General features: G+C 42.6%; 3 protein-coding genes across 3 annotated transcripts; 1 reads left to right on the top strand and 2 right to left on the bottom strand.

Annotated features, from left to right (window-relative positions):
* Positions 1–74,114: 74,114 nt before the first annotated feature.
* MIS18A (MIS18 kinetochore protein A) lies at positions 74,115–77,106 on the bottom strand. Its single transcript, XM_068689300.1, has 5 exons — positions 76,854–77,106; positions 76,720–76,786; positions 76,446–76,568; positions 75,561–75,654; positions 74,115–74,978 (listed from the first exon to the last, which is right to left on the bottom strand). The coding sequence occupies exons 1-5, from the start codon at positions 77,059–77,061 to the stop codon at positions 74,901–74,903; spliced, it is 570 nt and encodes a 189-aa protein (XP_068545401.1). The 5' UTR covers positions 77,062–77,106; the 3' UTR covers positions 74,115–74,900.
* A 147-nt stretch (positions 77,107–77,253) lies between these two features.
* MRAP (melanocortin 2 receptor accessory protein) lies at positions 77,254–93,150 on the top strand. Its single transcript, XM_068689315.1, has 3 exons — positions 77,254–77,862; positions 82,932–83,031; positions 90,846–93,150. The coding sequence occupies exons 1-3, from the start codon at positions 77,757–77,759 to the stop codon at positions 90,958–90,960; spliced, it is 321 nt and encodes a 106-aa protein (XP_068545416.1). The 5' UTR covers positions 77,254–77,756; the 3' UTR covers positions 90,961–93,150.
* A 2,961-nt stretch (positions 93,151–96,111) lies between these two features.
* Positions 96,112–141,542, bottom strand: URB1 (URB1 ribosome biogenesis homolog). Its single transcript, XM_068689298.1, is given in 40 exon segments — positions 96,112–96,721; positions 96,723–96,907; positions 97,518–98,108; positions 98,925–99,166; positions 99,880–100,056; positions 100,769–100,878; positions 101,625–101,768; positions 102,351–102,457; positions 103,517–103,628; positions 104,009–104,169; positions 108,149–108,251; positions 108,839–109,010; positions 110,653–110,716; positions 110,805–110,915; positions 112,119–112,312; positions 113,040–113,098; positions 113,878–114,055; positions 114,148–114,349; positions 115,077–115,932; positions 116,746–116,925; positions 117,222–117,446; positions 117,774–117,970; positions 119,077–119,247; positions 120,306–120,444; positions 121,105–121,221; positions 124,209–124,328; positions 125,046–125,158; positions 126,954–127,076; positions 129,609–129,759; positions 130,390–130,563; positions 130,935–131,072; positions 132,355–132,550; positions 133,702–133,832; positions 134,915–135,040; positions 135,386–135,471; positions 136,860–136,956; positions 137,687–137,819; positions 139,560–139,711; positions 141,057–141,196; positions 141,316–141,542. Coding segments are annotated over 40 exon segments (6,855 nt in total). The 5' UTR covers positions 141,461–141,542; the 3' UTR covers positions 96,112–96,688.
* Between the last annotated feature and the right edge of the window lie 2,637 nt (positions 141,543–144,179).

Below are 144,179 nucleotides of genomic sequence, written 5' to 3'. Positions count from 1 at the left end.
CGTGTAGGTTGGGGCAACATTGCCTATGCATCCAGAGTGGGGGATGAGCAGCCCTGCAGCAAGGGATCTGGGCACTGTGGTCAGTGGCAAGTTGAATAGGTATCAACAGCGTACCCTGCGGCCAGGAGGGCCACCCATACCCTGGGCTGCATCAGGCACGGCATTCCTAGCCAGCTGAGGGAAAGGATTGTCCTGCTCTGCTCTGCTCTGCTCTGCACTGATGTGGCTTCACCTCAAGCACTGTGTGCAGTTTTGGGTGCCACAAAATAAGAAGTACATAGAGCTGTTAGAGAGCGTCCAAAGGAAGCTAGGGAAATGGTAAATAGAAGGTCTAGAGGGCAAAACGTGTGAGGAGCGGCTGAGCTCCCCTGGTTTGCTCAGCCCCCAGCAGAGCAGGCTGAGGGGAGGCCTCATGGCAGCCTGCAGCTCCCTCAGGAGGGGAGCGGAGGGGCAGGCGCTGAGCTCTGCTCTCTGGGGACAGCGACAGGACCCGAGGGCACGGCATGGAGCTGGGGCAGGGCAGGGTCAGGCTGGGGGTTAGGGAAAGCTTCTGCACCCAGAGGGTGCTTGGGCACTGGGACAGGCTCCCCAGGGCAGCGGTCACAGCACTGAGCCTACAGAGTACAAGAAGCGTTTGGACAATGCTCTCAGACACATGGTCTAAAGTTTGGGTGATCCTGTGTGGAGCCAAGAATTGGACTTGATGATTCTGGTGGGTCCTTCCAACTCAGGATATTCTGTGATCCTATGATCCTATGTTTCTGCATGCTTTTTGCAACTTCTGTGCTAGCTCAGGGCAGTATTTACCATTTCTCGCCCAGCATCAAATATGCAGCTTATCCTCAGGAGAAAGCACAAAATCAAATTGTTCCTATGTGAAAATTAACAAGGGCTCCATGGGGCTCCCTCCCTGCAGCTCATGCCTTGACCTAGATACGTGCTATATGCAGACTGGTGAGTGCCTGATGGTGGGCATCTCCTAGGCAAGAGGTGCAGCTTCCAGCAGTGGATGTCTAGGCCGATGGGTGTTGCTTGGCAGGTGACATGGGATGTCCTCACTGCAAACCACTCACCCACGCTTACCCGTCAAATTGAGCCTGTCTGTGGTGCCTCAGGAGCCGCTGGAGGCAAATGGAGCCTGGGAAATGCCAAAGGAGAAGTTAATAAGTGACACTTCCCTCGGAGATTGAGTGTCCTGAAGAGAGAGGTTGTGTTTGCACAAACGACCTCAGGGTATAATCTGTGTCTCTGAAAGAACTGCTGAATGCCTGCTTTTTAGCACAGAGCAGGTAGAGATGTCCTTCATATGTGCTTATTTTTTATGTTAGGTGGGAAAATGTAACTTTAGCCTTCAGCCAGCTCTATACTACTGATCATGGATAAGCCCCATGTCGGTGCGTGTGGTTACATGCAGCAAAGGCTTGTTAGAAGCCATCTCAACAGACAGCCATGTTTTGCTCTCTCCTAGAGTCACTGCACTAATTATTAACTAAGAAAAACAAACACAGAGTGGCAGGCAGAGGGAAGACAACAAGTAGATAAGAAGCAATTCTCCCATAGCTTGAACCTCTCGAAAGCAGGGCTGCAGCTGGATCTCCCAACTCTTTCTTCTCCAGCCCATCACCCCCCTCCAGCTCTGCTGACTTGTTTTCTGCCCTCTCCCACCCTGGGGCTGTTTTTTTGGCACTTCACAAGGAATGACTTCAGGAGCTGACCCAGCTGAAAAATAATTAACTTATTTGCCAGGCTGGTTTTCAGCTAGAGCAGCTCCCTTAGCCCAGACAGTTTCTCATTTAAGAGAGGGGACAGGAGGGCAGAAGTGGAGTGCAGGGTCCCTGTCCCCTCCCAGCTCCCACAGCCAAAGCCAGGTCCTGCAGAACTGCACCCCCAGATGCTCTTCTCCCAGGTGGGACCTTTCAGGACAGCTCACAAACAGAAATCAAAGGCTTTGTTCTTTGTCTCAATGTGAAAACAGGTTTCAGATGTGAAAGTGCACAAATCTCTGCACATGCTTGCTTCAGTAAGGGGTCTGCCTCAGCCCTTGTAGCAGACCTTGCTCAATACTTCATGTGCATGTCCCCAGAGGCAGCAAAATCTCTGTTTCCTGTGTGTGGGAGAACAAGGACACAGCGAGCCTGTGCTAAGGTGTAATCACAGTTGGCAGGAATGGAGCCGAGCTTTGTCAGTGCGTGGTGGTAGCTGTGACAGGTTACCAGTGCTTCTCTCCCAAATCTCTGAAAGGTATCACTGCTATTAACATTTCTGCAGTCTTGGCGCTCTGGCAACTGCACTGGGTGGCTGGGTGCAAAACCCCATGTGAAAAAACGCTGATGCCTAGGCAGTGAGAGTGTTTGAGAATATAAAGCTACCAAAACAATGTGTCCTGGATGATGCCGTGTAGCCAAGAGAATTTCATATGCAGAAACATGTCTGAATAATTATTATTTAGTCATTATTTCCTATAACAGAGTGAAACAATTCAGAGAAAAAAGACTTTAAAAAAAAATCAGCAAAAACTGCCCAGAACCAGGAGGAAAACACTTGTTTTGTGTGTGTAAGTGTATCACAGTACATAAAAGAAAGACAGCTCTTTGCCTCACCAGTGGTTTTTGTTCTCCCAGGCTTCTGTTAGGCCAGTTCTGATGCCAGCATGACCTCTTCATTTTGAAGGAACATGTAGCAGGGAAAAGCCCCAAGGACATCTGGGGCTACTGCAACCTCAGTGACCCATGGCCCACATCTGAGGGCATGGTTTAGATAAAATGAGAATGCGTCTGGTCCCTTTCCCAAAACTGAAACCAGTTATCCTTCATGAGCTTGGAAAATAGTTGGAACTGCTGCTTTTAAAGCCATGCCTTATCCATTCCAGCAGCTGTGTTATGGGTTTCTCTTCTGCCGTGTGTGTCCCCCTGGGCTCAGGTGCCTCTGGGCAGAAGCAGGAGGAGGTGGGCTCTGCAGCCTCCCCTTGGGGAGGGACTCGGTGTGCCTCACAGCCAAAACTGCACTGTGGCAATCTCGGCAGATATTTCAGTGTCTGTCCTATCAAGAAACCACCAGGAAAGGGAAGTGGGAGGATTATTTGGGGTCTACATCTGCTGTCTTTACTGTACATCCATGGAAATGGAACTGGGGCAAAGCAGAGCTCCAGAGCAGGACTGGTTGTCTTGTGCATGATATATTACCATGCCCCAGGGGCTCCTTTCACAGCTTTTCATTTAAATATTTATCCATGGATGCATCTGGATGTGACCCCCCGTCCTTTTGTGGCGGCTGGGTGAGGAAGAGAGCCTTTGGGAGCACCGGGAGTTTCACTTGGAGCTGTGCTGATGGCTTCGCATCAGCAGCACCTGGTTAAAAAATACTTGCCTTGCTATCCTGGGATCCCTCTGGACACAGTTATTCATCACTGGTGCTTCACAGAGCGCCTGTCAGGTTGTAGATTCAGCTCCTTAAGGCTGCTGAAATGAGGCATAAATCCGTGCAGTTGTTATCCACGGCTGTCGCTCCGCTTCTCCGCCGGCTCCGATGTCACGCTGACTTGTGGAGGGGGCAGGGACGGGGCAGGGCTGTCTGTGCGAATTCAGCAAGGAGCTGACAGTGCTGTGGTACGGTTTCTCTCTAATCTGGCAAATCCCATGGATGCTCAGGGTTTTCTTTTTGTCAGAGCTGTGCCCTCTTTTCCAAGTGGAAAAGATGACATATTTAGGTCTGCTCTCCAGAAGGACACTTTAAACTACCTACAGCTGACTGCAGTCCCCGAGTTTTCATGTGTGGAGCCACCAGCAAAGGAGTCATGGGTCTAAGGTATGTGCTGGCCTCAGCTCCAAGACATGTCTGAGCAGAACTGCGGCCTGACCCCTGCAATGCTCATGCCTGGAGCAATAGGTAGAGTGATGAGAGATGCTTGTGCTCCAGCCTCTCTGTTTGAGGAGCGAGGCTGGCAGATGGCCTGGGGCTGTGATTAGAGCATGTAGCACACTCACTGTGCCTGCGAGTGACAGCAAAATGCTCCCTTCCCCCTCAGCCCAGGTTTTTCCTGGGTTTGTTCTTGCATTTCAGATTCTTCACTTTGGACCAGAGAGGCAGCGCTTCTCCCCAGGGGCTGCACACCCAGGCTTGCCTCAGCTGCTGAAAGGCACAGCGTCTCACTCAGCAGATCCTGTGTGACGGTGCTGATGCTGCTACCTGGCCTCAGGTTCAGATGCAGCTGGGAGCCCTGGGATGGGAATGTGAGGTCTGTCTGCACCCAACCCTGCAGACGTACCTGGGGACGCCGCGTACCCGCAGCTCCCACTGCCTTCTCTGCTTGTGGAGATGAGTCCCTGAATGAGCCATCACAAGGCTTTAAATATAGCACAGTTTCCTGTGGGGATGAAACCCTCTGTAGCACAAAGAATTGGAGACCTTTCATGTGAATCTGAATCCAGACATTCCTCTGACAAACAAGCCCAGACTCCCACCGCCTCCACCAGTGACAGGGGCCTGATCCATGTTGTGAGGGTTTTCCCACTGCAGGAAATCCCACCTGGCCTGTGCACTTATTTTTAGTTGTGAGGGAAAACCTCTCTTTGCCTTCAGACAATGCACATCAGCGTGAATAAAAAGCTTTCCAGAAAGCCACCCAGCACCTGTTGCTTAGTGCTCAGCTGAAACACTAATCCCAAATTGGTGACTTTGCAACAGTCTCCATAGTGATTAATTGTAATTTGCAGACAGGGCACGGTGACTTGACAAGGGAAATTGGATGCAGAAGCAGGAAGACTTCTTGCTTATAAAAACTGTGGAGGGACACAGTTGATTCAGTGCATCTGTTCTGTGTTATTTATTGCTGCTGCACCTCAGCCTTTCCTGCTCTGTGGAAGGGGTTTGGGCAGCACCACAGGGCTGATGCAGAGATGGAGAATTCCCTCTGAAACCCAAATGGATGAGTTCATGCAAGACAACACTCGCCTACCTGCTGCATCTGATTCAAACGTGTGAGTGGGGCAAAGACACAGGCTGACAGCACTAGAGGATGAAAATCCTTGTGGTGCTGGCAGCAGCATGTGCTGAATGTTCATCCCAGGAGATGGGGATATGACATCCCCCTAATACCACTCGCTGCCCGTAGTGTGGGACAGCTGGGCAAGCTTCTTATGAGAATGATTCAAGGATGGCCAACAGTTATGGGGAAGAAAAGATCTCATAAGACAAGTTTCCTCCACTTATTTTGTCTTTGCAAACATCTTCTGGGAGACTCCAGCATCTATCTGCAGACACAGACAACTCCTCTTCTTTCCAGCTCATCCTTTTCTCTGGGTATTTTCCGCTTCCCAGATCATGGTTGCCAGGAGAGCAGCTTGCATGGATCGTGTCATCTTCAGGGAGTCCTGTCTCATCATTATTCAGTTACCTGCAATCCTCTGATTGAAGATGCTAAATCCCTAGCTCACAGCCAGATTAGAAAAGTGATTAGTTACCTGTGCATCCCACGTTAGAAGTATAGGATTATATGGCAATTAAAAGGGATCAGACTCAGCCTATTTAAAAGGATGCTGACATCTTAGAAATATTTTTACAAGCATTTTACACTGAGCCTCCTTACCTCAAATCTTTTCAGGCACGTTAAGTGAAATTTTGAAGTTGGTTTCTTAAAACCATTATGTTTTGTATTTCATGCTCAAGTGATTAGGGACAAGGAAGGCAAACTGCTGGCAATTACACTTGTCATTGAGGTCTCAAGTCCCAGGCAGTACCCTGGTGATGACACTGCTTAGGCCCAGGTACTAACCAGGAAACACGATAGGGCTACGTGGTTTTTCCCCCGTAAAAGACAAATTAACTGATGTGTTGGAGCTGCTTCAGAGTTTTAAAGATCTACTGACTATAGAATATTTTTTAACAGCTACTGATGTATCTTGAGGGTTACAGTCATGTATTCATGCATTCTTACTATATGTAAATGTTATTGTATATGAATATATAACCCACAGGTGTGGGTGTGTTACCTGATTCACCCAGGCTTGCACCACAATTAGCTTTTTTCTGTCCCTCAGTGTGTCTGTCTTCTCCAGTCATTTCTGCACTGTTGGCCAAGCTGAGCCACAGCATAGAGGGATGCAAGCAGTCACAGAAATCACATGGTTCCTTGAAGGTTCATGAAAATACACAGGGAGGTAGAGGAGAGAGCCTCTTATTGTCCCCACAGAAGGGCTGCAGATTGCATTCAGCGTGTAACACAAGTTGGATGCCCACCATGAGCACCACAGCCATGGGCAAGCTTCAGTCAAAGCCCACGTCCCATTAGGCTCCACAGACCCTAGCCATGGGACTGGTCTGTGGGCGGCCTGGCTTGGTTACTCCCACTGCTCATGCAACTACTCTACCACTTTTTCATGTAGTGATCTCCATCTCCACACCTCTAAAAAGCAACCAGCTACTTCCAGCTGGCAATTACAGTTGCCATCTTGATCCTTTTCAAATCCTACAAAAAATGGGGGGGGGGGGGGGGGGAAGGCCTTTTCTTTGTTTTCTCCTTTTTTACCTTTTATCTTTTTTTTTTCTTTTCTTTCTGTAATTCAGATTCTAAAAATCCTTGTGCATAACTTCTCAGTATTTCTCCCTAATCTATATTTATTGCATAAGCTGCTCCCTGGGGAGCAAGTAGCTGTGAGGCTGTAAGATGCCTCCTAGGGAGGCGGGCTTTTCCTGGTGATGGGGAGCCGTGATTCTAACAGTCACGAAACGGGAGATAAGATCAAAATTGACTAATGCCTTCTCTGTTGCTCATCAGGCCTCTAACTCAGATGCATATGCTGATGCTGACCAGCACAGGCTGCAGGAAATGTTCCTAACTGGCACCGAGGCACTTCATTTAGTCCATGAAATTCGTGAGTGAAGCTTCTCTCCCAGTCAATGGGGAGAGGCAGGCTCCTGCTCTGAGTCAGCCGATGGAGGAACATGACTGAAGTGATCTGAATTGCCCTCGGCAGGAGCCGACCTGTCTCTGCTGACTGAGGGAGGCGGCTGAGTACCTCGGTATATGTCTTCAGAGAAGTTGCAGCTTCTATTAAAAACTGCTTCTTTAGCAACGTTGAGTCAAGTGCACTCAGCCTCCTCTACAGCAGGCCTGTTCTCCTGCAACTTTACTCCTCGTATCAAGCATAGCTGTATAAATAATGCAAAAATAGCCCGTCTTGTAGCAAAAAGGCCTTCCAAAGGCACAGTGCTTGAAGACAGGACAACGGGAAGGGGCAGAAGGAACAAGCTTTGTTTATTCTTCTTTACCTGTTTTCCAGTACTTTTCCTTCTCACTTGTTTGGGAGGGGAGAAAGGGGAGAAGGTAGGCAGGCCCTGAAAGGGCTGCTGTGAGCAGTGACTTGCAGGGTCTGCAGGAAGCTGAGGAAGGAGAAACAGATCCCGATGGAGGAGGTCTAGTAAGGCTGAATGAGGAGGAGAGTCCCCAGGTGGTTGGTTTTGTGGCAAGTGCTGGAAGTGTAAGGCTAGGACTAGAGTTAACAGCAAGACAAAGGCTGCATGAGGCCTTGAGATGAGACCGGGGTCAGTGAGGTTGCTGCAGCAGGAGTGGAAAGGGGAGTTATGGCAGCAGGAGGTGGGACTGGTGTGGCAAGAGGGCGAATATGGATCAAGGATGACCTCTAAGAGGAGAGAGGGGATTGTGTTTTTCAAGATAGGGATGTAGCAGAACCTGGAGCGAAAACTGAGAAACCAAAACCATAATTTCTTTTCACACATGAAACCAGAGTACCTTTAAGAAAGAAACACACGTACACCAACCAACCAACCAACAAGCTCAAAAGCACAAATGCTATGGAAAATTCGATAGTCCTAGCAGAGTTTTCTCTAAAAAGACACCTAATGATGATAGACATGTTAGCACCATGAGCAGACATCTGTCTTCTTCCTGATAGGCATCTTTTGAGAGAGAAATGGTGTGCTTCTCCCACAGCACTGGCACCCAGAAACATCTGAAACCCACACCCTTGTCTGGCCATTCCTTCCTGTAGGAAGGAGCTGCATATGCATTGAATGCCAGCAATCACTCTTGCATTACAGCAGCAACTGAAGAGAACAGCATGGGGTTTACTGGGCAATAAACGTCCAGCTGGCACATTATCTTGCTGTGAAGTGTCAGACCGATGACCCAGGGACACCGCTGTTTTACAGCAGTCATTCCCGGGGAGAGAAGCCAAATCAGCCAGGAGATCTCTCACCCCCAAAGCGCAGTGGGATACCAGTCCCTGAAATATCTTGCGGTACAAGTAGAACTGGTGTATTGCCATGCTTTAGGCTACAGGATCATCCTCCCTCAAATAGAGAGAAAATAGCAAAATAAATAGAAGTATTTTCACTCAAATACCAACTGGAAGAAATCAGTGCTGCTTCACTGAACTCAGTGGACTTAAAGTAACCCACAGCTCACCACAGTCATGAGCCAACAGATCTGATCTTGGACTCAGGCTCTGACCCAGACTCAAACATAGGAGATTTGTTTTTATTGTTGTTTGTTTTAACTGCTTACTTCAAGAAATGGTATAGAACTGTCTGGGAAAAAAAAAAAAAAAAAAAAAAAAAGGATTAGGAATGGCTCTTCTTGGATGAGGAAAGCTAATGTTTTTTTTTTTCTATTTTTGTCTTTCCTTTTGTTCTCTAATCTCTTGCTCTTGCTAATGGTTCTAGTGGTATAGGTTGCTCTGTGTGCCACTTGAGGATAGAAGGACTGCTCTTATCACATGTCTAAGGTGTCACAAGGCTTGGCAAAAATCCTGGTCTTCAAGGGTTGGTGTTATTTACATACATACGTCTTTATCTGTCCTTAAACTGATGGCTGGAGTATCTGTGAAAATGGTTGCTTCTGCAAGAATTTAGGAAGTTTCATGATTGACAGTTTTTAATTCATTCCTCCTCCCCTCTCCCCACATAATTAGTGCAAATCAGGTATATAACTATATTTTACATAAAATTAATATTTACATTTTTAAAATCACGACTTCTTAGACCCTAGCTAAGAGAAGCAAATATTGTGCCAGCTAGTGGAGATACTCTCACCACTTACATGTACATCAGGATCTGGGGGAAGGTATGAAAGGGGGTGAAACAGGGGGGTAGCTCGGGACATTGCAGCTGTGCCTGTCTGCAGCATGCAATGCTAAGGGAAAAAGAACAGTCACGGGCTGTAAACTTGCTCCAAATGAAAAGCAGACAGCTAGAGAGGCAAAATTCAAGAAAAATACGTGGACAACCAGAGCAGGGCAAGATACTGCTCTGTTGCTAGGTGATAGATCTGTTATCATGCTAATGACAATAAAAGATGATACTGGTACCAATAAAGCATCTTTCATCTGAGAATTACCAAGGGTTCTCCAGACAGCAAGGCTGTATTATTCCCATTTTCCAGAGGCACAGACGGAGATGAATTGATTTGCCAAAGGTCACCCAAAGCATCACCGACGGATTTCAGAATACAAAATTGTCCTATTTTAGTTCTGTTAGGCCAATGACTGTCATAAAACCTTTCTTTGCAAGCAGTCCCTCCCCCCTCACCTCATCAATCACCCCCATGTCCCGCTCTCCTGAGGGGACATCCTCCCCTGTCTTGTTTGTGTTTCTGGTCTTGTTTAGATTACAAGATCTTCTGGCCCAGGAGTGTGGTTTAAAAGGGACTGAAGGGCAGAGCAAATGCATGGGCCAAACTGTGCTGTTCTACATACATACCTGGCACTTCTCTGTCCTCTGGCACTGGGAAGTAAATACGCTGTGATAGGCCTGAAATTTTCTTGTCAGATACAAGCTTGTTTGCCCCAGGCCCCTGACTTATAACAACAAATGGTGTTAAGCACCCATTTCTCCTGGATATTCTGACCAGCTGTGACTTCTGTGTGAAGGACTTCTAGGTTGCCCCCCATGGCTTTGTGTTAGACAGTTATCTGCATGGAAGGCCATGAAATGCCAAGGGGCTGTATTCAGAGAAATGCAAATGCTCCTGAACCCACTGACAAACAGCCTTCTCTATCTGCACGTCTCTTCCCAATACTGGGGCTCCTTAGGCATGAATCAGTGAAGACATGAGTCAGGTGTGATTTTGTCTGTCATTGTTTCCCGTTGGAGATCGTGAGGAGCACACAAGTGAATCTAAATTCTAGCACTTGTAGGAAAACAGCATTTCTGATTTCCATCTGAAGAACAGAATTTCCATGATGACGAGGAGTAGTCTCCAATTTGCTGATGAGCTGATACAGTCTAGCAAGGACAGCGGGGCTAGAAACACAGAGGGGATGCCTACATGAGTGATTTTACTCTGAGTCATTGTTCCCTCAGGGGTCTGGGCTGTACATATATTCCACCAGGTGTTTCCTATGGTGCTTCCAAAGGTACACCCCCAGCAGTTCCCACTATATCTAAAACCCAGGCTTTTAAAACCTGTATTTCCCTTTCCTCATGTGTAAAATAGGGATGCATCTCTTTTGTCCCTGACTGTCACTGTGAAAATTTAGCTAATCTTTCTACAATTCAACAGAGATGCAAATTGCAAACGCAGTAGGTGCTAAGCATTTTAATGACTCCTCTCTCCTGTTTTTCCTACCTCTCAGAGTCTTGGCAATTTTTCTCAGTCTCAAGTGTTTCAGCACAGGAGGACACAGCCCCAAAGCAACTGAAGCACAGGAGACACACAACAGCTTTGTGGGCTTTGTTCAAATTATGTAAAAGACTAAGACAATTTAAAACCTCAGGGCATGTCTGTAAAATAGATCCTACTGGAGTGCTAAATCGTCCAAACTGATGTAAGACTGCCACTAACTAGCTAAGAAGAAGTCCCAGCCCAGTAAAACATTCATGTGCTTTACTGGATTGGGCCTTTTTCCCCTTTCCATGGGAAAAAAAATAAAAAAAAAAATGTGAAATGGCACTTTTTAGGTAAATGCACACTCTGGCCAAGTAGAGATATTAGCAGCAGTGGAGCGTGGAAAGACCAGCTAAGGAAAACCCTGCTGGCAGCCTCATGGCATTTGCAGTGTAAGTACTGCTCATAGATTTCATGTTATGCTTGAACCTGGTTTGCAGGGGAGCCTGAAAGCCCTGAACAGGATTAACTCCTTCTAAAAGGTGGAGATGCCGGATGGATGGGTAAAGGCTGCTCTGCTTGAAGCACTCCAAAATGTTGCCTGGATGTTGCCTATCACCTTTGCAGGTGTTAGCTCAGTTCTGCAGATAACAGCTGCAAACAGATGTGGTGTTTTGGTGAGCTGCGTCCTTTCCATTTCTCCAAAGATTGAGTGACTTATCCCCATGGAAAGACTGCTGGCAGCAAGGCTTAAGTAGGTAGCATTTTAGTCATTGAATCTGGTGAGGGAATCAGGCAGTCACCTCTTCCAGCAGCTTTCCTGACTCTGGAGTTTCCAGCTTCATTAAATGCCAGCGTACACCACTCCGTGGCCCAGGGAGTGTGAAGGGGCTCGTCCCAGCTAAAGACCCTTTAGAGAGACACTTGTTGCTTTAATGTATTGCGTGAGTAGATGACATGCCTGGAAGACTCAGTCAAGGACCTTAGGCAAAGAATTTAGGCAAAGCCCTGCGCAAATATGTGCTAGGAAGATGGCTCTTTTCTGAAGGATACTGCAGCCTATAGCAAATGGAGAGGGACAAAGTAACAAGGAGTTAATTTTGGTTAGCGCAAAAAAACGTCATCTCGGCATCCAGTGGCCAGAAGCCATGCCTAGTTTCTGCAGGCCCCGCAAAAGGAAGGGTTTATGTGGGGGCTAGGAGGAAAAGGCTAAATTAGTTTTACAGAGAACTTCCCCTCAAGTACCACGGGGAAATCAGGCAGGGCCTGCTTGCTAATGCAGCACATGTAGCTCTCCTGGCAGCCTCCTCGGAGGTGGGAGATGGCCCACCAGCACCGAAGGGAGGCAGGAGGCTCGGGCAGGGCCGCCAGGCCTCGCGTGTGTGGCGTCGAGGAAGGGAGGCAGGGCCGGGGGGTGGGCTGGCTCCTACGTTCATCTCCCTCCGCTCCCCACGGGGACCGCGTAATATATCAGTCTGCTTTGCATCAAACAGCTGTCTGACAACAGCCTTCCTGAAAGCGAAAAGGAAAAAAAAAAAAAAAAAAAAAGAAAGAAAAAAAAAAAAGCAAGAGTCCTTAAAATTCAGGCTCTGGCTCTTGCTTTTGTCAATTGTCCTTGTCAAAGCCCATTTGTCAGAGGCTGTGCTCTGCAGGCTGTCACGTCACACAGCTCGGCACCCATGGCTCCTCCGCTGTCCCACAATAACCTTCACAGCAGATGAAAGACTGAGCCTTTCTTCCTCCCCATCTCCTTGCTTTTTTTCTTTACATACCAACACTAATTTATTAAACCAGAATTTATACAGAAAAATTCCTACAGTCACATGAATGTACTGGCTTCATGCATGGTGATGCAGTAGGTCTAGATCTGCACTAGCATTTTAAAAGAGTCCACAGCAATAACACAGAAACAAAGGATACACTAGAAAAATAATCCCGGGGATGGCATGGATTATAAAATGCTGCCACTTGTTTCATTGACTTGTGTCAGCCTCGCATGGCCACACACATGCCAGCCTGCACTGAAAGACAACTTAAAGGCATTATGGTCTCAGCTTCCCCAGCAAACGATGGCCCCTGGCAAATGTTTCTGAATCCAAATGTCTTCTGTCACCAAAGACTGAAAAATCCCTCCATGGTACATCGTGCATCTATCTGCCTCTGGCTAATTTCTGCTATCTGTTTATTATTTTTGTTTCAGATCCTCGTGTTTTTCTGAGCATGATAGGTACAACACAGGCGTAATGACATTTTCTGCGAATTCTGCATTTAACAGAAGAATGCAACATTGCTCTGGGTAGTTTGTTTGTTTGTTTGTATGTTATGATGGCGATTTCTTCCCTTGGAGGAGGAAGGATGCAAATTCCAATGGCTCACATAATTCACTGTTTTCTTTTTATTTTTTAAGTCACAAATTAAAGTGGGAGGTTCTGATACTACACACTCTTACTTTGGGTCGAGTTCCTACTAATTTACAGTTTTGTCTGTGGAGTAGCCCAGTGCAAATGGGATGTCTAACCTGGGTGGAGCCTTTCCAATTTGGCATCAGTGGATCGTGTGAAATCTCAGCGGAGAGACCTGCAGCACCATCAAGCCACGTGCAGTGATCCTGTTAAAATCACAGGAAGGCTTGCATAAAGACTGAGGACTAGACACAAGATGGATATAAACCACCTCATCAGAGCCAGCATTGTTGGCACTGAGTAGGAACATGGCCTGAGCACCAGGTGGCCACAGGATGACCCTACACGTGTAGGGTCTTCCCTTTGGCTGACAAGACCAGGTATCCCTGTACTAGCACAAGGAATGAATTGCTGTGAGGGCATCTAGTCACAGAGATGTGTCTGGCCGAGCTCCTGTGAGCCAGGCTGAGTTGATTTCCTCACAGCCCTGTTTGCCTGCCAGACCCCTCAGAGCAGTGGCTGTGGGCTGGGTGGCATGCCACTCCTCGGCCACCAGTCCTCTCCTGGGGGCTGATGCAAATTGCATCAGACCAAGGGGCACACCACCTCCCCTTCTATCCCTGCAACAGGGATGACAATTTCCAGACCAGGAGCAATAAACTTTTAGATCACCCCACCACAAATGACCAGGGGCTGGCTGGAGGCAGCCTTGTTTATCAGTAATTATTTCTGGTGTAGGTTTCTTTCCCAAAGCCTCCATGTGGAGGGCTTTTGTCTTGTGCAAGGTGTCACTTCCACAACCAGGAGGTGACAAGCCCAGCATCCTCCCTGCTGTGTCTCTGCACCAGGCTCCTTCACATCCCCAGTGACTCCCAGGTTAAACTGCTGCATGCTGTGCTTTTGACAGCACTGTATGGCATCAAAAGCCACAGAGGCATCTTTACCAGACCAGTTTATGGTGTTCCTCCTCTAAACATCACATGTGGAAAAGCTGTTTGCCTTCTGCTCAGCAGAGGGGTTTTTAAATAAAATGGACTCTCCATCTTAAATACATCATGATGTTTGTAGGACACATTGGTATTACAAATCCCACTTGACATGAGTCATTTCAGGTTGTAGTTAAATAAGAGTGGCTATATCTTTCCTGCAAGCATAAGTCAGTTAAATATACCCTGTGGTTACTGCTTTGAAAATGCCTTAAAATCAACTTAATCTGATCACAGTCGTGACAGTCACATCAGAATATCCAGCTGCAGAGCACGCCTGCATGGAGGTCAGTCCCTGCACATCACTGGCAGCAGGACTTGCTGTGAAGAGAGGTGGGCTGCCTTTCTGAAGCCCCTGCAGCAGCCCCCCTGGCCCTCAAGCTGCTCTCACTACTTCTCGGGCTGCTGGCACAGAAGCAGATGCTGATGCCTTCACAGAGACATGTCCAACACCACCGGTGTCCAAATGGAGGACAGAACATCTCTGCCTTGGACTCACACCACATGTTTGAGCTATAAGATGTGCTGTTTCCAGCCATGGATCCAGTCCCGGTGCCTCGGCCTCCCCAGTATGCAAACTACACCCTAGCCCCAGCTGTGAACCTTTTCCTTTACAATTTACTTCTTCCAGAGCTCTGCAAAGACAGCTCAAGACACAGAGAGGCTTTGTGAGAGTTTCAGAGCAAACTGCTGTTTTTCCATAAAGAGAAAGAACTCAGGTCATAGATCTTTGCAGAAAGAGCAAGTTCCCCCAGTACTGGGCTTCTCGGCTTCCCTCCGACCTCCCTCCGGAGGCTCAGGTTGCACGCTGGAGCCTGAGCACCAGGTTCATGACCTGTCTTCTCAGGTCCTGTACATTTGTCTCTCCTCGCTACAAAAGCCAGCTCAGCCATAATGGGGACCCTTTAGGTCCCCCTGGGGGCCCTTGCATACCCAAACGTCCCTGAGTGACCTCATTTTGGACCCCCATGCATACTCCCATGGGTCTGGGAGCCCCATTTCAACTCCATGCTGCCTCCCAGGCCCTGCCCCAGCCAGTCCTAGCTCACTCACTGGGCTTCATGGGTGGGCCAAATGGGAATGATTTTACCTGTTGGCAGGGCTAGTTTGATCTTGGAAAACACATTGGGAGAGCTGGCTTTCAGATTTGTCATTTTTCCTTCCACACTGTTCACTCACTTGCAAACAAGCTCCTACTTTTCCTTCCCTTTCAAAATTTAGTAACTAAAAAGGGGAGAAAAGTTGCTCATAGGATAGGGTATCTAATGCAGAGAATGAGCAAAGCCATTTGTTATCATCTCACCAACACTGTGTCACAGGCTGGGTAATACAGAGGAAGCTAAAACCCATTCGGCTCTGATGAAGGGTATAGCAACTTCCAGAATCACCACTGACCATCTTCCTATCATCTGAGCCCCTTCTGGCAGGTTTAGAAAACATCACAAGCACTACAAATATGAGCATAGCCCCACAAAGTCTTTTGTTACCTTGCCTGGGAGCCCTGTTCCCCAGCAAACATTGCAGAACCGAGAGACAAAGGCATGCTGATGATGTTTATAAGCACAGCAAAATCTCCTTCCTCATTAAACAGCTGAAGCAGCATCCCAGTTTCCTTGCAGCTGCTGCAATCCCCTGTCACTAAAGGCTACCAAATCACACGAGTCTTTCTAGAAATCGTCAGGTGGGATTAACCCCAGCCCCTCTCACCACTGCCCTGGCTGGGGGCTGAGCTTCCTCCAGCCAGGGTCACCTCAGCATTGCCCCTGGTTCTGATCAGCTCCAGGGCTTGAGGCCAGAGTGTTTATACTCTTGCTGTGGGGGATTCCTCCTGCCAAATGCTTCACACACCAGCATGGTTTGTGCACTGCAGAGCAAGCTGGAAGCCAGTCAAGTCCTCTGTTCATCTTCCCGGAGCAAGAAGCAGCACGCTGTCCACCTGGCTCTGTCATAGTTCATGCTACTGTGGCTCACAGGGAGGAGAGCCTGCAGGATGGCTGGACCCTTTCCAGTGCCTTTTGGTGACACAAGGTACAGCCACGGCTCTACCTCCCCTCTCTGCTCCCACTGCCCTCCTGCAGCAGGCTGGTAGCTCAGGCTGGCACGTGGCTGTTGCATGGCTTCAAAGGGATCGTGCCAGCATGGTCCTCTGAGAGCCCCACAGGCACCTACAGCAAACCTGGTGAATTTGCAACGTCTTTATGCTCCTGCTGCCTCCAGCAGCAGGCTCGCTGCCCTCCAGTTGCTCCATGCCTTCCACAGGGGAGGATATCAAACAGTCCTGGTGGGAAGCCACCAAGAGCAGTAGGAAGATGAGCACAGTCCTAGCATCATTTTCCTTGTTATGCTCATAGCCAGCCTCTTTCATTCACCAGCTAATTTTTAATGGCTGACATTACAGTCATCTATAAAACTGGGCACTGAGCAGACTTTCTGCACATTGATGACTCTCTCTGAGGGTCTGCTTTGTCCAATGAGTAAAGTCTATTGTGCAGAGAGTGTTTACTGAAGAAGTAGCTGGTCACTCTAGAAAAGAAAATTCATTATTCCATTCATTTAAATTATTAAAATTATTTATGAAGCCTTAGGCTCATAAATGGCAAACATACAGCCAATAAATTGTGTTTTCTCTCATGCAACTCTCGTATTGTATGACACACAGATCCATGAACATTACTTCTTGGGAAAAGTGGAGTGTGTTTCTACTATCATCATGATCATCTAAGTCACAGAATGGCATTTGGTTGCTCCTAAGTGTGTTATAAATATAGCCACCTGCAAGGTCCCAGAGCTGATCTGTGGATTTTCCTTCGGCTCACAGTAGGAAAGAGGGGCCAGCAGAAACTCTGAACCCTGAGTTCCCCTGGAGTCTGGATGCATTTATGACCACTGATGCAATTGCACTCTCTCTTTCACTGTACGTACAGAAAGAGCTAGACGTAGACTCCAACCCCAAGCTCTTCTCAGACCCTCTCCTACTGAGGCTAAGGGTGTAAATCCACTCCTAAAAATAAATAAATAAATAAATAAATAAATAAATAAATAAATTTGATTAATTAATCAATTAATTTAAAAATACTAAAAAAAGAAGCTTCAAACTCCAAAAGTCAAATGTAAGCTTTCTTCTGGCATGGAGTCCCTGGATGAAGTGCTAAGGTAAAAGAGCAAGAAATGATGCAGTACCAAGTGATTGCTGGCATTTGGCTGCATTGTTGAGTGAGTTTCACATAAGTCTATTTAAACCAATTCCATTGGGAAACAAAGATCATTAATTTGTCCTTCTGTACCTGAGGGGAAGAACTGATGGAGCCGCTCTGAATCACAGCTCAGTGGATCTCCTGTCATTGCCGTGCTGAAGAGTGGATTAAGACCCTACCTGTCTCTGAAGCCGAGTCAAGACACACTTACAAGATGGCATCTTACAGTGAAATTCATTTTGACATATATATATTTATTTATACAACTATATATACATATACATATACGCATACGTATATATACACAGACATATTAAGGGGAAATGAAAATACTCTATGTCAGCTTCTTACAAAAGGACGCGTTAATTCACATATGAAAATGTCCTGGCTGTTCAAGTGAAGCCAGGATGCTGACTTAAAAACCCACCCCAAACAAAGAAACTCTAGCAGCTCTTGAAAAGTCACAGACGCGGTCAAAGGCCCTCATGTCTTATTATTTCCACACACACGTTCGTAATTTCACTGGGCCAATTGCTTTTGATTGATTTCACTTCTCTGAGACACCGCACATCTGGAATTATTCAGGACGTTACTGTATATAATGTTATGCTAGAATAATTGTTCCATTTAGCTTTATCCCCTCTGCTTACAAAATCTTAGAGGAACTTAAAATGCTCTTAACATTTGTGTGTGCACATTGGCCTGTTTGGTTTATGAGTCTGAATGACAGCATGAAAATGACACGCGTGTAATACTTAACCAAAGGCTGACTCTGTACACACAATTCGGGAGAATTCTGATTTAATGCTCTTACAGCAGTGTTAATGTTCTTTAGGTATATGTCTTCTTATGATCCGTGCTTTGATATCCTCATTTGCACAGCCCAAGATCTGGTGCCAGGATTCCGCTCTCTGAGCTCTGCAAGCCTTTGCTTGCTGCGTTAGGGACTTACTGTAAGTAACAGCATTGCAGATCCACCCCGGGATTGCACGCTGTGTCCTGTCCAGCTTGCCTGTCAAGGAGGTTAAGGAAAAAATGTGCTGGTTTAATAGACAATGATGCATACCTCAGCTTATTTATAGAAGAACAGGAAAAGGAAGATACAAAATACACAGAACAAATCTCCTATGGTGACGTAGGGTTAACTTCTGCATAGTTAGAGCTGAACTGACCGGAAGGAAAAGGGTGTTTGCACTTGCTATAGATTGTGTGCGGTGAATGAGGGTGATGTCAGGGTACTTGTTTGGTATGTGTATTAAGGGAAAAGAGATTGCTCACGCCTTGCTATGGGAAATGTTTGGATTCCCCAGTCTGTTTTTCTGAGTGTGTCTTTGGAGGACAGGAAAACCTCCCTGAGCTCCAGCTTTCATCATAGAGAGAGGTGAACAGATACTTTACAAAGTGTCCTGAATGTGTCAGAAAAGCTGGCAAAAAAGATGAGAGAAAAGTCTGTCAATGGAATATCTACTGCTTTTTTTCACCATGGCATGGTCACTATTGCTTTTGATTCCTAAGGGCCTACCAACTATCCCCCCTCTAAAAGCAGTGTGAGTAAAAACTTTGTGTTATTTATAATAGTTTGGTGAAGAAAGAATGTCTATGAAGTCTCTTAGGAGATATAAATTGTTACAATTCCGTCAGTGTGGAAGAGGAGCCATGCCAAGTGAGGACATGCCAAAATGTTAAAGATTTCACTAACCATTGCCAGTTGCATTTTGGATTTTTTCTTCTTCCAAATTTAACCCCGTCACACTGAAAATTAACACATATCTATGGTGGAAAGGATTTCCGAAAAGGCCCAGGTGATAGCTCTAGCATACAGCTGACTGGCGTATTTTTGCTGACAATGTTTTGTACAACCATGTAACACAGAAATTGTTCCTACTGTACCCTTAAGAACTTATGCAAAGTTGAGGCTGGTTTAAGATGCACTGCTCGTGCCATGTTGTCACAATGCAATCTGTGCTGCTTTTTGTCAGGTTAGTTTGTTTGCAAAGCCCTGCCCGTTTAGCTGAGACCTGGGCTGGCTGGAGACTGGGTTTGTGTGACAGGGACTCCTTCGTACAGCTGAAGTTACATTAGTGAAAATGTATTTTATGGCTACTAAATAATCATTAGAGATGCACTGGTGGTTATGGGCACCTTTATGCCAGTACAGCTACATCTGCGTTAAGGACTGTAGAAATGCCACTATTTTGGCAGAAAGTGCACTGCTCATCAAAACTGTATTACCAGAACAGAAGGCAAGCATCCAGCAGCCATCAGGCTCTTTGCAGCTGATGGGCTCTCCCAGAGCAAACTGATGAAGCACAGGAAGAGGAATTATCCCTTTTTTTTCTTGCCTCTATTTTGAAAGGATTTGATTAACATTTAAATAAAAAGTTAAGCAGTTGCCCTGTGTTGTATATCATGCACATTTGCAACTACCTCCTGTTTAAGTTAGTTGACTGTTCAACCTTTTGCCTTTCTTTTTTATAGTTCTCTTGGTAGCTTCCTTACCTCATTAGGCTTTTGAATTCTGAAATAAAAACTCAATGCTTGACTTCTCTGTCCCGGGTCTGTTTTTAAAGCCCCTTTTGAGGACATTAAATCAAGATCAGAGCCAATAACATTCTGCTTTAGGAGCACAGAGTGACTATTTAAGGTGTTTGGGACCTCCATATGATCATTTATCATAACATTATTCCAGTTCAAATGCTTAATTATAGAATATTTTCAAATCCCTTTCCAGAAGCTCTATAAATACCTCAGCAACATCTAAAGACCAGTTTGTCTGCCAATAACTAAAACTGTCTCTTCATACAAACTAGCCTTTTCTTTCTCCTCTGCTAACACGTCTGTGTTTTGCAAGTAGGAGCCCATAAATGCTGTGTCCTTTCTTCGGTCAGCTTTTGCTGGGTGCCACCAGGGGCTGAGCATCATGCTTTGCAGATTTTGCTCTGTTTCTCTCTCACTCCTCCAAGGTGGAAGGCAAAGGACCTTCAAGGCAGGGAAAGGTGGAGATTGAAGTTTCTCCCTGTCCTCCTCCATTTGTGCTTGTCTCTGCTGTCCTCGCCACTTCCTCATCACTTAGTTCCTCATCACTTCCATCCAATGTGAGCTGCCATATGTGAAACGAGGGCACAGCACACTGGAGGAAGACGCACCTACCTGATGGTGTTGCACTCAGTCACAAGAAGAACAAGACAGTGTTGGACAAGTACCCCACAGATGTAAAGCTAGCAAAGGGAAATACTTCCCCATTAACACACATTTTGCCAGAACACAATGCCATAAGTATGACCGGGGCAGAATTTTTACTATGAGTCTAAACCATGAGTCAGACATGGAAAATAGCCATCGTTATCCCAGAAAAGATTCTGGAAAACATTGCAAAACATTTAGGATTCACCACCTTGGTCAACTGCCCACCCTCAGCCCTGTCAGAAGGGATTTCAAGACGCTTTTGCTTGAAAACCAGTGCCAGGGGGAGACATTTTGGGTTTATAAGCAGGGTGACTTTTCCCTTTCTCTTTCCTTCCTGTGCAAGCATAATGGAAATCTCACACAAAGTAAGAAAACAAGATTTTTTCTTCCCTTTCCCAGAGCACTGCAGTGAGGGAACCTGTATGCTTTGTGGCCTCAGGGCATTTGGTCCCCCTTTGGTCCCTTTCTGAGGTGGCTGAGACCCCACATGCACCTGGCTGCTCCAGCCCCACTGAAGATGTTCAGTGGTCAAAGCAAGTCGTCTTAAACCCAGCTTCACGGACACTAGCTCTGCTGGACTTACTTGTTTTCACTGTCTAGAGCACTGGAAAGCAACTTAAAAGCAGACATTTAACACATGGATGAGTGATATTTATAAGACTCTGTGTGAGACTGGGGCAGAGCCATGTATATATATTGGCAAATAGTAAATTCATTGAAAAATGTGGCCTCAGTATTTCTGGAACCATCAGTGGCTTTAGAACTGTTTGGGCTGGAAGTACATTTATTTTGGGAAAAGATTCATAAAACTGCCTGCAGGCTGGGAGACGGGATTCAACTCTCCTCAAGCAGAGGAAGGAAAAGAACTAATTTTACCCGCAGCCCTGTGAGTCCTTTCAGCCCGGGGATGGTGAGAAAAGGGGGATATTTCTTCTTACAGTTGTTAATACCCTAGCTTTTCATTTTGTTTGCTTTTCTTCCACAAGCCCAGAAATCAGCATTTTGCTGAGGTTAAATGGGTTATTTTGTGCAGAAAAGAATGCTTTCTTCTTTTTGTTCTTTTTTTTTTTTTTTTTCCCCAAAAAGAAGGGAATTTGAAAATCTTTCATAACTTAGTTCAATCCAGAGGGATTTTCAGTTGATTTGCTTTGTTTGGCTGATGTACTGAAAAAAAATCACTTTTATTTTCTTAGCCCTAAGCAGCATTCAGTGAGCTCTTTGGCAATGCTCTGTATCTAGTCTCATCATTTAATAGTGAATCTGAAGAATTAAAAAGATAAAGGAGCACTTTTTTCTCTTTCAATTATATTTACAGTTTAATTGCCGATCCTCTGCCTTTGACAGCTTTGCATGCCTTTAGCTGGTACAGTTGTGGCTGCACCCCTCCAAAAAACACACAGATAACATTTAACATACTATGCAATGTTTTCCTGCTCAGGATAATACAGACTCCAGATCAGACCTAAAATTAATACAGGTGTCTACCCTGAAATCCTTATCACATGACAGTAGTAAAGTAACAAGAAACTGGAGTGGCACCTATTATGAAACCAAATCAAAATTTCTATCATGCTCGAACACCAACACTGAGATTTTCAAGGTGATGTAGAGTAAGTTGAAACCATTTGTAGGAAAAGTGTGAGGTTAGAGTTAAGTATTTGCACCTTCGGTTGGTGAATTGTAGTCCTGGCACTGGGAAACTCTGATTTCCAAGTGAAGTCAAGCAAGTCATAGCAAGTGACCGTGCTTACAGGAATGGCTGCATCGACTACTTCGGCAACATAGTCTAAAATCTTTAAAATGTGATTGTAACCCAGGGCAAAACTGAGCAGTGGGAGGTGCACCTGGATCTCCATGGCCTGGGAAGGGTCCTGCAGTGCCCTGTAGGGCACATCTCACCTCAGCTGGAATCAGATTTTGGCAACAGTGCAAAAGTGCTACAAAACCTATACGCACTTACCCAACTGATACTGAAAACAAGAAGGATAAATAAAAACTAAAAAAAAATAAATCTAATAATCCTTCCTACTGCTCAGAAGATGTCAAGCTGCTCTGCTTAAAACCTTGGTGGCAGCTAAGGGAATGATACTGAAACCTCACACCCACCGCACTCCAACCCCACAAGCATTTTAAGATGGGGTTAAAAGTTCAGTGTGTGAGCAGGTCCTACTGATGCTGAGCTCCTTTATTTTGTAATTCTCGAGATGCTTTTACTCACCTTTCTGAGAGTCTAATGCCAAAATTTCTCCTAGTGGCATGACTTAGCAGGTGTGACTCTTTCTCCTGGGCTTATTCGTGGTCTTTTTAGTAATTTGCTGTGATTTTTCTGGTCAACTGTGTTGCACCTGGCGGGTGGAACACATCATCCCACAGACTGTAGAAAATGAGAGAGATGTTTGTGCTGAGCTGCAGAATAAAGAGAAGAAATAACCCTTGCTAGAAAGCCAAAATATGAGTGTGCTTGAGTCAAGGATGACACCATCTCCTGGCCCTATTTCGACTGGCTCTTTTCCAAGACCACCCACTTTCAATCCTTGGTCTACATAATTGGCCAGCACCCAGCAGACTTGCTTTAAATCTTTGCCCCTTTTGGTTCCCCAAACCTCTGCCTGACAAACAGCTTTAAAATTCCCATCAATAACTCTGCACTTAACCATAACAGTGCATGCAGGTTCCCTTTCTCACATGCGCTAGAGGACCTGGAAAGAGCACAGGTAATAATTCAAGCACCATCCGTTTTGGTGGTCCCCTCACACCTCCAAAAGAGGCCCCCCGGGTTGTGCTGGGGTCCAGAAATACCACCCGATAAGCAGCGACTTTCTGAAAGGCTCCAGCTCTGCATGCTCACTGCAAAACCACTCTGTGCGGTGAATAAAGTCCTAGAAAAGAAGGCAAAGCCTGCAATAGGAGATGTGGGGTGTCCTCAATTGCTGTATCAGCCTTTTTCCATGGCCAGGAGCCACCCTTGCACACCATGGGGAGGCAGGAGGCAGCTCCCAGGGCCTGGCTGCTGCATGGCAGCACAGGGTGAGGCTGGGCATGAGGCTGGGTTTCAAACTTCTACCACATTCAGTTAAATTCAGGATTTCATATTTTGGGTTTTCTGCCCAGAAAACATGTCTCTGTCTTTCTCTCCATCACTGCAGTAATATATGCTGGGGGACACGAGTGTACTGCTCAGCATACCGTGGTGACTTCACGGATGTCTAGTCACCTAATTGCAATTAAACAGTAATTTCCATTTCTGCCTAAGCACATTCAGTGTATAACTACATACCTACAGTCAAGATTCCAAGTCCTGTGGTGACTTTTAGATAACTTTAGGTTATTCCCACGTGTAAGAGTTCCAGGACTGAGACCTGTATAGACACAGAAACACTGAAAACACAAACACAGACTTAAAATACTGTCTGGAAGTTTTATTGCTGTTTTTGTATTAGCTTAACGTAACTCTGTATTCAGAACACATATGAGTTTGTGGGATGTAAATCTCTTAAAGTTGCTGACTGAAGAAGGGATCCCTCATACTCATCCTGTTGGCTATTTACTGGAGGCTTTAAATTGTAGGCAGAAGAGATTTGGACCAAAGTTATTTAAAGTTTCAGTGGAAAAAAATCTTTTCTGTTGAATATTCACTTAATGAAATAAGCATATACAGTTTCAGGCTATTGTTACTGCAGAAAACTTTCCTTGACAGCCCAAACTCTCCTTCTCCAACCTCCTTTCCTTTCAGTACTGGCAGAGACTAGAAGAATTTGGTACAGCCTCATATCTTTATCCAGCTGTGAGTTTGTCTGAAGGACAGCACGTCATCACTTTAAATCAGGTATGCATAATTCCTACCTATGAGCTGTGAATTTATTTTTTGTCCAGCCATGATAGCAATGAATAGCATACTGCTAAGGAAGTCTTTCTGGTTAGTAGCATGAGGAAACTGTAAAGACGCAGCTGGGATGCCGGTAACAGCTTTTATTGGGTAGGTATATAAACAAACACAGCTTAGCTCCATCTGCAGCTCTGAGCTGTGGTGCCTTCCATGGTACAAAACTGGGAAATGCAGCAGGAGGTCCCAAAGACGCCATGAACCCCACTCTGCAGTGCAGGACTGTGCCCAGGAGCTGCTGGGATCAGGTCCCTGTAGCTCGGTGCTCACCCGGGCTGGCTGTACCAGGTCCTGAAGTCTCTCAAGGCTTCAGGGTGCATGGAGACAGATTTCCAATGTTGTAGGGTTCAAGTTCAAGCAAAGCAATGCCTAAGCCCCTTGCAGTCCTAAATTAAAATAGGGTTAATGTTGAAGGAGCAAGAACATTTTACATACATATTCAAGCACACTAATATGTCCAAATTTGGCCTGAAGAAGGAGAGAATGGCTGCCTCCGCAGGGCTTTCCCATGTGGGCTTTGCTGGGGAGTGAGGTGACTTCAACACAAAGGCAGGGGATGAGGTTTTTACCCCACTAACACCACCCTGCCTGGAGGAAAGTAGTGGCCCTGGGCAGCCACTTTCTGCTGCCACTGTCCCTAATGGATGTTTAGGCAGCATTTTTACTGAAACAGACACTTTCTTACGGCATTTCTTGCAGGCAGACACAACCAGACATGAAAAGGGGCTTTTGAGGAAGAAAGAATGAACTTAGGTCAATATGAACTTTGGAGCTATTTTTGACATATTTTTTTTTAAATTAGAATAAAACGGGCTATGAGTTGCCTTTTGGAAATATGCTATCTTTCTACATACTCGCCTAGAATTTGAGTGGAAAAAGAAAAAAGAGAAAAAAAAAAATCACGATGCTTGTATTTTACCGAGGTCAAGTCTCTACATAAAGGAGAACGGTGTGAATGATATATATGTAAACAGACGGCATTCCCAATGTATGGACCTTCGAGTCCGGGAAATTAATGACAACTCAGAACCCCATTCCTCTCCAATTTCCTCCGCTAATGCACACGAACCAGTTGGAGCGCACAATTAGGAGAAGGCTGCCTGTTTCCAATTAGGTCAGAAGAGAGGACCTGCCTCTTTCCTAAATGAATTGCAGATAAAGCTTGCCAGGAGTGGGCCTCCTTCTGTCCATGCTGGCATAAATCAGGGACAGCAGCAGCAGCCTGCAACATCACACCGGGGCAAAGCGGGGTCCAGCCTGCCCCACGTATGCTGCCTGCCTTCCCGAGGGTCCCATCCTGCTCTGGAAGGGTGGCCATGGTTTGGTCTGACTGGCTTTGTCCTCCTTTTTTTTTTCTTTTTTTTTTTTTTTTTCCACCATTTTCCACCATTCCTGGGTTTATAATGCTTAACACATCTGTATTTCATTCCCTGCCTTCAGTCTGGAGGGTCGGTGTGGGGGGAAGGTGGTCTCGCTTTCAAAATCCTTGTCAAGAAAATGAAGGCGCTGGAGCAATTTGAAGGGGAATGGCAAGTTATTTTTGTTGACAGGATTTCAACAAGTAACAGTTCTGGCTAATTACACTGTAATTGAATTGGCATGTTAGTACGGACTTCGAGGGACTCTCTTTAGTTTTTTATCCATTACAAAGGGATTTTGAAATACGGGCTGTTTTGCTTTAAAAAGAGAAACAAAGGAAATAAAATTGAGCAATTGAATTAATTTGCTCAACTCCCTCAGGCCCAGGCAACAACAGTTACCACTGGAAAACCAGATACTCCCATATGAGGAGCACTCAGAGAAGCTGTAGGAAAGCAGACCAGGGTAACTGGGCGCTGACTGCTCAGCATTAGCTGCAGCCTGGTTTCCCCTACCAGTCACGACAGAGGTTTTTTCTGTCCTTTTGATGACCTAAAACCCTTGTTTCACAGTAATTTTTTCATTATTATTTTGAAAAGGAGGGAAAATATCTGTGTATTCATATGGGAAAGAAAAATCTCAGTTTCAGATCCAGATTAAGGAGAATTTATAAAAGTTCAGCCTTTCTTCCTCTTCCCCCCTATATTTCAGAAGTAAGGCCAACTGGTGCTTCAACCTAATACTGGGAGAAAGATTTCCTCTTGTCCAGGATGTTCTAAAATTGTCCAATCCTCCTTCTGCAGCATCTGGCATGGGTCACTTCTGGCAGTCAGGCTATAAAAGATGATTCTGAACCTAAAGAAATGATAGAAAAGCTCTGTTTGTATGACGATGTATCAACATTGTTTCTATAAAATGCATGCTCTACAGTACAGTAAAGTTTAATTTGACTGCCTGTAGGTGTTCAGCCTAAACCTCATGCACAAGAACAACATGTCTGTACTTTGGTTAGTACATGTCCACACAGTATTGGAGACCTGCGTTATACTTTCCTCTAATAATAAATACATTCAGTGAGGCTTAAAAATACAATGTCAAAATCTGCACAGACTTCCAGCTTCCCTTACAAGGTACTGTGGTTTTAATGTGACAACCTTGTAGATACAACACAGTATGCTGATTTAGCCTTTTCCTTAATTGCCTCCAATGACATCGTCTCCCAGAGGCTCTTTTACACAGTAGGTGCTTCACTTTCCGAGTTAAATGCCACCCAACATAATCTCAGAGGAAACAGCGCATTTATACTGAAACAATCCCAGGTGAAAGCATGGTATTTCTTTCGTCGTGACATACAGTAAAATGCTATATTTGCAGAAGAGAAACTGCGAAAGCTGCGGCATGGCTGAACTTAGGGTTTGGACATGCTGGGGACCTGTCCCTGTCCTTACCCAAAGCGCAGTAGTGCCTGCAGTCCCGAGCTCTTGAGCCCACGGCCTGGCTGCACCCTGCTGCAGTAGGGCCGTGGTTCAGTGGGGCCGACCCGACCGATTGCTGAGGTACCAGGTTGTATCACACACAGCTCACACACTGCTCTGTCCAGCTCCCCCTCGCAGTACTCGATGTTGGCATTAAATCTGACGTGAACTCCTCTGCAAATGATGGATGGAAGGGAAAGAAAGGGAGCTGGGGCCTTTTGTGTGAGCTCATGTTCAATGACTTAACATGGCTCCTACGCCGAGTGCCAGTGCAAAGAGTCTCTGAAAACACATTCAAAACACATTTCAAGGGCCTCTGAGGTGCACAGGCCTTTTGTGGATCCTCTGCATGGGGTGAGCTTCATGATCTCTGAGTTATCCCTAGAAAAATAGCGACTAGACATAGCCCTCAAAACACTGCGGCGTTGTTATTACAGCGGGATGTATGGTGCAGTTTGATGTATGCATCCACTGATAGCAGTGGAAAAACTTCCATTCAATGGAGTGGGCTGGAAGCCAGGCCCACAGTGAAGCCTTGTCTGTAGCTGTTACTGTGATGGTGGATTCTATAACAACTGTATCATAAAACACTTTACAAAAGAGTCATGAACCCTGGGAAAGAGTAGGGCTTACAGAGTCTATTTAAACAGAGGAAGTTGCTCAGTGACTTGGCAGCAAAGCATGACCCCCAGTTATGGGTAACTGAAGCCAGCATCAGAGAAACTACATAAGCAGATAGTTAATATCAAGGCTCACATCTTTCCAGTCTGTTACTGATTCTGAGCTGGGCCTAGAGACGGATAAGAGGAAAATAAAAGTGATGTGTGATGAGGGTGACAGCCCCCTGCATGCAGAGAGCCCGGGCATAGCTTTTTGCAGTCTGTCAGGTCACCGTTTGAAATTGCAATTTTGGTGAAATTAATAGCTAAATTCCTCTTCACATCAGTGGGGCCTGAGTTTCCCATTTTGGACCAATAAAACGTCAAAAGGTGAAGTAAAGTAGCAATCGCAGAGAGAAAGAATGCAAACATAAATAGAAGGGGGATGAATTAAGAGCTAACAAATATTCTCTCCCAGTCATGTGGAAGATCTGGAAGAAAAACACAGTGTAAGGAATAAGTTAATCCCCAGGTTTCTGGTTTTGGATGATAAATAAATGTCTGAATAAAAGGAGAAAGAGGAAATGAGAGGCAGAAGCACATAACTTTTCACTCAGAAGGGTCTAAATCTTGGCTAGGAGAGGGCTATAGCGTAAAATCATTTTCTTTTATTCTCAGGCCAAGGTTTGATGGAATGGAGGCTTTAGTGACAATATTGACTTAAATAGGTGCCTTTCCTGGCCTCATATTTCCACGCCTGAGCAGCAGCACACTGTTCCCGTGCTTCATTGTTACAACTGTTTGTGGAGCCATGCTGTAAACACACTCAAATAACTGATGGGTTAAAAAGGAAAAGCTCTAGGAGAATTTGTTGGCAAGACGGTGATGCTGTCAGCCCCGGAATGGGCATGGGCTTGGTGGCACCGAGATGCTTGATCCATGTTTAGATGTTCTCTGATTAGCTGGGAAAAGCAGTCTTCCTTCTACCCATCCTCCTTACCGCAGAGGAAGGTTTCACTTGCATGGTGTGGTTAGGGCAATGGGTTTGGTACATTGCCTTGCGCAGCTGTAAACTTGATTCATGTATCTTATTTTCCCCTCTCTCATGTACCGACCCTCCTTTTTGCTGTGATTTGTTCTTCACTTTCCCCACTCCAGGCTTATTCCAAATCCATCACTATATACTTTTTCTTCATTTGGCCCAGTTTTGCTTCATCTGTACCAATTTTAATATTTCTGATATTAGTATCTGGGTGATATGTTGTTCCTGGCCTTGCAAGGTCCTACTCCCCAAAGACTCCCTGGTGCATCCCTCTGGTTATTTGTGATTTTGGACCTTTACTAATTAACACCTCCTTAAATAACCTGTGAAATCCAGACACCACTTATGGGCACTATCTGCAACTTTTGCCAGCTTCTCATATTTTACCTCTCAGGTCCAGCAATTTTTCATGTCCTCACCAGTAATTTTTCATGTCCTGTTCTGTTAATTTAACTAGGCCAGGCTAAGGCCTTGACATCTGCCTACAGCCCAAATAAATGAATAAATAAATAAATAAATAAATAAATGAGGAAGGAAAGCAAAGACAATGAGATAACAGGTCTCAGTCATTCACTATCAACCTGGCAGACTGTGCTCAGCTGGGTTCTCCAGGGACCTCTCCTGGAGCCCATGCTACTCAATATTTTCTATAGTGGCTGATGAGATCGATAGGACACTTACAAATAAGCAGATACTGCAAAGTTGTGCAAGACTGTAAGCCAACTCAAGGACTGGCACAGAATATAGATTAATCTTGTCCAGCTGGGGAACCAATCTGGAGAAATGTTAGTTGCAATCCAGCACGGAGAAGCACGCTGCTTTATGTGATGGTAGGGGCCATCCACACAATTACATGAGGGAACAACCAGTTTTTCTGAAAAAAAAACGTTGGATGGTTTAGTGATTACAGGATGATCTTGGATCTGTAATGACAAACTGCTGAGAAGAAAGCACCCAGTGGTGAGAGATATGGACAGGAATGCTGTGCTTAATACAAGCAAAAATAATCCCTTTACCCTGTTGGGTCTGGTTGTGAAGATTTTGGTTGGATTGCCCTGTCTAGTTTTTAGGGACAGTTGTCTAAGAAAGGTGTGAACTGGATAATGTTTCAGAGGAGAGCAACAAGAACCAGGTCTAAAAAACAAGACTTGTGAGGAAGTCTTGGAGGAAATTAAAATATTTAGGGTGAAGAAAAGAAAATGAAGGGAAAGATGCCAGCAGTCTTCAAATGCATGGAAGGTAGCTGCACAGAGGAAAACATAAACTGTTCATGTGCTCAGGGCGCAGAGAAAGAATTAATGGCCTCATGGGAAGATTTAGGTTAGTTGTGAGGAAAGCTTTCTAATGAGCTTTGGACAAGGCTCTGTACCAGCTTGCCTGAGAAAAACAGGGAAGCTCCAGCAGGGAAAGTTTTTAAGAAGAAGCTGAAGTAACATCTGCCAGGAGGGGTTAAGTACAACTGATCCTGCACATAAGCTGTGAGACTGACCTTGTGGAGTCCCTTCCAGCCCTCTCCTCTGTCAGCCCATCAATGGTCCCACAGCGAAATGAGAATTTGCTCAGTATATCATTAGCCTGTCTGATCAGAGCCGTCCACTGCAGTCAAGGCTCCTTTGGCTGTTCCTGCCGGGAGAAGAAACTGATGGTGGAACTGGGGATCTGTGTCAGAAATCCGTTTGTTTACAAAAGGTGGACAAAACCCTCTTGCACTGAATCCAGCAGAAATCCTACAGCAGAAGCCAACTTCTTTGCTTACAGTTTTCAGACTCCTTTCAGCCAACTTGCAGATCAAAACCATTCCCAGAGGAGTTTCGAGCTAGTGTATCCCCAGTGCTGAGTCAAGCTGCATCTGGTGTTTTTTTACTGCCTTCTCTTTGACTTCTTTCCATCTTTCTGCTATTCCCCTTTTAAAAACACCCAAGTCTTCACTCTCCTTTCCTCCTCCCTGCATCACATTATCCCTTTGGACATGTGTTTCCATTTTGTGAAGGATACCTGATTATGTAAAGGCATTTCACTTCTTTCAATCTGTTCTTTCAATAATCAGAAGTGAAGGGGGTTACTTAAACATCCACATTCAAAAAGATTTAATTCAAATCAAGCCAATATTATGAATGACTAAAAACTCCCCGCAAACTGTAAAATGGCAACATTTGCAGGCGACAAAAATGACTTAGTGTTAGTCATGATTGTGAATGATGATTTGGGTGAGGAGATTGTGAAGAGAAACCTAACAGAGCTAGGTGAATGAGAAAAGAGATATTCAGTTTAATGCTGGAGCATGCATGGAGTCTTGAAATTATGCAGGTGAACTCTGCTGAGGCTGGAAAAAAAACAGAAAGTCAGCTGCAAAACAGTTCATACCAGTGACAGATGTGCTATTCCTGTTTAACAAGTACTTTTGGGCTCTTTTGCCTGGAGAGTAGTCTCCTCGCTCACGTTAATCGTGATGATTCTTTTAAAAACACTAAGTTAAGCAGCAAAGAATAAAACATATTTATTCTAAATGGAGAGGCAATTACCTCACCAATGTTCCCCTGTGCATAAAAATCTACACGCGCTGCTCAGTGGAGCTACAGTAACCTGCTCTTGCAAGTCGTTTAGCACGTGGGATTGAGTTGTTTTTAATTGCTTGTTGAATTACCTGGGTTTCAGCTCTCAGCCAGTTCCAGATGTAACTTAGTTACAAGCTAAAGCAGAGGAGGCAGAAAAGTTGTGGGTTTCAAAGGAAGCCTGAAAAGTGCTTTCCATATCAGATAAGGTATTTCTGATCTGGAATGGAATTGTTCTCCAATTGGGAAAAAGAAGTCACTCACTGGGGATGCACCATTTGGACTTCTAAACACATTTCTTGTTCAGGTTCTCCCAGATGGAGGTAGACCTGCTGGTTTTGGCTTAGTTTCTACCTATCAAAGGCAATAATAGATTGTATCAACATTGTCTACAGCTAATATGAGGGGACAGGTTCACACCCATAATAACTTTTTAAAGGATGGCTTGTCCTGAGTTAACTGAGGATCGTGGTTTGGAGTTGGAGAAAGCCGTTCTGACCCCTGCTGTTAGTTTTGGGGAAAATAACGTTTTCAGCAGCCAACAGCAATGCAATCCTGGAAGCTGACCTGGAGAAGAACTGGTATCGCCACGAAACGTCAGTGAGTGGAAAGCCAAGTAGTTGAGGCTGAACCTGCCTTTACTGGTTGCTGCAATAGAGCAGCTGAAGCTCCCACCAAAGGCCAGGGCAAAGAGCATTAGCTACAGTAGGTGCTGGGCAGAGCCCTGCAAGGCAAATCTCCTTTGCTGCACCTCCCACGTTCTCTCTCATCTGGGGGCCTCAAAGTCCCTTCCTCTGCTCTGGATCTGAGCATGCTACTGCAGAAGCAGGGCAGAGCAGCTCCTCTTGTTTCTCTATGACCAGAAACAACAGCAGCTGGATTTTTCTGCCTCAGTCTCTTGCTTTTCCCATGCTCCCTTATTTTTGTGACAGCGCCTGAATCTCTGAGAACTCAAACATACTGACCTGCTACACCCCTGAAAATAGTAGCCTTTTGGGTAGTCTTGATGTGAAAACTGACCCTTTGCTCAGCCAGATGTACAGCTACACAGCAAGGAAGAGGAAGAAGATTGCTGCTGGCAGACTAGAAGACTTTTAGCATCTCGATCACCAGGAAAGCTGGACCCTCAAAAGCAACCCACACCCATGCTTCAGAGTCCCATAAAATAAAGCCATGATGGCAATTAAAAGCAAAGCCAAGCCCAGCACTGAAGATACCACTTAATGCTTTGCAAATGTGCATGTTTTGTTCTGTCATATTTGTTTGCCAAATTCCGGCCTGATGCAATTTGAAGCAGCTGGGACCTTTAAGCCCTGTGGTGACTCTGGCCTTCCGAAATCAGAGCTTTTGTCACCGTGTTGTTCCTGGTCACCACAGGACTCTGTCTCCTTTCCTTCTGGCAACAAGGGCTGTGTAGCTGCCACCAGAAACTTTAACACCTCCAGGTGTCCCCTGGTGTCACTCTCCTGTACATTGGAGGGAAGCTGGCAGCTATATGCTGCTTCGTGGTGCTTCATCCCAAAGCTGCTAGGATTCTGTCACCTAGCAGGACATCACCCCTTTGAGCTGGCCAGGAAATATGGGATTCCACTTCATTTGCTGCTCACAAGCAATGAAGCTTGGGAAGTGAGTCAGAGGAGAACACACACGTGCTCTCTGCTGGAGGAGCACAGATGCTACAGGGAGAGCCCACACATCCAGGTCCAAAATAGGCTGTGACAGGGAGCATCATGAACCAACAACACACTAAAGGTAGAACAACTGCAGTCAAGTGCTGGGCTGAATACACTGAAGAGGCAGCCCAGGAAATCATTGTCTCCATGACAAAGAACTGAAAAGCTAGTTCCTATATTACATGCAGCAGGCTGGCTCTCCAGGCCCTAGTAGGCTGCGTGTTGTACTGAACTGCTGACTCCTGTGATGAAAACTCAATGGGAAATAAGTCCAGTCAGCACATACATTACATTACACTTTTATTTTTTTTATTTTTTTTTTATTTTTTTTTTCCCATTGTGATTCAAATACCAGTCTGAGGAGGTCATTCAGAGAACGGATTTGTTCCTTGCCTATCTGGCTGGAAATCAGTGTTAAGCTTCAGACATGGCTGTGCTCTGAGACCCATCCGAGGCAGAAAACACGGTGTTCAGATGTCCTTTATGAAGATTTGACTTTTTCTTTCACTGTTCTGCAGAGAGTTACGCACTGGACTCTGGCAGCGAGGTATGTTTTCCTGTGCTGACGGAGCCATCGCAGGCAGAGACAATGGCACTCCAGCACATTCAGGTCATGAGTTCTGCTTTTCACCCTGTGATGGATTAAAAGCTCACAGACATTGCTGGAAAGACTCCCAGTGTCTCTGACAGTCTCTGGAGCAAACCTGCACACAGCGTTAATACCTCACGGTAGGTTGCAGCTGCACATCAGGCAATGTTCGGAGCAAGGATGAAATCCAGCCTCGTGTCCTCAGTTCAGCATATCACTGCTGCATGTAGTCACAGGGGAGAAAGAGCACATACAAAGTCAAGTAGGGGCAAATTTACTGACTGGGAGGGTTTGACTGTCTCATCCCATTAGCCATGTCTGCTGCTGCACGTCTGCTCTCAGCTGTGTGGTGTGGCCACGTAACTCCTGATCGGCCTTTGCTCTCCAGCCATACAGCAGCTGCATCCAGCCCTACACGCACACAGAAATCTCCCTGTGGAAGTTGTTTCAAACCCATTATAGCTGTGACCTTGCAGAGCCCAGCTCAGGAAGCTGGCAGAGCCAGTGGCACCATGAAGCTGCTTTTAATGCAGAAGGGGCCATTGCAAAATTCCTTTCTCCTTTCTAGTTATGTCTTTCCTAGAGGAAGTTTTTTGACATGGCTTTAGTCCAGCTGGCTCTCTGAGAAAAGACTTTCCACAAATCTGTTGAACACATAAACCTGCTCTGAACTTCATGATATTTTTTTTAAATTGACAAAGCTAAACATGTCAATTTTCAGTTGGTACAATGAAAGTAAGGAGAGGAAAGAAGTAGTTTTATACACGTGAGACCTCTTGTTCTTAAAAACAAAATGGAAACTCAAAACCAATCAGTGCTGCATATGGGCCCAAATGATCTCTGCAGGCAATGGGAATGCAAATAAAGAGGGTTATTTTAAGAACTCAATAAGTAATCAAGTTCCCATTTAGGTTTGGCTGATCATAAGCAAGTGAATAGTTCCTTCAAAAAAAAATAAATTAAATGCTATTTCAGAGCATGTAGCCTTGGAAAGTCATTGCAGTGGTTAGCCTTTTAAGTAGTTTGCTGCCTCTCTATAGGACTTAATTGAGGGACAAAGGGAATTAAATAGGAAGCACATCACTTTGTTGATGTGTGACTTGTGCCTTTTCTGTTACAGAACGCATTCTACAGAAGGAAAAGGGGAGTGATCTTCATGGCACAGTGAGGCCTTTCCACTGACACTCTTACAAAGGGTCTGAAGCAGATAAAAACCTTCTCCAAAATATATCCAGATCATCCTTGACCTTCTTGAGGAATGAGAGGAATGAGAACTATTGAGATCTCTTTGAAAGGAGCCGATCATGCCACTGTCTCAAAGCAAAGTGACTCCTGAGGCCACTTAAGGTGATAAGAAAATACCTCTTTTGACCTAGCACAATAGTGGACTAGCAATAGAGAATATGACTGTGACTGCAGCACACATACCTGGACTGTCAGCAAGGGATTTTTGGTGACAGAACAAGGGATTTAGAACATGGATGTGTGAAACAGTAGAGGCCAAATTCAGCCCCAGTATAATCAACCCAAATCTTAGCCATATGAGACTCCATTTGTTTTAAGCATTCCCCAAACTGAAGTCATGCCTTCCTCTGGTGCATGGCTACATATCTTCAAGGCAATAGGTGCACGAGTCTCTTCTGGGTCTTACCAGACCCTGGGAGCACAACCACAAAGTCCCTCCTTGAGCTGGGTGGCTCTACAGCAGCTCTCTGGTGGATGTGGAAGGAGTTGTGTGTCCCTCAGAGCCATCAGGGCAACTAGGCCCATAAAAGGGATCTGGAGACCAAACAGCACTTTGTGAGGTCCCCTCTCCCATCCTGGCAAAGTGAGCAGGTTCCTGAGTTTGACAGAAGCTAGATCTGACTTTCAGCCTCTCACTCGAGACCAGCCAGCTAATTCAATCTGCAAGTCTGCCTAACTTGAGTCAGAGACTTTTGTACCCAGACAGGGTAATTGCTTAATAATCCAATTGAATTTCTGTTGAAGATGTATTCCTAGAGTAAATACAATTATTTAGACACGCAACAGGAATTCAGGATGAGCGTAACATAGAAATTAGTTATGCTGAGCGATTGTCCAGCAAGGCACACTGGATGTTGTGTAGCTGTACGCTGATGGCAAAGATGTCTCATCTTGTAACTGAGGATTCGTCCCAGCATCTTCTCAAGGTGAGGACTGACATAAAGAATTTTCCAGTCTGGCCATCTGCATGGAAAATGGGGGCAAATGAACAAATACATACAATGAGCAGGCTGAAAGAAACTGTACCTTTTAATTTAGTTTTGTTCTGCTCCTCTAAAAGTCAGATGAATAAGTTGTTAGGTTCTGGAAAGCCATTTTTTGGTGTGTGTGTCTGTGTGTACATACAGATATCTGTCTACATGTACTATTGTACAAAATATGCCAAAAACCTGCATATTCTCAGAATCAGTAGCTCTTTAGGCTGAGGGCTAAGTGCTATTTCTTTTGAATAAAAGGCAAATTATTGCTCATTAGTAGACTAGGTGCTCTGTTCTCTTTCACTTTAGAGTATTACATTTTCTTTCTATTGAAAGAATGCCATATCACATTGAAATAAGTGCTGAAAAGTGCAGTATAACTCTAAATACCAGTAAGGAGAAGAAAAATGCTTTTAAGCCTAGAGAAATCCTCTTACTCCTTAAACTTTGTGGGTAAAATCTTGGACATACAGAAGCCAAAGGCGAGACTCCCACTCGTTTTACTGAGGCCAAGATTTCAATATGCTTTGTGTATTCTCAGTGTGTATAACTTGATCCCTTCTAAAGAGATTTATAGCAGACAAAAGAAACTACAATGCTATAAAATGTTGGTGTGTACATACAAAGTGAATTAATAGACACAAAAGATTTTGGCACTTGAAGTTGGGTTTGAAAACATAGCCCTTTATCAGCTCGAGCAAATGCATGTAGTAAATCCTGGTAATTCTTGTGGAACTGCTTGCACATTTTTGAGCCTGTGGTTTCTGGGTATTACATGCTTTGCTTGCCGAGCACCAGAGCCTGCAATCAGTGGCAGCTCCGTCTGAGTCAGGACTAACAAGCGAGCCCCAGTAATGCGTTGCAGAATATTCTGCTCCCTGTGTGTTATCTCTGCAGACATTAAGTATAGATGTTAAATCTGGAAACTTTCTGTGGAGAATTCAATCCGTTTCCCATAAACAAAAATACTGCCCATATGCTGAAGCAGGCAATCTCTCGTTTGCAGAAAATTCATACACCTGGATACAATGCAGAGTTTTAAACTATCACACCATGAATTTTGTATGAAGAGGAAACACAACTGAAGGGCTCTAAAAGAGCTGTGACATTTTAAACAAATAGCCCACCATTAAACAAATACATCTGAGATTCCTACTGGTAATAAGAGGGAGAAATCATATCTCTGTGTTATATTCTCCAAATTAATCTTGAAAAAGACCTTTAAGCAACCCAATATCCCTGTCAGTTATGAAGCTGCAAGTTGACTATTGATCTGTAATGAAAACAGATTTTAACCTCAGGACCTCCTGTGAAGAAGAAAGGCTGGCTGACGGGCATGTTAGGGTACAGCTGGCTCTCAGGTACTTTCGCCCACAAGTCCAGCACCTGGGAAGCAGCCATGGTGTCACTGGAAGCATTTCCAGGTATTGTCATCTGCTACCCAGCCATCTCCTACCACATGGAGAGGCTGGGTGGGTGGAAGGGGATCCTGCCAGAGCCTCCTGGAGAAGGCCCAGAGCCCCAGCAGGGCATGCAGAAATGCTTTATCAAACAAACAAACAAATAGATTAAGGATCCAGATAGCTTTTCACAGGAGCTACATGATTGTCCGTTGCTGCTGTTAGGTTTGTTGGGGACACAACGTGGCATGTGATGGTGCCACCAGCTCAGTGGGGACATGCCTTTGAAGCAATTGTGTGAGCTGTGTGCCCTGCCAGGGTGGAAATGAGCCTGTAATTACTATCTGGGGACAGGCCAGGGCAATGGTGGAGCTACCTGCCTGGTGGCACCAAGCTGAGCACCACCAACCAGCCCAGCAATGCTCCGTCACCTCCTGATGGCCTTGTCACTGCTCAGGCCATGCCAGCCTCCACAAGAGGAGGGCTCTCCCATGACACTCATGGCATGCCAGTAGGGAAAGCACTGGCTACAGATGAGGTTTGATCTCACACCAAACAGCAAGCACCCCGAGGCTTATTCCTGCTCCAGCTTTCACTAAAACTGGGTTTTACAAGTTGCTGTGTCGCGGCACTTTGCAAAGTGTAAATTGGAAGCGCACAGAGCAGCGCCTTTGTAGGCAAACAGGGCGGCCATTATGTGCTTGGCAGCACACAGGGGCCTGAACACTGAGGGCTGTTTTATTGAGGGAATAAATGCAGGTCAGAGGGGTGAGGTTGCCCTCTCCTCTCTGAAAAAGACTCTGGCCAGTGACCAGGGAGAGCTCACCAAAAGAGACTCTTCCATCTCTTTCAGGCGGGTTACTTTTCAGAGGTAAAATATTCAGGCTGGTAATAAAGACATTAATCTGAAGCACCGCCTATGCATTTATCTAAATGCCCATAAACTGTCGGGCTGTAAAAGCAAAATGTTTTATTTAATTCCAAAATAGACTTGCATAACCTTAACTCTCAAGCTTGGTGAAAGGAAAACATGTGTATAAAATGTGCTATCCGGCATCTAAAGGCAGTACAGTTTCAGCCTCAGGCTTTTCCACAACTGTTGTGCTTGGGGCTACAATTAAACTTTTCAACTTTGAAGAGAAATATTTTTAAAATGAGAATAATCCTCCAAATTATTCTGACACAAGTTGGAATGTTTACTTTTCATAAATCAATAAGGAACATTTCCACACCCGGTGATGAACTTTAAACAGGATTCAAGGTGCTGCAAGAAATTTACCACCTCCAATACTCAGGTTAAGGCAGCATGGGGAGCATTTCAGTGACAGGCAGCAGTACATGATGGAGTTAGTCAGGGGAAAGATTTATTTACTTCTCTTTGTAGGAAATGGATTTCCTAAGATCTTAAAGCCATTGAAACACAGTTCCTAACACTTTAACAATCTAGGGCATGCATTATATACATGATACTCCCTTGCATATTTTGCAAAGGATTAAAATGATTAGTAGATATTGTAAGAAGTCGCTGACATGAGCAGTATGTGCTACAGATGGTTATAAATATGTCAGTAGAAGCTTGCTTCAAAAGATTTCATTGACCAATGGTTTCTTTCTTTCTTTTTCTTTCTTTCTTTCTTTCTTTCTTTCTTTCTTTTTCTTTCTTTCTTTCTTTCTTTCTTTCTTTCTTTCTTTCTTTCTTTCTTTCTTTCTTTCTTTCTTTCTTTCTTTCTTTCTTTCTTTCTTTCTTTCTTTCTTTCTTTCTTTCTTTCTTTCTCTAAGCACAGTGAAATATTTTCAGGACATCCATTGCATGGCCATTCAGCATAATGGTGGCATTGAATAATAAGTCATTAGGTGAACAACTAGAGAAAAGCTATCAGGACAAAATTATATACTTTTAATGTATGAAAGTAGCATGATCAGAAGAATTGTCCATACACTCGTGTTTCTGGGAAGGGAACAGCATCCACTGTTAAGTTAGCCATGGTTTTGCGCATGGGCAACAGGAAGTGTTCTCACACCCTTGCTCTGCCTTTCACACACCTGAGCTACCTACAAGCTGTCAATAGGGGGGGCAGACAATTATCTCAGAAGCTACTTCGACCTTGGCTGTCCCCACTGAGGGAGCTGTGAGCCAGTTGGCTGGTCACTCATGTCAGCCAACCCACCCCAGCCCATGCCCCAAGGAGCCAGCTATCCACCTCGTGCTCTAACCAGGAGAGTCTATGCCTGAATGGCCAGGCCAGAGCTGCCTGCAAAAACCTCTTTGAAGCCCTGGAGAGAGAAACAGAGCAGCAGGGCAGCCACACACGCATGCATATGGGCTCTCTGCTATCTCGCATTTTAAGGGGGTGGCTGTTCACAGGTGTTATGGGGAGGTATACACCAAACAGGATGGGTAAAACCTTCTCCATCCCAGCAAGCCACCTCTGCTGCTGGGGATCAGAGGGCTAGAAATAATAAGAGGCACTTTAAATCACAAATTTAAAGAAGTCAAAGGTCCTTCTTTAAAGTTAGCTCTAACCACTTTCTCCCCAGATAAATTCCTTCATACTTTAATTCCCAGGATATATTACTAATTTTCATTTGTTGAACTATTTCAGTTCAATCTGAGTTCAGAGCAACAATTTCTCTCTCGCACTCAACTCCCCACTTCTTGCCCTGCCCAATAATCTGAAGCACACTGTGATATTAAGTACACAGGATGCATTTTGGACAGCTTTTGTTTCTTGTTCATACAAAAAGGAATGACAAACCTGTGCTCAACCGTGACTGTCTGCATGACCAGGACATTTACCACCATGTGATTGATTAACTTATATACAGAGAAAGGTGAATTGCGAAAAAAAAAAAAATTAAACCATTTTTTCTTTCCAAAATAGTACTTATGCTCTTGCCAGGCAAGGGAATAACAGTGTTCCTCTTTATATCAAAATTTTAAAAGAGGTTGGTTCAAAGCAAACAGTAAAATGAGCTTAGAGGATTCCTAACTTGATCACAGAATGATGTATGCAGTCTTCTGAAATATCTGCAATTTTTTAGAATCAACAAATTGCCTAAAGATTCAAAACACCCAACAGGCAAATCATTTCTGGTTGATATGTTATTACAGTTTCCTTGGGCTCCATCTGCCCTTCACCCAGCTTGTAAGTTCTCTGGATCGAGGAGCGTCTTCTTTCCCCGTTTGCAGAGTCTCCAGCACCAATGGTTCCCAGGCTGGTGGGTATTGTTTTCACTGTAATAATTGCAAATATCGGATTTACCATGGAGCCTCTGTAGCCCTTCTGAGGTTATGCAGCTCTGCTTCCCTTAACTTTGCAGCCCAGTTTGCAAACTGTACTTATTCTGGGGAGTTTCTGACAGAAACTTGGCTTTTAACAAGGACGTAAATTATGAACAGTTGCTATTAGACTGTACCGAAATGCCTTCTTGAACAAGGGTAGACTGAAATCCACATATACATGCTTTGCTGTAGGTGGCTTTCAAAGCCCACTTCCCTGGAAAGATGTGTTGCTTTACTCCTCTCCAGGTGTTAATTTCAAGCACTCATGAGCCAGAGAGTTCCTCTGAGGTGACAGAGGTCCTCTTCCAGAGTCTGCAGTGGCTTCCCAGCCACGTCATTAGTGCCTTCGGGGAGGAAGCATGGCCTCATGCTGACGGAACCAGGCTTCCTACCTGGATGTTGAATTACTGGAACTGCAAATACTGTGCTTTGCATTAGTCATGAAGAAAAGGCCTCAAGATCCCCTCTGCCAGCATCCATGGCCAATATGAAGCATCAACGGCACATGCTGCTATTCTTGCTGGGATTATTACTAATATGCATTATAATAAGAAAGCTGCTCCCTACTCCTAATGAGCAGAGAGGATTTAAACATCTCCCTTGAAGAGAAAACAGGTGATTCATCTCTCTTACTGGGAGGAAAGACTGACATATGCTGAGCATATTGTACCCTCTCTTGTGAAGCGATAAAGCTTCCTCTGTAGGCAAGGATCACTAAGAAGAAAATGCCTTCCTTTTCTCTCCCTTCCCCCCAAAATGGAAACCATTTGATCCTTCCCTACGCTATAAACAAAGCTGCCTGTGTGCAATTGAGAAGAGCTGTTCAAAGATGTGAGATGTACAACTGAAGTCAACCACAGAAAGAATGGCTGAGGCTTGGCTACAGCTAATTAAAGTCATTCCCTTACTTATGCTGGAAACCCAGACGATCTAAAAATACCTTGGCTCTTTTTTCTGCCTCTGATTTTAGGCATGTGCTCTGTGTTTATTTCTTTTTGGTGGCAGAAAAATGTTACCTAAGAAGTTGCCCCTCTCTTTTTTTTTTTCTTTACTTTTTTTTTTTTTTTTTCACATGGGCTTTTCATAAATCCTTTCCTGAAAGCCAGGACACAGATTTTACAACAGTTGGGGAATAGCACACATCTGATACATCGGTAAGGTATATTATAAACTATAGCCATTTCTCTGTTGAAAAAATGCAGGTGCCTCATTTGTGGTGGGATTTTTTTTAGACTGCAGACTAGCTAAATAGCTGAAGCAAGATTCTTACCCTTATTTTTTCCAGCTTGTCACACAATTCTAATACCATCAGCTTGACTTCTGTGAAATGGTCCTGAAATTGCTCACACCCAAATTTTTTCTTTGAGCAGAAGGACTGGATTAACAAAAGGAATGTTGCTTTACACCATACTGACGTCTGTGTATGTGCAATATTGGCATCTCAGAGAAAGGGTCTGATCTGATCTGTCTGGCTAATTTTGAAATAAGTCCAGAGAAGTTCCCCAGCTTACTCTTGCTGGCTTTTGTTTGAGGCCTGGATCATAAAAACATATTGAAGATCATGGGATCTGGAGGATGAATTTTGAAAAGTTTTCAATAAAATGGGTGTTTCATCATTGTTAGGAACACAGAAGCAGAAAACAACTATTTATAACAGCTTTTAGGTTGTTGATTGCTCTTTTCATTTTTATTAACTACTAAGAAAAAAATAAATAAATGACCTGCCAGTCACACTGGCATACAAAATACAAAAAGAAGTTGATGATTGAAAAATGTATTTTTTCCCAAACATGGTCATGAAAATGCTATCTTTAACCAAAACTTCAAATGTCAAACAAAATGATGTGTCAGTTTCAATTTTTTTATAAGCTTCATAGCTGATTGGAAACAAGATTATATTTTCAACCTTTTCAGTTGAAAATGTTGATTGAAATTAAATATCTACTCCAAAATAGCAAATTTTGCATATTACATGAGCAACAGCTCATTCTTGTGCATATAAAAGTAAGCATTTCATGGTATGGCTGTAATACTTACACTACAATCCAAGATGGTATGAAAGAAGAAAGCAACAAGAATAAAACCATCTAGTAAAAGGACCATGGTACGACGAGAACAGCAGAAAGCACACGACCCATTCTTGCCTCTTATTAAGTTGCAGCTCTTATTCTCGCTTTTGCAAAATCAGTCAGAAACTTTAGTCTATGGGGGATTCTCACAGGACATTTAACATACTGTCATTTTATTTTATTTTGTGGGTGCTCTGTCCTTGCCTTTGGGGAGCAAGCTCCCTGTGAAGCTCTAGCAAAGCGGCTTTCTTTGGCATCCTGGGGCTGCTGCAGTCACTCTGGACACCCAACACTCCCCTCTCCCAACCTTGTGGGTCTGTTTCCCAAGCCCAGATACTGCTGCATCAATAAAGGAGCTGCTCCAAAGTAGTTCCCCCCAAGTTAGCTCTGCAGTCCTGGCATTTGCCTCCTGCTTCCCTTCTCCCTCCTTCCCCTCTCTGTTTGCTCAGCCTCTTCCAGGCCCACCAGCAGATGGGGAAGAAAGTGCTGCTCTGACAAATGTGTTAATCTTCATTTGGATAGTCCGCAAAGCTACACGTGTGTGGGAGACCCAGGCACTGATGGGACTCCTGCACAGAGCACTAAAGTGTGCTTCGAAGCTTGGAAAAGATAAAAACTACCTGCAAAGCAGCACCAGAACAACAGAAACCCACCTGTGGGCCACCAAAGAGCTATAAAGAGATTTATCATCTGGGCCAAGCTGCACATCTGAGGGACTGCAGAAGGAGGGATGTACTAAGGGGGGGTCTTTACAATACCAGCTCTACTCCATGTGGCCCCAACAACCTGTCCCATCCACAGTCCATCCACCCATCATGGCATGCAGTGTCCTTCCAATATCCAGGGGTCCCTGTGTCCCTGCAGTGTACAGGGGCTTGGAGTAGGGGGGCAGAGTAGGTCCCTCACCCCAGCCCCATTGCTGCCCCCAGGTATGGTGCTTGGAAAGCTCCTTCTCACATGCTCAGCTCACAAACCTCCATCTCCACTCCTTCAACCACTGTGTTCACATGCTCTGGGAAGGTATGCCAGCTTTCTTGGGTGATGCAAGGGATGGTGAAATAAATGCAGTAAAAACCTCATTCAAAAGAGCTACCTCCTGTCAAAGCAAGCCCTGAGCTCTGAATGGAGACCAGAGTTGAGTGGGGTTTAATGGAGAACAGAAAAACCCTAGACTTTACACTTTCTGCTACAAAATTATATGAATAACCACACTTACATAGAGCATATAAGCACACATGTGGAAAGACTTGCAGTAAAGTATGATTAAGACCCTCAGAATTGCCAAAGCTGAGCAATGGCAAGCAGATGTTTCACAGGGCCTTTTGTACAGCAGCATCATGGCAGGAGGGAGTTGTGCCTCTCAGAGACTCTCAAAAGCCGCTTCTTGACTCAGTCCCAGATCTCTGGGAGTTTTCTCTCATTCACCACACCCTTCAGTTTAAAGGAGATCATGAAATGTAGAGAGATGATGTGATGTGCCCAATCCTGCAGGTTAGGTCAGTAGTAAGGTCCACAAACAGCCACGGACGTCGCTTCATGGAAGGCTGAGAGCTGCACAGCTTCCAGGACTGGCAGCCTGTGCATAAACTGAAATAAATAGCCTGAAGTGGCAGCTTGACAAAAGGTCAGGGAAAATATATTAAATTAGTCTCCAGAGCAGTGTCTGCCCAAGTACTGAAAGCTGAGTTATCTGAACCAAATACACAGAAACAAGCAAATATATGTGTATATATGTATATAAATATGAAAGGAGTGCAGATAAGAGAAATAGGTGTGTTGCTCTGAGTTTATTTTCTTGGCATTGGAGCTGAATTTTGAGTGGCTGCATGCCAAACAAGGCACGAATTTACCCCAGTCTGTCAAGTCACACCATTTTGCTGCCAGCCCTCTGCCCAGTGCAATTGGAGGGCTTCACCTTCCAGACAATGTGGGCTGCTCCTGTCAAGGAGCCATGGTTCAGCTCTACATGGGCATGACCCAACACACACAGGTTGTGCTGGGGGTCCCGTGGCCATGGGGATCGCAGCACCAAGCTGTGCCCCTGCCAGCTTACAGCTCAGGACCTCACCTGCAATGCAGCTGCTGCAGCCCTGCAGGGCTGCAGAGACCCCTCTGATACCTTGGAGGCAGAGTGCCCAGGTGTGAAGACCCCATATCTTTCTTCCCCATCTATTTTTTAATTTTTTAAACTTACATTACTAAAACAATAAGATTTTGCTCCTCTAGGGGCAGAGAGCGTCTTTTCTGCAGACATGCAATCTCTTCCCAGACAGATGTTAGGAGGTGAAAATATTTTCCTTTTGGGTGTTCTTTTTTACTCCCTCTCTGTGGCACAGTGAAAAAAAAAAAAAATTAAAAAAAAAATAAATTACTGCAATAACTTTCTGCCAATGCTTTCCCTGGGTCCTGGCAAAGGGTGTGCAGCTGGCTGAGATTCTGACTAGTTAATCACAGCAAGTCAGGCTTTAACCTTTAAATATCTGAGAAGGGGCCACCCGTAACAGATATAAGGCTTGAATTTATGGTCAGGTTCCAATGGAGAATTTATGGTACTTTTCCCCACCATTTTTGTGTTCAACTGCCATACTGAGATCATGCTACATAAAAACTGTCAAAAGACTTGCAGAAGATGGACAGGAAAAGGAAAAGCAATTGAATCACTAAGTATAAATACTTTTAAAAACAAGTCAGAAGATTCCTATTATAGCTGAAACCCTGGGTGAAAGAAACTTCAAAACATCAAGATAAATGTCAAACACTCACCCCTGGAAGTTAGATTGCTTAGAGCAGGTGGATATTTTTTTTTTTTCCAAGCAATAAAATCACAGAAAAATCTCATTCTGGGTTAACCAAAGCTAATCACAACTCCAGGTCAAAGCATCATACATTGATTCAGTATGATAGGAAAAAAAATAGCATTCAGAAAATTTCAAATGTTTCAGCTCTATTTTCATAATGACATTTTCAGCTTCTCATTTCACAATAACATTTTCATTTCAAATTGACCTGAAAAAAGGTTTTCAAAAAAGGAATGAAGCACTCTGATCATCCTGAGGCAATTCCCTCCTTTATCCTTCCTTTCTTCACTGCTAATGAACCAAATCAAAACCCCAAACCATTACCACTTTAGCTGCATTGCTTAAAAGGAGAAAGAATTCTTCCAAGAAATTGAAACCTTTTGTATGCCAGCCACCTAATATTTTTTCATGGGTTACAGACCAATATAGTACAAGTTCTCTTTGGATTGTGGACAAATCTAGTAAGTGCTGAATTCGTTTACTCCAGAGCACTTTCAGCAAATACCGAGGATGCCCTCGTTAATATTCCACAAAGGTTTCAGGATCAACAGTAGCATGCATAATAGTATTTAATGACAGCCGGGCTTATTATCAGAACAATTTGGCCTCATCTGGCCTCTTTTGGCAAAATAACATGCATAATAAGGTATGTTAATATTAGGCTCTTTGGCAGGTCTTAGAAGATGAGACGGTACAGCTGGCAGGATGAAATGGAAGCAGCTGGAAGAGGAAGACTTGGTTTCTACATATTAAAACATTTGACATTTGGTATCTGAAGGGAACACTGTTTGTTTAGAGCTAATAAATAACTCGCCAACGATGACAACTTGTAATGACAGCTTTTATTATGGTCTGGTTAATCCTCAAATTCAGCTTTGTCCTTTTAGACCATCTGCCGTCAATTTTTTGCTGTTGTTAAGTGTCGCACACTTGAAAAGTTGTAGCCGTGCAAATACAGAGCGCGTGTCCTGGAGTCGCTGCGTGGTAGGGGGCAGAGTTAGGAGATAAGCAAAAGTGAGTGCACAGATATCCAAATGGGCAAGCAGAGATGTTACCATAGATCATACGGTATTCCCTCCAAGGCAGCAGTCAGCGGATGCTGGTTTGCGTGGAGGTCTGTTTGAATGCACTTTTCTTCAAGCATTCACTTTTCTAGGCATGGGAAAATGCCACTTTTCTTCCCACTGGATGAATGTGGCCTCTTTCTGCCAGAGAAATCATAAGCCTCTCTCTCTACAAACATCAAACACATGCCAGCACCCATGATGCCTTCAAAGCCTGCAGAGATAACTAGGCAAGGCCATACATATTCCTTGCAGACACATCTGGTCAGTGTGGATGTGATGTTGCTGTTTCTGTCATGGTCCTCATGATGTCTGATGTCACTCATTTTTGGTACATCATTGGAGCTAAACATAGTTCACAGAAAAGAGTGCTTTGCGCAGAACTATGCAGAAAATAACCTCTGCTTTCAAAAGCCTGGCTCCAGTGTAGTGACAGGATTTTCCTGTCTCCTTTATTCCTATAGCTAAAATACCTGAAAAAGAGGTATTTTTTCACCTTACTGAAAAGAGCCACACCATAGAGGCTCTTCAGATATCAGAGGTACTTCAGATACCTCAGTAGATCCATCAAGGTTTTCCTGGCTCACACTTTGGAACTGAGATACATAGTTGGTTCACTGAGCTTTCACGTACTCTGCTGGATCTCCACGTTGAGAATCAGCACTCTGCTCCTGCCTCCAATAAGGTTTCCAGCATGACCTTGAGTGAAGTCTTCAACTTCTTTGTCCCACAGGATTCCTACCTGTAAATGGGAATAACATCCTCTGTCCCAGACAAGTACTATGAGGTTAACTTCCCTTGCATTGCTACAAAATGCCTATCTGGAGAGCATTTATCATACAGGCCATACTAAAGAAACAACTGTTTTAGGCCAAAGAAAAGTCATTTGTAACACTGTAGGTAGTATATCCATAAAAATATTCTTCAGTTTCCCTTAGGGAAGAAATAAAAAACTTCCAAATGAAAAGTTCAGCCTTCATCTGTGTGGGATTTCTTTTGTTGTTTAATGAGCAAGATCCCAAGGAAGAACTGACTGCCCTTTTCAGACACTTTTTTCGTGTAGCGGAGTGTTTTTTCACCTGTTAATTGATTTCCATCACATTACTCACGTTATGAAGTACGCATCACAGCAGCCTTTCCTGAATATTAAGTGCAATATATAAAAACAGGTCTGTCTACTGATCATGCATTTAATCATATCTAATAATGCTTAAATATAACCACAGAGAGTAATTAGAATCAAGAGTGCACATCTTACTACTGATTTCACAGCACTTTTTTTCTGTGAATTTGCCTTTGAGATCCTGAATGAAATGAGTCAAGCAGAATATTTTAACACACTGCCGCTTTATGAGCAGCCTAGGATGACCAGTAATTCTCAGCATATTTAGAAACAGGCTCTAATTAGGCCACTTACATTAGTCAGGCAAAATCGATGTTTACATAAAAAGCCTTCAAGTGAACGCAGCAGAGTGAAAAATATTACATTTTTTTCCACCTGGGCAGATTAGATGGGGATGCCTGCCAGGCTATCTGCTATGTGTATTTCCATCAGTGCTGAGGAGCTGCAGACCCAGCCCAGCCTAGTGGCCTCAGCGCTGCTCAGCCCAAGGCGATTCAGGCTGCGAAGAAACAGGTCCTGCCCAGTGAGGCACTTTCACCACCTACAGCATGGTTTCCTGATAGCACCCAGTGGTCATCATGCTAGGAGGACAGCAAACGACTTATTTGGGGAGGTTTGATCTCTGGAAAACACCGTGAACTCAGCCCCTTTCGAGCAGCTTGGTAATTCCTTTAAACTCATGAAAATTTCCCCTTGAGGAAGTAAGAAAAGCCCACTGCGCCCTACTTCTGCTCTGACGTGGCAAGCTCATGGTGGCAAGAGGCCTTTGCTGTGGTGAAGGCATCGGCCTGTGTCCAGCTCTCTTGGGATCATCCTCTGTGATGCTGCGCAGCTACCTGGATCTTTTCCTTTGGTTACCCCTCTGTAAACAGGGTATGGGACTTTCTTTTGTGCAGAGATGGTTTGAATTTAATAAAGCTCATGACATCCTCAGCCAGCAGAGTTATAATAGCTGAGAGACACGCTTACAAATATGTCAACCCAGAGGTCAAACGTATTTCTGCAGTTATGTCCATGTTTTCTAGTACTGCTTTAAACCAGCTTTGTCCACAAAGCATAGAAACAGCATCCCAAAGGGGCTGGAAGTCCTGCCCATGGCACTGGTGCCTTCAGCAGCTCACAGCTTATTGGTGCTACCTGAGGTAGCTTTCTCTGTCTCTAAACTAACTCTTTATAAAGCACTTACAAATTTAGTGTCAAAGGCTAACAGGACATTGAGGAAATTCAGAAATTCAGGACACTAAACTTTTTTTTCTCGCTACTCTGGACATGATCATTAGAGAAACATACATCAGGAAAGCCTCATAACCAGACAGTCTTGGATTTTTTTCCACTAACTGAGCCACAGATGTCCTTTACAGATAGAGCTATAAAATACATGTAAATGTTTGTTGCTGTGTGTTTCTTTTTTAAATCTGTCTCACTCCCATCTTTCATTGGGACTTTGATTTGACTTCTTAGAAAAAGCAATGAAAAACCTTAATTAAAATTTTGCTGCTCCCTGGACATCTGTTCCTGACTGTTATATAAAATATTACACATCGTTATAAATATACATTCAAATTTTATTTTAAACACATTAGTAATTGGGATTTTATAGGGCCATAGTGATTTAAGTATAGGATTGCAGCAATAGAGGCATATGTGCACACACATGGCCACAAACCTGTATAGATGTCAATATATGTATAGATGTATATGTATGCATATGTGCATGTATAGAATTTTGTGATGTCAAAAAAAAAAAAAAAGGAAAGCTTTTTGTCAAATAAGCAGTCAACTTTTGCATTTACAGTGTGTGCTTTGCTTCTAATATTGCTCTTGCAACTGCAAAAAAAAAAAAGACTCAAACGTCCTGTAAGTGAGGGTATTCAGGGACAGCAATAACCTGCAGCATTTTTCTTCCTTTTTGGTGCTTTACAAATGGATATCTGCTACAAGGAATGCATACTAAAGCACCTCTTAAGGATGCATTTGTAAGCACTAGTCCATTCATGCTGCATCCAATGCATCCATCCGTTACTGTCAATGCTGCAAAACTTAAAATGTTGCTAAGAAAGCTGTCAGGGCTCATCATTCATTTATTCACTTGCTCTGAATGATCCAGTAGATGCGATTTTTTTCCCCAGACACTTTTGAAAGAACTTGCAATGGGTTTAAAAATAAAAGCCTCCTTGCAGTTATGAACCTAGTTACCATCAGAGACCTGATCCATCTCCAGGGTGAATCTAAGTAGTCTCAGACTTTCTGAAACTTTCCTGTGATCACTTCACGTCACATAAAAATGCACGGCTAATTAATAACAAGTCTTTATTGGAAACTGCTCCAAGTATGAATCACTCCCACTTAATGTTCAGCTAGAAAGTCTAGGAGCAAGAGCCCTTGAGCATGCTGCCTCAGAACTGCTACTGCATTTCCAAGGAGTCCTGCTTTCAGAACAAAGGAGACAACGTGTGGCAGTTCCTCTCTAAACACTCCAGCCCAAAGCTGAAGGTGAGGAATTGGCCAGAGCAGTGCGAGCAGAAGAAAAATCTCGGTATTTCTTCTCACGTCATGTCGGACAACATGGGACAATGAGTGCAGCAAATCAACTGCTCCACAGATTCTCTCAGATAGGTCGCTTGTTCACCTTTGGACTTTCCCTGAACTCCTGTCCCTCTCTGTTTTCATTCTTTTTTCCTTCCACATAGTCTCTGGAGCTACTGCACTGGCCTCTCCCAACACATGCAGATGCACAGAGCATCTCATCTCAACAGCACAAACTCAAAATAAAACAGTCTGATGTCTCAAGTAGAAGTTTGACAAGGATGTGTGAAAGTCCATGAGACTTGTCATACAGTCTGTGGGACACACTGGCCTATTGTATGTGGATGTGTCTAGTGCTGGATTTATCTAAGCAGGACGAGGCTTCACAAAATGTTTGCTCTTACCCTTTGGTGGTCAACAGGGGGAAATCTCATGTCCGTGTTGAGTTACTGCCTTTAGCTCACACATGCCTCTGCACTGGCTGTATCAGTAGAGGCCCATAATTTAGTACTATATGCTGTATTATTTCACAACTTCATATGAAATTTTTTCCAGTCCTCATTCTTCAAACACTCTTGTAAGTCAGAGGCAAGAAAAGGATCCGGTGACGAAGAATCCCCCCTACAAAGGTACCATAAGGAATTTCAGGGTGGTTTGTAAAGATCCCCAGCCATATGAGAGATATGTCCAATGATTCCTTATAGATAAATGTCTCAGCTGGGTTTTGCATCTCTTCAGTATTATATCTGATATATATGCTTGATGAATTTTCAAAGCCTCCAATTTACTGGGGTAGCTATCAGGAAGACGTGTAGGTCTGAGGCCTCAAAGCAGGCATCAGTTTCGAGTATCGACATGTATCATGACACTCTGGTTTAATTAGTATTACAGAACAGGTGAAGAAAATCTGTCTTAATAGCACCCTATCTCGGGAAACAGGTGTCTCTGGGAATGATGTAATACACACAGGAATTAATAGAGTTTGCATCAGATACAGGAGATGTCTTGCTCCATGAAAAGGGATTAAAACACAGATAAGCCTCCCTTTCTGCAAGCCTGGGAAACGATTACTGGAACCAGCGAAACAGCCTGAGCTGGTTTGCTGTGCACAGCTCAGCAATCTGAAGAGCACTTTATCCAAGCAGTGTGTGGCCACTCTTTATGGGGCAATAGAAACCTCAGACAAGGTGTTGGTCCTGGAAAATTAATAAGGGATCTCGTAACCACCTGACATAACCATGGATTTCCGTGTCTTTCTCTAAAGCTTAACAGAAGCCCAAGCTTCCTGTCGTGGTGACTGAAAGAGACTCTCACACTCTGTACGTGACCTGGTGCAACCAAAACCCAGCCGTGCCACCAGTGCCCCACGGGGAGGTAACTTCCTCCTCGCTTCTTCACCTGGGGCATGAAGCTGGTGCCCAGCATTGCAGGCCCTTATACAGCAAACCACGCTGAGCTGAGCTGCAAATGGGTGACAGGGAGCTGTCCCTGGCCCTAAAACCAGCCAGCATGAAGAGCTGCAGGATGCAAGCTGTACCCTGGCAGTGGGAGAGGTGGCGAGGATGTGCTTATCTACCCTCTAGGGAAGAAAACAGCTCGTTTCATGCAGGAGTGGATGTGGCAAGTCTGACCTAAATCTGTGACGGCTCTAGTGCAGCAGACTGGAAACTCAGTGGCAGCTCCAGATAAATTAAAAATGGGGCAGGCTTTTGTTGGATTGTGGAAATGATTAGCGTGAAACATGATTGTGTCGTACTTAATTGCATTAATTGAATGTTCCCACATCACGTTTCATATTCAGAGCACTGCTGAATATTGTATGGAAAACAGCCACACAGAGGCTTAGCCTAGCAGGGAGAGAAAGACAAAGATTTTCTGATTGTGAAAACATAAGGATATACCTGGAATGATTCTGCATGTTGGGTGTTTCCTCTAAAATGAGCAACAGGTGAATAGTCACCTATTGAAAACCAGGTGCTGGTTTTCATTCTTAGGTTCTGATGTTAACTCCCACGTGCACTTTTCAGCAAGGGCAGGAGTCAGACTCATCAAGAGGCTGCTTGCAGGTTCAATCAAGCCTCACTGACAGATGGTACAGTGGGTTTCTCTGAGCCACATCTCAGGATTTTCTTCTTAGTTAACTGTATTAGCTAAAAATCAGAGCTGGCTAAAACCTGCTAGTTTGCATATTCAGACAAATGCTCTAAATCTTCTTACACCCCTTCAGTTCTGTCAGCCTTTGAGGGTAATTTTGCTGAGAAAGATGTTTGTGATTGTAAAGTTGCCATAGGCATTTTAACTGGAACAGCCAGTATCTGTTTGGAGCTAGTTTGGGCATTTTATGGGAACCAATGTTCTTATGAATACGCTTATCAGGCTCTCAAGTAGGTAATTGTTTACATCTTTCATCAAGCTCTACACAGATAAATATGTATTCACTTTGAAGGGAGAAATCATTTTTCCTGACGAGCACAATGACTGGCTACTTCAACACAAGTTCTTTGTTGTCTGACTGAAAGGTCAAGTTAACAAGTTCAAGCCAGTACGACTGCTCCGGTCAATCCACTGAGCTCCACTGTATGATTTCCTAAACGAGCCTATAATTATTTTAAATTGATGGATCTGAAAGGCACTTCCATTTCAATATCTTTTTAACTTTAGAAATTGCCAGGCTGATACTCAGATATCAATTTTCAGGCGGCTACCACAGGAAAGTGCTGAGCCATGGTCATCACACTCTGTTTTGACGATCTAGTGAAGGTCCCTGAGCACACAGAAAATGTGCCTGCAGTACAGGGGTCAGTAGGCAGGCGTCTGAAATTGCTGGGATAGAAAAGCTGAAACAGAGTTTCTGGAGCAGACATGGAAGCGTGAGCTTTGGCTGTGGCTAAGTGTCACAAGTTGGCTGCTCCTCATTTTTTGGCCCATCTTCTGGCTCAAGAGCTACAGTTCTCATCACACAACATAAGGAGCTAGTTCCAACATTACAAGATAGTTTAAGAGTCAATACTGTGCAACCAGGGTCAGAATCCAAATGCGGTGTAGCAATGGGGCAACATAGCTACAGAGTGTTTGCTGTTGTGTCAGGATACTACCCCCAAAACTAGGTGCCTTGGTCCTACTGGAGGTTTTAGGAAAGATTTCAGCACTTCTGTATCTGAAAAGAGAAATATTATTTCAACTATTGGCACTGTCTACATGTACATGGGAGAACCCTGTTACGTTTTTCTGCTGGAATTGTTTGAATTGAAATGTTCCTACTTTTAGAGACATCTCCAAGATGATGATGTTTTGTAATAGTTCATCATCTTGAAAATTACAATCCATTTCCACTTCTTTCATGAGGAAGGCAGTAGGTTGTCTGCAAAAATCCTGTGTCCTTGATTTATGTGTTTAAATTCCTGTATTGTTTGCTCGTTTTCTTCAAAAAGAGCAAAACACTGTCATGCCCTGCTCTTATCACCTGCCAGATGCCGCTGAGCACTCCTTGTTCTGCTGGCTCATCTTCCTCAGACATTGTGTTTGGTCATAAAACAGTCTTCCACAGCAGCTGTATTGCCAGTGAAAATCCTTCATAGGTCATGTATTAGAAGTCGGCATGTTGTACATGTGAAGGAGCCAAAGTTATGAAACCCAGGTGTACAGCATGAGCTTTATAACTCAGTGTCCATGCCTCTAAATAATGACTGTGTGTTTTTTGTTTTGTTTTGTTTTGTTTTTTCAAGGAGTCATCCTTATCAGTTTTCATTGCCCTTCTGTCATTGCTGATCCTGTTTTCAATGCCTTGGGCTTTAGATAAAGGGGAAAGGATGGACACAAATTGCAGGGACATCTTGGAAGCCAAATAGCAAAAGAGCTTCAAATGTTATGTAGCCTGATATCTGTCATCTCAGGAGTCCCACCCATTCCCAGGGGATGTTGCCTCTCTTTGAAATCAGTGACATTTTCTGCTCCTTCCTTCCCTCAGCTCTTCCCAGAGGAAAGCCCCCCAAGCAGTGCTGAGGGGAGGTGGAGACCCGCCACTCCATCACAAAGATTTCAAAAGAATGGGACTCGACAGCCTGAAAGGAGAAACAAAAGCCGAGGGATATTTCCTCTTTGCCCTGTTAAAAGGTGAAAAGGGACTCGCAGGGTCTCTTTTCTCTCCTTTTTGTTTGCAGCTGAAGAGGGGCTGGGGCTCAGCTGGGGGAGTTCCTCTGCTGGAGGAGGCTGCTGTAATTGCTTTTCCAGCTGGACTGCTCCAAGGCAGCCTCTCCTGCACCCTGTGAACGAGGACCCTTTATTCACATGCTCCGGGCACAGAGACACGTAGGGAAAGGCCAGGGCATAGACACTGTCCTGCTAGGTTTCTAACAGATACAAGGCTCTCGAGCATGTGAGAAATTTTGGGTGCCCTTTGCAAGCCAGAACCATTCCCATTTAGAAACCAGTGTTTGGTCAAGCAAGATCATGGCTTGAATTAGTGGACAGGGCTCACACAGCATTGCAGTCAGTTCGTGGACTTAGGGAGAAAGTAGAGGTTTCCCCCAGGAAACCATAAATGAAGTACCGCTGCTGTGGGGTCTGCTGAGGATTGTCTCCAAAGAGAAGTGGAATATTTTCCTTATGGTGAACCACAAGAGAATGTTACTACATCCTGCTCTTTGCATGGCATATAAATAGAACAAGGAAAGGAATGACTAGTTAACTGTTTGACCTCAGTTCAGAAAAAAAAAAAAAAATGCTCCCAAGAAACCTCAGGAACTCACCCCATTAAGCATACAGGAAAATGTCACAGATCTGGCACCTTAATTATATGCTAATAGCATCCTACTAGGAAGAAAAGCTTCAGATGTCTGAAGGAAAAATATTTGACTGAAAGGGGTTGTGTATGCTCACATAGCATTTCCCAACAACTATCACTTCTTTCTTTTTCATCTTTTTTTTTAGCATTCAAAAAACAAAGAAAAAAATAAAAAGCAGACTGAAGAACTAGGTGAACCTTTGACATTTGTGCTTGATTTTCAGCCCCTAGGCATGAATCAAAAACAAAACAAATCCCGCTGCAGATTTGTTCATCAACTGTGCAGACTTTCAATGACCCTTCTGTTCATAACACTTTTCTGATATAATTCTTGCTAATATTGCAAAGGGCCTTTGCCCAACGCTTCCTGGTGAACTTGTCTGCAAAACAGTTAGCATTTTTCTATAGACTTATTTGCTCCACATTGAAAAAAAAAAAAAAAAAAAAGTCTCAGCTGGTATAAATATGTAGCAAGGTTAACGAAGGTATGCCCAGATATTCAATGCAAGAGCCTGGTATGACTTTAATTGACTGGCTGATTTGTTCAAATCATTACTTCACAAGGACTTTTGCATTACACCTGAATGCTCATTGAGTCCTCTACTAATACCAGAAGCTAATGATTACATTTAATTGGGCAGTTCTTCTGACTAATATTTACATCCATTTGCATGCGGTGCACTTATTAACATTGGAATTGTGCTGTATTTGATTGCTAAATATTCTTTTGCAAAACTTTTGGCTGAGGACCTTAGTTTTTTCATTGCTTCAAGCCTCAGTTTGATTGGTACTTCAGACCAGGCCTGAACCTGCAGGCAAGGAAACCACAAATTGTCTGCTGGATCCCAAAGAGGTAGGAGGCAGCCTGGCATGCCCAAGTCTTTCCTTCAAGGTTTTACAAGTGAGAGATGTTTCACGGGGCTCCAGCTGGGGAGCTAGGACTCCTCGTCTGGTGGAGCTCACGGTGGGAGCAGAGGAGCTTCAGCTCTTCTTACAAGGCCTGCAAAACAGCACATCAGATGTGAGCATGTGAGCAGAGTCAAAGTTGCTTGCATGTTTAAGAATGACAGTAATGAAAGAGAAAGAGATTTCAATGTCTGGAAATAATTAGGAAAAAAAAAAGTTCCGGAAGGACTACTGAATATTCATAGACAAAAAAAAAAAAAAAAAAAAAGAGAGAGAGAGCCTCCATCATGATGAAAGCAATCCCTAAAATAATGGTAGAAAACTTGTTTTTGTCTCCACTGAGTTGAAAAAATATTTGAGCCCAGAATGCCAGCTCCAACCCCAACTAGCAAGGGACTCATGTGGCAAAGGCTGCATGGAGAAACTAGCAAAACTGGTGATGGAAGAACAGATACTATTGTAAAAGAATTAGTGCGTTTCCAGGGAGAAGTCATTATTCCGGAATAAAATTGTTTATATTCTTTTATTTAAGAATAACACAAAGAGGTTATTCCAGGATAGCTATGTGAAAGCCTAATGTGACAGTAGCTCTTCCAGTTATTTTATCCAAGTGGGCAAGTCTTTACTTACAAGGACAATCCTGCTGACTTCCCAAGAGTGTCTCGTATATGGAAATGCTGCAGACTTGAGATCTCTACCTTGCTTGTTACAAAAACGTTACCAAAAATGTCTTTTGCTCCCATTTTCTTCCTCTTTTCTCCTTCAGGATGGCTATTTTTTCCTTTTGTTATTTTTGGGGTCTATAATTCTCAGCGAAGTCTATGTGATAATCCCTTCAGGCTTTATTTAACATTCAGGAAGTAGCACTGATACTTGGGCAATAAAAGGAGTTTTGTTTTCTACCAGAGGGCATAAATTGGGTTTATTAGATTTAATTTATTGGATGAAAAACTGTTTTGTTTAAATTATGCTAAAAATGTTAGCCTTGTGTGTGTCACAAGGATTAGCAGTCATGGGACACAACAACACGGTTTTAAGAGACGTAGAATAGAGACAGATGAAGCTAACTTGAGGCTTTCTTCTTGCTAGAAGATGTGCTGTTTACTCCAATATAAACAGGCTATATGGGCTAGCCAAAAGCAAAACCCCATTCAAAGCTATTTGGGATGAGTTAGCTTTACTCTGAGATACTCTTGTTTGTGTCCTACTTAAGTGACTCGCTCATCTGCTGGATTGGGTAGAAAGGAGAGGAAGGATTTCATCGTGGGGAGTAGGCTGAGCACAAAGCCAGGAAGCAGAGATCAAACTTTTCATCTAGCTAAGCTTGGCTGATCCTACAGCCTCTTGATCCCATAGCCTCTTGTACCTGCAGTCCCCACAGTGGCAGGTCCCAGCACGGCCTGCTCTTGGAGGTGCCATCCTCCTCTCTGAGGCACTCCTCACTGTTCCTCCTCCACCTCTGGTCCTTGTGTTGGGAATGGGATGCAAATGTCTTTTGCAGTGCTACCTAGAGCCAGGCACTTTTGTATCTAAAGAAGTGTTCACCTTCTACTTTATAGCTAAATAGCTCAAGTACAGTAAATATTTTTGTGGGGAGGACACATGGTGCTAGAGGCCCCGTTGGATTGACCAAGTGTACCAAAGGTCAAACTGTCACTTAGACATTTGCTCGATGAAATTCATGATCACTAATATAAAAGCAGCCTTTTTAAGAGAAAATTTGCCTTATGTCATTAATGCCTGACAGGCCTCATAGCAAGTTGCTCTGCCTGTACAAGTTTGTTCCTTTCCACCATCTCCATCCCAGATGAGGGGATGTAGCCATCACTCCTTATTAGCATTAAGTGATGTTCTCTCTGCCAATTAATAGCAAAGAAGCTGTACATATGTCCATAGGATCTGCATTGAGATCTAATAGAAGAAAAGTGTCTGCATGTACTCATGAGTGCATGAGGAAATGGGCGTATGTCTGCGGGCATGTTCGTCTGTGCATGCAAGTGTGTCTGCACACAAGTGTTCACAGGCTTGTACGTGCAAAATGGAGACAAACAGGCTGTATGCTTGAAGCAGCTGGAGTCCATGTGAACGAAAGTGAACAACAGGAGCCTCTATTTGATCCGAATGGACAAATGGGGTCAGGGAAGTTCTCCCAAACTCTCTGCCGAGCACTTCAGCTCACACAGCAGCACTGAACGCGCTGCTCTTTCCTCGTCTACTTGACGGGGCTTCTAACTCCTTCCAGATGAATGTTGTTTATTTAGCTTATTGATTAAACCAGCTGCTGCAGCTAACAGGAACTTCACAATATACAGAAAGACAGATAGGAAACTTTACAAACTTTAAAACTGGCGACCCTTTCCCCTGCCCTGCTTTCAAGTGGATATAGCTGGTTCTTGTGAAGAGAGGCAGCTTGTGCCACCCCAGGCTGAGCAGCCACAGGGCCAGGAGTCCTGGTGAGGAAACGAAAGGAAGTTCTGCTTGAAGGAAATTTCTAGAGTTTCGGTGTCCGTTTCACTTTTTAAAAAGAAAATAGCTAATTTCCTTCAGCATGAAAACAAAGGTGACATCAGAAAATACATGTACAGTCACTAAAACAGCTTCATTTACAAAAGTGTTTTGACTGTCTTGCCCACTGCAGAGCAACCTGGTGCACTAGACAAAATGCTTTGGACTTGCATGGAGGAGCACACGAAATATCCCCTCAGCCACTGCAGCACCACCTGCATGGGTAACATGGCTCTCAGAGCCAGCTTTCCTAAGTTAGCCATGCCTGTGGCCTTTGTTTTATCAGTGGGAGGTGACATGGTTTCTTTCTTTCAGGAAGTTGTTGACCCATCTGTGCACCTGGATCAGTCATGAGCAGTGCAAAGCTGCATTGGTCCGGTTTTTACTGAAATCACAGGAAACTCACTCCCTAGCTGGCACTCTGGGGCAGATGAGGAGGCAGCAAGCATTGCATAGTGTTCTCCTGGCTTGGTCTGCCTCACAGCTACACACATCCAAACCACAATCTCACTGTCTGATCACCCACTGATCATGGACTGTGCAGTGGCTCCATCAAAGTAAACTGCAAAGTTTTCCTTGATTTTAACAGGAGAAATTGGAGACTCCAGCTCACTCGGTCTGCCTTTCCCCTCTGTTTAGGACTTGCTGGTCTTACAGCATTTCACTGTCATGTACGAGCAAGGTCTTTGTTTACCAACCTTCAAATACATTCACCAGCCTTTTCAAGACAGCTGAAAATCCCTGGAGAATAAAGGGGCAAAAGGGTAAGTCTTATTATCAGGCTGCTGAACCTGCATAACTGCTCTGCAGCCAGAGCAGCCTAAGTACTTCATGCCCTAAGAAAAGAGAAGTTGGGCCAAGTTTAAACCAAACTGCCCAAGAGCATAATTTCTTACTATGTCCCATCCCCAAGACCATGAGGAGCCCAACCAGCTGAGATAATCAGTTAGATATTAGGACACGCATCACAAAATCAAGCTTACAGTCTTAAACTGCAGGCTTTCCTATGGAGTGATGACTGATCTCCGCTCCCTTCGCCAGCACTGCAGTAACTCTAGCTGCTCCATGTCCTCTGTCGCACACGTACCAGATGAGCACTGTCATGTGCTGCAGTTCTTCTGAGGCTATGTTATTCCCAAGAGTATAATGATTTAATTCTGCCCACCTTTCCCTCGGTAGTACATTCTATACTGCCTTCCCACCACACTGCTGTATTTAACAAAGTCTATAGCCCTCAGTTACCTTGGATACTCTTACTGCTTTGTCAATCTTGACTGAAATGTCCACCAAAAAAAGTTATTACAGGGAGAGACAACAGGCAGTCAGGCAAGCCCACCTCCATAAGACAAAAATCCCAGACATGTACTGGCACAGCGTATATGAAACACATTCAAATACCAGCTTGTAGGAGATTCAAAGCTGTGTGATGAGGCAGTGCCACCAGCCTTCCTGTGCACTGCTCCCATGCCTGGTGTTTCTCCCCATGAAACAACCACCCCTTGCTGGTTACACTTCAGAGAGAGGCACTGGGACTCGTGCAGACAAACACAGAGCAGCCTGGAAGGAAATTGCCTTCTTGTTCCTTCCTGATAGGGAGCAATCCCAGGGAGTATCTGACTGAAAGCTATACATCTTGAAGGTGCTCCCTTCTGCTAAGAAAACATCCAAGGGGGCACATCTTTCCTACAGCTTGGAGAAATTCCAGCAGCTTGACAAAACATCACCACTGTGATACACAAAAAATCCCGCAGGAAAAGATAACTCAGAGTGATCTCCCTGCTGGTTGACACGTTGAATGTTTCCTGGGGATCCTATGCTTCATGAAACCCTAGAAGCCTAGATTCTTCTAGGTTGGAAAAGACCTTCAGGATCATCAACAGATGTCTTGCCACACCAAGTGGAGAGATAGCAAACAACTATTTTGCTGTGAGATGCCAATTTATCTGTAATACATCCAATTGAAACTGTGATTTTCCTCAATTCCTTCTTTTCCTCCAGGAAGGAAGGGAATTACAGCTGTGCTGGAAACCAATGTGGATAAAATGACTGAATTTGTGAACATTTTGAAAGGTCACTTTAGCAAATGAGTTTAGCAAATGAGTTTCCTCATTTAGTACCCCCATCCACTGCAACTTTTTCAAGTCCATCCTAAGCACAACAGCCTGAAAGGTACAGAACTGTTTAAAAGCAATCCTCTTGGCCATGCCACCCAGTGGTACTTCTACATCATCATTTCCTGTCAGTTCCTTCTGTGTCCTTTCCACCCACCCAAAAGACTTCTCAAGAGAAAGCAGAGGGCAGACAGATACTACTCCCATCTTGTGCTGTGTGACTGAAGTATGACTTGCAAATTGTTCATTTAGAAATAGGAGATGGGTGAAGAAGTAAAGGAACAAATTACAAGCTCTTCACCACCCCAAACAGGAGAATGCCCTTGTCAGTGTCTGAAAATCATTTTTCCAGTATAGCATACTGAGACTCTAAACACAGTTGGTTTTGCTGATGATGTTCAATACTTTTCTTGTTAAAATAAAGGGTAAAAATCCTCGCTGGTTTTAATGGAGCTAGGCTCTTGGCTGGCTGGTGTGAGCCAGCACAGTCCCTGTATGGGCAGACTGATTCCCCTAAAGCTGTGACTACCAAGGATGGGGATGCACTACAGGGACAGCAGGTGAGAAGCACATTTATTAAGAGTCATATTGTTAATGCAAATATAGGCAGATGGCATCTCCACTTGAGTGAACGCAAACCCCTAAGAGCGTCTGAACATCCTGAGAGCTTTAATGACCTGTTCAGTTCTTAGTGATTTTGCCCTTCAGTCAAAATTCAATACCTTTAACCATACAATAAGGCTGCTATCTAGAAGGGACAGTATTTCTTAGGTTTTCACTAAATAATAATCTTAAATGGCTTTCTTTTTTTTTTTTTTTTTTTTTTTTTTGGCTAGTGAGTATGATTTTTGCAAGACAAAAATCCCAGAGGAAAATATGGTCTTCACCAGAAGATATAGGGTTTGAAGAGACTCCAGTGTGAAAGTACCTTTCTTGCAAGCAGTAACTCTACCCATATGTGTATTTTGATCAGTATCAATGTCATCATCTGTGGTAAGGTAGCCTCAAGGTGCCCCAGCCAGGCTCAGGGGTTCATTCTCCTGAGCTTTGGTGACCATGGTGAAGAACTGTAGCAAATAAAAGGGAGAGGAAGGATGGAGAGAAGAATGTGTGACTGCATGGGAAAGTGTAGGCATGAATTTGTGAAAATACTTTCACTTCTATAGTGTTTTTAAACCAACATGAAAACACAGTAGTCACCAGCATCTTCCAGTGGCTTCTTGTTATTTCTACAAAATCCCTTGAGGAATCTCCATGAGAAGAAACACACACGAAGCTGTGGTATAATTCCTGAAACTGTACAGGGCACTGTGGTAGCAGACTCTGTTATTGGTCTCCAGAGATCAGATGCTTTCCAGAAAATTACACCACCTCCAGTTCTGCTCCCTCCAGATATGACAGCTGTGGTGTCCAGGCTCCCAAACTACGTGAAGCCATTTACTGACAGGGTTACCATCGTATCGTTTCTGTTTTCAGAGATAACATTCACTCTTCCCAAGCAGAGCAGGAAAAAAAAAAAAAAGTAATAATAAATAAATAAATAAACACAAGAGCACACAATCTCAAAGGAGAAGAATGTGATCAACCCCAAAAATTATGTCATGTGCCACCAGGGCAGACAGATGTCCTCTTAGGGGTAAAACAGGCAACAAATCAAGAATTCCTAGGGCTCCTACTGCAAATATTCTGAAATATATTTGAGAAACAAAGGAGGAAATAGAAACTAAAACATTTCTTTTGGATTAGCAGTGAATAAAATCTTGTGAGCAGGGAAAACATTGCAAACAACCAAGACAGTGTTAGCAACATGCCAGTTCACAGTGAGATATTGAAGCTGAAGTGCTGGTCCCATGGGAATCAGACAGTTCTGGGTAGCTTACTGATTCCAGCAGATGCAGTATTTCCTTCCCTGTGTAGTGGCAGCTATTTGCTTAGCTGCAAGATCAAGAGACAAAAATAAATAAATAAATAAATAACAAAAACAAAAATAAAAAATAAAAACAAACAAAAAATATAAAAATAAATAAAAGGGGGGGAGTTCTGGCATTTAAGATAGGTTTTTGTTTTGTTTTGTTTTGTTTTTTCTGAGCTATCTAGTTTAGATAACAGTTCTGTCTCAGTCTTATTAATGCTGCTCTCTACCCTGTTGGAAGACTGCTCTGTGTCCTGTCAGTTATATCTTTCAGTTTTTCCTGGTCAAATTTACAAACACAATGTTGTTTAATAAACTTTTAAAATGGTATTTCCTCCTCTCAGTGTGGAATTGGATCTGCCTCATCTGACTGACAGACCATGTAGCCTTGAATTATTTGGGGTCCTTTGGCCATGTTGCTTATTGATTCACAGGATTTTCCCTGCAGCCCAATGCAACCTTCTGTTCAAAGTTGTCTTTTACCCCTGTATGTGCCAGATTTGACAACAGCCAGCGTCAGGCACATGGATTTCTTTAGCTTAGGCCAGTAAATCTCTACCCTTGGTGAGAACAGAGTAATCTGAAGGACGTTGCTGTTGGGTGTTGAACAACTTGCAGCCACTCTACAACTGAGCCAGACATAGTTGTGTGTCCTTGCTCACCATCACTGAGGGCCCACAAAACACGTGGACAACAGAGGGGAGGCCTGGAGCATCCCTAACACCCAAGCTGTGGAAAGAGGGAGACATGATAGGAGACAAGCTCCATAATAGCTCCCTGCATTTACCCTGACACATCGAGATTTTTAACATCTGGCCAAGCTTGTGTTTCACCAACAGATGTGATCGTTTACCCCCGAAGTCACCCTTGTATTTTTTTAATTTCTCTTAAATGCCAAAAGCCTATGTTTGGCCAGAAGCTGGACTATGTTTAGAATATCTCCTGAAGTTGATTTTTTATGCAGAGTAATGTTTGTATTGTATCATCGGACTTGTGATGACACAGTGTCCAGTGATGAGACAATATGTCCATAGTTTCTCCTCTACATGTCCTAGGATCAGATAACCTTGACAATTTCAAAAGGATCATACATGAGCTAGCCCAAAGCCATTGCAGGAAACATTACTGATCTGATCATGTGAACATAAGGCAGTTATGTATCCTGGTTTTCAGTGGAAATCAATGACAGTAGGTAAAAACCTATCCAAGAAAAAAAGTGACAGGTTTTTGTAAAGGAATGCAGAGAACGCACTCTGTGCAACTTTCCTACCTCGTGACTACTACAGTAGCCAGGGCAGAGGAGAGGACAAAAATGGTCATTTGAGAACATTTTATTTCTACAAAACAACAAACTCCAGACTGAATTTTACTTCTTTAATGATGATTTCCCATGTACATTACTGCATTATGTTGCACCATCATTCTGGGTTTAAGGAAGAAAAGATTGTGTGTGCTTAATAATGAGTTAGTGCCATTGGCAATTTAGTCATTATAGGCTGATCTGACAGAAGTTTCACAGCTGGGGACCATGAATTCGACTCTGGTGGCAGCAGAGAAGGCAGGCTCAGTGAGGTGGAGGACTACAGGCCATCTGAAACATGCTCACAACTCCAAGTACTAAAAGGTCTACAGTATTTTTGCAAGTAACTTTGTCTCTCCACTGCTCTGACAACATCTATGTGCTCAAAACTGCCTTTGCAAAGTCTGTGGTGAGTAAAGCATAAGTAAAAGGGGTGCAGAGTGGCCAGAGAGGTGAGCTGTGAGCTGCAACACCAGGTTGCACAGCATTGCTAGCCAGTTGAGGGAAGGCATTGTCCTGCTTTACTCCACACTGGTGCAGCCTCCCCTCAAGTACTATGTGTAGTTTTGGGCAACACAATATTAGAAGGCTATAAAACTATCAGAGAGCATCCAAATGAGGGCTACAAAGACGGTGAGTGGTCTGGAGGGACGTACAAGGAGCAGCTGAGGTCCCTTGGTGTGTTCAGCCCCGAGCAGAGCAGGCTGAGGGGAGGCCTCATGGCAGCCTGCAGCTCCCTCAGGAGGGGAGCGGAGGGGCAGGCGCTGAGCTCTGCTCTCTGGGGACAGCGACAGGACCCGAGGGAACGGCATGGAGCTGGGACAGGGCAGGGTCAGGCTGGGGGTTAGGGACAGGTTCCGCACCCAGAGGGTGGTCAGCACTGGGACAGGCTCCCCAGAGATTTTTGGGGTGGTCCTATGTGAGCCAGGATGACTTGCTGGAAGGACCCTGTGGGTCCTTTCAGCTGAGGAGATTCCATGATTCTATGATAGAGTGTAGAACAACTCCGGTCAGTTGTTCTACGGGAACAACTCAAACAAGTTAAAAGTGGTCTTTCATCCTTCACAGCTGAGACTGACAGCTCACAGAGGAGGTGCCAGCCTGAAACTCAGTGCCATAGCACTATGTATGTTGGGTCCTGCTCTCTGGCTGGGGCTCAGAGTCAAACTTTGGGCTGGTGGAGTCAAACTTTGGGCTGCTCCACTCATGGAGCAATGGGATGGGCTGCAGCCAGCACTGCAACCATATGATGCTGCCAATTTTTGAGTTGTGTTTTGAATACTGCAGTGGCACACAAGCAGGCATGTGGGCAGAAAAGGCAGCTGGTCTGGGGAAGAGTATACCAGCAGCTCCCAGATGGAGTGGGGTATACATGGATGAACTCATCACCAGCACTGCAGAGTCTGGCACCACTGGTGTTCAGAGAGAGAGAAGAGTCTCCATGGACTTTTCAGGCAATTACAAGTCCTGCATGCAATTCCTCCACAGGGGATTTTTGTGATCACATGAGCCTCTTTGTGTTGAGGTCTTCTCTAGATAAAGCTCACATGTTATGGGTCAGGCTGTGAAGGACATGCCACTGAGAGATGGACGCTCCTAGGAGGTGGCTCTTCCGTCCCTTGCTTGCTTTGGGGTAGCAGGCACCAGACCCAACTTCTGGCACATGGTATCTCACATCAAGAGTGACATGGCAGCTCTGCATGTCCATGAAGTATGGGCATGGGGTAACAAGAGCTGCAGGTGGATTGGCTGCTAAGACAGTAAGGGTTGATAGTCTCACGCTGCCCATGCTTTCCTTCTGGCTGACCCACTAAAGTTAAGGCAGGAGCTTCAACATGGTGGTAAGGAATCTCCATTTTCAATTAACCTTTTTTTTTTTTTAAATTCAAGACAGCCAATAAAAACAATTATGAATTTAAACCCGAATGGACAACGTTCTGCTGGGGGAAAGTGCCCTGAAGTGAATCTGGCCCAATCACCTTCCCCAGGATCATCCAGGATGTCTTATTTCTGCAGAATAAAGCCACTGGATCTAACTAACAATGTAGTCAAATGACACATACAAATAAAAAAAGAGGTCTGCAAGTCATGTCCCTGAGCCTGGGCACCCCAGCCTGGGGACTCAGCTTTCACCATGCATAACAGGCTGGATTATTACTAGAGCAAGACGGATAATGAGACACTGGGCTAGATAAAATAAGCAGCATGAAATTTAACAGTATTATTATGAATGGGGACTTTCATGGCTAACCCAACCCTGCCTGATATATTTATTACAGCTGGGGAGGAGGCACTTCAGTAAAAGATTTTTTTTTTCTGATAGTGGCAACCAGGAAGAGTTTGTGTATTTGCAAATGGCTTCCAAACCCTGTTAATTTATGTTCAAATATGGAGCATTGTAAGCTTAACCTTCTTTTCTCATCAGCTGCTTTCAGAAAAGCCCTGCTGGCTTGATATAATGCAGTTCTACGCTTATACAAATCTTGAAGAACAGCCATTAAAAAACAGCAGTAGTTTCAGAAAGAAGTTGTTTTTCAGGGGTTCAACTTAAATCCAATGTTATTCTCTGGATGTATATTACAATTACAAAAAAAAAAAAAAAAAAAGGAAAAAAGGGGAGATGTACAGAAATCGGTGATTTGGAAAAGAAAAAAAAAAAAAGAAAGAAAAAAGGAGAAAACAACTGTAGTGTGAACAATGAAGAGCCTATTGTTACTCATGCAGAAATCACAGCATGAAATCACCGTGTCCCAGGATATTTTTAAATACATGTACAGTGGGAAGCTGTTTTGGTTCTTTTAGGAACTAAGTATTCAGGTAAGTGAGATTTGCCAGCAGCATTAATTAGCTAGCGGTTAACGGTGTGCAGTTTGTCATTCAAAAGTTCAGCTGTAGGCTCGTTTTCTAGAGCATCACAGTGCCACTGAAAACTAGATTATGGTTTATTTGTAAAATCCTTAAATATGCAAGTTTTCGTGTTTTCTATCTCACATTACTTTGCTTTGTAAAAATAAGCTAAAGGGTTTTAGTTTCTGTCAAATCACGGAAATTTGCTTCTTGATATGGATTAAATGAATGCTTGCTGCACTTTATTGCTTCTGTAACATCTCATGTGTCAGAAGCAAAAGACAGACGTGAGCTCCAATTTACTCTCAGGATTAGAAAAATCTGTTTTATTCAGGTTTCTTTTTTTTTTTTCTCCCATAGAAAGCATGATAGGAGTAATAGCAATCCTCCCCAAGGAACCTCCAGGGAAGTAATAGATAAGAGTCCTACAGACTCCTTTATGGCTCAATCATAATAGCTTTGAGTCTAAACAGTATTTATTCAACAAACCTACACCTCCTACCTCCCAGTAACGAAATAGGGCAGCTTGCAGTCCTCAACTAGGCTGCTAATTCATCTTGAAAAGCAAACTGGTGAAGAAAGAAAGGCAAAAATGCAGCACTATGTGGTGGAAAAACCAATGTCCTGAGTGAGCAGAATGATTTGGAGAGGAAAATCTTGACTGCCACTGTTAAGCAGCAGCGAAATTCTTATGGAGATGTGCCCTCTCCTGGCCTCATTGGGAAAGCATGGAGGGACGACGTGTGCCGGGGGCACAGGCACCGGAGGGAGGTTTGGGAGCCTGTATTCCTCTGCTGAAACATTAGTAAGCAAACAAATGAAATGCATATCAGCCTGGCCATTCCGTATTAACAAGTCAAGTCACAAATAAATAGAGGGGCTGCCGAAAATTCAGCTCCCAGATGGCCATTTAAGCACTGATTTTTCATAAGTGCTGGAACACCTGAGCCTAAAGTGGGCTTAATCCCCTTAGATTTCATTTGGATGTTTGACAGCACCTTGAAAGTCACACCTCCTATTTAGATGCCTGAAAATGGTTACTTGAACCCAGCTTTCCATCCCTGTTTTGTTGTTATTGCTGGTCTTGTTTGTTTGTGGTCGTAAATTGGGGCCCTGGAGGGAAAGCTTTACCCAAATGGAGCCAGGAAAGGCTGCCCAAACAAGCTGTGCCAGACTGCGTGAGTCCTGGCTGCAAGCCCCGCACCTCTCGGGGACTGCTTTAGACTTTGGCACAGAGCTGTGGCCCAGGGACCCCACAGCAACCCACAGGCAGCTGCAAGCAGTGCCTATCTTACAGATTTCCAGCTGTGGATCATCTTTTATTTGGGTACATCGGTGTACAGGAGTTGGATCACTGGTTGTTAAAAATCACACACTTTGTTTCAAATATGACTTTTGTGTAGCTTGCAGTCCAAACCATGGGCCCTTCCCCTTGTACCGCTAGACCAAGGGTGCCTGCATTAGCAGATCCCTACTCCCTGGGGATGAATTGACAGACAACATTTAAAATTCTGGTCCCAGGATAAACTAAAGAACTTGAATGCCTAAAACATATAATGACATAAAGTATGATTGCCTATCCTTCTGACATTCTCCCGGCGTCTTCACCAGACACTCTCAAACCATGGATGTCACGGAAGAATGTGGTCAAGGCACAGACTCCCTGGTCTTTCTCAGTATTCCTGTCTTCAGACTGTGGTCACCACTTCAGCAAAGTACCGGGGGGTGGGGGAGACTGTGATGCATCTTATTGATTTATAAGTTTGTGGCCTATACAACCACAGACCGCATGGCCCATTTGGCTACCAGAGCTGCTATATGCAAATATTTACGCTTGGACCCACACGAGATTTTGGTTCACAATTAGATCTCATTTTTCAATTGATCAAGACAAACCGTCACTTGGGAAATTTTGAGATGTCCTTCTGCTTTCCCGAGTGGCTGTTGGTTTTGTTTGTTTTGTTTTCTTGCCCAAACATGAATATGGCATGAATAAAGCACAGATCCCAGGCTGCTCCCTTTAATTCCAGTGAGCCCCAAATGTGGCCCCAAATAATTAAAATTATTTGAGTCTTGGAGTTAGCTCAAACTATTTAATTCTTCCATCCTAAACACCATGAGAAACACACATGCCTAATCCTCTTGTAGCAAATTCTTAACAGAGAATGAAATTAAATGGAAAGTGAATTGTGGAATATCCTGAGTTGGAAGGGACCCACAGGGATTATTGAGTCCAACTCCTGGCTCCACACAGGACCTGAATGGTTCTGAAATGTTTAAAATGTTGAGGCTCTACTAATGGAGTAGATTCACGTGATGTTGTGTAGTAATACAATGTCATTTTGACCATTTGGCATAAAAAACAAGTCAGAAAAGCCAAATGCATTTCTATTTTTTAATCCCTTACTATTTAAACATTCTACTTGTGCTGAGGTACTTGGGAAGTTTTCTCTCAGTTTACAGAAAATTTGAAGCAAATCTTCTGTCATCCTAGTATAAGAACTAGCCCCTGGGGCTTAAGGGGGAAATGTAGCTTTTACACCATCAGAGAGGGAAAACAAGCAGATCTTTCCTGATTTATGACCTCAACAGTTTCATCATAGCAGTAAACATAAAGCCTTGTACTATAAAATTACATGTACATAGGTTTGGTCTCCTGGGTAACTTGGCTGAGCTTGGAGTTTTTAGTTTAAAAGAAAATATGATTGTGTTTCTGTGCTCGTTTTCAAGCTGCTGATGATACTCCGCTCCTCTTGCCACACAGTATGAAGCCAATGGGAGACATATGGAAAGAATCGCCTGGATGGTGTCATGCTATGTAGAAATGAGCCCTCTATTGTCATCCTGTAGCACAGTAAATACAGCATCTCCGCTAGCAGGCCATCATCCTCCTATTCTCATGGCAACAAAAGGCCTAAGGGTTTGAGAAACATTGTTGGCACTTGTCTGGTCTTGAACTTATTTAGCTTGCTTGTAGCTGTAACAGCGCATCACCAGTAGTCAGCTTACTAGAGTCTAATTTGGTTTAGCTATACTGGTAAAACTGTCTAATAAACAGCTAATTAGTGTCTAATTTGTTTTTAATTTTAGATTAGTTTTGTAGAACTAGCTATTATACCAAAGCATTGTACTATATATGATCACTAATTTTGCAAGCTTGTTATCATTATATTATTAAACTTGTAGGCCAGCCAGGAAGATGTTGACAACCAGCTGCCTGGAAAAGTTCAGGAATCAAGCTGTCCCCAAAAAAACCACAGCCACTATATACACACCAGCACATCACCTGGTGACGAACCTGGCACTGCAACCAGCTGCAACATCCCAGCTAAGGAAAAAAAAAACCTCCATATATAGAAAGTCTATATATAACAGTTTCACTAGTTTATTAGTAGGAATTAGAAATAATTGGAAAAATCTAACAGCAAGCTCTGTTATATTAACTGGACTGGTAATAGCTGCTGCTACTATTTTGCATAATTGTTAAAGCGCTAATTACAGTAACAATACATTCCAATTTTTGGCTCCATTTAAAAGGAGCCAAGTGTTCATTCTAGGCATAACATTATCAGTTCTTGTTCATCCAACCATATGGATACTGAGTAAAAACCTACTAGGATTTAGCTCATTTTCCTGTTTTCTTTGTTATTTTTTTTCCCCACTGAGAATTTTCATTGAATGATTTTCTTTGTCTTCCTCTTTTCTTTTCAGTTATGGAATGTACTTCCTGCAATCCTTTCTTGCCCTGAAGGCTTGTGAGAAGGGTTTTCAAAGGACTGGCTGCTTTTTATACAGAGAACCTGACACGTACCTACACTTCAGTGCCTGCTCTGGTGTTGTTCCCCATTCAGCTGCATTTTGTGAGAATAAGTATTTTATCCCAGAAACAATCTGCTATGTCAGTCTAGTCTCTGGTAACTGTATCAGACAGTTTGCCCATGTACACAGCACCTAAAGGAATGCGATGTTCAAATCTCTCTGGAACTAAACTGACTCAGGTGCTTTGCTCCTTTTGGAATCCACGCATCTATTTTTGTCCTGCTCACTCCCACAGTATCAAGCTTTCCTGTCAGGATATTGTGTGCCAGTTTTCTCTTTACCTTCTGTTCCTTCTGCTCTGGCACATTTTCTCCAGTTCAGGCTCTCTTTCCAACTTTCTCTATCCTATCAGTGCTGAAAAGGAAAAGGAGGAGGAAGAGTCATTAAATGGAGGTGGTTTTCCAGCTAGCAGATTCTCAAGTCCTAAACATGGATAATCATCATGCATTAGGGGATTATCAAGGAGTGAAGGTCTCCCACTGAATGCTTCCTGCACTTCACATATTTACCTCAGGTGTCTAAACAAGGATGCTGCCTTTAGTCCTAAAAGGAGCTCCTTTCCCTGCATGTGGAGGACAAATCGTCCCTAATATCCCAAACCTCAGTCAAGAGGTGCTCTCCTTTCTCCTTGAGCATTCAGGGTGCAGCCACAGAAATGCCTCCATCTTTGTCTTGGTTCCTCAACATGCATCCACCCACAATAATTCCCCCCTGCCAAGTGAAATGTCTCCCAGCCTTGAGTAGCATTTTTGTTTTGAACTTGCACTTCACTTTCCTTGTGTCTTCTCAGCTATCTTTCTTGTTACCTTAGTCTCTTCCCAGAAAGTCTGGGCTGTTTCTGTGGTTCTTTAAGCTTAACAGCAGCAGTTACCACTTTCAGCCCACAGCCAGTGCTGTCTGCTGGGCCTCTGCTCTAACACATCTCACCATACACTGTGTACCTACCTGTTCCCTACACTTTTTTCCCAAATCCTGCAAAAGTCATGTCCAAAACAAGAACTTTATTTTCTGCTCATTTCCTATTCATGAGCTCTATTGGTTTTGTTACTGAATCAAAAGTTATTCAACAGCCAGAAGAGTTTTTAGACCGTCATCTTTTAGGCCTCTCCTGAAACCAAGAGCTACAGCTACCACATGGAATAGCCACAAGCTACCAGAGGCAGTAGAGAACATCTTTGTTGGCCACTCCATTTTCTTGTCAATAACGGAGTTGCTGTCCTCACGTTTGGTCCCTCACGTTTCCTAGGCCCTTACTGACAAATACGTCTGTGCTGCTAAAAGCTTTCCAATCCCTTCAACAGTAATTCTACATGGCTAATGACTACCACATTAATGACTGCATTAGCCCCAGCCTTGAGACAATTAAGGGCCACAGTAGGCTAGTTGTCACCCACACAGAAAGGGGAAGCATAGTGGATGTTTTTCCTCACAGCACGTGCAATTCACAGGACTATTGCCAAAGCTGACACACGCTGCTTCTTTACAAGGAATTTACCACCAGTGGAAACTTTGGCCAGTACCCCTTCTTATCATAAAAGTGTTTATCTCAAAAATCAGCACATATAAAAAGGAGACAAGTCATCACTTTTTCAACCAGAAATAAATCACCTTTTTTCTTCTGCAGCAGTAGCTAAAACTTCTGGAGGTGCTGGATGGGAGAGTTCCTATCAGCATTACCTTGGGCTAAAGAAACAAATGGTTACTTTGCTGTTTTAAAAATTGTTTTCTTTATTTTTAAGCTAAGTAGTTAGGTATAATAGGTACTTCAGGCATTGACAATGTAGCAAACAGTCTCAACAGTCATAAATGGAATGATAGGACAAGCAGAAGTCTGAGTCATGCTCATTAAAAACTGAAATTAGGCACTCTGCGAGCAGTAAGATGAGAAACAATTCAAGACCTGCTCTTCATCTTGAACATGACCTATTCACTAAAATAGAGCTCACCTGTCTATTCCCCCCCTTCAGATACAGTTTATAGAAGCTCCAATCTCATCTCAGCCAATTCCCAGTTTTCATCTTTCTTAAGCATATGAAGATCTTTTAGCATACCTGTATCAGCTTTCATTTTATTAAAATGAATTAAGTTCTTTAAAAATGTATTAAAAAAATGCAAAGAACATATGCAACATGATCCATTCATAAATATTCATTATGTACTGGATGTACTGTCTTCCCCACTCTCAATCCTTTCCTCCTCGTGGATTCTGTACATGCAAAGTTTTGCTTGTTGTTCTCATCAGTGCTTTGGGAATTGTTTTCAAGTTACAAAAAAGCGTTTTAAAGTTTGAATATACCAAAACCTCAATTTTTAATTTTCAGAAGACACGTTATATCATTTCCCTCTCTAAAGAGAGCATAGAATAAGCTGTAAAGTAGTCACATTTGAAACAAATCCTGCCATATTAACTGGGTACAGAGTTCAAGAACTCAAGAAATTTTTTCCCCTCGCATTGCATTAATGCATAAAGTGCCTGGGACTGGTATCAGGAAGCATACCACGGGGCATGCAGAACCCCAGTTAAACTTCCTATTTATCCTGTATTCGAATGTAGAAACTGGGCATAGAAGGAACCATCACCTAGTAAATACTGCTTATTAGGCAAGGAGAGATACCTTTTACATGACTATATACTGTCCATCATGCTGGCTAACTAAAATTTAGGGAACTACAGCTTTCATTAGTGTCTAAGAACGGTTCACTGGCAGAATTGTATCTTTTGGGTTCCTCCATCTGCAGCTATTTTTCCCATTGTGGCTGGAAAAGATGGTTATGAAGGGTACACGCAAATAAGTGACTATTTCTTCTTTTGAATGCTTGCTTACACATATACATTTTACTTTCATTATACACAGTAGATTATTAGCATGTCTCCTATGTATTCCTATCTAAACAAGTCACAGAAGGAACTCAGGTGACAAATCTGTTTAGGAAATAGCTCTCAATCACAGTTAGCTGCCCTCCACACGTTTAATGGAGAAATATGCCTAAACTAAACATGTTTAAACTACAGGTGCTGTGTGAGGATCAGCAGACTTGGCTCTTTCCATCAAGGGTACAACTAAATGCTTATATGTATGCGTGCTCAATGTCATTTAATGTAAGAACACACTTGGCACCACACCAAGGCTGACATACATTAGCCTACTCAGTCTCTGACCTCTAGCAGAGCACTAGTTTGGACATCAAGTAGTTAGAAAAATATTAAGTTCATCTTTGTGTCTTGCTGCTTTTTTGTTGGAGGACATTTTAAAAGAAGACAGCGTAGTTCTTTGTCATGGTCTTTGGTCAAAAACCTTGAGATGTTCACGTCTGAAAAAAAGGAAAGTTCCATTGAGATCCTTATGAGCTTAGCTTGCACCCCTGCTCCCATACTACTTAATACAAAGGAAATCCACGTATTAGAAAACATATGTGGAAAGAGGATTATGTCTGAAAAGGCAGGCTTATCAAGCCATCAAGCTAGCTCTCCTGACAAAAATGTATTCACTATACAGTGAAAACCATCAACCTTTAATTAAAAGGCAGAAGTTTATGGCTCTCTTCAGTCATCCAGAAAGAAGTCTACGGTGTAACTGAACAGCAAAACCATGCTTCGGAGGAAGCTGCCTCACAAAGGATACTAATTTGATTGGAAAGATTAGTGCTTGTGACTTAACACCTATCATGAAATTGCTATAAAGTGGTTCTGTTACTTGAACATGAAAGCCTAGGAGAGACGATCAAAGCAGGCCAAATAAAATGCTACTTCAAAACAAAATAGAGGAAAGTAGAAGATAGAGGGTAGGGTGTTAGAAAATTAAGAAGCTTTCAGAAAATACTTACCAGTGGGAAGAAGAATAGGAAATTCACTCCAGGCTTTTGGAGAAGACTTGAAAATTAGTAGTAAAGATTAGTTTTGGGTAATGGGGAAAAGAAAAACAATACTGTTCTTCCCTTAGACTATTTTCATTTACTTTTCTTTTGTTTTATTGGTGAAAAAAAGTCACTGAACATGAACACCATATTGGAAACCCTAATGCCTAAATACACAGAAGAACAAAGTAAAAGCCAAAATATCTACATTGAAACAAAGTAATGACAACCACTCTTAATTAGCACTGAATTCACTGCTCGAACACACACCAGCCTTGTTTGTTTTCCTTCCCTTGAAGCTGTCACACATGACCTTCAGTATTGAATGGAAAGCCATTTAATCAAATGCTTTTAAAGCCTTCTTTACAGTTATTTCATTTTAGCCTTGAGCTTGCAAAAAAATGTTACTGGACCATTTCTGTCTCTGAGCACAGGTCAAGCAAAGGCTGTAGAGACAAGAAAGTAACATATATTGCTACTTCAACTGAAGTCAGAGGTTTGTTTTTTTTTTTTTAATCAGTTAGGAAAGATACAAACCTAGTTCAGCAGATACAGGTTTACAGTGAATTCAGGAGATAAATGCTTTGCTGTCAGAGGTAAAAATTTAAATAAATATTTACATATGAAACAAAAGTCTATACAAACAAACTCTCCCTGGGGTATTCTCTTTAAAGGAGAAGGCACTCAGTGGTGAAGAACTGTTGCAGTAGAACAATGCTGACTATAGCAGCCCCTTCTGTCTTTCATTTCTTTGTTCAGCTTTCACAGTGTTCCCACAGATTCCAAAGTATTAGAAGGACAAGTTTCACACATATCCTTCTCCAGCAGTTAGTTTAGACGCAGAAAGCTCTCTTCCAAAGATTATTTTGAAGAGAATCAGACATCGTGAAGAGATTCAATACTCGATTCAACAGCAGTCATCCTCGCCTCCAGAGCCTTTAGTATGGTGTCTGCCTGTAAGGTAAACATGGAAAGATGCTTGGTTAGAAACAGAAATCAACAATACAAAAACGATGCGTAGATGTCAGCATTCCATTTTCAGAGCCAATCTTATTATGCTGTGCTCCCAGCTATCCCCACAACCTCTTTGTGTAGCAAAATTCCACTCCTTACACAGGATCTCAATACAAAGTAAGAGCAAAAGCACGAAGTCAGTTTAAGCACAAGACAATCCTATAGAAGAGACACGATTAAAAGCTAAATGAAAACGTGAAGGTTGGACTTGATGATCTTTCAAGGATCCTTCCAACCCAGGCTGGTCTATGAACTGCCAAAGTCAAGCTGTCTTTCTCATTACGGACAGTTCTAAATCTAATCTAAAGCTGTATTTGATAAATAGAAAACGATAATTAATGTGAAAACTAGAAACGAAGTTACTGAAAGCTTTAGATAACAAAACAGCACAAAGTGATAGCATATATTAAAACCCAGAGTTGATCTGGATGAAGTTATAGGTTGCTCTGCAGAAACAATTTAAGGATATTAGTATTTCACAGTGGTGACGTACACAAAGAATGATGCAAAATTAAGTCTTACCCTTTCTAGTGCTTCTTCCAAGGCAGCTCGACTTTCAAGAGTTAGAGGTTCTTCATCAGTAGCAGCCTGCTTTTCTGAAGATCCTAAAGTGTAACTGATATGCTACAGTTTAGATCATGCACTTTTCACTCTGAAGGCAGAAGAATGAGCGTAAGATTCATCCACCATTCTCGATGATTACAATTAATACACTAACACAGTAGAAGAATGATTCCAGGAACAACAACAACAAAACTTAGTCATCTTGCAAACAAACCGTTTGGTGGAATGAAAACAGTTTTAAGTTCAAATAGTAACGCTCAGATAAGAGTGTGGGGACTGAATTCTGGATGTAGTTATCAAGGAACGATTTAAGACCAGTTTCAAGTGCTACAAATCAGATGAAACCGATATAACAGCAGACCTTCATTTTCCAGACACTTTTTAACTGTAAAACAGTTACACAGGAGCATACATTAAGCCCCTGTGCTTGTGTTCTCTGCTGATGACACACACCTCCAATGGTTTGGAGCCAGGCATATTGTGTATTACCTATGACTACAGGTAGTAGTTATGACTGCAAGGTCTTTTTCTGTTGTCTAGGGCAGAGCACATATGTACTCACTTCTGAGAAGCTGAGAAGGAACCCTCCTGTGTTGTTTACAGGAATTTTCAGAGGTGGTGTGCAGTTTCTAATACTGGTGACCCTGATACTTTCCTTTTCTGGGACTTGTCTAACATTACACAGATGGTGCAGCTACAACTTCAGCACCACGACGCTAGCAGCAGTAACACAAGGTGCAGAAACAGCTCTGTCTATGCATGCTGTGAATGTTAACAGCAGCGTCTTTGAACATGACGCCCGGAGGGTGAGGTTTATCTTAGCGAGAAGAATCCTGCCTTTACCTTTCAATCGAGTCAACGTTGAAACAGAACAAATCCCTCTTGTAGTCCAGATGTTTCGGGGTGCACCTGTAGATGCTGCCAAGCGTCCTGGAGCAGCCGGAGCAGAACAACGTCTCGATCATGCTTTGAGAAAAAAAAAAAAAGAGCATGTAACATTTATGTAGGAAGGAAAATAATGCCAGAAAGCCACCTGTGCCCAACTTCATCCCAAACGGGGCTCATCCAGGGTGACTTGGAGCCTCCTTCGCGCCTGCCCCCGGGCCCCGCGCCTCACCATCCGCACTCTCCGGGCCGCTTGGACAGCTTCTGCTCCTTGTCCACCGAGACGCTGGCGGAGGCACCTGCGGGGAGGGAGAGGTGACCAACGGCCGCTAACGGCCGCTCGGAGGGGCGGCGCCGGGCACTCACTGCGCAGCACGACGCAGCCCGTCTCCTCGTCGTTGGTCACCCAGCTGAGCGTGTCGCCCACGGGCCGCTTGCAGCCGGCGCACAGGAACACCATGGGCATCAGGTCCTCGTCGCCCTCCGCCTGCCCTGCCGGCGGCGCCAGCTGCGGCCGCGGGTCCCGGCCGCCGCCCGCCTCCAGCAGCAGGAGCGAGGAGTCCAGCTCCGCCATGCCCGCCTTCCAACTGCCCGCGCCGGAACTGGCCGTGACGCGCTTCCGCCCGCCCGCCGGAGCCAATCCCCTCCTTAGAGGGGCGGGGACTCAGCGCCTCATTTGCATAACCACGCCCATCCCGTGTCGTGGCCACGCCCCTCGGAGGCACCGCCCCGGTGTGGCCCCGCCCCCTCCCCCCAGCCGCTGCCCGGGGGCAGCCCCAAAATGGCGGCCGGGGCGGGCGCTGTGAGGCGAGCCCCGAGTGGGGGGCGCCGCCCTCTGTGAGGGGCGCCTCGAGTATTGCACCTAAGCACGCTGCTCGCAGAAAGTCCCCCAAACAACCTCTCCCCCGTAGCTCCCCAGGGTGCCTCGTTGGTTTCTCAGTCTCCACGACACCGTTGGCACTTGCCCATCCCATCGCCATGTCCCCGCCAGCCCCGGGCACGCTGAGGAACACCCTAACAGCCCTCTGGGGAGCCAGGGTCACGCCCGAAGGCGGCTGTCCCTCCTCTGTCAGGCACCAACATTAATTTCTGCCAAGCACGGTCCGGCACCAAGGCAGTCCTTGAGCTGCGGGGTGATTTACACAGGCATCGCTTACGCAACCTCTTTCTGAGGGCGCTGAAGCACAATGAGGGACAAAAAAAAAAAAAAAAAAAAAAAAAGTATTTGGTTGGAGTACTGAGCTGGTTTAAAATGCACTCTCTCCCAACATGGCCAACAGGACCAACTCGTCGGAGTACTTTTGGTCCTATGAGTATTACTGGGATTACATTGACCCGATCCCAGTGGATGGAAGGAAGCTGAAGGTTAATAAATGTGAGTAACGCTGACTGGCAGGTGCTGATCCAGCACAGCGGGCAAAATGTGGCAGAGCTTGTCGCACCGACTCGATTTTGCTTCTTTGTGAGAGTTATGTGTACGTGGTCTGTATGGACGGGTGTCTCCGTGCCCAGCTGCCTTACCTGCGCTGTGCCCTAACAGCACTAACTGCTAGCAATGCCGCTCTTTGCTTTGCCTCACAGTGCTTCAAACTCTAAGGCTGCTGCTATTAACTCTTATTTAGAAGGACAGATATTTTTCTTAACCATTTGCTAAGTATAAACCTTACACTGTGCAAATCTGTAGTGTGGGGTGTGAGCTACCTGCTTGCTGCTCCCAGAAAAGTCAACTACATGAGCACAATTTTTTTTGTAAGACTATCCTGTTTTGTCTTGGGACGTATGGCTTACATTACAACTGATAAATATTTAAAACCTTGGTAAAGGAAGATGTTTGTGTTTCCACTAGCCAGGAACAACAAGCTGAAAATATATTCTATTGTTTTTCCTCCCGTGATTTACTGCTTCTGAATTGTAAGCAGTAATATACGTTATCATCAAAACACTTGTTGCCATGAAAGCTGATTCTGCTGGGTTTAGGAGTTTATTTTCAAAGTGCCTGATGTGACATAATATTCTCTGAATTCAGCTGGGGACAGCTAATTCAATTTCACACTTGGTTTTGCACAATGGCATAACAATGTATTTTTGCTATTATTTAAGTCAATTTTTTCTAATGTAACTGCATTGCTTTGGGTTTACTAAAATAAAATCAGTAGTGTCGTGAGGGATTAACTGAAATGGGTATAGCTAGATGGATTGACGAAGATCAGAGGCGAGCATATAGGCATGTTTGAGCCGCTAAGGCTATGGGCAGCGCTCTCCTGGGATTCCCATCAAGTCTCTCCCTGTGGTTGTATCATTGTCTGAGTGATACAGCTGTGAGCTTTACTGGTCCCTATTCAGTTAGCTGAAGACAACTGCAACTAAATGGGTATGGGAGTCACTGCCTCTAGAAAAGCTTTTTTGCCTGTTCTGAGGAGCCTAGCATTATTGCCTCCAACTTTTGGTACCAAGAGCAATGTACCTTAAATAAGGTGACGTAAATACCCACAGCCTTCTGTATATAAAACCCTGCTCCAGAATGCTGTAGAGCAACATTTGGTGCTGCTGGGAACAGGCAGGTTATGAGCAGCTTTACACCACTTTTCTAATTCTCTTAATTTTAAAGTTATGGCAGATAATTGCCCCCACATTCTTCCAGGGAACCTCTGAAACACCAAGTTTAGCAGGCTGTAAGTCCCCTGTATGTGGCTGGACTAGCAGAATTCAGGAATCTCAACTTTTTTTCTTTTTTTTTCCCCTCATTAATAGCATCTTTTTAACATTTGGAGTCCCTGATATATAAGAGAGGTGGAGTTTGTGTTGCAGCATTTCCCTCCATGGTCATTTGTAGGATATTTCTCTTTACCCAGCTGCTTGTTTTCTTGAAACTTGTGGAAGTTTTGCTTCTGTGAGAAGACGCTCTCCTTCTGTTAAATTTAATTGAAATGCATTGATAGTTTCACAGAGGAAATCACCACATACCTATTTGAGTGCTTGTGAGTGATCTCATATAAGCCTTATTTCAATTAAAAACAAAACAACAAGAACCAAACAGAGAAAACTTTTCTCTTACTGATTTTTTTCATTTGTTCTCTCACCCTGAAGACACAGAGAAGTCTGACACCTGTCAGGTCTTTTTGTATTCTGAGGAGGTGACTTATGTGACCAGACTGTGTGTTTACACATCCAGTCTGCTCCTTCAGCATCTTCAGCTCATTGACTGAATAACAAAGGAGTGGAGGCCTCCCAGATATAAAATTTCCTACAAGTTCCTACAGCTGGTGGTTGAATAATGGGGGAAGAACATGGTGAACGAAGACCTCTACTGACCAAAAAGCTGCAGGCAGAGATCGTGCCCTGTTAGGCACCGAGGAAATCACCCTTAGGCTAAGCATTGAGAAACAAATCTGCAGGAAACCAGGCTTCCGTATTTCAGCTGCCCATCTCCCAGGCAAAGAAGAGAAAGAACGAGGAAATAGCATGGTGTGGGATATACTATTTTTCCCCTCTGCAGGCTAATGTTAAGGCAATTGGTGTCCCCTGGGGCGGCTGCTTATGTAAGGTATTTCTAGGCAGCGTGCCAAAACGGAGCTCTGCTCCGTGATTTGTGTCTTTAAAAAGCCCATGTTGGCTGTATCAATTTCTAAATTCCAAATGTTGGGTTTGGTTTCCTGATAGGCAGGGAAGTTAAATTGATGGTTTGGGGGTTTTGTGCTTCTTATAAAAACAGACATTTTTCCATGTCAGCGGTCCAGGAGGAATGGACATACTGCGTCATCTTAGTACTTTTATTCTTCCTTCTCCAAATACCGCTGGGACAGCAAGCTATAATAATTTTGCAGCTGGTTAGTTTCTTCCTTGCTTTGAGGAAAAGGGCTGGTCAAGCAATGAAGATACTTTGTAGGTTTTCCCATCTTTACAAAATCTTTACGTTCATATATTTTCAAAAGCTGCTGTTGGGATTATCATCGTCATATGCTTGGAACTCTGAAAACAAACTAGATTCAGCAAATCCTTGCCCGTTGTGCTGAAGACAAAATGAGATAATTTCTCTTTAGGTAGGGCCATAAACATTCCAAGTTTGGCAAAATGTGTGATATCTCCAATATTAAAATATCTACTGGATATTCCAGAGGGCCTCTGGTGATCGACTGCAATGGGACTTGAGCACTTGTTTAGGTGCATTGCAGAATCCGCCCAAATAAATTATACGTTTGTCATGACCCTTGGGATGGAATGATAACTCCCTAATTCAATCTTGCCCTATATATATATATATATATATATATTATTTATTTATTTATTTAATATAAAACAGAGACCTGAATCTCTGCACTTTCTTTCCTCTGTTATGTGGCCTGTCCCAGAAGCATGGTGAGAATGTGTTTGTCTCATGAAATGAGCCTAAATCCAGCTATAAAGACTTGGTCTTGCTTTCTGTTAATAGTATTGTGTACTTCTATCCATTTTGTATAAAAATAATAAAAAGCTTAATTGGCCCATGAACTAATAGGATATTTAAAACAAACACACACCCATACAAACAGTGACTGTAAACGTTAGCACTTGGAGAGCTTTTTATAGATTGTTAAAATACGTTATCCCAGTTCAGAAAAATCCTAATTGCAAGGCTTTAAAAACAGTCCGGAAGTTTCTGTTTATCCCTCTTGAGTTCAAATTTCCCATGAGATCTGAAACAAATTCGATTAGCTTCAGTGAATTCCATGGATCGTACTAAAACTTCTCTTAAAAGGTGAACCTCAAATAGCTGTGATATAGAGGGCTATAAATTCCAGCTCTGCACTTCTGTCCACTTGGCTTTGAGCACTTAAATACTGAGCTTTTCAAAATATTTCTAGATCGTGAGCTTTTTGGTTTTGGTTTAGTCTTTTTAAACACAAGTCAATAATTTTCCCCTGAGGAGCTGAGACTGGCCAGTAGCACCCAGTCACCGAGTCCCTTCATTTTTGGAAGAGTAGGACAGAATACTGGCCCTCACATCCTAACTTACCTTCCTCTGAATTAAAGCTCAGTAAAATTTTGTTTAAAAGGGGAAGAATGAAATAAGCCGATGCTCCAGAAGTCATTTTGCACATTCTCATTTCTCAGTATCCCAGCCAAAACTGAACTCTCTGATAAGAGTTCCGCTGGGTCAGCTCTAGTTTAAGGTTTAAAGGAGCTAGAATAACCCCATAATCTCTTGGTGGCTCTGATGACAACACGTTCTGAACTTTTTCACAAAGAAACACCTAATCAAACATACTGGACCTGTTTCAAAGAACATGAATGTTTTTTGTCCTTTGAGATAGAAGATTTATTTTATCCTGGTCAATATTTGTCTCTGGAGTCAATGACCCTTCTTTTTCACCTCAGTCGAAGTGGGTAGCCAGTGATGAATTCAGGGCATTTCTCAGCTTGTGCCCTGCCCAACTCACAACCTTTCCAAGGCTTTAACTGGGAAGTTCACCACTGCACTGATCCCAGGACGGAGCATGTTGAACCAGTGACCAAAGGTGCTACTGGAGGAGGAGCAGATTCATCCCATCTAATAGCAAGCCCGTAACTGAGGCAGTAATTTCAGCAGCACTGCAGCCTTAATTCATTAAGGACCAGCTCCCAAAACTGTTTCTGAGCCCTGTTAGTGCTATTTTTTTTTCCTTTCACTAATTTAAAAAACAAACAAAAACAAGTTTTCGTCTGAATCAGAGATAACAGCAGTGGCAGGGCCTTAGGCTGGTTTAAACCGATTTTGAACACGTACTGCAGTGCTAGGAATCCACTTACTGGTTCCTTACAGAAATCAATCCTGGTAAAGTAGGCTTCATTTTGAACAATTTCGTGATGATGACAGAAGTATTACAGCTGGGCAGGGGACAATCCACAGTCTCTTCCACTGGACTGTTGTGTTAGGAAGGTCACGAGTGCTTTTCAACACGCTTTCCTGTGTGAAAGTCCAGCATTTCCTAGTAGAAAATATTTTCAAAGCTAGAATTCCCTCCCTGAAAGCATCCTCTTAAGGGTCACATGTAGTACCTTTTCACCTGAGGGCAGGATGTGGCTGTGCACTGAGCAGTAGCAGCTCAGTCTTGAGTACAGCACTGTGGTTTTGTAAAAGGAACTGTATTCCCTACGAACAGCCAAAATGGAAAAACATCCTAGGTACTCAGGATTACCTTTCAAAAATATGCATAGTCCTAGTCACCATCACACTTACTCCATTTTTTCCAGCCTTTCCCCAGCCCTGGCCATATACTGTCACAATAAATTGCCAGGAGGCTCTTAAGACTTTTAGCAAATTGGCACTGGCATTCCCCTCTCTCGGGGGCTTAATTAAGTTGAATTAGTTCCATGACACACATGATCATAAACTATACACTATAAACTATACAGATCATAAACTATATTGCTGTGTTTTGCATTTGCTGTGTTACCAGTGACAGAATTACTGTGTTGTGTTCACAGATTCTATTGTCATAGCCTTTTGGGTTGGACTTGCTGCCTTTGTGATGTTTCTTTTCCTTATTTTGCTGTATATGTCCCGCTCTGGATCAAGTCCAGTAAAGTAAGTACAATCAGAAGTGAAGTAAGTATAGCTAAGCGTGATCAAACTATCTGCATGAACCATTCATTCACTGCTTTGAATGATCCAGCAATTATATTCAACGTTTATAATTGCACACTGAGATGACACTTGTTATGTTATGAGTTGGTTTGAGTGCCTCTCAACCCACTGCTAGGCACTGTTGGTATTAATCACCTGGATAAAAATAGGAGTTCGTAACTGTTGGGGTTTGCTGATGAAAGAAAGATGGGGGAAGAGGAAAGCACAGGGACGGGCAGAGAGGCCTGGTCTACCCGGTGCGTTGGCAAACACATTTTACTTATGCCAGCTATCAAGGCTGTGTATTATAAACGTGTCTGCTTTACACACAGAATGAGGGATTACCCCACATAAAGCACACCCAGGAAGGAAGTGGGAATAATGATGGTAAAGTAGGTGGACATGAGCTCCCAACGCAATCCTGTAAGACTTGATTAAGAGAAAATTTACCAGTGAGATCACAAAACTCATAATCCTATGTGTGGCATTGTTTAGACCATTCCAAGAATGCCGTATGTATATTAGAATGCACTCTTTAAAGGGGGTTTTAAAGAAATTGGGAAGAATTGGGGATAAAAAATGAGATCCAGAAAATGTGTCCTAAGATGAGAGAAATATACTCAAATCAATTAATTTCTCAAGGAGCAGCGGCTCAAGGATGCTGGTTATGAACTATCTGTTTCTATCTTTAGAACAGCTTTTAGTGCCCAAGAGCCCGATGATAACAATCAAAGGGTAAAGTGTGGTCAAGTATTAAAATGCAATGGCTGGAAGCTGCTGCTGCTCAAGCTCGCCTGTTCCGCATGTTTTATCTGAGGGCAGTGATTCACTGGAACAATTTAGAGTGGTACATTAAGTTGGTTGTGATTAATTCTTTTTTTACTTGATGACTTAACGTCTAAAAAACACACAGTTGTATTCATCCCCAAATTACTGTGAGGAGTCAATGGGCTAATGCTCTATGCCCTGTTGTGCAGAAGCGTCTTTCCTGCCTGAAATAAGTGAGTAGCTCACTCCCTAAATACTTTAAAGTTCTTGGAATTTAAATTAACTCTGTGAAAATACTGATGTATAGCTCTCTGAAGATCTAAGCTTATTTTCTATTCTTTTCTTGTTTGGCAAATCCTGCCAATAGACAGACAGTGCTTTCCTTCCCAAAGGGGGCCCACATCTGAACTGCAGTCCTTCAGCATAGTAAGCCCTGGGTAAAACTACAAACACTCTTAGTCAGAGGCAATATTAATCACTTGGAAGTGTAGTTGTGAAATGATTTGAAGCACCTGCCAACCACGAGCACGTAGCATTCACAATACCAGTCAGCTTAGGAGTGAAATAACATGGTTCAACTGGGTTTTCTCTTGGGCCAGAATCTCCTGGAATTAGCCTCAGGCCATTTCCCTGCAATTAATGCTTACATTCTGTTACTCTTACCTTGGTAACTTAATTGAAATTTCAGTAGAAGTACTATTCACCACTAGGGAGACGGAGATGGGTCGCAGCTAGTGAGTAGCCCCATAAAGCATGATGATAATTTTCAGGCTCAGAATGTGTGCAGAACATGCAGCTCTGTAGAAGGGCATCTAGATTTACAGGGAGATCCCAGATGGGCATGTTAGTGTCAGCCAGACTGTTTTTTACAGCTGGGCTTGACAAAACAAGGAAAGATCCACCAGTGGCAAATAGCTGGAATAGCTAACCTGTTTTAGTAGAGTGTTTCTACCCAAAGCCTCCGTGGCTGAAAAGAGACACTGAGTAAAACCCCCACTGGACAGGTGTCCCCAGTTCTCTAAAGGATTACAGACCCTGCCCTGTGAAGAACCAGGTGGGGGCTGCTCAGGTACCTGTAGGGGATGCAGACGCAGTGCTCACGGATGTGCAGCACCCACGTGCTGAGTGGGAAGGTAGTTGTAACGCTGCCTGTCAACCTGAACTTTGTCTAAGGACAGGTTTCTGTTTGCAGCTTTCTACATTTGGTTTGCTTTGTTTGCTGCTGGGTTTTCTGGCAAACACGTTTTATGCAAACAGGGATGCATTTGCCCGCTGCTCCTCCTAATCTGATCAGGACACAGAAAATTCAGCTCAGCAAATTAGGCAGAGGTTCAAGATTAGGTCACAAACAAGCAGAGGGAAGCAAGGGTATAATATGGCAGTAAAAAAAAAAAAAAAAAAAAAGGAACACTAATAGTTGAATTTATTGGCACCCTAAGGCCTCTGGCATGCTCACAAAAGGTAACAGCAACAATAAAAAAGGCAACTTGCCCAAATAAACCACAAAGCAGGAGGCAAGCTAATAATACAAGAAACACATGGAAATGGACATGAAATTACACGGTAACAGAGGCCTGTTCCCATTAATCTGCTGTTACTGAAAAAAGTGGCAGAAGTCTGTACGCATGAATATCTCGGTGTGTTCAGAGGATTTTTTTTAGAAGTATCTTTTTTAAAATCACTTCTATGTTATGCTACTGAATTAAATGCTGGGCTTACAAATATCCATCTTCGTCCCCAATATGTTCAGTCTCACCCACTGAAAGCTGTTGTGACCAAGGAGGTTTTTGTGGAATGCCTAGGAATCATTAATGGAAAGCAGTATTGGATGAGGTTTGCTTAGGGCTTTAAAGCATCCTGTCTTATCAGTTTTCTATGCTTAAAATATACTGGGGGAAAAAAAATATTAAACCCTCCAAATTTGCTTTTTTGGATTGAGTTCCATTTGTTTTCTAACCACCTGCTCCAATTACTCTTCTCTTCATTTCAGCAAGAAAACATAGTAAAAATTCTTCCACCATCTTAGCTTCCACCATCCTCCTCTTTCTTCTTCTTTTTCTGTAATCCATTCATTATCATTGGCATGCCTATCAACTATATTCAGCACAGACATCTCCTTACTCTTTTGCCATGATAATCGTGACACCTTCACCTAACAAATGTACATGTGCGTCACTGGTCAAGGCTGGGGAACTTTTACCTTCACAGTTTCTGTGTTCATCCGTCTCTCTGTCAAACCCAGGGGTACATAGGACGTTCTGTTCTGTTTCAGCTTGCTCAATTGCTTGGTGAAACAAGCATGCTTTCACATCTGAACGTTTATAGGAGCATTTCTTCTTGCTCTCACTTGTCCCCAGTTGACCGTCAAGCAAACCCCTACTGCCATAGGTCAACTGTCTTTATTGTCAGCTGGATCTCTGTGGGATCCCTGAGGATTACACTTTGGCCTTGTACAACGTGCAATGATCATCTCTCTTCTACCACTGTGTACGCCGATGTCTTAATATGTTGGCAAGGCCATGACATCTGCCACAGGATAGTCTGCTGACTTTTAGCTGCATACCCATACGGAAAAGAAGCCAAAGTGTCTTCCGAAAGCCGTATGCAATGACTAGATCTACTTATTCCACAGCATAATCCTGAGATGCTGAGAGGTCCCGGACCCAACGCTGTGGTCTGATTGCACCACGCTCTTCTCCACAATACAGAACGGTTTGGTGCCAAGTCAGATGAGCAAGCTCAAGAGAGGGGCGAGGGTTGATCCTTGCAAGACAGCTGCAAGAAAGAATCCATGTCCCAGTCCCTTTTGTCACTGTTATGCCATCCCTACAAAAAGAAAGAAAAAATGGTTTGGGACCAATTGTTTCAAACCCATTAGCATGCCAAGGCAGTTACCACACTGTTGTAATCAAGAGCCAGCACTAACATTTATATAAACTGTATTTCTTACCATCCAAAATGATATATCCAAGTGATATATATATATATTTCTGTTCTTATGAATATTTAGTGATACAGAAAATAGGGTTAGTGGCTGGAAACATCTGACTGGAGGCTTGAACGTGATGTGGATAACACAACTTCCTAGTCCTCTCGGGGAAAACCTGTGTTCCCACTGCTGGCTGTGCATCCCTGACGGCCTGACTGAGGCTGCTGTGGACATCCAAAGTCTTCAGATAACCACTTGCCTCACAGACAGTGTAATAGGGGAGGCAAAAAATGAAGATCTGCATATCTGATCCCTTATCAACACTTCTTGCTGTCATGGTAGCCTCAGAAGGGGAATCTACCAAGTGGCTCTGGACTCCTTGGCAGCATGAGCCTTGTGGACTCTTGCAGTAAGAAACCTGACTCAGTGTTTTGATATTTTTCCCCCTAACTACGACCAACTTTTACCTGATATTGCTGAGGCATACAGTAACTTAGCTTTGGGATCCCTCTTGCCAGACAGAGATGTGTGACTTGGCTTTAAAACGCTTGTTCTGCAGCCAGCTATTGTCTCAGTTTGCAGGTGAGGGCTTCCTTCACGGACAGACAGATAACCACTGCTTTGGTGGACAGACTGTACAATGTCCATGTGCTCTTTCAATTCTCTGCTCCATCCAGATCAATTGCAACAGCTGCTTCATTCCTGGAACTGGGGAACTAATTTGGATATTTGGCAGCTCAGGGATTTTGATCTGTAGGACAAAAAAAAAAAAAAAATCTGTGGTAATATCCTAGATCTCATATGAGGGCAGATAATTTTCCTTTTTTTTTTTTTTTTTTATTTTTTTATTTTTATATATATCTTCAAGATTGAAATACGTGTTAGCGAACAACATACCCACTGTGTCTCTCTTACAATAACAAAAAGTACCTATTCCTGTACACAAAGGCAGTCAATCTGATACTCAGGGTGCCAGATTATATTCCTCCTGCTGACAATAAGAAGTGTCATAGCTCTACTTGGCCGTGCCACCTTGTCTTTGGGGAGACTAAGTTCTTAATAATACCATAGTAAGAAGATCATCATGAGAGGTACTTCTCTGATAAAGCAGGTCATGCTCTGCTCCTGTTCTCTGCTATCTTCAGCCCTCTCTCTCCTGTATTTAGGACAGCTAAATCCTTAAAGCTGGCTTCCCATATGCAGTGTTCCTGGGGATCTATCCCAAATTCTCCCTGGTACAGTTTCTCAAACAGCAGATAATAAGTTTTCCTCAAGGCTCTGGTTTCAAGGGATGAAGCTGTCTTCCACACCTCCATCGTTAGGAGAATTTTCTCTTTTCATGCTGACAGACCCAGATCCTTTTCATGTAAGAAGCTGTCAGAGCCAGAGGAGCACAGGCTGTCAAAGCTGGTTACAGGACATCAGTCATCAGAACTCAAGTTACAGGGCCTTCACAGAAAAGTGTTCCTGCTGCTGCCATCAAAGGCTGACCACCTGGAGCACGCTCTGTACCTCTTGGCAGGCATCGTGGCTCTGTCTGATGTGACACTGCTACAGTGGTGCTGAGGTTGCTCAGGGAGAACTTATCTCCAAGTGAAAAATAAGTCTGGGGTTTTGGTTAGCACCAGCCAGAGTCTGCATGTGCGTGTGAACTCAGACAGGAAGAGAGATTGCTGTGATCAGGGTCCTTCCAAAAACCACATGCATGATCACTGTGGATAGACCAAACTATAGTAAATATATGAAAATTTAGAATTATAGTATAGTACTCCAGGCTTTCAAAGATCAAGTCTGCCTCTAGAAGTCCATAAATACAGAATATTGACTCTAATTTGTTTTTGTTTTTGTCTTTTTCTTAATATCTCTAGCTCTTCTGTGCTATCACAATTTCTTGTTTTTAGGGAGAACAGTTCTTGAAAAACCTGCAGTTCTCAATGAAGATTATTATTGCCAGGAACAAGGCTTTAAAATTAATTTTGTTTGAATAGGTCCATTTTACCTGGCTGTCCAGTCTGTACTATATCATCATAGAATCATAGAATATATGACTGTTTGCTCTTCCTTGTATCGTTGTATCTTCATCTGCAGCTTGCTTTCTTTTTTTTACGTGATTTTACATGTACTTCCAGATCACTGATGAAAATGCCGAGCTGCATCAGGTCCCTATGGAGCCCAGCCTGAAACATCCACAGTCAGTGATCGTTCTCCAGTTACGCTTTGAGCAGCCTAACTCACTTAACACCTGTTTAATGGGTTTGGGGCATACTTCTTTTTAAAGAAATCAGTACAGAACATTACTCCAAATGCCTTGCTGCAGTTCAGATAGCTCACATACATGCAACTACCTTTATCTTCCAAATGGGATTCCCCTAAAGAAATGAAATCAGCCATGTTTCACTGTCCTTGTCTTTCTATAAAACCACACTGTTGGGAATTACTTTTTTTGTCCCTTGGAATACTTGTTCAGTTGTACCTTACCTTAGTTTCAATTCCATGATTTTTTCATTTTGCCGGGGGCTGAGGTCAGTTACATTGGCTTGTGGTGACCTGGCTTGACCAGTTCACTCCCTTTGGGTACTGGGACACCAGGGCCCTTCCATCACATTTCATCTCATCACATTTCTTCACTGTTCCAAGGGTGGTTAAAGATTAACAAGAGCCAGCCAGAGCTCTCCTCAGACAGTTTGCAGATCTCTGGGAGGCAAGTTCTCCCACTGATTTAAGAATATGGATAGCTAGCTGATGATGTTCAGCTGCTTAATGGACTGGAAAGAAAGCATCCCACTTCGGTAAGAGTATTTTTGTCTTGCTTCTGTCAAACAGAGAGAAGAGAGATCTCTTGAATATGCCTGCATCACATCAAAGCAAACTCCAAGTCTGCCTGCCTCCATCCCATGGTGGGCGTATTACTGAGACTTTGGGGGTTTGTTTTATTTATTTTTGTAATTACCGTTAAGCAAGATCCCTGCTGAATTAGTTTTGTCAGGAACAGATATTTGAAGCTTTCATAAGTAATTAATATAAATTCGAAGTTACAAAGTTTATATTTTCCTTCCTCTATATTATTCAAAATAATTATTTCCCATACAATTATTTTCCCAATTTTGTTACTTTTGTGTAACCACTGAAACAAACGTAGCGTTTAGTCAAAGATCCCCTCTTTTTTTTTGTCTGTTAATCTGTGGCACCAGGACATTAATAAGACTTTTCAAAAAAATTTCCATTTTCACTTATACTTTTGGGTTACATTTTTCTTCCCAATGTAATTTTCCTCCTCACCTTTGATGCCCTAAGAATGTAGTTCTAGTTGGGACCATCTTGTGTTTAGCCATACAGAATGAAATTTACTGCTTTTAGCCCAAAGCTATCTGCCTTTTATTTTTTAAGGGTGATGTTTGGGAAGCTGCTGGGAAGAGGAGACAGGGTATGCTCAGCTGTTCTCATATCATCATCCCCTACACCCCACCACTAACTTGATTTTTCTGGCAGAACCATACATCTGTGCCATGTTATTTGTATGCTGAAAATTTCACACTACCCTTGTCCTACCTTCTTTTTCTTGCTCAGATCCTCACCCCTCCTTAAACTGCCTTTTCCCAGTGCTAGTGTCAGGGAACCTCTCCCAGATGTCACACATCCCTCTTGCTGTCGCCCCCAGTGTAAGTGGCTCTGTCTCTTGTACTCTCACTCGATTTACACATCACTCCTAACCCCCTTCCCTTCCAGGACCAGCTGTGAGAGATCCCTTCACTCTTGCTACAGAACAAGTCATAGCAAAGTTTCTGGTTCCCTCTTTAAAAATCCAGATAAAGAACTGGATCAAGGGCTTAAGGGCTGAACTGAAGGTCCAATGTTGAGTGAGGGAGTTCACCAAATGTGGCTCACAGCTCAAAATTTTGCTGTTGGTCACACTCCATTTGCAGGTAAGGACATAATTCTGATGGTGGATAAAGAGGTTTGAAGTCCAGAATATCTATACTTCTAAAACATTAATAATGTACTTGCTTATGAAATTGCTGCTATCTTCCAGGCTATGGTCCCCGATAACAATACCTTTTTTTCTTTCCACATGTTACAGACAGGTGATTGTAGGGAACCAGGCAGAAGAAAGCAGTTCCAACAGCGAACAGCCTCACTGCGATGACCTCAGCAGCCCATACACAGATGAGGTTGCTCCTGGAACACCTAACTAACTCCCTCTCAGATGAAACTGGCATTCATGGAAGTACCTCAGCCTGAGATAAAACTGGAACAGGTTAAACAAAAACAGCTGGACAGTTCTCCTGACTGTAGAGAAGATTAGTTCCTTAGGTTGCAGCTGGATTAGTTCAGGAAAAGATGAAAAAAAAAAAAAAAAGAAAAAAAAAAAGATGTCTTTCAACAAAGACTGAAACTGATGCCTAAAAGGAAGCACTAACCACCATATTGGAGCACTGTTGCTGCAGTTGCCTGATTAGAAGAGCATTTTAGATTCTGATGACTGCAAAATTTCTCTCACTTAAGTAAAGATTCAATATAATCTTTCAGTTATGAGGTGCAAAGGGTGTGCTGCCTGCTGAGTGATTCTCATTAACACCCATTTGGCTGAGAGCAGATTTGCTCCTCCAGCAGAAAGCGCGTAGCAGTTACGCCCCATGTCCTGCAAAGAGTTCTGCTTTGCTTACCTGAGCGCACACAGAGCCCTCTTATCCTCAGGGGTGTCTCTGCAGCATCAGTCTTCACTCGGTTTTCTTGCTGTGAAAGAAACCACCAACACATTGATCAGGCAACACAACATTGTTTATAGCCACGATGACACAAGTCATCTATTTCTGGCTCTGTCCTCAGCTCGCAGTCTCATCAATTGCATCTTAGAGACATCTCCACTTGGCCAGCCTCTGAAAAATAAGCAGTAATGTCAAGTGCAATATCAACAATAAAACTTTGCTTTTGGAAGGGTTACATCTTGCTCTACTGTCTTAAAGCTCAGCAGTTCCCTCAAGGATAGAATATGCTTTGTATTTATTTTCCTATTGCAAAATTATATATATTTGGGTTAGCTGAAAATTATTAAAACACTGGTTAGCTAGAACAGCCTTTAAAAAGCTATTGGCAGCATTCATTATCTCAAGTGGTTGTGTCTTCCTGAATAAACTCGTTAGCTTTAGCAGTTGCCCAGAAATAGTTTTGCTGCTAATAGCCAGTCCCCTTTTGCTTTCTCTTGGAATGGCAGGTGACAAAGAAACTGAACAATCTCGAAACGGTATCTTAGGGCTACAGCAAGATCAGCACCACGAGTGCAGAGTCGGGCTGTGGAAGGCAGCGAGGGCTGGAGTGGGTAAAAGACCCCACAGCGAGCTGCTGGGCTGAGGACCGCACACAATTCATTTGAAACTTGAGGAAAAACTTAGAAATTTCACCTCGCCAAGCAGGCAGCCAAAACTCCTCCGGTGAAGCACTGCCAGAGCGGCCACGTGCTGCGCCGCGAGTGTGGGCTGCGATGTTATCAGGGAGCGGGTGGGCTGGGCTGTGGTAAAAAAGCCTCAAACGCAAGAGACAGACCAAACCACCAGGCATGTATTCGTGTTGAGTGTTGTTTTCTTTAAAAAAAAAAAATATTTTTTTTTTAATCTCTGAGGTAAACACTTCTGCAGTTTGCTTTTTGAGCAAACCGACCACCGCTTTGGTTAAGCGTGGAATCCGATCAAGGCCTCAAGTTCACCGAGTCAGGAACAAGTGGAGGAAGCAAGGGAAGACTGCAGGAACTGAAGACATTACATGGACAGAGATGTGTCAGAGAGACAAAGATTTCCATTAATCAGCTCAGATGGCCTTCCCCACCTCTCAGATACGCTTATCTCTTGCTGCTTCACACAGGACACACAAATAACAGTGGTGGTGAAAGCCGGACTACCTTCTGTTTAGCAACAAAGCTCCCCTTGCCTTAAAGGGGGGGAGAATTTCTCCCTGGTCAGCACCTGTCCCACTGCAAGTTGTGTCTACCTCGTGTCTAGAATCACACCAGGAGGCTGAAGAAGACCTCACCATCTCAACCCATTTTCCTCCTCAGGGATGCATCTGCCCTGACCTAGAAATCCTCTCCAGCAGGAGGACTGGCCCCATTGGCTCCATCCTCCTCCTCGCTAACTCGTGACAGACCCCACACCTGCTTCTCAAGAGCCTCCTCTCCACAACAGATGGCTTCCAAGGGGATTTCTGAAACATCCTGATGCTCCCATTCGTAACGAGGAGCGTTCTTGCAGTAGGCACACTGAAACATGTATGTGGTATGTAACCACAGAAAAGGGAGTTAGTGTTTTTGTTTTGGTTTGGTTTTGTTTTCCTATAAAATTATCTGGAAACGTTCACAATGGCTTAGGAATTAAAAGATTATGATTACTGCCTTTTTTTTTTTTTTAATACAAGATAAAATAAGCAAAATGCAAGCCTATCTTACATGTCTAACTCGGGAAGAAGGGACAGAAATGCATTTCTTGCAGTGACATTTCCATACACACCCATTTCAAGGCCCTTTCAGTGCTCTGCTGTTCCCAGTTAGTACTTTTATTTCCCCTTCCCCCAGACTCCTCAGTTAACAGAGGCCTTCCCTCCGTAGCCTTCAGCATCCCCACCCTGTTGAACTGCTGCAGCCATCAGCCAACAAGGCACAACCCAAATCACCTCATGCCGCAGGTTCAAATAGTTGACGACCATAAAAATCCTACCCCAAAATGCACTGCCCCCCCTACAAGCAACTGAGCCCGGTTGCTCACAGTACGTGAAGCCCTCCCAGCACGTCAGACGTCTCCTCACCTGCACGCCAGCACCGTGGGGCTGAGGTCCACTTAAACCTGAGGAAGCCCCACCTGCACTCAAACCTGCAGGTACCTCCTGTACATACCTCGTACCTCAGGAAGCAACGTGTCTTTGGGGTTGTTGCCTTCACCAACTTCTTGTCAGTTTTGAGGAAAAGGTTTAAAAGACCTGTCCTCATGATGACTTCTGTGAGGGCAGGCCGCTGGGCCCAGTGCAGGGCATGGTTCTCATCACAAGGACATCGAAGCAAATAACTTGCACTAAGCTGTAGGAACTCCTTGTTTTAAAACACAGGCCCATACACAGGGCAAGCTTTCCACTTCTGAATCCTCTCTACAATTTATTTTATTGAAGCATATTTTTTTTAAATGACTCACCGTGTAATTTATTATAATGAATTTTGAGCATGTTGGCAGTAATTCACACACACAAATCATTCAACTGCTAACCATCTGCTTTTTTAAAGATATTTGACCATTACTTCCTGAAGGACTCCGTAATAATCTTTTAATTGCTACATAACTACAACACATTGAAGCTCACAGAAGCAGTGAGAGATTAATTTGTTTCTAAAAGTTCCCACATGCAGAGCGGCGTTGTCTTTACTGAGAAGCAGATATGAGCTATACATTTTTGACATGAGAGGCTGGCAGCTTTAAATTGTCAGCTTATTTACATTATTTTTGCTTCCAAACCAACCATAAAGTGTATGAAGAATACTCTTCTCCAACCTTGAATGTTTTAATAGCAATGTTGGAGACGCTAACAAAACACTAAAAGCCAGGGAGACATCAATCAATACTGTTTTTTCCAAACATTTAAGGCTATCAGAAGACCATCATTTAAATATGCACCCTCATGGCAGGCTCACGCATAATTAGCCTGCATTTAAGAAAGCATACTGACACACACGACTGGCTCTAGGTGCAGTTGTGATCTCCTCATGCTACTGTACACTTCTGTAGCACCACGCACCTTGTCAGCTAAAGCCAGCTGTAACCTTGACAGTCATCCTACTTATTGTAGCAGTGACAAAACTGTGTGCAGACATCACCATTTCCACTAACAGAGGGAAATATCACAGTGTGCAAATTGCTGTTTAACCAGAAGTAATTCAGCGTGCCCGTTTGCATGTGATGCACCTATTTCCAGAAACAGATCTGAACTCACAAATTGCTCTTCCACGTGGATGAGATTCAACAAATGAATTCTGCTCTGGCCAGTAACACAGTTGCACAATTTTTTGTAAAGCAAACAGGGCGTGGGAAAGGGTATTACAAGGCACAGAGGTGCACTCTGCAAAACAGCCTGGGCTTGCAACTTGTGGAAGACTGTAACAAAGGGGTTGTTGCACTCAGGGTTTGGGTTTTGTTCACTTGGAAGGGTCTACAAGTACATCTACTCCTGGTCAGTAACACATCAGATATTGTGATGGGTTGACCCTGGACTACAGGCAGCTCCCACCCAGCTGCTCTCCCGCTCCCCCTCCTCAACAGGACAGGGAGAAAATAGGATGGAAAAGCTCAGGGGTCATAATTAAGACAGGGAGATTGCTTACCAGTTGCCATCAGAGGCAAAACAGACTTGACAGGGGGAAAATTCATTTTATTTATTGCCAATAGATTTGGGCAGTGACTGAATTTCTCTAGTCCCACGTGAAAACACATTTCTGTATTGTAGTCTTTACATTGGTTGAATGGTTCTATCTCATTTCTTAAATTCTCTCAAACAAGTCATACTATAAACCATTGCTAGAGGTCTCTCAAGACAGCTGAAAACTCTTTCCCTGCATGTCATGAGTGCTTTCTGTTACAGGCAGATGAGATGGCAAGACAGCTTTCCATTTAGCTCCAGTTCTAGCCACTTATTTCATATTCTGGCACTTGCAAATCCTTTGGTTTCATTCATCTCTTCATTTTGTTTTTTAAATTAAGTAGAAAACACCTTTTCATTGCAAAGAAAATTTCTTGATGCCACACTCTAGGGATTCTGTATCAATATTATGTCACACTTTAGCCTCTAATGGGCATGCAGCATTTTCAAGATGTATTTTGCTATTTTTAAACCAAGCCTTCAAACAGATATTATGGCTTATTTAAGAGAAAATATTTACATGCAGAAGCAACCCTCATTATTTGCATCTCACGTTCTTTTATTCTTTAAAAAAAGCACATTATATAAATAACACAAGGAGTGTGCATTTCTGATTTTTTTCTCTAGTACAGAATTTGTACAAAGCACCTAGGCACAGCACGTTTTCATGAGTCAATTTAATAAATCCTGTTTTACACTTCAAAGGCTCAACTTCAGACCCTGCGTGTTTGCATACCTGGAATGGTTTATTATCTGCCCTCAAGGCCACATTCAAGAAATATGTATCAGATTTCACAGAGAATTTCCAATAAAAAATATGTATTATCAATCAGCAGCAAGTCATTGGAGTTTTAGTTCTCTCTCTCAGCTTTTCAGAGTGGAGAGAAGAGAGGTCTTCATTGCAAGTTCCAGCAGTGGTGATGGTCAGGATTTTTTTTTTTAATAAAAAAATATGTATATATATATATTAAAAAAAAACAAAACAAAAACAACAGAGAACCGAGAGAAAAAACACTTTCAAAAGGAACTGAAAAAATAGAAGAATCCTACACCATTGCGATGCCAGTGTTCAGCATCTTGTCTTTGTACCAGTTGTTATCATCTTGTATCATGAAGGAAGCTGGATGCTTCAAAAAATAGTAAATCATCATGGCTAAACTCCTGAATACTTGTTTGCACTTATACTCGACTGTGGTGATGTACTGCAGTCCTTTTCCCCATCTTACATTGGAGAGAGGATGGAGACTGAAATAGAGTCCAGAGGCAACACATTCATCAGCCCTTTTTGGTTCTTCAGAAAGTTAAAAGTGGTGTAAATGACATTCAGTACCCTTACTGTTGAAGAACAGGAAAATTACAGCTTTAACGTTCTACTGAGAGGTGATGAATACAAGTCTTCCCCCCTGAGTTTGCACACGGTAATAAAATATTGATCTTATGACAAAGTAAGTTAGATTTGTATGAGGAACAGTTCAGGAGGGTTTCATGGCTCACAGCAATGATGACAGAGCATATAACATTAAAGACTAAGTGTCAGTTCACTGAATTAATGCCCCAATGTAGCCGAGTAAAGGGTTTTGCAAAGAGGCACAATAGTTTCTTTTCCTTGTTTATGAGTTTCCATGTCATCATCGTTTAATTCGTCATCTGTATTACTGCAGATCAATTTGACATGGGTTATTAACATATCTGGCTCCTGTGCTCCAAGCCATATGTCCCCAATGTAAACAGAAGTCAGGAATACACAAACAGCTGTGGAAGAAAAATTAGAGAAAAATCAGAACAGATATGCTTATATTTCCACATCACAATACCAAAATAACTCACTTTACCTCCAGAACTATGTTTTACTAACCCTTTCCTAGATGGAAAACGTGTGGGTTTTTTGCTCATACAAAGCCAACAATCCTTCCCATAGTGAGAAAAGAAAGTGGTTTCTTGTTAGCACACCCTTCTGACAGGTTTAAATAAAAAGCTTTGAAATCTGACCTGTGTCTTTCTCTGTCAAATAGGAACACTGAGCAGTACATGGATCATAACCCACCTGGACTTATTTGTTGCAGACTATTTTGTCCCTTGGAGTTGTGTGTTATACACCTCACTGAACTCCATTATAATCCTAGAAATGAAAGTTTCTTCCAGGGAGTATGACTACTGTACTACCAGAAATCCCTACAGTACAGCCACGTTCTGTGCTACCAACCCACGTGGCTACACCACCAGAGATAAAAATCTTCACTTTGTTGAGTGATGAGCACCAACAGACACAGGCAAACTTCAGTTCTGTTGACTGAAAAACCCCATGGAACTACCATTAGCCCCTCTGCCTTGTAATGCAAGTGGAAAAGAAAAGACAAGTTACCTTTCTTGTTCACCTCCTCTTCCGTCATTGCTGAAAGGCACAATGTTTTCACGAGCTCATGAAAGCTGTTGTTAGTCAGGCCCTGAGCATCCATGAGGTGAAGCATGATTGAGCTGAACAGACAGAGCTCTTCCAAGTGTCCAGCTGTCCCACTGCTGGCCTCACAGATGCGGGTGTAAAACTTGAAGATGTTGTTTCTCAGCGTCTCGTCCCCGAGCACCTCCTGCACTACCCCTGGGTGCGGCAGGACGCAATTCTGCAGCCACCGCAGAGTTAGCAAAACATTTTTCATATTGAGACTGTGCTCAACCATCGACTTTACGAGCCATTTAGTTACTATGGAAGTGGTCGCACAGTTAAGATTGACTGCTTCATCTGCAAGGTCACCAGATTTGAGGGGCTCCTCTGGATGTTTGGTAAGCATTGCCGGGAAAGCAGGTTCCCAGTGGGCAAATATGGCATTCAGATCGTCTCTGCATTTCTCCAGCTCAGAGACTTTTAGCTCCTCAGCAGTGTCATCTTCTCTTTCCATCTCTTTCTTTTTCCGAGCGTGATGATGTCCTTGAGACGAGGCTTGGGATTTGTTCTTTTCTTTAATATTTTATGTAAGAAAAACAACATCAAAACAGACATCAGGTCCTCCAAAGGACTTTGTACAAAATTATTCAGTACAGACGGCATCGTGTGTTGTTTCAGTTGCTAAAAGGATAAGTAGTAGCCTCATTAACAACCTAACTGAGCCTGTGCAATTCAGAGGAAACGGACTACAGGCAGCTCCCAGTAACTCCCAGGCTGAAACACCTCTCTCAACTGGATTGCCTAACTTGGACACGGACAATAATGAGGCCCTGGCTCAAAGCAAAGCGATGGCAGGTATTTCAGAGGTCCATGAGATGCAGTTCTGCCAGCAAGGCTACATTATTTATACCAGGTCATGAGAAATCCTCAAACAGCTGTAATTTGTGCTAGTGGAGTCACAGCACATGCCAGCCCACAGAAGGTGATAGCAGCAGTTACGCTGCTTTTTAATAACACAGGCTGAAGGAGCAAAGCCTGCTCTCCTCCAACACAGCTGCATCCCGGCTGAGTGTGGCTGATAAAGTACTGTCAACCATGGGCTTGTAAATTTTTCCCATCCCAAATGTGCTAGATCTGCAACTAAGTTCTATTTTAAAGCTCCTTCCCTTTTTAAAACTGAATTGCTTTAAGGCTTCCAGAATTGTGTTAAAGTTAGAAATCACTAGAATAAAGACCTGAAAATTGGCTTTCCATTTCCATTCCTCCTCCCCCGAGCTGTAACTGATTGACAAAAGTTATTAATACTTTCTGTGAAGTGTGCCTAACTTTCATGGTTAGTGTATAGAGAAGCAATGTTGTTGGGGTTGCTTAAATATTTTTAGTACTTACTAAGCAATTCTTTGATTTGGTATTTCTGAGCGAGAGTCTGCACATCATCCTGGAGCTGCAGGTCTTTCTCAATGACACTCCACTTATGCAACAGCAGCAAAATGTCTTTGTTTGAGAGAACGCTGTCGTTCACAGTGAAGCGACTCATCTCCTTGAAGGCCTCAGCAACTGTAGCACGATATCCCAGCACGGAACTGAATGTAGTCAAAAACTGAGCCAGTTTGGATAGATCTAAATTAGTCCTATAAAAACAAAAACAAACAAAATTGCCGTGTAGTTTTCTGCACACTAATTAATAAAATGCAGTGAGTACAGGTTTTTCCTCCTCACAGTCCCCTCCTACAGTTTTCTCCTGCAGTTCTCCACATACATACTTTTGTTTCTCAGGATGCCAGTAATAATTAATTCTGTTCCCACAGGATCTCCACTAGTGTCTGGCAGAACAGATCATGCAACATAGCCTTTGCTCTCCTACTTGGAAAAACTAAAGGCATGTGGCACACAATAAAGAGGCCAGAGGTCCTGGAGCTTCACCTACACTTCTTTATTTTGCACGTATTTTCTAAATTTTGAGGAAATAAAAACAAACATGGATTTCCTAGGCTAAGGGAATACTTGTCTGCATGAAGAGCTGCAGGTGTTATTACAAACACAAACAGAACTGGTCATCTATCCATTTCCTTACAACTCTCCCTGCTGCAGCTACTGTGCATTGGCAGCTAAGTTCACTAAATCTGGAGAGAAGAGACTGACCCCTTCTTAACATCATCGCGTAAAACTCTGCATAATTTCTTCTTGTACAATTTGCAGACAGAGTTCAGAAACTGAAGGGGAGAAAAAGCATTAAACTATCCGGAGATCAAGAAATTCTTCTAGCCTTAATAAATTTCAAACTGGACAGGGAATGACAAGCAAATTGATTGAAAAATATAAATAAAATAAACAAAAACCTTACCTAATGTGTTTGATTAATGTTATCAAAATGTACAGAAATTCATTTACAAGCTGAATAGGAAGAAACTTCCTCTTCTCCTGGGATTTTTTCTTGCTTTCTCTATTGCCTCCTACATTTGTGAGCCACAGAGTATGTATTAAGGAAATGATTTTATTTAGCAGCTTGTTTTCCAGAAATCTGAAACAAAGAAAAAAACAAATATCCATTAGGAAGACAGATCCAGGGGGAAAACAGACGAGGAAAAATAGAAAAAAAGCGATCACATTTTTGTACAGAGGAGGCAAGAAGAATATTCTTCAAAAGTACAACCACAAATTAAGCAGCGAGTGCCAAAGAGACCCCAAACCTAGACTTTTTGACTTCCAACTTGTACCAAATTGTACCAAAGAGAGGTGCAAAACAGCAGGACAGGACTCAGCCCCAGCACCAGCTCCTGGAAACTGGATGCACTGTGCTGTTACCATTGTGGGGTTCTCAATGGGGACTTGGTCAGGCTGATCACAATACCGATGACCTTGACACCTTGTGTGAACCCGCCAGGAGAATCTATGCAAAAAAGATTGTGTGCGCATGCCTGCATGCATGTATGACCACATATGTGAGGGAGATGCAAGTGGAGGAGCAATGTTGTAACTTCTCTGTCATGCCAAGTACTTTGTCAGAGGTCCTGCAACAGGACATGAAGTGTGGGTATTAGAAATGAAAGATTCATGTACACAAAAAATAACTTTTTTTTCTAATTTTTTCTACAGCCCTAAGTGCCAAACATCACAACCACCATCAGGCCATTTTTGTATGTCACCATTTGTTTTTATATTCAGTTGCATAATTATTTCCTGTGTGCACAATGGGATTGTTCTCATTTCACCAACAATATTTCCCTAGTTACCTTTTCTCTAAAATATGCAGTATCCAGGTTAGGAGGCTGTGGTCTTGTATGAGCTCATAAGCAGCTTTGGTGACATGGGCAGCATTTTGTAGTATCTCCAGAATATGATTCTGAAACAGAAAATGTAATTTGTTCTTTTACGAAATCAGAATATAGTCAAGATATTATTATTATCAATCTTTGAGAAGTATACAATTAGCAATCTGGCTGGCATCTGGGATCTAATCAACTTAAAGATAAAACGTATTTCCAAACACCACGTGTTTTTAGCAGCCCCAGGGAACAAAAGACATTCTCTTTTTAAGGCTTCATACACACAGACGCTACTCTTAAAAAAAAGAAAGTCTTTAGGAGCAAGACAGCTTTCTGTATGTCAAAGATTCTCATATCTAACCAAGATACTCTTAACAGACTGGATTTCTCAGGGTGGATGTCTTTGGACATTACAGCTGCTTTCTTCTGAACTTTCTTCCAGCTAAAGCACTGTACAGATAACATGCTAGTTAGGGAACAAGCAGACCTAAATAAGCAAAGACCCTGATCATATGAGGAAAACTGAAGCTGCTGCAGTATTTTTTTTTATGAAGAAATAGAAGTAAGACTGCACAGCCAGACCATCAGCTGATGAGAGTGACTGAAGTTCCATGATGGCAGTGATCTGTTCTATTCAGGAGCCAAGGATGTGACTGATTTAGACAAAAGTAGGCTTTTCCCTCCCCAGCACATACAAAATCAATACGGAACAGATTTTCAAGAGGGAAAGGGAAGAGTCAACTGCTCCTTTCTGCTTCATATTTGGTTAAGATCTCTTAATGGTGCAACTTATTTATTTATTTTTTAAAATATATATTCTTACCTGGGAGACCTCATCACACAAGGGACTGTTGAAAAACGAAAGGATGACATGGAAAATCCTCTGGTAGTCATAAAGCTGGTAGCAATGTTTATCACGCAGCCCTTCTCCGAGAAGTCTGAGAACCCACTCACGTTCTATTTTGTGCTGGAAGCCACAATAAAAATAGTTCCGTCAGACGTTTAAAATATCTGCTCATAAAGCACAACAAACTGGTCCCCTGGGAATGCCAGCACAGTCTTAACAGCTTCTTCTGCACTTCTCAACCTTTATCCCCATCAAATTTAATCAGTAACAACATCCATCAACAGTTACTCTACAGCCCAAATATGTACTGAAAAGCTTGAAAAGTTCCTAAGAAGTTTATAAACTGAAAAGTATCTAAAAAAAAAAAAAGATTCCAAAAAATGTTTCTGAACTACCTCCATTGAACTCAACTTTAATAATCTAAACTCAAACATGAATCAAGCTGCCTAGGACACAACATTCTGCTTGTTCTGCTATACAGTGCACAGCACAATTCATGATTTCATTACCTGCTATTATTAAAAAATCACAAAGAAACACAGAAAAAATACTTATTCAAATATAAAACAAAACTAAGAACTCAACAATTACCTTCCTTTAATTAACTAATTATGGAAGAATAAAATTTGTTTGCATTTTCATAGCTTTTTTTCTATTACTTTCAGAAGAATTAGTGGATACTTATGATGGGATTTGCATTACCTCAAAATCAAAACTGTAGAAAAGCTGAAAAAACCCTGGTACTTTCCTCAGGTCCAAGTACTGGTGTGACAGAAGGAATCTGTTTATCTTTGTATACATGTGCTCCTCTGTGAAGAGAAACAATGGTTACTGAGGAGGAGGACAATGTTCCCAATACACAACCACGCATAAAAATAAATGCAACCTGTATTTGCCAGTTTTTCAGCTCGCTGTCAGAACAGCACGCTAATTACAGCGAGGAGGCCTTGTGCTCTGAGGCTGATTTTATTGTTGGCCATCCTACTGCTTCTCTTCCCCCAAACCCAAGTTCATTCAGAATGTGCACACAGCAGCTTCTAAGGTAAATATTCAACACAGCTCGGTTTTCAGCAAATCCAATGTTACTTCAATGACAAAACAGAAGCCTGCTGCAAAGTTAGAGGCAAATCTTTCCACGTTTCAAGCTTAAGACTTCACATCAGGCAGTCACCATTTTCAGTTTAAAGATACATATCAGTACAAAAATCCCACACTTCTCTTAAAATACTAGAATCCCTCCAATTTTACTATTTGACACAAAGCATTGTCAACAGCAGCTGGGAGCAACTAGCACTACACTTGTCCCTAGTAAACATCCATCCAAGCAGTGGATAGAAGAAGTGCTTTCTCCTGAGCCAGCCACGAGGTTTCACGAGGGAGGGAGGCACCTGCTCAGCCCTGACCTGGGATGCTGCACTGTGATGGTTTGGCTCCACGTGCAGACCTCTAGGGCACAACTTGATCTGGGCCAGAGTAGTTGGAGGGGAAATTCAAACATGGAACCCTTTTTTTTTTTTTTTTTTTTTTTTAGAGCTGCTAAGGTTTGGCCATTCCACAGGGTAAAACAGGCACCCCAGCAGAGGCTGCCTTATGAGCATGTTCAATCCAGTCCTATGCACGTTCACAGTCACCTCACAACTCTGTGCTATCAGCTCTACTCATGAAACATGAAAATACCCTATGAAAATTGTTACTGCACAAGTGAGAGTTATAAGCACAGAGTTATAAGTGTGTCTTTGAAATACATGGAAACATCCTTTATGGCTGCTGTGACTCTCACAAGCACCTCAGTCTCCAGGACATCATCCCATGCACATGCACTCTCTCCTCGTTAACGCGCCACAAGTTCAACACGCACAGTAGATTACCTGGCTTCAGCATCTGCTGTGCCACACGAGCGATGTAGAGGGTTAAAGAGAAGGTAAATCTGAGGTTCTCCTTCTGGATTCCATTTTGCACAGCATCCATGAGATACAGCAACTGCAGCACAAGAACCCAGGGGAGAAAAGCTTGAAACCGCATCCAAACAAATACAACAGGAGTGTGTGAATGCATAAATAAGTTTTTAGAATATTTCATAGGCAATAATCAAATATCAATTCCATTGGGATTTCCATTCCTACAAGTAAAAAACATAAGAATTTCTAGAACATTTTCCCTTTTTTTTTTTTTTTTTTTTTTTCTCCACCCAGTGGTTACAGAAGGAGCAAACACAAAAGAGGACAAACAGTGGGATGGAGGATAAAATGCTTCTTTTGGCTCTTTTATCATGTGCAGGTAGACAGATGAGTAAGGCAGCACCTCTCCTGTAAGTGGCCATGACATAAAATGTCCAAACAATCAACTGAGTTCAGACTCACCTGCCTCTGTTCTCGGAAGCGAGCCCCTTCCAGATGAGAACGAAAAGAAGACAGAACAAAATATGCTGCTGCTCTCATGTTGGCATCGTAGCTGCTAAGTGCAGCCACTGTTAGGCCCAGGGCATTGACTTCGACAAACTTGTGACATGCCACTACACACTCTGTGGGAGAAGAGGGGAAAAAAGAAAGAAAAACATTCAGCACGTCATACTCACATGTCACAGGGTATGTAACAGCACTATAATCCTTAACAAAACCTCTCCTCATAAACGCCAATTTCTAGATCTACCCTTACAAACTATTACTTCACCACAGCTGCATAAGCTGAAGGCGCCTTCAGCTAACAAATCATCCTGCAAATTACTCTGCAAGAATTCTTCACCCGAGCTGAAATTAAGGTGGTTACCCTCATTTATTTGAGACAGATACAAGTATGCCTGGGAGATCATGCAAAGTTAGAAGTAAATTCTGTGAACACACCTCATAAATCTCACTGTTTCAGGAAAGCTAAGTGCAAGAAAGAACAAGGAAAACTCTCTTCTACAACTGTTTTCTAGGCATTTGGTGCCTGAAAGAAAGATCAGCACAGCCAATGGAAAACCTACCTGCATTAAAGAGCTTCTGTACTAGAATGGATAGGAGAATAATATCTAAATAAGCCATAAGCCACAATAAAAATAGGGAACTGTGATCATGCATGCATGAGCAATTCTGCTGGTAAGGCATGTTCCTGCTGAAGTACTGAACCGTACCCCTCTGTCCTTCTAAGACAGAAAAAATCCAGCAATGAGCAGTAAGCAGCCAGATTAAGAAAACACACCCTTGAATCTAGCATTTATCTTCCATACAGCTTTGTCACCAGGATGTGGAGTTTCTTATTTAAAGGCTGTGTGTTTTGAGGAGCGCCGCTTCTGCTCACTGACGGCTAGAAATGACTTGACGCAATACCTCCAGATTATGTCCTGTCCTACTACCTAGTGTATGCCATTCACCAGTACTGGAACAGAATGGCACCTCGCTTGTATTTTGGCAGCTCAAGTGATAATGTATCACTTTATCTGAGTTTCTGAGTTTAGCAATCACTTTCATGCAATTTCTTACAATTCATGCTGAAGACCAAGAGGAAGTTTTGGAGAAATAAACATTCCTATTTAAGAGGCTCTAGCCTTCAGACAAGTGCCTATATTTGGTCCTCTGATTTCCTTCCCAATCACCACACACATATGCCTAATACATTTCAAAAATATATATTAAAAATAAAAAAATAAAAATCACAGATTATTTATGCCCCCGCAGCAGCAGCTGGGCTATTTCCCTGCTGCCAGAACTCCTCCTCCTCTCTCTGCCTGGCAGTTTCACACCCAGCTCCTCTAGTTAGGGGACAGGTCTCCGCCTCCCTGCACTGCCTCCCACCCAGCACGCTTCGACACGGCCAATGCAAAAGCATCACTGAAGTGCAGTACCAGGTCTTTTCAGTAAGTGGTTTTAGCAATTATTTCAGTACTAGGAATTACTGCACACTTCCCTGCACCACTCCTCACCAAAGCACATCCACTTTAACTGGCATAGTTCAAAAACAGCTCAGCCATTCTCCTAGGGAGCAAAAAGATGCCTGGTTTGTTAGGATGGCACTCCTCTCATCTCACCAGAGCTCGTACAGATAAAGCTCCACCTCCCTCTCCTTTCAGGAACTGGGCAAGGACAACACCCGACCGCCAAAAGGAGCGTGTAACAGCACGTAGATGGAAAACGTGAATAATTCCATGCAGTGATATCACAGAGAAGTCCAAGGTCCTTACTACAGCAGTAAAGTTCAAGCTGCTCACAGAGAGATTTATTTAGAAAAGTTTCTTCCACTGCAAACACGCACTGGAAATATTTTCCATCCAGCTGACCTTCGAGAGTGTGCTCAAAAACTAACTAAGCTAAAATAACAAGCTATTATTAAAAAAAAAAAAAGAAAAAAAGAAAAAAAAAGAAAAAAGAAAAAAGCTAATTCTATGTCTGTTTAAAGTACCTTGAGAATCATGATGGAAAAGCTTTCCACAAGATGCTTATCAGAGCTAAAGTTAGACAGAACTTGCTATCAGCCCAACTCCAGACTTCGTTTTTACTCAGTGAGCATTAAACACTGTGCCCTAAGTCTGTGTTTATAAGTTCAGCAGTTATATAACATCTGTGCAGGACACCGTGCAGCCAGTACAAAGAGCAAATAAATAAAGAATTGGGGATTCCAAAAGCAGCTGACACGATGTAGGAGCACCACGGGACTCCAGCTCACAAATCATTTGTGCCCTCTAAAAATGCCCCTCTTAGGGCACAGACTCTCACTGGGTGTGGAGTGATTTAGAGAAGTGTTTTTCCCCACCCCAGTTTACCACTCAGCCTATGCCAAGGGCTAAGGCTAAGGGCTCCTCCTGCACAAGCTCCCTCAGCCCCGCTGCTGCTGCTGTGTGACTGTACCACCAACACATCACCTCATCCCTGCCACCAGTTAAACTGGTGGCCAGTGACAGCGTTATGCACTTTTTCAGCTATTACACCTAGGTCCAAGACAGCCTGGCTTGCTCATGCTCTTCATCACTAACAATCCCAAACCCAGCATTAACTGGATTGCCTAAGATCCACCCTACTGCAAAATACCTCGTAGCTTTGGTATTTTTTCCTCAGAAAATTAGAACACAAAATTATAAAGAGCAGACTGCAACTATACCTGAATAAAGGCTAAGAACACACAAAACAGGTACCGTACTATAAGGGTTTAGGTGAGCAAAGTAAGACTCAGTTTGATTTCACTGAAAGAATTATCAGCCTGCTAATTGCTCGTGATGTTATTGTTGTGGAAAGCAAAATCCAGTCTAACTACACGGTGGTTAACCACAATCAACACAGAGAGGGCGCTGGTTAGGAAATTCCTTATAGTTGCCTCACTTTGAACTTTAAATGCCCTCCAAACAGGCAGCTGCATGTGAACAACAGCAGGGATGTCCATATGCACAGCAGTCATGTCAAACAAGGAAAGTGAGGCTAAGGAAATGGTTTTCAAGCACCGTGTAGATTGTATCAGATTTTCCAAAGATAATAAGCACAGGCATGTTCATGATACACAGTGGCCCTACACATCTGTCTGATGGAAAATTAATTGGCTGAAGCTTCCCTATAAAATAAGTACAGCCTTTATCAGGTCACACCTCCAGTCATTTCTCTCAGCATCCCTCACAGAAAGTCTCTCTGGTTAAGAAACCACCTCATCCTTCCTCAGTAAGGGCAGCTTCCACCTTGTGCCCAGAGTGTTCCTCTGAACGCTGCAGGGCATGTTCTCCAACCTGTCTTGTCTCTGCCCAGCTCCCGTTGAGAACATGGCTGAAAGTAGGTGATTATTGCTCCTAAAAATTCAGCCACAAGGCAGCCCCATTTCAGAGCATTCCTATCAATTGCAGGTGGGGCACCATGTGCACCTGCAGAAGGCACCAACTCTCCAATGCCTTTTTTGCTCATCATGTTTCTGTGACACCAAAACTGGCACAGGATACAGCTCTACACAAGCACCAGAAAATATACAACCTTCCAGCAGAGGATATTCTCTACTGGTCCATTTTACATTATAATTGTACTGTGCTGTACAGAATGATATTCCATAGATAACAGAATACAAATCTTTGTCTAGTTTTTAACTCTCCTAAGCTGTTTTTAGTTCCAGTTTAAAAATCTCTCATCATATTAAGCAGATCACTCCCTCTACACAGGGTTAGCCAACTATATTTGAAAGAGATACGAAGGAACACCTAGTCTTCTGAAAAAAAATTGGTTGGCTCGCTGTACTGCTGTACCTACCCGAGTACCTAAGTTCCACTAGAAAGATAACACTATTTAGAAAACTGCTTTAAAAAAAAAAAAAAAAAAAAAGACTTTAACAGTAATTATGTCCAGTTACTTTTTTAAGCCATTCTGAAAATTACAATGCAATTCAGTAGATGGTTAAAGGATGTATATATTTTCTCTCCCCAGAACAAGGCACATGATTTCTTTGAAGTATTATCCCTTAGACTTTGAATAACAGAGCTACAGATGGAGCCATGCGGCTCCCACAGCAGAGTAAAAATAATTAAATAAAATATCAAAGAGGAGCATTCACTTTACCTGGTCTGGTCAATTCACTGAAGAGCTGAAGTAGAAAACAAGGATCATAGAAGTCATCGAGACTCTTGACATTTTCATCTCTATACAGTGACTCTTCCAACTCCTGAAACCAAATCCAAACCAAGATTGTGTAAACAATGACTCTGTTTTCCAGTGCTTGGTTTCGAAGTGCCCCAAGCACTTCATCCCGTTATGCAGCAGCAAATACTAAACCGTGTAAAATCTAATGCAACACAGACCAAGACACTCTTCATTTTATAGTTGGCTTTCACCATCAGGGTTCCAAAACCAACAGAAGAGATATAGAAAGGTGTTATAAAACTATATGAAAGACTAAAAAGCCCACTGTCAGCCAAACCTGGCACAGTCAAATTGAACAACTGTTAAGAAGTCAAATTTTGATTTCATTTATACATGGCAATCTTTGCAATGCTCCACAATTACACCTACAGACAAGATGTGGCATATTTATTTATTTTTCAAATGAGTTACAATATAATGTTTAATTTCAGATAAAAAGAAAACACATTGAGTAAAGTGCTCTAATGCCAGCCCTCTTATTAATTTTAACGCCACTCCTGAGGCAAACAAATTGCAAGATATTATATGAATGCAAAAAAAGAAAGGACTAACTTAAAGGTTCTTTTTCTACAGCAAAAGAAGGTAATTCAGCAGTTTGAACCACAGCACCTCTGATGGCAGAAGACGGCGATGCTGAGGGAAAGACAGAACTGTCTTCATCATCTTTTCTCGATCCAGCAGACACAGAATCTCCTCCATGGTTGGCTGCTGCCATAGTGACTTCCCTAGACTCTTGCAAGTCTTGTGATGCTCCACAGCAGCTGGACCCCACAGCAGGTTTCTTAAACATTGTTAAAAGTAAAGGCATTAGTCAACAGGCTGATAGCACTGAGCAAAAAGCAATTACGGAGGCTATAAATTAGTATTTAAAATTTCCCTTCACTTGTACTCATTAACATGTGAGAACTTGAAACCAGAACTAGTTTCCCTGGCAACACCTTTTTCATCCATCTCAAAGCTTTTCAAATTCAGTCTGAGGGTGTCTCATTAACTATTTCCTAACCTGTTAATCCAAGTCAGAACTTACATTCTCACAAAAAAGGCTTTTTAACTTACCTGCATTTATAGCTTAAATATGATAGCAGCTCCATGAAAATACAGTGAAAAAGATCTGGTCAGAGAAGGTTGTCTCAAATGTGACTTACATTTCAAAACAGCATCACAGTGCTTCAATAAAACAAAACTCCTTACTCTCCTCCTCTGAATTGCCCCTTATATCCCACTTGTTTTGCTATCGTGATTAAAGTGCTATCAATATTGTTATTTGCTACATGGGTACTGCCAACACCATGCTTCTCTGTCAGCAAGACAACCAGAGGGATGGATGTTAGGCTTCTTATCACCCAGAACCTGAAGGCTCCCATCTGTAGCACAAGCTGGGCTCTGCTGGGTATTTACTTTTCCTGAATGTGCTCTATATTCAAACACTTCAGTGCTGGGATCAGGTCTAGCCAAGTGCCTGGCTACCAATTCACTTCAGGGTACAGTACAAAATTGTTCCTCCTTTAAAAAGGCTAGAAAAGTTTTGGGCCCTAATTACCTCTGAAAATAGTCTCCTCCTATCTTAACACCCTCCCATTTGCAAACACTTTTAGTGAAGATTTATGCAGCATGCAGCTGTTGCCAAAGTCCTTACTTCTGGAAGCCACTTGCACAGCTGTTAATATTTCTGCCCATACCTCAAAGACAGAAAAGTGCATTTGAGCAAAGCAGAACAAAAGCATCAGCATCTGTAAGAACTAACCGCAGCTGACTTCCCTGTGGACTGATTGTACAAAGGGCCTGAGTAGGATTTTTTATACAAGACATGATTCTCTATTAAGAAGCACATTGGTGTATTCCAAGACTGCACAATAATGAGAGCTCCAGTCCAGAGTAGTATCAGACAAGGCATTCATACCATGCTAGGAGCCCAAATCTAACTACACATGTTTATGCAAGAGCTTACACATCAGTCCTCCACTGGCATATTCCTCCCCTCTCCAGCAAAGCACCGTAACAGAATGCTGTGCACGCAAGGGCAAGAGCATCAAAAAGGGCAATGGTTGTGCTGAGTAGCAAGTCCTGTATCCCAAGAGAACAGGGAAGGAGTTCTACATTAACAATTTCTGTTTTCACCTTTGCTTGTGATGAAATCCCCACAGTAGGCTCTTACTATAGTGACAGGGGCACTACTGAAATTGAAATCCCATCACTGACCCTGCAGATACCCACACACCGATCCTTTTGTCCAAAAGTCTGGGCAACATAGGTATTATATTTTATCAGTCCATAGGAAAAATGTTTCCAAAAGCAACGTTCACCTCTAGGTCTGACCTTGCTCATTGTTTATCTCAGTTAAAAATAAGACCCTGGAAAAACGACAATTCTGAGGCTGCTTATTTGCAGATAATTAGTCAAACAAAGGAAGGTGGTCAACTCACCCGGACTTTATGAGACTTTGATTATTCTTCTCATACAACTGAAGCAGTAGCAGTATCTTCTGATCTAAAAAACAAAAACAAAATCCAAAGTCAGTCACCTATGAAGATGAAAAACAGATCTGGTAGGAAATACCTTTCCCAGGCTGACATACCTACAGTACTCAGCGTAGCCCCGTAGGCACCCAACAACACAGCAAGGTGACTGCTCTCACAGACAGAAGGGCTCAGTTTCACAACTGTCAGCAGTATATCCACCAAGGCCTCTGAAATAAACACACACAGGCTTAGGTTTGCTGCTCCCTCAGTTAGATGGTTTGCACAGAAATGCACACACACATATATGCTCTCTAAATGTATGTGCACACATAATTATGCATTTCAAATAAGGATCTAGCTCTATAAACAGCAAAACACCACATTTCCATGACTACACCAGAGGATGATCAGAAGGCATTCAATCCAAGGCAAAAAAAATGTGTTGAAGAAGTTAAAAACAATATTTCCAAGACAAACAAATGCTATTTCCTAAATGCTACATCTACAGGAATATAAAATAATCAAAACAAAATAGATCATAAAGACAAGGGCCTAAACAAACATGCTCTTGACACCAAGTTTCTTAATTACTGAAGTTAGCCTCAAATAATCCATCTCCATGCTCTACGTAAATACATTCAGATGGTGAAACGCATACAGGATGCAGCAAAATCTATTAATTACTTTTAATTTCAACTAAATTTGTCACTTCATAAGAGCTTTTTGCTCTTTTCAGGTGATTTAGAACTTTGAAGTTGTTTACCTGTTGCTCACTGATATACACAAAATTTATCAAGATTTGCCCTGAGAATTGCCTACCCTTATACAGGTCCTTCAATCACCGAATCACAAAGTGCTGTACAGTGGGAAAAACTGAGGTGTATGTAGGTTAAATGCCTGGTCCAAGGTCAGGCAGTACTTCAGTTGGCAGAGACAAAGAAATAAAGCCAATCCTATGCAGGGACTAGGACCCAATTCACATTGCTTATGGAAGGAAAGTGCAAACTTTCATGAGGAACATCAAATATACATGGATTAAATTAACATTTTAGATGTAACTTGTAGAATGAACTTAAAACTTCGTGTTAACCTATTTAAAGGTCTTCCATCACACATTTCTAACAGAACCTCTAAGTGCTTCAGTGATCTTACACTAACAGCTTCACAGAAACCAAAAAAATCAATTCGAGATTTCAACAGGATTAAAAAAAAACACCTTAGCAGCAGTTTTATAAAATGTAAGAGTTGTTTAAAACTGGCACCTACAAAATAGAGGTAGGATATAAAACTAAACGCTAATATTCTGCAATTGTTTAATAGCTCTGCAAATATATGTAGGTGGATAGGTTACTGGATGGGTAGAATATAATGCGAGAAAGACAAGATTACTAAATATAGTTAAAGGGAAGGAAGAAGAAAAAAAAAGATACCTCTTGTCTGGATGTTCGTGCCATCTTCTTCTCTTGACCTTAGCACGGCTGACAAAAATAGAGAGTGCTGCGTGACCATCATGTGAAGTTTGGAGAGCTTGACTAATCTCTGACTAAGTGAGGATTCTTCCTTGTATAATAACTGAATAGCAATGTTCAAGACTTTCAAAAACGCTTCATCTCTGTAGCGGTACCTTTAGAAGCAAAGATCACAGAACAGTCATACCCCAACCAAAAGGAAAGCTGCTTGAAAAAAAATGTTTAAGAACTCAGAACTTTTCAATGAAAGCAAATTTAATAAAACCACACGAAATTTTTAAAAAATGAAAATATGCACATCTTCCCCTTAGCCATTTTGAATGAATTCTTACTAGTATCTTATTTATCAAAAGGAAACAGGATCAGGACACAGTCACACTTGTAGCTGCAATGAGCTTAACAAGGAATGAGAATTTTTCAGACTAACCCTTCAGACAGCAACCCTTCATATTAACACTTCTACCTACACAGAAGTTAAGATTATCCGGAACTACCCACTTCCTTTGACTCCTTATATTTAAATGGTTCACATTTAAAGTGAAAGATCAGATTCTGTTTTCATATGAATTGAATTCAAGAAATACTTCAAATAAAAAGGAGTTATACAGGCATAAAGCTTCTTCATGCCAGTTGAAAAGAAGCCAGTCCAGCTATCTAGTTAGCCACGTCAGTTACAAACACCAGAACACAAAACACAAATCTGCCTGCAGCAGTGCAGGTTCAGGCTCCCACCAGGACAGTGGATATGGCATAAAAGCTCACCCTGAGAAGCAAGAAGCATCAAATTTGGGTGAATTCAAGGGAGACGGAGTGTTTCCAATATATACAGGACAAGGCCAAGTGAACAGAACAGCATCTTTGATGCCTCTCAAAATTACTTACTTGAGTCCCGTCTTCACAAGGTTGTACCAGTCATCTGGGTCCACTTCTTCAACAAAGCGCTGTGCGTGCAGTATACAGAAAAGATGTTTGCATTTAGCATATAGAATTTCTACAGAACCAGCAATTTCTGTTCCACGTACACACTAAAAACAGGCAAGCCAAACACTTAGGTGGGACAATCAAAGGATAACAGGGAAGAAAACCCTTGGACACAACAATCCTGGTTCAAATGAAACTGCAAGTCTGGTTTTGTTGGGCCTGGGAGAAAGGAAGCATACTGGCTGTATGTAATTAAAGAGCAAGCTGGTCTCTAGGTACCAAAAAACCAAACCACCAGAAAGAGGTCAAAGGCTGCCTGGAGAGACCTTCAATTTTTACGTCCTACAAGGATTTGCTTACCCTACCCAATTAAAAAAAATACAGCAGTACAGAGGGAATGATCGAGTAGGTGTGCTTTATGATCACTCAGTTGCATTTCTGCCATTGAGTTCAGAAGGCATGGCATGTGGGTCTTGTCAGAAGCACACCTCTCTTGTTGCTCTTTATGTTTTTCTTTAAAACATCCATCAGCAGCCTTCGGTTTTCAACTCCGCAACACCTCGAAAACTGATTTTCACAGAGCACTGTTAGCAGAAAGCTATCATCAAGAACAACTCAAAACTGATTTGCATAAAGGTCTGGCAGGACAAAATTAAGTCTGTACAAGCTATTAAAAGCCCACAGAAGCCATAATCTCTGAAACAAAATATAAAACCCAAGACACAAATACAAAAGCACTGTAACATATATCCACACAGTCACAATTTAGGATGCTGGCAATGGACATAAGAAGCCTCACCAGCAATTCTTCTAGCCTCAGCAGCATTGACCTTTCCACTTCTTGCTTGCTTTCCTCTTTATTGTTGTTGTACATGGCAATTAATCCCTTCATGCAGGCTGCTAACAGGCTTCTCCTCCAGGAATTCAGCTCTTCAGAGTTTTCAAGCACTCTAGATACAGCATCTGCCACCATCCAACTGTGGAAATACAGATTTGCATTCATACATATCTACCACAATGCTTTATGACACAAATTTAGTCATGGAACAGGACAACTGGATTTGCTTACCTCTCGTTATTTCCTGCTTTCTCCAGAGCAGCAGGAAGCTGGTCAATGAGCTTTCGCAGCCCTTTGCTTTCTGCAGATGGCAACAACTTGGAAAGAACTTGCAGTTTCAGAGTGACCTCGTGTGATGTTTCGGTGTCTTGAAATACACTGGAGAGCTCTTTCCACAGAGCTTTTCTCAGGACAGGTATAACAGCTGAGACAACTGGAGGGGGCACAGATTTCACAGAGCGTGTTAAGCAACAACAGATTTTTAATTACAAAAATTCCAAATTAATTCTCTAATCAAGCCCCAGATTACTTAGTTTCTGTTATACCACAGTATCTGCTAAAGTGTTACAGAGAAGTGTGCTCTGTAATATCATCATTAGAAAGTATTTAGTATATACAGCAGATAACCACTTGCTACACAGCTGATGCAATTAAGCATGGGAAAATTACACAGACATTCAATAGGGGGACAACTTCACAATAAAAAGCCTTGTCCTTGCTTATCAGGAAGGATGAAATCCTTACCAGTTCTCTTTGCCCATGGACTTGTAGGAATTTTTATCTCACGTCAACAGACACCTAACAAGTACCTTATAAATCAACTCGGTTTGCTAGCGGTTTCCTATACTTCCTACACCAAACCACATAGGAAAACATGAGAGATTTTTCACATGTGCTAAGTATTAAGGGTTTCAAAAGAGAAAACCAGGCAACAGCAACTGAAATAGCACTTTGCTTCAGTCTAACATCCAAGCTTCACTACAGTCCTTTACTTTTTATATTGGGAAAGTGTTTAAAAAAAAAAAAAAAAGAATAATTAGATGTAATTAACTCCTATGAGCTCTACTTGTTGTGCAGAGGATCCAAGATTTTAAGGCCAGAAGAGCTTACACTGAGAATTTGGCCTTCTGAATCAAAATAGGGATGAGTTGTGGCTTTACCTGTGGAGGGTCGGGTGAAACCACACTGGTCTCTGCATTGCAAATACGTATTAATGAGCGGAAGAAAGCTCTCCATGTTCTTCCTCAGGTACTTTTCAGTGTCACAGCTTAGACACCACAGCTCGAACTGCAGCAGGTGAGTTCTGCAGTGCTTTATCAGCGTGCCCACAATGGCAAGGCAGGTTTCTGACCCCTGGTTAAGGCAGTAAACATGCACCTCTACAGTGACCATGTGTGCAAATACTGGCTCGCTTTGGAGAGCATGAAGGAAAACTTTCTCCAGGTCTTTACTGGCTGATGCTGACATCAATATCCCCAAAGCTTTAATGTGCTCTGTTGATAGCAGTAGTTCTCCTCGTTGGGGTTGCCTTTGGTAGCTCTCTGTGAGGAGCTGCACCAAAATTTGTCCATACAAACTCAGCTGCTTTCCTTTTTTAGGGGATTTTTCAGATTTCTGAGTAGTCAAGATCATCTCAGGAAGCTGCAGCATGGTTAAAGTGATCTCCTTCAGCTGAGCTGCAGACATGTACACATGTAATTCCCGAAGAGCCTCCAGCTGGTGAGACCTCTTGGGAGAGACCTGTTTTCCTCCTTTCCCCACAGCGTGTAGCTCTTTCAAGACACTTTTCCTGATTGCTTCAAAATATTTCAATAGCACATGTACGTTATCCATGCTCTGCAACATCGGGGCGCCTGTCTTCAACAGCTGGAGCACACCAGAATTTACATGAGCTGACAGGAGTTTCACAGTGACGGGGTTTAAACTGTGCTGAGGAAGAGAACGTTGTTCTAAAGCCAGGAACCAACTCTCCAGCGTAGGATGCTTGAAAATCAGCATGAGCATATCTTCTAGGGTCTGTAACAAATGGTTACAACAACATTACTGAATGGATGATTACAGATATAGAAAAAGAAAATCGTATTATCTGCCCATCTTCCAGAACATGTTTATTACAGTAACTGGACATGAAATTGCCTATTAACTGGTCAGAAGATAAAAATATTAATGAAATACAGGCATAGTATTACAATTCTTCTAACATCTGTGATGTGGGGGGTATGCCTTCACTGAGCATTTTCCACATCTAAACACATTTCCAAGGGAAAAACTGTTTCTTTGTTGATACAATCCTATCCTAATCTCTAAAAATCCATAGAACGTATGAAAGGAAAGAAAAATTAACTTTTCCCTACATCTTTCTCCCAGACCTTACCAGCAACTCTCTGCATTAACCTGTTTCCATTCAATACACCTCTGTGAAATATAGTATATGATGTCCTGTTCATTCCCTGCCCTTCTGAAGGCCTGGTAAAAGCTGTAGTAAGCTTCCACAAAGCAGCAAAATCCTATTTGAGCCCTTATACAGAGATCATGTAACAGACACACTTTAATCCTAACTGAAATCCCAGAAGTCCTCAAGACTTATCAAGTCACAGCACTCACAAAGCCTGATCCAGAAGAGTTTCCCTGCTCTCTGTCTCTGTTCATTAGCCAATTTCATGCTCTGGTGATTGGTGACAATGTATCAACAAAATCTGTGCTAAAATATCATTCAAATCTCAGATGATTTGCTTTAATAAACAGTTCAGTAAAACTTATGGATGAATAAATCAAATCAAAGTTTACTATCAGGTAAGCTTCTGGGCCATATATCAATGGGTTCTGTACCTTGTCATCTGAAGACTCCTCTGTAATCAGAGATTCCTCATCCATAAAGAGATCTGATGCATTCTGATGCTCTTTTTGTTTCTGCCGATTACCCAGCTCTATCTCATTTCCCCGGCACAACAAGCTGCTCAGCAGGTCCAAAAAGAAGTCAACAAGGCTGGGACCAGAAGTTTTACTAAGCTGTGAAAACACAGACATCTTAGAACTTGAGAAGAGAGGAAGATGGAGACAAAGACAATTATCTAACAAGTAACAGAACAAATTAAGAACTTCCCAGATGACAACCTTTCTGGGGGATGGAATTCCCTGCTCTAGAAACTTAATTTTAAGAAAATTCTCAGGGTGCTAGACAAATACTTATAGATTTTCATCTGTAAGTATTGGAAGTGTGACTTCTAATATAACACAGGCCAATGAACGTTATCTCCAAAAAGGCTTCTTAAACCCACAGTGCCATCACAACACATCACTCTTACATTGCCAAAGTCCTCCACTGTGGATTTCAGGTACAGCAACACATGCTTTACTCCTAATACAAGCTGTTCAGATGGGAGCTGGGAAGCCAAGTCTCTCAATTTTGTCTGGATATCATCTTCCAGTAAGGTACTGCTTCCTCTTGCATAGGCCTGCTTTAGCACAGTTGCAAACACAGAATCCGGGGCCAGAGCAGGTTCTTTGCATGCCTCTTTGCATTTTTTAAACTGTTTAAAATGGGGAGAAAAAAAAAAAAACGTAAGAGAAAATTAAAGACTAGTATTACCTGAAGTTTCTTTAGCTACCTGTTTTGTATCCCAGACTGACAATCCAGGGTAGGACCCTTGTGCTCTGGCTTCACTTTCCAGCCACAGCAAAGACCTTTCCTGTTGTTAGAGAAATACCCTTAAATGCATTTGTGTCCCCCAATGGGATCAAGCAGTCATGATTAGCTGAATGTAAATGCACTTTGCAAAGAAAATGTAACCTTTATACACTGTGGGCTTTTTTGTTATACTGGCTCAAGCATTCAAGTAACTGTAGGTATTCCATACCACGGGTTCCTGAACTTGCTGGGGTATCCAGAGATTATAGTACTGGTTAAATTGGTAGAGCTGAGGATATTTAGAAACTTTCAGGGACTGCAGATCTTTATCATACAGCTGGAACATCAAGCAGAGGGCGAGGGCATCTCTCTGAGAGTGCAGAAGGTCAGTGAAAACAGCAACAAGATACTCTACGATGTGTGCTCCTGGAAAGGCAAAATTAAAAAAAAAAAAAAAAAAGACACCTCTGAAGTAATCTGCATAAACACACACACACACACACACACGCACTAAGGCCTCTTTCCTTGAGACCTGGACAACAAGCTTTAAAGCATTATTTTAAAAAGTACTGAATGGGATTAAAAGGTGTTTTCGACAAGCCAGACAAGTGTTCCCACCTCACTGAGGTATCTGAAAAAAAATCCTCTATACAGTAGTAGTCCTTGGCAAAGTAAATAATTACCCTACTTCAAAATACATGCTCAGATGGGCCTATTTCCTCCCAGACAAGCATAAAACTAACTCTGTCCTTACTGCATTGTGCTAAACTTGCCTGTATTTTCATGGGTAATGACTTCAGCCCAGCACTACATAAGAGCAGAACTGATTTGTACTGGAGGGAATACACTTAAGTTAACACACACTAGTTAAATTTGGAGGATTTTATTTCAGAACTGTCAAAGTTCCACTTCAGAAGCTATTCAACAGCCAGATATACATTGGATTCAATGAGGTGAAGGCTAGCAAAGCCTGCTCTCAAGCCAATAGCTCCCCCTGTGACTTCACCAAATCCTTTCTGCCTCCAGCCATTGAAACCACCCTCCTGTCAGGATCCACATATCCTGTGTTTAAACACTGTTACTGAAGCACAGCTGTCTCAGGCCAAGATTATCCATGCAGGGACACTCTGCACTGCTCCTCAGTCCCCTCTGTAAAGGGCTTTCTTGTCCGGCCTGAGCTCATTCTCTTCCTCCACTTCCCTGCACCTCACCTGGGAAAGGTCAGCTCTCTTGCTCTCACCTAGACAGTTTGCTCTCCCACAATAGAGTTCCCTACATTTTAATGGTAGTTTGTAAAGTGCCCACATTTCCACTTCTTTTCCTACTCCAGGAACCAAGGAAGAGCTTATCTAGGGTCAGGAGAGAAGGACCCACCTCATAAGCCTCTCCTGAGCAAGGAAAACCATGGAAATGTACCTCTTTCTGCTGGCAATGGTAATAATAAAAAGTCTTGTGGAGCTCACTGGGTAAGAACAATCCCACTTCCACTCGCCACTCCCATGAATGATACAGAGAAACAAAAAAGTTTGTACCTGTTTCATTTTCAGCCTGAAGCAGCAGTTTATTCCTGGCTTCTAATGCAGCAGGGACAACAGCACTGAACGGAAATGTTTGGATAATGGTATCTTCGTTTAAAGTGAACCCGATTTCTTCATCTAGGCCATCACTATCCTCAACTAGGACATCCACCATATCAAGGACATCTATCGTGTGCAGAAAAAGTATAAGCAGAGGACTCAGCCTAAGTAGGTACCAATGGAAGTATAATCCAACACTTCAGGAAAACGAGGCTGCTTCTGAATACCCAAAGCAGAAAAGGGATAAAAGACAGGAGAAAAGACACATTTGTCTAACAAAAATCATTCTTACAGTGTTCAATTTCAGGGTTTGCCATTCAACACCACTGTTCAGCTGACAGAAGGGAAGAGAAGAGGTGCATCAGCTGCTAAAACCATGATTGCATGAGGTAATGACTACCAGATCATTATGGTGACAGGAAACATGTATGGGCAAGTAGAAAGGGAGCAGCTACTTCCCTATAAAAAGAACAGCCGGGGCAGTCCTTGAAGAGCTTTTCAGCTTGGTATAGACAGAGAACCGAATCTTGGTCATGAAAGAGTTAACAAGAGGTTTAACATATGAAAATAGTGTTACCATGTATTCTGTGGCTGGTAATAGAGCCAACTTAAGGCACCTGATCAGTCTGGGACTGAGTGTTCAAGTACCTCAATTATCTTAAATTTATGTACTACAGAAACCTATGCATGGACAGTTAGAGCAGAACAGCTAGCACATGGTAAGCTGGCTAAGTGTCCACATCTGCAGAATTTTGATTTTGCCTGCAGTAGCACTGTGACTGGTCCCTGACAGCACGGGCAGCAAAATTCCAGCCACATTAGTTAGAAAGCTCCTTGTGCACCCCAACCCTCTCCTCACGGATGAATGGAGATGAGCAGCCCCAGGGGAGGAGATATAATAGCTTTCATTTTAGTCAGAAAATGCTGCTGCAGGACCCTGAAGAGAGATTTAAAATACTGCTAGAAAACCATAGCTGCATCAGAAATTACTTTGTTGGGCAAAGACGTAACTTTACAGTTCAGACTTCTACTTTTGATACTAAATATAGCCAGAAGCCTAACTCCTACAAATATATACTTAAGCAAGAATTCTATGGTTATCAGTCTTCAGTTTGCTTGACTACAGCTAGAAGATTTAGCACAAAGTCCCAGAGCACCCTGTTGTTGAGGGAATTGCCACATACCATCAATGTGAGAGATGGGGATGCTGACGTTATCAGAGTCTTGCTTAAACATATTAACTTGGAGCATGCTGGCCTCCTGGACAACGTCTGCCGCTTTATCTGTATATGGATAGGGGTTTGTCACAAGTTTTAGCAGGATCTGTTAACAAAGGTTGAGAGATAAATGTAAGTGCATAGGCTAGTAAGTCCACAGAAACCATGATTTGTTAAGACAGACTATGGGCTAAAAGCTCTTGGAAGCTAGGGAGGTTTTAGGAGAACAATTCCCATATGCTTCTGAGGGAATCTGCCTGTGGTTACCACTGCACGTTGGACCTGTGCCCAGTGGAAAATGAAAGGTCCACTGCAATTTTGCAGCCGAAGTACTACCACAGACTGAATCCCAGGGGAAGCTGTTATGGAAAGGAAGCACTGGGCATTTAACATCCTGCAAAGTAAACAGGAAACATCAACTTTTCTTGTAAAAGACTACCAGTTTCTGAGGTCTGATAATTTTGGAAGATATTACTGTGTAAAGAAGAGGAGATAAAAGCTATCCCCCCACCCCAAATGCTCTACTCTTACATCAACAATCCTGTAATAACAACTTATCTTTCTAGATTTAGTTTTCCTCCGAATCACTTCACCCTCCTCCCACCCAAGACAAAGCTGTCAGCTCTGTGTAAAGAATTACAAGCACTGCCTTTCTCAGAATTCATTCACTGATCTGAGAGGTTTCTCAACAACAGCAACGAAATAATTAGTTTCCATTAATGCTATTCCTGGCATTGTTTATCCAGCTAATTTGAACAGTTGTTACCCTTTCCAAAAATTGAATCACTGCTTCCTTCTTGTCTTCTTTTGTATTATCCAAGTGTTCCAGCCAAATTGAAAGTTCCTTCCATGTGTACTCAAACACTCCACTGTCATGTAAAACCTGTCCAGAAAAACAGAAGGGGGTAAAAATTGATAAATAAAAATATAGATCTCTTTGTATTGCAAGTTCATGCTTTCTTCTTGGAAAGAAACGAAGAGCAGGTGGTTGAAAAGAAGTAGCTGTCACTCTCACGCCCCCAGTTCAAGAGGCCTTATTCCTACTTATTAGGGCCACTCTAACTCCGTAACTGTCTCAAAATGAATGCATTTCTTGAAATGAAAGCAAACCTCCCAAGATTTAATCAGCTGGCCTCAGATTAACTATGGCCAAGGCTTCATCATTGCTGTTTTGCTTACTGCTCTCCCAGGAAGAGCTGAGAGGAGAGGCACGAGTGGGTTACAGCTGATGAATGAAACCTGCTAAGCTCTGCCAGACACACACAGGCTCTGTAGGAAGTGGGCAAGAAGCAGTCCTAGCAGCCGTGGGGAAGAGAACAGAGGTCTTCAAGAATGATCAAAGAGGCAAAACACAGCTTACTCCCTACTGGAAAAATCTGCTAACAGCAGCTTCTTCTTTCTGCTCCTGTCTTCTCAGAGCCTGTCCTCCTCTCAGCTGCTGTGTGCAGCACAAACCCTGCACAACTCTGCCTTGTTCCTGTCCTCACACAGATCACGTGTATGGGATGGATCCCACATGCACACTATTCAAGTCTGCTGTCAGCAGCTGTCCACCTGACAGACAGCAAGCATGTCACGATCTCACTATGAGCTTTCCTTCCTATGCATTTGGAAGGCAAGACTTCAACGAGCACTAGGGACACAGGAACCTACCACAGCACCACCTTACATGTACACTGGAAAGGAAGATCTCCCAAAGGCTAAGAGCCAGAAGGACTCCTGGGTCAACACACCAAAGTCCTGCTGTTGTCAGCAGTCAGTCAGCACAAACACCACCGAGTTGTTTGGTCACAGAGCATTCATCCCTTCCACCTCAGCAAACCTTACTCTTGCTGTTTCGGGGGAGCCAGCTGTGCTGCTTTAAGTGGGTTGTGCTTCTTTGTGACCCCAGAGTGTCGTTACAGTAAGGAAAAAAAAAAAGGCCAGAACCATTAAAACAGCCTGTTGAGAGGCTACTGAAAACTTTTAATGGACTACAAAAGAAAAATCATTGCTAAATTAAATCAAAATCAGGCTATTTGTGCAGAAAAGAGTTGGGTGAATGGGTAAACAGAAAGTAAATGAACTGCAGGCCACGACCACTGCTCAGAGAGAAGTCTGGGCATACCTGTAGGTGGCTTGGGTGGGGAGGTAGACACAGCTTTACCACAGTCAAGTCCCAAGTGTCAACATATTTGGAAAAATTTGCCCACTTTCACCCTATCTAAATTCAGGCTCTTTTCTGAGACACCCAAATGAGGAACTTGGCGAACCTCTGCTCCCTCTGTGAGAGAAAGGAGTAGGAGGAAGAGGAGGAGGAATGGCTGTCTTAAGGACCATCCAGATGGCAGGCAATTTGAACTACACAATGGTGTATCTGCCTGTCCCTCACTCCCAACAACAGACGAAACCTTGACCAGCTTCCAAACTCTGGCACCTACGTTGGATGCCTGAAATTATGCAGGATGAATCCATGCCTTTGTTTCTCCCCATACCCCAAATACAAAGAAAGCCATCACAGCTCATTTGCTCAATATTTACTCTGTGTACACCCCAGCAGCTATAAAAATAACACGGCTGCTTACAAGAATCTGACAGGATAATTCATTTAATGAGGAAAAAAAAGAAAAAGAAAAAAGATCCATTTTTAAATAACTCACTATTTTTGGCAGAGTCTCAAAATAGAAATACACTTGCAGCTCTTATGAAAACAGGCAGGAACAGAATGTGAAATCCAAAAACATGCTTTCCGATTATACAGCACGGTGTTGAAAAATAAGCAAAACACACTCATTAGCATCTATTCTTAGCAGCCTTTCTGCTGACATAACTGCCCTAACTTCACTGCTTCTGTCTTCTCTAAAAGAAAATGAAATGGACTGAAAGTAAAAGAGGAAACAAGAATGAGTCAGGCAGCCCACAACCCCACTCAGCAAAAGAATCCAAATACATGAGAAAAACTGCACTGGGTAGCTTTGGATTGAGATATTCTTCATCACTGCAAGACAAAGTTAACCTGCCTCTAATCTCCTGCAGTGATCAAAGGAACTACAACCTAATTAAATCACTCTAACTTTGGTTTAGCGTACTGGATGTTACAATTGGGCCCTGTAATTGAAGCTAAATGCAGAAATTAAACGCGAGAAGCTAGATAAACTTATATGCAACTATAGTTACAGGACATTATGGTCAAGGCTCAGAACACCTTTTTAGGTTTGTTCTTAGGGAGAAAGAAAGCTTGTTTGGTTGGTTTTGTTTTTAATGTAGGACTATCCCTACTAAAAGAACTAAAAGATGCCCAGTCTTCTTGAGACTTGTAGTTGATAAGCACTTCTGAAAGTCAGATCTTTCCTACTTAAATGCACAGAAGTGGATTTAATTTCATTTTAAGACAAAAGCATTCCTTAAATCATAGCTTGATTCAGACTAACAAGATTTTTATAAGGGCAGAGCGAACATAAGACTTGAGCAAGGCAAGAGTGACAAAGCGCAGATTAAATACATCAAGGTAAAAAAAAAAAAAAGAAAAAAAAAAGAAAAAAGATCAAAACTAATCTTTGCTTGATCAAATGTCTAGGCCATTGCAGGCACAAACTACATCGTAACATTTAACTCAGCCTAGGGGATGGACAAACACTGAAGATGTTTTTCTTACTATTTCATCAACTGTTGCAGCAAATTCAGTTGACAGCATTTGCTTTCATAGAGTACTTGGCTAATAGGTTATAGCAATTTCTAATAACAATCACAGTAAATGGAAAGAAGACTCTGTTGTCCACACAAGTACACAATAAACGTATCCACCTACTTTAAGGAAAAGTTCTTAGGATCTTGAAATTTCAGATGAATGGAATATAGTGAATATCCTGATATTTCAGATCAAACACTTACCTTGATAATCAGCTTTTTGGTTGAAATTTTCAGATGAGATTGGTTACTTGTAATGAACATTTTCATCAGTAAATAAAATACTGATTTTTCACCGGCTGTCTTTTCTGTCTCAGAGACATCCTGTAAGACAAATATAATAAAATTCCTTTGGTACTGCAGAACTGTACAGGATTATTTTGCACCACAGCAGATATGTAAAAAGTATATGATTTTATAGACATGCCCAAAAGTAGCAAAGCCAGCAGTTAATGGGATAATTGCATTCTGTGAACCAGGAATATAAGTATAATGTGGGTTTTTTTTTGGAAAATGGGAGAAGAGAGGAGTAGCAGAAACACCAGCTAACACAAGAGTCCCAGATAAAGCCACCTTTCTCCACAATCATCCATTCTGCTTATATTTGTTATCCCCAGGAATTCAGATTTCCTAAAAGTCGTGTCTGAATAAGACAGTACCGTAACCATTTAAGAGATTGAACTTGACCCTCAAAGAAAGGAAAACAATACAAGTCACAGGCATGCTAAACACTATCCGAATATCAAATGACGATCCTCCAGCCATTTCCCCAAATCAGAAAATTCTTACTTTTGCAGTTCTCTGAGGACAACAAGAGCTGAAGGAACCCTGTCAGCCCTCTTTAGGTAGACAAAAATTTCTGTCCTTGCTAAAAACTCTTCAGCTCAGAAAGAATTCTTTACTAATGTTAAGTCTGTAATTTCTACTGGTGATACAAGAGTTACCCTCTAAAAGAACTAGACTGGGACTAGTTTAAAAGCAGGCAGTTCTGGATTTGAGGATTATGGGCTAAAGAAGCATAAATCTGCCTTGAAGTCTTACCTGTACTCTGAACCAGGCAAATTTATTTGCAGGAAGTTCCAATGCCACTTTCAGTATATGGTACTGCAGAACAGGGGGGACCTCCTCTCGGAGGCCCTGTTCAGTGACGATACCTGAGGTTTGAAAGCAATAAATTATCAACTTTGGAATATCTTACTGAGATCATCAGGAACACTACATCATTTAGGGTTTCAAAACACCACTGAGATAAAATGGCAATTCGTTAAGTTTCCAGACCATGAGACCTACACACACACAGACAAACCTATCATGGTTGGACAATCTAAGGCTGGAACCCAGCAGGAAGAGTCACACCAGCGCCCGGCACAAGCTATTGCTGGGGCATGAGAATACAAAATCTCTTCTATCAGTCTCAGCTACCCTGAAAAGCTGCGTCCTATTGGAAGCCAAGACCAAAGTATAGAATTTAAGTCAACAGCAGATCTTAATGCTTATAATATTACAATATTTTTAATAGGTAATTGAACTTCACATCTCTTCCTGCACCACTCTCATCATCTGCTCACAACTGCTATGGCATAACACCACAACTATTCACCCTACAGGCCACAAAGTTGTGCAGAGACCCTCGCAGTGGGCTCCAAAAATTGACTTGCCCACACTTTGACTGCAGTCTGAGATCAGCTGTATAAAGCTTTGACGGCAGTGTACTTTTCATAGTCTGTATAGCACCTTTGCGGTCCACATCAGAGAAAGAACAGTAAACTTTAAAAAGTCAGCATCACATCAAAAGCCTAATCAACAGCAAGACCAAATAAAATAGTACCAGCTGTTTAATGCACACACTGATACAAGGCAGAAAAACATGCTGCCTTTGGAGAGCATGTTTCAATCAGGGCAAGGAACAACAGGACTCCCAAGCTGGAATCCAAAGGAGGGAAGTTTCATGATTAATTTACCCCACATCATTGTCTACCTTATCCTCTTTCATCAAAACAAATATCCAAGCTCCCTTCTGACATTTTATTTTCCAACTTAATTATTTTATTGTGTAACAAAACATACCATCAAAGAGATTTCTGCCTCACAAGAAGGTGTTCTGCCTTTTGTCCGTTTTGAAAAAAAGCAGAGCAGTGGAAGAAGTAACGCGACAAACAGGATGCGTGATTTGGATTTATGTGATAAGACAGCTGATTTGGGGGAAGGAGGCGGGGGTGGTTGTTTGTTTAAAACCCCTTTCCCCTCTGACAGGCTTTGAGCATGGTTTTCATATAAAACTTTCATTCTTATAAATCCCAGACCTGCCTAGGACTTGGACAATTGTTCTAATTTGGTGGCCTATGAGCTCTGCTGGCCCACAGACAGCAATAATGCCCAAATAACATTTTGCTCTCTCCTCCAAATGAAGAGAGTAACGGCTGTCTTTATTGTACCACAAGCAGTACTGGAAAATCTTATCCACAGCCCATGATTTTGTGGGTCATCATCCTTGCTGCATTAAGCAGGTACAGGACATCTGTTGACTCCTGCTGTGTGAAGAGGCATACCCCCAGTGAACGCGACACCAGAGACAAAACACAACAATATTGCTAACGTGCTTCCTCATATGGGTTTTTCACAGCATAATGCCATACAGAATGCTGTTCTACTCCCCACACGCTGCAAAACCATAATAAAACCAAAAACCATAATAAAAACAAAACAATTAACAACACAGCAAATGGAAATATATATATATATATATATATATATATATATACTTGAATGCTAAGATTTTCCAGAGGAGACTGGCAAATTGGTACATGATTCTCTTTCACCCCAAACTTTCTGCAATCTACCCTGTTAAAACAAAATCTGTATCATTGTGGTTAAGAAGAATGTGGAAGTAACTTATTTTGCAAATAGCCAGTGACACCAATGAAGGTAAAAGGAATATGCATCACATACCTTTTAAGAGCTTGCTAAAATCAAAGTTGCTCCGTGCTACCAAGTGGGGCACAACCTTCTGATAAAGGCATATGACCTGAAGCAATGCAGCTTTCAGGAACAGCGTCTCAGCATCATCTGAACCTAAATCAAGCGTTAGCAGAATTAATTCCTTCTTCCTTCACATCAAGAAATAACAGTGTGGCACCTATAGTACCAATCATGAGAAACACTAACAATATTTTCAATAGACTCGGCTATGAACTGACCATTTATCTTCCTCACTAACAACAGAAATAAAAGACACATTATGGAATCCCCAATTTCCTTTTCCAGTATTCCTGTTTTAATTTTACAAATATTCTATCAACTTATTCAGTGCTTGAAGTGACAACTGCCATTTTTATTTTGATTCTGAAGTGCTCACACAGATGAAGGTAACCTCAACGTTTTAACAGCCTCTAGAAGAACCCAGCCAGTCCCACTGCTGTTCAATTTAAGACTGAAAAACAGAAAAAAGGAAAGGAAGAGATGATAGTCAGGCTGCTATTTTGCGGGGATACTATTTTAACCAAATGCCAGGTAGGTTCGACTGGGGAAGGGCATAAGCCAACACACTAATTTGTTAGTTCAGTTAAAGGTTTATTTCTTTCCCTTATTTCTTTTTCAAGATATCTTGACAGAAGGATGACAAAATGTATCTGGAAGAGAGAAATGACAACCCCAGCTAAGGCAGCCATTTACTTCTTACGAGAAGCTATTTCAGCAGCTAAATATTCTTTCGGTTTATAACATGAGGATGCATAAAAGCTACTTGTTATCCAGTTACTAATGAGAGGAAGCAAAATAAATGAAAGGCAGCCAGAACTTTTTTTTAACACTTATCTTCTTCCTGCTAACTAGCTCTCCCTCAGGGAGCCATGAAGAACTGGATGGATGCCATACACAAACGTTGTCATTGTTTGCCTGAGTCTCAAATTCCATTAAAAGAGAAATTTCTGGTTGCCATAGTGCAAATAAAGCTGCAAAAGGTGAACTAAGAGTAACTAATAGAATATTAGCATTCTAGCATGAAAAGAAACTAAAGCTACAGCTCTTAAAAAAAAAATAGCTGCTCCATTGGTTTTAGCAGGCACTCTACCAGTAAATAGCCTTGGAGGGTCAGCACTGAGAACTAATCCACTGCCTGAAGTCACACACAGAAGGACATTCTCTGAAGAACTCTCTGCTCCAGAAAGTCTCAATGTGGAGCATGCCCTGTCAAGGGCACAAAGCTGTCTGTAGATTTATCTTCAGCCTATAAGCAAACCACTGCAGGCTGCTAGCCAAGCTACAGAGGAGTACTAAAAATTCCAGTTCCCTGCAAGTCCTTCAGTAAGAACACTGTTTTTGTGAGAATAAAACTGAAGCCTTCCACAACAACCCTCTGTTCCTCTTCCAGAATTTGCATGTTTCCACTCCTGTGCTTACAGCAACGCAAGCATTTGTATAGCCACAGTAACTAGCTGCTTCCCAAAAAAATGATCTCATGGTAAAATAACATGCCAGACTAAATCACCCAAAGGGATTTTTCAGCTCCCCTGCTTGTTTTATTGTGTCACAGCAAAATACTTGTTCTAGCATAGGAGGATCAAGGACAGAAGGGTTCAGTTTAACAAAGGGAACTACAAAGTCCTGCGCCTGGGGAGGAACAACCCCAGGCACCAGCACGTCCTGGGGGCCACCCAACTGGAAAGCACTTCACAGAAAGGAACTGGGGATGCTGCTGGACACCAAGCTGAACACAAGCCAGCAACGTGCCCTTGCAGCACAGAAGGCAAACGGTGTCCTGGGCTGCATTATGCAAAGCGTTGCCAAGAGGTTATAGAAGGAGATCCTTCCTGTCAATTCAGCACCGGTGAGGCCACAGTTGGAATGCTGCATCCAGTTGTGGGCTCCCCAGTGCAAGAGAGATATGGAGCTACTGGAGACAGTCCAGGGAAGGGTCACAGAGGTGATTAAGGGACTGGGACATCTCTCTCATGAGAAAATGCTGAGAGTGCTGGGACTGTTTAGCCCAGCAAAAAGGCTCAGGGGTGTTCTCATCCATGTCTATAAATAACTGAAGGCAGGGTGCAAAACAGATGGAGCCAGGCTCTTTTCTGTGGTGCTCAGTGCCAGGACAAGAGGGACAGGGCACAAACTGAAACACAGCAGGCTCCATCTGAACCTCAGGAAAACACTTTTTTTTTTTTTTTTTTTTTTGAGGGTGATGGAGCAACGGCACAGGTTGCCCAGGGAGGCTGTGGAGTCTCCCTCCATAGAGGATCTTCAAAACCCAACTGGACAAGGTTCTGGGCAACCTTGTTAGATGGCCTGTTTGACCAGGGGGGTTGGACCAGGTCATCACCAGAGGTACCTCCCAACCTCAAGTATTCTGTGATGCTGCAACAGCAGAAAGTCACACTGCTTAACCTCCCAGGAGCAATGCCAGCCTTCATTTATGTAAAACTGTTTTAGGCAATTCTGACAACGGTCAGAATTAAACTGCCTGAAGAACTGAACAAAGCAAAGCTGAGTAGTAAATGTATGGCTGGTATCTGGACTCTGCTGGTGAACTGCCTTACACGGGGACAGGATTTTACACCACCCATTCACACACATGTAAGATGTGATGACTTCACCTGCTTTGCCTACCATGTTGTTCAGCAACTTCTGCTGTCTCAGTCGTTTCTTCCACAGTGGAAACAGCAGTTTCCCTTTTCTCCCCTTGCCCATCAGGACGTTCGCTCCCTTGCTTCAGAAGGGACTGCCAAACAGCTACTATATTGTTCATGTCTGGTAAAAGCTAGAAGAAAACGGAGAAAAACTGTGTTAACTCTCCTGTGTGAGACAAAGCCACTCCAATGAAAATCTTTACAACCAGCCAACATGAGGAGCTGCTGCTCTTCACAAAGTTTGCAACTGATCTTCTATTCACTCTGAAAAAGATCTGAAATCAAGTAGTTTACCTTCAATTCTGCATAACATAAATACATGAAAGAACATTTTATTGAAAAAGATTCCTGTAAAAATTATTTTTTTCTTCTTCTTCTATCTGGATGGCATATTTTCATCTCTAAGGCTACCTTGTCTAGTAACTTTTAATTGAACAAACTCTGCTGACTTCAATTTACTTGAAACAGGTGAATTTGCTTCTGACCCTGCTCTTGAAACTCATTTGCAGCACAACAGCTGCCGATGTTACAAATCTGTCTGACAACAAAGTTTTATTCATATTTCCATCAGCCAGATTTGTAAGAAAATTAGTCTATTTCCATTACCAGTTATTAACATTTCTTAAACCACAGCTTCCCCCCCCGCCAAGACACCATCTCCTTGCTTTCAGGCCACAACCACTTAGGGAGAAAGTGCAGAGGAGTAGGTACTTGCCACGTAATGACTCATGTGAGACCCCAACTGCCTTTTTACTTTGTACCTTGCTGATGGCTTCTCTGTACAGCTGTACAAATTCCTGCATCGTTGACAGTGAGTAGATTTCTGATTTTTGCCAAGTTTCTTCATTCAAGCAGTACTCAATATTCTTCAAAGCTCTTTTCAGAACCATTGACACAAGTGACAGTATGCTGTGCTTCACTACTTTGCTGGGTAACTGGAAGAGGGAAATTGAATTCATGATATTTCAGTAACTCTTCTTACTGCTTTGAACGTTCTCTGTATGTTAACATTTGCTAATGAATTAATTACTTTCTAAGCTTTGGATTGCAGGAGAGAATCTGTAGGTTTTCAGATTCCCAGCCCAAACTGCTAGGGAGCATTGGCAGAACTGGTGCTTGAGAATACCTGCTGGAAGCAGTACCAATAGGTTTTAGTTCATGTTCCAGTGCTTCCCCATGCCAGCTTTTTGCTGCAATTGACCATATAAAACTTTTAACCAACTTAAACTTCTTGGATGATCCCATACTTAAGTCAAACAGTATTAATTAGGACATAAAAATCCACTGAAATATAAGCTGCTCTTACATTTAGTCCTTGGGTGAACATTATTTTATTGCACACTGCAGGGACTGTCGTTACCATCACCATAGAAAGCAACCTGGGAAGAGGAATGAACTCCGAAGTCTTAAAAGAGTTGGAAATCTCTGGTTGAACCTCATAGATCTGAAATAAAAACAGATTAATCAAAATTAACAGTCACAGAGATAACAGCTTCTTCTGAGGAATGATTTACAAAAGAGCTCTGACTTTTCAAACATAGGTGACAGCACTAAATATCAACTTTTAAACAGAAATGCTAAAGAGCATCCCCCTCAGGCTGTTCAATGAAATGAAACATCTGCATGCAACCTGCACCCCTGCTACAAGCCAACACTTTTTACCAGATTACAGGTCGCACTTCCTCACTTCAAGCTAAAGCAAAGAGGCAGAGGAATACTCGGAAAGGACAGAAGTTTCTTCTAGCTAGGCTTCTATGTTGCCATATCTCAAAAACTGTATCAACAACATGAGGTATCCTGCTATTTCTTATGCCCATCTCTTCCTTCCTGGTTTAGTTAAATGTTTATACAGCCTCCTGCTCTAAATGGGGCTCTTTAGCAAATGACCTTCCAGCTCACTCTGTCTACACTTTTTAAAGCAACTATGGCTCTGAGCCACAGCTCATTTTCCTTCGCACCCACAGAAAACAGGATGCCATTTCTCCCCCCTTCATTTACTAACTTTGACATTTAACAGCATCCTGCTGCTTCTTTCCTAACATGTCCACAGTAATTGATGGTGTTATTTCAGAGCCATTAAGTCCTTCCCTTTTAACTCACTTAAAACTCGATCACCTAACTTCCTCAATGCTGGTTTGTTTTAAAACAATTAGTTACGAAACTCTGTGCCTGTCTGCCTTTTTAGTGATTTTAATAAACTCTCCTAAAATACTGTTCACTTACAGCTGTGAACACAATATATCTTCAAACAAGTGAGTTTCTTCCTAAACAGAACAGCTGTTTCTAATACGAAAATAAAAAACACCCCCTGATCTTCAACTTATTTGCTGATTCATTCCAGTGAAACTCTTCACTAGGAGGACCTGGTCTAAGTTAAAAACAATTCTGTTAGTTTATACCTAACATGGCCACACCACAGGCTGACTGGGTCCTGTATGGCAACAGCACCCAAACTATAATAAATTTTACATGGCAATGGCAGCACTTGTAATGCATTATAATATCTATCTGTAAGAACTGCAAAGGCAGGCTTCCCAGTCAAAGGTCCTTTGCTTGGTAACTTTTCACTAGGTCAGGAATGTCTGACTTTACCATCTTTCCTATTATGATTAGGGGTATTTCTGCAGTATTGCTTAGTCAACACTATTCTGGTTTTCAGAGGAAAAGAAAAGTATTGGAGTTGCACATTTCTATTTAGAAGTGGTATGCATCTTTCATACTCTTACCTTTTTGAGTAACTTCATATTGTCCATCCAAGCTGACTTCACTCTAGGAACAAAGGAATACTGGGTCTCCTTGAAGTACCTATTCAATAGATCTGGACATACTTTAAGAATATTCACCACAAGATCAGCAACCATTTCATCTTCTGTTGCAGTTTTTAAACCAAGCAGAAAGCGCAGAAGCACCACATTTCCTCCCCTATCAAAGATTAAAAAAAAAACATTTTTTAAGAAAGAAATCCTCACTTCAATACATGCAATTCTAACTCTACAACTCCAAGTTAATACTGCAATGCAAAAAGTTAAATTGCCTCTGTCACTGGGACAAATCCAAGGCAAGATCTCTCAAACTGTTCACATAATCTGAGTTTATCTTGAGAAAAGTAAGAACTAAAGTTACCTCTATTTTTTTTTCAAGACAAACAGTAATTACCTTTAACTAAAACCACAATGTTTCACAAACACTCTAACCAAACTTCACGAAGCTGAAAATGTACTATTACAGCTTTAATATTAAACTTGAAAGCATTCATTGTTCTTTCAATTCTCCTCCCCTCCCCCCCCCTTTTTTTTTCTGTATGTCCCTAAGCAAAGAGAAAATATCAGGTTAATACCAGTTAAAATTTTGCTCTAGCACCACTCAGTACCTGCTACTATGGTCTACTGCCTTCATTGACCAGCTAACATAATGAAGCTGAGGCATCCTATGGTAGTCCCTCCATAGAATCACAAGAGTCTAAACTGTTTTCTCGATGAATTAAAGTATCAGTGTACATATATTTTAACTAGTTACCCAGTGGAAACAGTAAGGTAAAACAGTATTTCAAGATGAGGTGTTGCAGGCCAAACTCTGGCATTACTGAAATCAACAGTGACATTTTGCCAAGTTCTAGGATAAACCACATCCACATCTGGTTTTACCATATATAAATTAGATTAGATATTTTATCATCTGGTTTACACTGCAGCTTTGGTATTTTATTTTCACACCACAAACCTGTGGTCCAGAATCAAACCTTACAAAACAGACCTGGTATCTAGTCATTCATTAAAATGGCTCAGAGAAACACAACCAGTGCCTCCAAAACCCTACGAATATAGCTGAACACTCTCTACTCCAGTAGGCAGAGGCATAAGGAGATATCGTAGTTTGATCTTGTGAAATTAAAAATAAAAGCAAAACAAAAAACAACAATATATTTCTTTCTTGTACTACAAGTTGCTGAGACAGAAGTAAAATTAAGCAAAGTTAACTTGCAAGGGCCTGGAAAGGCAGACAAGAAAACTAGTGATGGCTTTCTTGTTGCTAGCACAAAGCACATGTATAATCTCAGCTTACTGGTCATTTACCTTCCAGAAGTTCCAAGACTCGGATCATAGAAAGTTATGCCATGTTTCAGAGAGCAGCAGAGGTCCATCAAGAAATTATGAACAAGTTCTCGTACCATCAATTTTCCCACATCTTCAGAACCTTTAGTTACCTAGAAAAATCAAAAAGGAGTAAAAAAGACATGATTTTCAGTATCAACAAAGAAAATCTTGCCTCAGTTTCACTCTTCTATAAATTTTATGGAGCTCCTTTTATACAGAGATGCTAAAAGAAAGTTTAATTTAGGTTCAGATTAACAAGTTTCAGTTTCTGTATTAAACACATTAAATATTACAGTATTTGTTTCACAGAAAGCAAACCTCACAAACTTAGGTAAATATGTACTATCTGCAGGACATTACTGACTTAGGACTTTTGTTAAGAAGACAGAGAAGACAGAGAAAAGTGAAGCTACAGAAAAGTAGTGATATATAACTTATGTAAATTGGGGAAAGGCCACACTGGGATTTTGAAGACAAGGGTGTAAAATTACAAACTTACAACCTTACAGGCAGGTTCAGTATGACAAAGTTCAGAAATACAAAAAATAAGTCACTGAAGCCTTCAGTGTAAAGCAGTGTAGGCCAATTTGGCAGAATATGGAACAACTTTACTATAGGACAAGAAAGATGGATAGCTAACGATGCACTGAATTTGCCAATGTTTCCGGGAAAGAAGGTAGGGTATGAATGCCTTTACAGTCACTGTACAAAAATGGAAGAAGTAACCAAATACCCCTACCTATCAAAAAGAAGAAAAAGAAGTGAACCCAGATTCCATTAATCTTTTACATTACTTTAGGAATGTGATTTTGTGGCCTAGCAGAATCAACTACAGCTCAACCCTTAGAAACCCTGCCAGCCTCTGAAACTGTGCAAGCCTCTCAAACTGTGCAAGTTGAAAAGGCTGGCAACTATCTTGGAAGTTTAGATCTCATATCAGATCAGTCTGTAGGATGGAAATGAGGCACATAGTAAGAACTGCTCCTAGCATATTATCCTATAGAGACATCAATGTGTCCAGGCAATGGAGCACAATATTCAATATTTCTTTTTCAGTAGCCCCAGCAGATCTCTCCTCTTGAACTCCTGGTTACCTAACCACAGCTAGATATTTGAAAACCCATGGGCTGAACACAGAAGAAGAAAAAAGGCAAGATAATGAATATAACTGACAAGAAACAAGCTACCAGACCTTGAAATCTGCCGAGCTGACATCAGTAATCCCATTCCACCTGTAAAGTGAAGCTATGTGATTCAACACTTCTGCAGTAAAAAAGCGCACCTTCTGTGTTTTGGTGACATTTTTGTTTTGAACCACCTGAAATGAATTAGAAAAAAAAACACTTTATTATAAGTTATCGCAAAATAATGGCAAATTAGCAACATTCCACAAAATCTTTAACTATCTGCGCAATGACTCACTTTCAAAGAGGACATCAGAAAGACATAACAAGTTGCAGTCCTCAAACAGTATTATGGCCAAGCTATCAACCTCCAACAAGTAGCATCAGCAATGGACACAGACAAACTTTCAGCAGTTTGCAGCAGCATGGTGCCAACATACTGAAGAGCTGTGTATTTTATGAGAAATTGTGCAAATTGTTTCCAGCAGCAAAGAGAACAGAAAACAAGGAGGCAAAGACATTTCAAGTATATATCATACCTTAGTTTTCAGTGTGGAGAGTAGAAGATTGACAGTAGAAACTTTGTCTTCCTTTATTCCAGAACGAAGAATATCTGGAATGAAATCTAAGACGACATTTCAAACGTTAAGTGAAGATGTGAAAGCTATTTTCATACTAAAACACTTCAGTGAATTCATCCCCATTTCTCTTCAATGTCATACTATTTACTTTACTGTTATTTTAAAAATGAACCAAAAGGCTGCAGTAAGAGTTCAAAATGATGATGCATCTATAACTAGTGACAAATATGTAATGCTGCCAAACTTACTTTCAGCATAACTAGCTAATTTCCCAGCTCAGTTATTAATGCCATCTGTCAACTTCAAATATATTTCAGGTCCCAATCTGCTGTGCAGTATTTGAACTTGAGTTAATGATGGGCTTCCTTTCCACTGATGGGCTCACAACTGTTTCACTGGATGAGTCTCAAAAGTTTGCAGGTTACATCTAAAACTACATCAACTTTCAGCTCACCTGTGCGTTCCAAGTTTAGAGAACTGGAATGTCCCGGACAGGGTAATGAAAGCCAGCTGGGCTGACTGGCTCAGCACACTGTAAACTGCCATCCCCTGATCTGAAAGAACTGAACTGCAAGCAACTGAAGGAAATCTGCAGCTCACAGGGTAGCGTGAACAATAAAAGTAAATAGTTATGACCTGGTTTTACTCCCTTACCAAAGAAGAAATGAATTCCAGCTAACAGATGTCCCATTTTAAAGTCCTGTTTGAATTCCTTCATAACCACACCAAAGGCAGTAATTCACTGCTTGAGAAACATCAGCAGTACTTTTCAAACCATGGAAGCCAACATAAGTCTTACATTCAACTTGAGCACATAAGGGATCAAGTTTTCATAAAGTGTATGTAGGATTTGACTTTCTGGATCCTTGTCAGGTCAGTTTGGACCCCTTCTCCAAGAGATACACACTGGGCTTACATATAATGCTTCCAAAAAGGATGCAAATGACGTTACATAGGTCTCCTGAAACACTGACAAAAAACAGTCTCAGAGAGTATACAAGAGTTGGCCTGCATGAGGTCGGAAAGGAAACTAAAGTAAGTGCAGACTTCATCTTCAATGCTTTTCAAAAAAACGTAATAATAAAACACATCCAGTATGTGTTATGAGCAAGTCTAGAGGCCATGTAGTTTTTTTCTGTTTATTGGCTCTCTGGCCTCAAAAGTTGTATTACATTTACTTTTTTTAGATCTGTGTGATCAAGGGCTTTCTATTTTTGCACTGCCTTTTCAGATACAAAATGTTATTCTCAAGTAAAAGAGGCACTTACTAAAATACTGAAGTAGTTTAAAGTTTTTCGTGTAACAAAAATAAAAATATGCTTTGTTATCTTATTAGTGCTGTTTTAACTGGTTCACATTTTGAAATAGCTCATATTTATTATCATCTTTAAAGGACTCTACCTTAAAATAAATGTAAGCAGTTGTGAAATACCTTTTAATTCCAGCACTTGTACCAAGATTGCATTGTCACCAGCAATTAAAAAGGAGAGAGCAAACTGAATGTAGGCCATACGGACATCAGGTCTCCCCTTAAAGAAAGAAAGAAAGTATCATTGGTATGCAGTATTAATTTTGCAGTTCTGTACAATCTGTAACAATTCATTATCATTGTATCAATCCTCTCTCCATTAAAACAACTGCAGAACCTCCATTTATTTCAGTGGGGCCAAACTGCAATCCTTGCATTGAAAAAAAAAAAGACTTAACTCTTCACATAAACCAATCACTGATTAGTTTTCTTAAGTTTACCACCACTTTCACTCTGTTTTAGCCAGTGAAAAGCCAGAAAAGGGTAGCCCACCTTTTATATTTCATCAGAGCTTATTAGAAACAGATAAGGCCATTTGATGTTAAGCAGTAAATACTATATAGCAGTGTTAAGAAGGTTAGCCTGAGGAGCTCTGCACCCTGACAAGATGAAAACAATCAGCATGGGATGAAAAACGAAGCAAGCTGTACCTCGGGGTGCTTGCCAGATATCCCACAACTGCAAAGACTCAGAAACATGCCCTGGGGATTTCCTACATAAGGAGATGGGAAACTCCTGCCCTATAGATCAGTTCTGCTGCCTATTAGAAACAATCAAGAAGCATTTCAGCCTGACACAGGACAGGAAGGAAGAGGCACGTTCTTGCAGATGAAAATATGGCAAGAGAGTCTTTGGCAACAGTTTAGTTTTAAATAACTTGGTAGAAGAAAACTGATGGGAGCCAAGGCATAGCATCCCATGGCACACCCACAGACAGACATTTAATTTACCTTCTTATCTCTTTTCTTCACTAATCCAGGCAGAGATTTGTTATTGAAATCAAAGTGGCTGTACACATCCCTTGCTGAATCCGGCCCCTGAGCCACCATTGCTGACAACAGGGTAAGGCACACTCGGCTCATCCTAAAATGAAACAGAGGACAACCTGCAAGTTATTTCCGGGACGACAGCTATGCAAACCACCAACCCAAGAGATTAAAATGGAAAGAAAGATGATTTTGTAACAAAATAAATTATCCCAATCCTCCTCTGACATCCACCCAAGCCTTCAGATGTTTCAGGCATAAAGCAATTTGCAGAGCCAGTCCCAACATGAACAATCAAGACAGCCACTAGGAGAGTATCCCCACTCACACAAACCTCTTGCTGTAGTTGATTGGAGCTTTAATTGAACATGTAACCAATTATTTATACATCACAATACAAATTTAGACCAAACAAACATTATTACATTATTTATAAAGAACTCTTTTTAAAGAACATTATTTATACATTTACATTATTTATACATTTTTATACATATTTATACATATTTATACATATCTATACATATTTATACATATTTATAAAGAACTCTTTTTAAAGAACAGCTTATTCTTCCAAGCATATTTTGCAGGACTGAGGCCTCTGTACAAAATCGCTTATGCACTGCCACAAACAGGTCCATAGGAACTAAAACTGATATTAAAGATAATGACATGCATTGCACAGACCAAAGAAAAACTGTATTTGTTTATTCTTTGGTGTTGTGCTAGTTGAATGATGGCAATTTTCTTGCACTTAAGTATGCAGCACAGGAGCCATGTTCTTGACATTGATTTAAATCCCAAGATTTACTCTGTTTGGATTCTTGCTCACTGACCACTGGGAATATTTGCCTGAGAAATTAGAAGGGAAGTTAAATAATCAAAACTATTGTTTAGGCCATGATAATAGCAACTGGGGAGGAGGGGAGAGGGAAGAAGGGAAAAAGGAATGCCTACTTATATTCTTCCCAAAAATTAAGCTGCAGTGGGAGGTTGGATATTCATCTCATAAAGTAAGATAAAAGGAATAACGTGCCAAAAATTAAGGACTCCCAGATTCCATTGAAATCTGCAATTTATTTCAATGGGAACACTGACACAGCCATCAGGCACAAGCATGAAGTCCTCCATCACCTGAACAGCCACTACTGTGTAAGAGTTTTGGAGTCTGTCCATGATTTTCCACTCATGGACAATCTGTAAGAAAGCAATATGATGAAAGCAGAGATCCTATCTAGACGTATCACTAGCATAAAAACCCCTTTGCACATCCACGAGGTAGCACAGAAAAAGCAGAGCATATTATTTTACGATGCTCACGTTCTACGTATTTTTATTATGAAGAACATTATGAAAAAGCAACTGACAAAATATCAAAAACTTTTCAGCATGGGCAGCTTTGTTACTGAAAAAAAGGATGCCACCACAAATATGTGTGATGGCATCACTGTGCAGGTTCTAGACAGGTTTCTCCAGAAGTTGTAATCTTTACATTATTCATAAGTGCAAATCTTGTGCAGTTTCAAAGTTTATTTTACAATATACCTATCCACACACATTTGGAATTGTATGTGCAGTTAAAACACTTGTTGCAGTGAGATCAGCTCAGTGGTCTAGGAAGCATGGTCATGTCTGTGGACTGGAAACCTTGGAAAGACTTCCATGTGCAATGATTTTACAAAATGTGGAACAAAATCATTAAGTAACAGTGGATCATTAGCAATAAGTCAGGCTGAGTTTTGCAGTTTCTTGTATTTATGTGCAAGACCCAGACAGCCCTTTGGGACCAATGCAGAGCAACTGAGAGATTCTCCTCAACACTATGGAGAAGACTTACCTGTAATTTTCAGAATACAATGCAGCATAGATCAATCGCATGTAAGTATGAATCATCTTTTTGACTATGTTCATTCCCACAACAGAAAAATGGGAGAGGTCGCTGGCTGTCCTCAGTAAAATGGCTTCCAGGGCTTGAAAGATTAGAATCATCTGTAAAATACATAAATATATTAATATATTTCAATATCAGATAGGGCTTGACACTGTTAGCTGAGCAAACAGTAAAAAATGCCTTTAAAAAGAGTAACCCTACCACAAGAGGAAAACTTCCAAATATGAAGGCAAAGTTAACTTCTGAATTCTCTCCTAAATGCTTCCTTTTCTAATGGATCAATTCTGAGAGTGTGAATCTTCAAGAAAGCCCCTATACAGACACTATATGAAGACCAGAGAGTCAGACAGAGGGGCAGACAACTCCTTTTTTTTTTTTTTACAGCTGCTAAACTAATGAAATTCAAAGGGCAACTTTGTTTGGAAGCCCACACCATATGTGCTGACTGAAGGCCTGGACAACCCTGGACAAACAAGAAAAAGGGGTCCTTCTTCACATGTGAATGGAGACCTACGTGCACATGCATGATTTATCTGTATGCACAACAGCAGCTTCTGGGAAGGCAAAAGCTGACTGCAGCATAAATCTTAGCACAGGCTGGATGGATCTTTTTAAATTGGAGGCCAAGACCTAGGGCTGATGAACCTAAGCTGTAAGAGGGAACAGTTACTAAGTGCACAACGAAATCTGCTGAAGGAAACCATGTGAACTGCTCCAGCTTCATAATGAACTCCTGGCTGAAACTGGAGTCCACTCTGCGAGGGGAATGTATTCATTACACGTATTAGCCTCCATTAGTAAAAGGATCTCGAAGAAAGCATTTAATTGAACGTGGTTGTGATTACACAGATTGTCATTACATAGACAGAAATGACAAACTAATGCAAAGACCGACACACGGAGATTAAAGTGAAGAGCATCAAATTTTATATTGTAAGCAGACTTAAGTTAATAATGTTGCCACGGTGCTCACTATGAAAAGAGCTTTTTAATTATTTAGTTTATTCATCTTATTCTGAGGAAGACAAACTGTGTCAAGCTCAGATGATAAAAACAATGTCAAATTTAGCAGTGGCTTCTTGGACATGCTGGTGTGTCAGGGAAATGTCTAGTTAGGAGAATAACTGTTTTCAGCAGACTATTTTATTGTTGTGTACTTGTTTCTGTTTACCCCTTAATTTTATTTATGGTCTCTTGTTGACAGTTAAAGACCTGTAAGAGGCTAATTTTGGCTGGACTGCTGGTTGTGCTGCACATTAAATACAGGGATGTCTTTAGCATGGAGAGGCCATCTCCCATTTGACCAATGCTTCTGCCACTGTGACTTCCAGTGAAAAATTTAATAAAAAGGAACCACACAGCTAAGTGTTATCAGGGTTATTTATGCTGCAGAGCATCTCTCTGGCAGCGCTGCTCCCAGTCAGGGATCACCTCAGTGCTCACCTCGCTTTCCGGCTTCCTCTCCCCATCCAGCAGCTTGAAAATTTCGGCGCACTCCACGGAAATCTTGACGTAGCCCTCCACCACGTCGTAGCGCTGGGCAGCCGGCAGCTCCTTCGCCAAGGACACGAAGGTTTCCAGCCCTGCAAGACAGCGGCGAGCTCCGCATGAGGGGCGCTTGCAGCCAGCCGGGGACGGCGGCTCCATCACCTGCCCCTCGCGGTGTCCCCCACCCCCACGACCCCAAAGCGGGGTCCCTCACCCTTCCCGGCGGTGCTGGGGTCCCGTAGCAGCGCCTTGAAGCGGACACCGGTGAACTCGCCCTCCTCCTCGCCCCGGGCTCGCTTGGCCGCCGGCTCGCCGGCCCCGGCCCCATCCCCGGGCACGCCGCGCCGCTTGGGCGCCATGTCGCTGCCTCCGCCCCGGATGCGGCCCGGCAGGAAGAAGCGGCCTCCTGCGGCCGGAGCTGAGGGGAAAAGGGGGATGAACCGGGCTGGGCTGCCTCAGAAAGGGCTCTTTTGGGGGTGTTGCGCTTTGGGGTGAACGGGGGGGGTTTGTTCTCAGTGGGATGTGCCCCGAGGAGCGGGGTGGGAGTGAGGAGAGCCTTGCCCGCAAAGTGCTGGGTGCGCAATGCCGGCAGGTGGGACTCGCTGCACCTGAAACAGTGCTGCAGCGCTGAGGCAAAATGAACACCTTGGAATAACGACCAGAATAACCCTTTGCTCCTACTGACAAGTCACAAATAAAGGCGACGTGACTTATTAAATGCTTTCCGTGAGATCATTTTTTTTGGTCAAAACTGTTTTTTTGGCAAAACCGCGTGGAAAAGGAGTGGTCCAGAAGAGGGCAACATTAACAGCGTATCTAGCTCTTAGGGTGGGCAAGCGCTTTATGTCAATCGGAGATGCTGCAGTGTTTTGAGAACAGACGGTAGAGTAAAATAAAAGATAGCAAGCAAAGTTAGAAAGCACAAAGTGATAAATGCAGTCCTTATATTAGGTATAAGGAGTCCTTAGATTAGATATAATGTGGCACTCAAAAAAAAATGGGGTTGGATAAAAGCAAATGTGAGTTGCTAGATATTAGCTACAAGGGTTTTTTTTGGAATAACTGAGTAGAAAAGGCTGAGAAGCATCTCAGTGCTGCTAGTTATGGCATGCCCCATTCAAATTACGTTAATCATTTACAATATTTCCAGAACTATTGAAATATTAACTCCAAAGATTTCAACTATTTCTCTGCTTGTTTTGATAGCACTTTCATGTGGAATTCACCACAGTATAGCAAATCATGCATTCAGTTAATCCTTAAAAGATCATCAATGGGTTGTTCTGAATGGTGGGAATCCTTTATTTCACCTTGCATTTTTCTTGAAAATCACAGAATCACAGAACAGTTTGGGTTGGAAGGGACCTTAAAGCCCACTTAATGCCAACCCTCTGCCATGTGCAGGGACATCTCCCACCAGACCAGGTTGCCCAAAATCCCATCTAACCTGGCCTTGAACACCTCCAGGGATGGGGCACCCACAGCTTCTCTGGGCAACCTTTGCCAGTGCCTCACCACCCCCACGGTAAAGAATTTGCTCCTTATATCTAATATAACATTTCCCTGGAACCTTCTCTTCTCCAGGCTGAACAACCCCAACTCCCTCAGCCTGGCTTCACAGGAGAGGTGCTCCAGACCCTCGATCCATCCTTGTGGCCCTCCTCTGGACTCATTCTAACAGGCCCATGTCCTGCTTGTGCTGGGGGCCGCAGAGCTGAATGCAGAGCTCCAGGTGGGGTCTCATGAGAGCAGAGGAGACAATCACCTCCCTTGCCCTGCTGGCCACGCTGCTTTTGATGCAGCCCAGGGCATGGTTGGCTTTCTGGGCTCTAAGCACACTGCTGGCCCATGTCGACCTTCTCATCAACCAACACCCCCTAAGTCCTTCTCCTCGGAGCTGCTCTCAATCCATTCTTCACCCAGCCTGTATTTGTACTTGGGATTGTTCTGACCCAGGTGCAAGACCTTGCACTTGGCCTCTGCCCAGGTCCCTCTGGATGGCATCCCTTCCCTGCAGCATGTTGACTGCACTTCTCAGCTTGGTGTCATCAGCAAAGTTGATGTGTATGCATTCAATCCCACTGTCCATGTCACCAACAAAGATGTTAAACAGCACTGGTCCCAACGCTGACCCCTGAGGAACACCCCCCGTTACTGATCTCCACCTGGACATTGAGCCATTGAGTGCAGCTCTTGGAGTGCAATCATCCAGCCAATTCCTTACCCACCGAGCAGTTCATCTGTCAAATCCATGTCTCTCGAAATGAAAGACAAGGATATAATGGGGGACAGTGTCAAATGCTTTGTACAAGTCTAGGTGGATGATGCCAGTTGCTCTTCATCTACCCAGCAATGCTGGAACTGAAGATATGCAGATACAAGAACACATTTGAAATTCCAGAAATTGGCGAGGGTACATATAATGTGTGATATAAATAGCATTGTCAAGAGGGGTGTGCTTTGTTTTTGAGGGGATGGAAGCAAAGGCTAGAACTAATATGAACAAAGCATTAAATAAATAAATAAATAAATAAATAAATAGATTTAACAGTTTTTAAAGGACTCATAGTACCCACACTGCTAATAGCTTCCAAGTAACTCATAGTTTTTGGACTTTCAAGTCTATCATTATAATCACACCATATCTCATAGAATATTAGTACAAAAATACTGCCACAAAATGCTAGCAAAAAAATACTTTAATTTCAACTTCTATTCAATCTTTCTCTCCCCTCACTGCCAGAGTAGCCATGAGCTACTTTATGGCTTTAATGAGGATGGTGAGGAAGACTGTTAATTTCACTTCAAACCAGATTACTTCCATGATGTTGTTGTTGTGTACTATGATGAGCCTGCGCCCCCTCCTTTCTCTGTCATATTTATGACAATTTTCTTCCCTGGAGTCTGTGTTTTGGCAAACACCATTCAAGGAGGCCTGCTCATAGAATGAGACATCAAGCTCAGACAACGTTGCTCTGCCCTGTTGTGCCTGCATGCCTGCATGTTTAACAGATGTAAGCAGCGAATGACTCAAGTATTAATTTCTGAGCTGCCCAATTTTCGGTAAATTGAAATGTA

Source organism: Anas acuta, chromosome 1, assembly GCF_963932015.1.
Source record: "Anas acuta chromosome 1, bAnaAcu1.1, whole genome shotgun sequence".
NCBI classification, from domain to species: domain Eukaryota; kingdom Metazoa; phylum Chordata; class Aves; order Anseriformes; family Anatidae; genus Anas; species Anas acuta.
The sequence above is the reverse complement of the archived record's forward strand: the minus strand, read 5'-3'. Positions and strand labels throughout refer to the sequence as shown.

Bases quoted from the DNA above. Each gene is read 5' to 3' on its own strand.
- MIS18A (XM_068689300.1), bottom strand. From the start codon at position 77,061: ATGGCGGAGCTGGACTCCTCGCTCCTGCTGCTGGAGGCGGGCGGCGGC. The intron at 76,787-76,853 runs GTGAGTGCCCGG...CCCTCCCCGCAG, and splicing joins GGGCTGCGTCGTGCTGCGCA to GTGCCTCCGCCAGCGTCTCG. The intron at 76,569-76,719 runs GTGAGGCGCGGG...TTTTTCTCAAAG, and splicing joins CGGCCCGGAGAGTGCGGATG to CATGATCGAGACGTTGTTCT.
- MRAP (XM_068689315.1), top strand. From the start codon at position 77,757: ATGGCCAACAGGACCAACTCGTCGGAGTACTTTTGGTCCTATGAGTAT. The intron at 77,863-82,931 runs GTGAGTAACGCT...TTGTGTTCACAG, and splicing joins GAAGCTGAAGGTTAATAAAT to ATTCTATTGTCATAGCCTTT. The intron at 83,032-90,845 runs GTAAGTACAATC...CACATGTTACAG, and splicing joins TCTGGATCAAGTCCAGTAAA to ACAGGTGATTGTAGGGAACC.